General features: G+C 39.4%; 1 long non-coding RNA gene across 1 annotated transcript; it reads right to left on the bottom strand.

The window, feature by feature from the left end:
* Nucleotides 1–64,047: 64,047 nt before the first annotated feature.
* Nucleotides 64,048–113,407, bottom strand: LOC146732312 (uncharacterized). The gene is made up of 3 exons (XR_014927057.1): nucleotides 113,367–113,407; nucleotides 112,513–112,628; nucleotides 64,048–64,369 (listed from the first exon to the last, which is right to left on the bottom strand). It is a non-coding gene; the product is annotated as an uncharacterized LOC146732312 (long non-coding RNA).
* Nucleotides 113,408–144,179: the final 30,772 nt, after the last annotated feature.

Below are 144,179 nucleotides of genomic sequence, written 5' to 3' on the forward strand. Positions count from 1 at the left end.
TATGTATGTCATGAGGGACATCAACATATCTCAATACAAGTATGTATGTCACGAAGGACATCAGCATATATCAATACGAGTATGTATGTCATGAAGGACATCGACATATGTCAATACGAGTATGTATGTCATAAAAAAGGACATCAACATATCTCAATATGAGTTCGTATGTCATGAGGGACATCAACATATCTCAATACGAGTACGTATGCCATAAAGGACATCAACATATCTCAATACGATAAAGTATGTCATCAGAGACATCAACATATCTCAATACAAGTATGTATGCCATGAGGGACATCAACATATCTCAATACAAGTATGTATGTCATGAAGGACATCAACATATCTCAATACAAGTATATATGTCATCAGGGACATCAACATATGTCAATACGAGTATGTATGTCATCAGAGACATAAACATATGTCAATACGAGTATGTATGTCATCAGGGACATCAACATTTCTCAATACAAGTATGTATGTCATAAAGAACATCAACATATCTCAATACAAGTATGTATGTCATCAGGGATATCAATATATCTCAATACAAGTATATATGTCATCAGGGACATCAATATATCTCAATACAAGTATGTATGCCATCAGGGACATAAACATATGTCAATACAAGTATGTATGTCATCAGGGACATCAACATATCTCAATACAAGTATGTATGTCACGAAGGACATCAGCATATGTCAATACAAGTGTGTATGTCATGACGGACATCAACATATCTCAATACAAGTATGTATGTCATGAAGGACATCAGCATATATCAAAACGAGTATGTATGTCATGAAGGACATCGACATATGTCAATACGAGTATGTATGTCATAAAAAAGGACATCAACATATCTCAAATTGAGTTCGTATGTCATGAGGGACATCAACATATCTCAATACGAGTACGTATGCCATAAAGGACATCAACATATCTCAATACGATAAAGTATGTCATCAGAGACATCAACATATCTCAATACAAGTATGTATGCCATGAGGGACATCAACATATCTCAATACAAGTATGTATGTCATGAAGGATATCAACATATCTCAATACAAGTATATATGTCATCAGGGACATCAACATATCTCAATACAAGTATGTATGCCATCACGGACATCAACATATCTCAATACGAGTATGTATGCCATCAGGGACATCAACATATCTCAATACGAGTATGTATGCCATCAGGGACATCAACATATCTCAATACAAGTATGTATGCCATCAGGGACATCAACATATCTCAATACGAGTATATATGTCATCAGGGACATCAACATATCTCAATACAAGTATGTATGTCATCAGGGACATCAACATATCTAAATACGAGTATGTATGCCATGAGGAACATCAACATATCTCAATACGAGTATGTGTGCCATCAGGGACATCAACATATCTCAATACTAGTATGTATGCCATCAGGGACATCAACATATCTCAATACAAGTATATATGTCATCAGGGACATCAACATATCTCAATACAAGTATGTATGTCATCAGGGACATCAACATATCTCAATACGAGTATGTATGCCATGATGGACATCAACATATCTCAATACGAGTATGTATTTCATGATGGACATCAACATATCTCAATACAAGTATGTATGTCATCAGGGACATCAACATATCTCAATACAAGTATGTATGCCATAAAGGACATCAACATATCTCAATTAATGAATGTCATGAAGGACATTGACATATGTCAATACGAGTATGTATGTCATCAGGGACATCAACATATCTCACTACAAGTATATATGTCATCAGGGACATCAACATATCTCAATACACGTATATATGTCATCAGGGACATCAACATATCTCAATACAAGTATATATATCATCAGGGACATCAACATATCTCAATACAAGTGTATATGTCATCAGAGACATCAACATATCTCAATACAAGTATATATGTCATCAGGGACATCAAAATATATCAATACAAGTATATATGTCATCAGGAACATCAACATATCTCAATACAAGTATGTATGTCATCAGGGACATCAACATATCTCAATACGAGTATGTATGCAATGAGGGACATCAACATATCTCAATACAAGTATGTATGTCATCAGGGACATCAACATATCTCAATACAAGTATGTATGCCATCAGGGACATCAACATATCTCAATACGAGTGTGTATGTCATCAGGGACATCAACATATCTCAATATGAGTATGTATGCCATCAGGGACATCAACATATCTCAATACAAGTATGTATGCCATCAGGGACATCAACATATCTCAATACAAGTATATATGTCATCAGGGACATCAACATATCTCAATACAAGTATGTATGTCATCAGGGACATCAACATATCTAAATACGAGTATGTATGCCATGAGGAACATCGACATATCTCAATACGAGTATGTATGCCATCAGGGACATCAACATATCTCAATACAAGTATATATGTCACCAGGGACATCAACATATCTCAATACAAGTATGTATGTCATCAGGGACATCAACATATCTCAATACGAGTATGTATTTCATGATGGACATCAATATATCTCAATACGAGTATGTATGTCATAAAGGACATCAACATATCTCAATTAATGAATGTCATGAAGGACATTGACATATGTCAATACGATAAAGTATGTCATGAGGGACATCAACATATCACAATACGAGTACGTATGTCATGAACGACATCAACAAATCTCAATACGAGTTCGTATGTCATGAGGGACATCAACATATCTCAATACGAGTATGCATGTCATCAGGGACATCAACATATCTCAATACGAGTATATATGTCATCAGGGACATCAACATATCTCAATACGAGTATGTATGCCATCAGGGATATCAACACATCTCAATACAAGTATGTATGTCATCAGGGACATCAACATATCTCAATACAAGTATGTTTGTCATCAGGGACATCAACATATCTCAATACGAGTATGTATGCCATCAGGGATATCAACACATCTCAATACAAGTATGTATGTCATCAGGGACATCAACATATCTCAATACGAGTATGTATGCCATCAGGGACATCAACATATCTCAATACAAGTATGTATGCCATAAGGGACATCAACATATCTCAATACAAGTATGTATGCCATCAGGGACATCAACATATCTCAATACGAGTATGTATGCCATCAGGGACATCAATATATCTCAATACAAGTATGTATGTCATCAGGGACATCAACATATCTCAATACAAGTATGTATGCCATCAGGGACATCAACATATCTCAATACGAGTATGTATGCCATCAGGGACATCAATATATCTCAAAACGATTATGTATGCCATCAGGGACATCAACATATCTCAATACAAGTATTATGCCATGAGTGACATCAACATATCTCAATACAAGTATGTATGTCATCAGGGACATCAACATATCTCAATACAAGTATGTATGCCATCAGGGACATCAACATATCTCAATACAAGTATATATGTCATCAGGGACATCAACATATCTCAATACGAGTATGTATGCCATCAGGGACATCAACATATCTCAATACAAGTATGTATGCCATCAGGGACATCAACATATCTCAATACAAGTATATATGTCATCAGGGACATCAACATATCTCAATACGAGTATGTATGTCATCAGGGATATCAACATATCTCAATACAAGTTTTTATGTCATCAGGGACATCAACATATCTCAATACGAGTATGTATGCCATCAGGGACATCAACATATCTCAATACAAGTATTATGCCATCAGGGACATAAACATATCTCAATACAAGTATGTATGCCATCAGGGACATCAACATATCTCAATACGAGTATGTATGCCATCAGGGACATCAACATATCTCAATACAAGTATATATGTCATCAGGGACATCAACATATCTCAATACGTGTATGTATGCCATGATGGACATCAATATATCTCAATACGAGTATGTATGCCATCAGGGACATCAACATATCTCAATACAAGTATGTATGTCATGAAGGACATCAACATATCTCAATACAAGTATGTATGCCATAAAGGACATCAACATATCTCAATACTAGTATGTATGTCATGAAGGACATCAACATATCTCAATACAAGTATGTATGCCATAAAGGACATCAACATATCTCAATACGAGTATGTATGTCATGAAGGACATCAACATATCTCAATACAAGTATGTATGCCATAAAGGACATCAACATATCTCAATTAATGAACGTCATGAAGGACATTGACATATGTCAATACGATAAAGTATGTCATGAGGGACATCAACATATCACAATACGAGTATGTATGTCATGAACGACATCAACAAATCTCAATACGAGTTCGTATGTCATGAGGGACATCAACATATCTCAATACAAGTATGTATGCCATAAAGGACATCAACATATCTCAATACAAGTATGTATGCCATAAAGGACATCAACATATCTCAGTTAATGAATGTCATGAAGGACATTGACATATGTCAATACAAGTATGTATGTCATGAGGGACATCAACATATCTCAATACAAGTATGTATGTCACGAAGGACATCAGCATATCTCAATACGAGTATGTATGTCATGAAGGACTTCGACATATGTCAATACGAGTATGTATGTCATAAAAAAGGACATCAACATATCTCAATATGAGTTCGTATGTCATGAGGGACATCAACATATCTCAATACGAGTATGTATGTCATCAGAGACATAAACATATCTCAATACGTGTATGTATGTCATCAGAGACATCAACATATCTCACTACAAGTATGTATGTCATCAGGGACATCAACATATCTCAATACGAGTATGTATGCCATCAGGGACATCAACATATCTCAATACAAGTATATATGTCATCAGGGACATCAACATATGTCAATACAAGTATGTATGCCATCAGGGACATCAACATATGTCAATACGAGTATGTATGTCATGAAGGACATCAACATATCTCAATACGAGTATGTATGTCATCAGGGACATCAACATATCTCAATACAAGTATATATGTCACCAGGGACATCAACATATGTCAATACAAGTATGTATGCCATCAGGGACATCAACATATGTCAATACGAGTATGTATGTCATGAAGGACATCAACATATCTCAATACGAGTATGTATGCCATCAGGGACATCAACATATCTCAATACAAGTATGTATGTCATAAAGAACATCAACATATCTCAATACAAGTATATATGTCATCAGGGACATCAATATATCTCAATACAAGTATATATGTCATCAGGGACATCAACATATCTCAATACAAGTATGTATGTCATCAGGGACATCAACATATCTCAATACGATAAAGTATGTCATCAGAGACATAAACATATCTCAATACAAGTATGTATGTCATCAGGGACATCAACATATCTCAATACGATAAAGTATGTCATCAGAGACATAAACATATCTCAATACAAGTATGTATGTCATCAGGGACATCAACATATCTCAATACGATAAAGTATGTCATCAGAGACATAAACATATCTCAATACAAGTATGTATGTCATCAGGGACATCAACATATCTCAATACGATAAAGTATGTCATCAGAGACATAAACATATCTCAATACAAGTATGTATGTCATGAAGGACATCGACATATGTCAATACGAGTATGTATGTCATCAGGGACATCAACATATCTCAATACAAGTATGTATGTCATCAGGGACATCAATATATCTCAATACAAGTATGTATGTCATAAAGGAAATCAACATATCTCAATACAAGTATGTAAGTTATGAAGGACATCAACATATCTCAATACGAATATGTATGTCACAAACGACATCAACATAATTCAATACGTGTATGTGTGTCATAAAGGCCATCAACATATCTCAATACGAGTATGTGTTTCATAAGAGATATCTACATATCTCAATATGTGTAAATATGTCATTTAGGACATAAACATATCCAACTATGAGAGTGAATGTCATAAGGGACATCAGTATATCTTAAAATGAGTATGCACATCATAATTTTCATCAACATACCAGAATACCGGACATTAGCATATCTCACTACAACATGTTTAAATATTTTTTTTTTAGTCTACTAATCCATTGTTTCCCATTGCCCACATTGCTCAAGATTGTAATTGTCATATAGGTTATGATTTGAAAGTTGAATCCTATGTAAACTACATAAAATGTTATTATTTTCACGTTTGAGTAACGTTCGTGTAACATTTGATTTCGTGACGCTTAATACACAATCTGTATTTGACAAGCAGATATACAGCTGTCTGATTTTGATTTACATGTGACACCATTGATGTTGAAAACAAATATTTTGATGTTACCTTTTCTCTCGATATTGACTCGATATTAATGGAGTTTGTGCAAGTTTTGCGGCGATGACAGTAATTTATATGCGTCACATGGTTATAAATATATGTTTACAACAGATGATGATTGTGGGAACACATAACACGTAAAGGCAATTTAAACTACCTCTGTGTTTATGGCATATTAAGATGGTAGACGTAATTTGGTATTCATCCACCCTATTACTTGTTATCTGCAGGCTGCATTCAATTTATAATGTATATCTGATAGCAAAAAGTACTTAACACATTTATAAATTCCATGCGAATATCGCAATAATGAACGTAAAATGTAGAGCGAACGCAATGCAAACGAAATATATTGTTTCGGCGTCCATCATAATAATAATGCAACGAAACCATCTTTGTTGGTTAAATGCGTGTCTTTAACTTTGCAAAATCCCCTGATTTAAAAAATACATACTTCTTTAATATAGAGCAACAATGTTTTGATTTAAGTCATTCACGGCATAGGAACAAATGGTATAGAATATTACGAACATATGTGACAACAATCGCCTTGTATCAGAGACCTATTCCATCAATCCAAATCTACGTTATTTCTGGTACAACTATAATACAAATATACCGACAATATGCCGTATAGCTTTGAACTCATTTCAACCAAGCGACGGTTGTTTCGAATGTGCACGTTCTCTATAGCTGAAGGGAAATCCAATGATACTGAGCACTGGTTGAAATAAACGTCACGTATTTCAATATAAAATTACATGGTTACTGTAGTTGGTCAACCAAATACTATAAATAATTGACGTTCTCTAATAGGAGAACTTATTGAACGTCTTCGGCAATTAATTCAATGTAATTTTTTACCAAATCACCTAAATTCGAATGTGTTGTGTTTTAGATATGTGTACGTTTTAATGTGCATAATATAAGGAATGAATGACTACATAGGAAACAAGACGTGTGATGTATTCCCGTATCATATCTAATGATAGCAAAGAAGACATATATGCATCTTGTTTTTTTTTCTCAATGTTATTCCAATTCATAGCAATCACAAACACGTGCCATACTATTACATGAACACAACGACGCAATGTATCGTGTATAACAGTTCTGTTGTTTGACTGTCACTCATTCATTATATGAAACACGCCAATCAATTATAAATCCAGATAAAAAGATAAATATAGGAAAGTGGCAGTGATGTGATGTGAGGGGGGACAGTGTATTCAGTATGTGGTAGTGATTGGATACAAGAAATATTGTACTCATTTAGTGGCAGTGATGGGAGAGGAGAAACAGTGTACTCAGTATGTGGGAGTGATTGGATAGGGGAAATATTGTACTCATTCAGTGGCAGAGATGTGAGGGGAGAAACAGTGTACTCAGAATGTGGTAGTGATGTGAGGGAATACATTGTACTCAGTATGTGGCAGTGATGTGAGGGGGAAACAGTGTACTCAGTATGTGGTAGTGATTGCATAGGGGAAATATTGTACGCAGTGTGTGGCAGTGTTGGTAGGGAAATATTGTACTCAGTATAGGACAGTAATGGGTTAGGGAAATATTGTACTCAGGATGTGGCAGTAATGAAGTAGGGAAACATTGTACACAGGATGTAACAGTAATGGAATAGGGAAACATTTTACTCAGTATGGTGCAGTAATAGTAGGAAAATATTGTACTTAGTATGGGACAGTGGTTGGATAGGAACATATTGTACTTTGTATGGGGCAGTAATGGAATAGGGAAATATTGTGCTTAGTATGGGACAGTAATGATAAGGAAATATTGTACTCAGGATGTGGCAGTAATGGAATAGGGAAACACTGTACGCAGGATGTGACAGTAATGGAATAGGGAAATATTGTACTTAGTATGGGGCAATATTGGAATAGGGAAATATAGTACTGAGTATGGGGCAATAATGGAATAGGGAAATATTGTACTTAGTATGGGGCAGTAATGGAATAGGGAAATATTGTACTTAGTATGGGGCAATAATGGAATAGGGAAATATTGTACTTAGTATGGGGTAGTAATGGAATAGGGAAATATTGTGCTTAGTATGGGACAGTAATGATAAGGAAATATTGTACTCAGGATGTGGCAGTAATGGAATAGGGAAACACTGTACGCTGGATGTGACAGTAATGGAATAAGGAAATATTGTACTTAGTATGGGGCAATATTGGAATAGGGAAATATAGTACTGAGTATGGGGCAATAATGGAATAGGGAAATATTGTACTTAGTATGGGGCAGTAATGGAATAGGGAAATATTGTACTTAGTATGGGGCAATAATGGAATAGGGAAATATTGTACTTAGTATGGGGTAGTAATGGAATAGGGAAATATTGTGCTTAGTATGGGACAGTAATGATAAGGAAATATTGTACTCAGGATGTGACAGTAATGGAATAGGGAAACACTGTACGCAGGATGTGACAGTAATGGAATAGGGAAATATTGTACTTAGTATGGGGCAATATTGGAATAGGGAAATATAGTACTGAGTATGGGGCAATAATGGAATAGGGAAATATTGTACTTAGTATGGGGCAGTAATGGAATAGGGAAATATTGTACTTAGTATGGGGCAATAATGGAATAGGGAAATATTGTACTTAGTATGGGGTAGTAATGGAATAGGGAAATATTGTACTTAGTATGGGGCAATAATGGAATAGGGAAATATAGTACTGAGTATGGGGCAATAATGGAATAGGGAAATATAGTACTGAGTATGGGGCAATAATGGAATAGGGAAATATTGTACTTAGTATGGGGTAGTAATGGAATAGGGAAATATTGTACTTAGTATGGGGCAATAATGGAATAGGGAAATATAGTACTGAGTATGGGGCAATAATGGAATAGGGAAATATTGTACTTAGTATGGGGCAATAATGGAATAGGGAAATATAGTACTGAGTATGGGGCAATAATGGAATAGGGAAATATTGTACTTAGTATGGGGCAGTAATGGAATAGGGAAATATTGTATTTAGTATGGGGCAATAATGGAATAGGGAAATATTGTACTTAGTATGGGGTAGTAATGGAATAGAGAAATATTGTACTTAGTATGGGGCAATAATGGAATAGGGAAATATGGTACTGAGTATGGGGCAATAATGGAAAAGGGAAATATTGTACTTAGTATGGGGCTGTAATGGAATAAGGAAATATTGTACTTAGTATGGGGCAATAATGGAAGAGGGAAATATTGTACTTGGTATGGGGCAGCAATGGTATAGGGAAATATTGTACTTAGTATGGGACAGTAATGGTATAGAGAAATATTGTACTTAGTATGGGGTAGTAATGGAATAGGGAAATATTGTACTTAGTATGGGACAGTAATGGTATAGAGAAATATTGTACTTAGCATGGGGCAGTAATGGAATAGGGAAATATTGTACTTAGTATGGGACAGTAATGGTATAGAGAAATATTGTACTTAGCATGGGGCAGTAACGGAATAAAGAAATATTGTACTTAGTATGGGGTAGTAATGGAATAGGGAAAGATTGTACTTAGTATGGGGCAATAATGGAATAGGGAAATATAGTACTGAGTGTGGGGCAATAATGGAAAAGGGAAATATTGTACTTAGTATGGGGCAGTAATGGAATAGGGAAATATTGTACTTAGTATGGGGCAATAATGGAATAGGGAAATATTGTACTTAGTATGGGGTAGTAATGGAATAGGGAAATATCGTACTTAGTATGGGGCAATAATGGAATAGGGAAATATAGTACTGAGTATGGGGCAATAATGGAAAACGGAAATATTATACTTAGTATGGGGCTGTAATGGAATAGGGAAATATTGTACTTAGTATGGGGCAATAATGGAATAGGGAAATATTGTACTTTGTATGGGGTAGTAATGGAATAGGGAAATATCGTACTTAGTATGGGGCAATAATGGAATAGGGAAATATAGTACTGAGTATGGGGCAATAATGGAAAACGGAAATATTGTACTTAGTATGGGGCTGTAATGGAATAGGGAAATATTGTACTTAGTATGGGGCAATAATGGAATTGGGAAATATTGTACTTTGTATGGGACAGCAATGATATAGGGAAATATTGTACTTAGTATGGGCAATAATGGAATAGGGAAATATTGTACGCAGGATGTGACAGTAATGGGATATGGAAACATTGTACTTAGTGGTGCAGTAATGGGATAGGGAAATATTGTACTCTGTATGGGGCAGTACTGATAGGAAAATATTGTACTCAAGATGTGGAAGTAATGGAATAGGAAAACATTGTACTCAGTGTCTGGCAGTAATGGGATAGGTAAATATTGCACTCTGGCTGTGGCAGTAATGGGATAGGGAAATATTGTACTCTAGGTGTGGCAGTAATGTAATAGGGAAACATTGTACACAAGATGTGACAGTAATGAGATAGGGAAACATTGTACTCAGTGTGTGGCAGTAATGGGATAGGGAAACATTGTACTGAGTATGGGACAGTAATTTATTAGGGAAACATTGTACTTAATGTGGGACAGTAATGGGATAGGGAAACATTGTACTTAGTATGGTCAGTAATGGAATAGGGAAACATTGTACTAAGTGAGTGGCAGTGATGGGATAGGGAAACATTGTACTTAGTATGGGACAGTAATGGGCTAAGAAATATATTGTACTTAGTATGGGACAATAATCGGTTAGGGAAACATTGTACTTAGTATGGGACAATAATTGAATAGGGAAACATTGTACTCAGTAGTGCAGTAATGGGATAGGGAAATATCGTACTTAGTATGGGACAGTGATTGGATAGGGAAACATTGTACTTAGTATGGGGCAGTTGTGGGATAGGAAAACATTGTACTCAGTGTGTGGCAGTGATGGGATAGGGAAATATTGTACTTAGTATGGGACAGTGATTGGATAGGGAAACGTTGTACTTAGTATGGGGCAGTAATGGGATAGGGCAACATTGTACTCAGTATAGGGCAGTAATGGTATATGGAAATATTTACTCAGTGTGTGGCAGTATTGGGATAGGGAAACATTGTACTTAGTATAGGACAGTAATGGGATAGGAAAACATTGTACTCAGTATAGGGCAGTAATGGTATAATGAAATATTTACTCAGTGTGGGGCAATAATGGGATAGGGAAATAGTGTACTCAGTATGTGGCAGTAATGGGATAGGGAAATAGTGTACTCAGTATGGGGCAGTAATGGGATGGGGAAATAGTGTTCTCAGTATATGGCAGTAATGGGATAGGGAAATAGTGTACTTAGTATGTGGCAGTAATGGGATAGGGAAGTATTGTACTTAGTATGGGACAGTGATTGGATAGGGAAACATTGTACTTAGTATGGGGCAGTAATGGGATAGGGCAACATTGTACTCAGAATAGGGCAGTGATGGTATATGGAAATATTTACTCAGTATGGGACAGTAATGTGATAGGGAAATAGTGTACTCAGTACGTGGCAGTGATGGGAAAGGAAAACATTTACGTAGTATGGGACAGTGATTGGATAGGGAAACATTGTACTCAGTGGTGCAGTAATGGGATAGAGAAATATTGTACGTAGTATGGGACAGTGATTGGATAAGGAAACATTGTACTTTGTATGGGGCAGTAATGGGATAGGGCTCAGTATGTGGCAGTAATGGGATAAAGAAATATTGTACTTAGTATGGGACAGTGATTGTATAGGGAAGCATTGTACTTAGTATGGGGCAGTAATGGGATAGGGCAACATTGTACTCAGTTTGTGGCAGTATTGGGATAGCGACACATTGTACTTAGTATGGGACAGTAATGGGAAAGGAAATCATTGTACTCAGTATAGGGCAGTGATGGTATATGGGAATATTTACTCAGTATGGGGCAATAATGAGATAGGGAAATAGTGTACTCAGTATGTGGCAGTAATTGGATAGGGAAATAGTGTACTCAGTATGTGGCAGTAATGGGATAGGGAAATATTGTACTTATTATGGGACAGTGATTGGATAGGGAGACATTGTACTCAGTGTGTGGCAGTAATGGGATAAGGAAGCATTGTACTTAGTATGTGACAGTTATGGGATACGAAAACATTGTACTCAGTATAGGCAGTGATGGTATATGGAAAGATTTACTCAGTATGGGGCAGTAATGGGATAGGGAAATAGTGTACTCACTATGAGGCAGTAATGGGATAGGGAAATAGTGTAATCAGTATGTGGCAGTGATGGGATAGGGAAACATTGTCCTTAGTATGGGGCAGTAATGGGATAGGGAAACATTGTACACAGTGTGTGGCAGTGATGGGATAGGGAAACATTGTACTTAGTATGGAATAGTAATCAGATAGGGAAACATTGTATTTAGTATGGGACAGTATTGGGCTAAGAAATATATTGTACTTAGTATGGGACAATAATCGGTTAGGGAAACATTGTACTTAGTATGGGACAGTAATTGGATAGGGAAACATTGTACTCAGTAGTGCAGTAATTGGATAGGGAAATATCGTACTTAGTATGGGACAGTGATTGGATAGGGAAATATTGTACTCAGTGTGTGGCAGTAATGGGATTGGGAAACATTGTACTTAGTATCGGACAGTAATGGGATTGGAAAACATTGTACTCAGTATAGGGCAGTGATGGTATATGGGAATATTTACTCAGTATGGGGCAATAATGGGATAGGGAAATAGTGTACTCAGTATGTGGCAGTAATTGGATAGGGAAATAGTGTACTCAGTATGTGGCAGTAATGGGATAGGGAAATCGTGTCCTCAGTATGGGACAGTAATTGGTCATGGAAACATTGTACTTAGTGTGGGACAGTAATGGGATAGGGAAACATTGTACTCAGTATGGGACAGTAATTGGTTAGGGAAACATTGTACTTAGTATGGGACAGTAATCGGATAGGGAAACATTATACCTAGTATGGGACAGTGATTGGATAGGGAAACATTGTACTCAGTGGTGCAGTAATGGGATAGAGAAATATTGTACGTAGTATGGGATAGTGATTGGATAGGGAAACATTGTACTTAGTATGGGACAGTAATGGGATAGTGCAGCATTGTACTAAGTGTGAGGCAGTATTGGGATAGGAAAATAGTTTACTCAGTATGTGGCAGTAATGGGATAGGGAAATATTGTACTTAGTATGGAACAGTGATTGTATAAGGAAACATTGTACTTAGTATGGGGCAGTATTGGGATAGGGCTCAGTATGTGGCAGTAATGGGATAGGGAAATATTGTACTTAGTATGGGACAGTGATTGGATAGGGAGACATTGTACTCAGTGTGTGGCAGTAATGAGATAGGGAAGCATTGTACTTAGTATGGGACAGTTATGGGATAGGAAAACATTGTACTCAGTATAGGGCAGTGATGGCATATGGGAACATTTACTCAGTATGGGGCAATAATGAGATAGGGAAATAGTGTACTCAGTATGTGGCAGTAATTGGATAGGAAAATGGTGTACTCAGTATGTGGCAGTAATGGGATAGGGAAATAGTGTACTCAGCATGTGGCAGTAATGGGATAGGGAAACATTGTACTCATTGTGTGGCAGTGATGGGACAGGGAAACATTGTGCTTAGTATGGGACAGTAATGGGCTAGGAAAAATATTGTACTTAGTATGGGACAATAACCAGATAGGGAAACATTATACTTGGTATGAGACAGTAATTGGATAGGGAAACATTGTACTCAGTAGTGCAGTACTTAGAATGTGGCAGTAATGAATTGGGAAATATTGTACTTAGTATGGAACAGTGATTGGATAGGGAAGCATTGTACTTAGTATGGGACAGTTATGGGATAGGAAAACATTGTACTCAGTATAGGGCAGTGATGGTATATGGAAATATTTACTCAGTATGGGACAGTAATGGGATAGGGAAATAGTGTACTTAGTACGTGGCCGTGATGGGATAGGGAAACATTGTACGTACTATGGGACAGTAATGGGATAGGGAAACATTGTACTCAGTGTGTGGCAGTGATGGGATAGGGAAATATTGTACTTAGTATGGGACAGTAATGGGCTGGGAAAAATATTGTACTTAGTATGGGACAGTAATCGGATAGGGAAACATTATACCTAGTATGGGACAGTGATTGGATAGGGAAACATTGTACTCAGTGGTGCAGTAATGGGATAGAGAAATATTGTACGTAGTATGGGACAGTGATTGGATAAGGAAACATTGTACTTAGTATGGGGCAGTAATGGGATAGGGCTCAGTATGTGGCAGTAATGGGATAGAGAAACATTGTACTTAGTATGGGACAGTGATTGTATAGGGAAACATTGTACTTAGTATGGGGCAGTAATGGGATAGGGCAACATTGTACTCAGTTTGTGGCAGTATTGGGATAGCGACACATTGTTCTTAGTATGGGACAGTAATGGGATAGGAAAACATTGTACTCAGTATAGGGCAGTGATGGTATATGGTAATATTTACTCAGTATGGGGCAATAATGAGATAGGGAAATAGTGTACTCAGTATGTGGCAGTAATTGGATAGGGAAATAGTGTACTCAGTATGTGGCAGTAATGGGATAGGGAAATATTGTACTTATTATGGGACAGTGATTGGATAGGGAGACATTGTACTCAGTGTGTGGCAGTAATTGGGATAAGGAAGCATTGTACTTAGTATGTGACAGTTATGGGATACGAAAACATTGTACTCAGTATAGGCAGTGATGGTATATGGAAAGATTTACTCAGTATGGGGCAGTAATGGGATAGGGAAATAGTGTACTCACTATGAGGCAGTAATGGGATAGGGAAATAGTGTAAACAGTATGTGGCAGTGATGGGATAGGGAAACATTGTCCTTAGTATGGGGCAGTAATGGGATAGGGAAACATTGTACACAGTGTGTGGCAGTGATGGGATAGGGAAACATTGTACTTAGTATGGAATAGTAATCAGATAGGGAAACATTGTATTTAGTATGGGACAGTAATGGGCTAAGAAATATATTGTACTTAGTATGGGACAATAATCGGTTAGGGAAACATTGTACTTAGTATGGGACAGTAATTGGATAGGGAAACATTGTACTCAGTAGTGCAGTAATTGGATAGGGAAATATCGTACTTAGTATGGGACAGTGATTGGATAGGGAAATATTGTACTCAGTGTGTGGCAGTAATGGGATTGGGAAACATTGTACTTAGTATCGGACAGTAATGGGATTGGAAAACATTGTACTCAGTATAGGGCAGTGATGGTATATGGGAATATTTACTCAGTATGGGGCAATAATGGGATAGGGAAATAGTGTACTCAGTATGTGGCAGTAATTGGATAGGGAAATAGTGTACTCAGTATGTGGCAGTAATGGGATAGGGAAATCGTGTCCTCAGTATGGGACAGTAATTGGTCATGGAAACATTGTACTTAGTGTGGGACAGTAATGGGATAGGGAAACATTGTACTCAGTATGGGACAGTAATTGGTTAGGGAAACATTGTACTTAGTATGGGACAGTAATCGGATAGGGAAACATTATACCTAGTATGGGACAGTGATTGGATAGGGAAACATTGTACTCAGTGGTGCAGTAATGGGATAGAGAAATATTGTACGTAGTATGGGATAGTGATTGGATAGGGAAACATTGTACTTAGTATGGGACAGTAATGGGATAGTGCAGCATTGTACTAAGTGTGAGGCAGTATTGGGATAGGAAAATAGTTTACTCAGTATGTGGCAGTAATGGGATAGGGAAATATTGTACTTAGTATGGAACAGTGATTGTATAAGGAAACATTGTACTTAGTATGGGGCAGTATTGGGATAGGGCTCAGTATGTGGCAGTAATGGGATAGGGAAATATTGTACTTAGTATGGGACAGTGATTGGATAGGGAGACATTGTACTCAGTGTGTGGCAGTAATGAGATAGGGAAGCATTGTACTTAGTATGGGACAGTTATGGGATAGGAAAACATTGTACTCAGTATAGGGCAGTGATGGCATATGGGAACATTTACTCAGTATGGGGCAATAATGAGATAGGGAAATAGTGTACTCAGTATGTGGCAGTAATTGGATAGGAAAATGGTGTACTCAGTATGTGGCAGTAATGGGATAGGGAAATAGTGTACTCAGCATGTGGCAGTAATGGGATAGGGAAACATTGTACTCATTGTGTGGCAGTGATGGGATAGGGAAACATTGTGCTTAGTATGGGACAGTAATGGGCTAGGAAAAATATTGTACTTAGTATGGGACAATAACCAGATAGGGAAACATTATACTTGGTATGAGACAGTAATTGGATAGGGAAACATTGTACTCAGTAGTGCAGTACTTAGAATGTGGCAGTAATGAATTGGGAAATATTGTACTTAGTATGGAACAGTGATTGGATAGGGAAGCATTGTACTTAGTATGGGACAGTTATGGGATAGGAAAACATTGTACTCAGTATAGGGCAGTGATGGTATATGGAAATATTTACTCAGTATGGGACAGTAATGGGATAGGGAAATAGTGTACTTAGTACGTGGCCGTGATGGGATAGGGAAACATTGTACGTACTATGGGACAGTAATGGGATAGGGAAACATTGTACTCAGTGTGTGGCAGTGATGGGATAGGGAAATATTGTACTTAGTATGGGACAGTAATGGGCTGGGAAAAATATTGTACTTAGTATGGGACAGTAATCGGATAGGGAAACATTATACCTAGTATGGGACAGTGATTGGATAGGGAAACATTGTACTCAGTGGTGCAGTAATGGGATAGAGAAATATTGTACGTAGTATGGGACAGTGATTGGATAAGGAAACATTGTACTTAGTATGGGGCAGTAATGGGATAGGGCTCAGTATGTGGCAGTAATGGGATAGAGAAACATTGTACTTAGTATGGGACAGTGATTGTATAGGGAAACATTGTACTTAGTATGGGGCAGTAATGGGATAGGGCAACATTGTACTCAGTTTGTGGCAGTATTGGGATAGCGACACATTGTTCTTAGTATGGGACAGTAATGGGATAGGAAAACATTGTACTCAGTATAGGGCAGTGATGGTATATGGGAATATTTACTCAGTATGGGGCAATAATGAGATAGGGAAATAGTGTACTCAGTATGTGGCAGTAATTGGATAGGGAAATAGTGTACTCAGTATGTGGCAGTAATGGGATAGGGAAACATTGTACTCAGTGTGTGGCAGTGATGGGATAGGGAAACATTGTACTTAGTATGGGACAGTAATGGGCTAGGAAAAATATTGTACTTAGTATGGGACAGTAATTGGATAGGGGAATAGTGTACTCAGTATGTGGCAGTAATGGGATAGGGAAATAGTGTACTCAGTATGGGACAGTAATGGGATAGGGAAACATTGTACTTAGTATCGGACAGTAATGGGATAGGAAAACATTGTACTCAGTATAGGGCAGTGATGGTATATGGGAATATTTACTCAGTATGGGGCAATAATGAGATAGGGAAATAGTGTACTCAGTATGTGGCAGTAATTGGACAGGGAAACATTGTACTTAGCATGGGACAGTAATGGGATAGGGAAACATTGTACGCAACATATGACAGTAATGGGACAGGGAAACATTGTACTCAGTATGGGACAGTAATTGGTTAGGGAAACATTGTACTTAGTATGGGGCAGTAATTGGATAGTGGAATAGTGTACTCAGTATGTGGCAGTAATGGGATAGGGAAATAGTGTACTCAGTATGGGACAGTAATTGGTCAGGGAAACATTGTACTTAGTATGGGACATTAATGGGATAGGGAAACATTGTACTCAGTATAGGGCAGTGATGGTATATGGGAATATTTACTCAGTATGGGGCAATAATGAGATAGGGAAATAGTGTACTCAGTATGTGGCAGTAATTGGACATGGAAACATTGTACTTAGCATGGGACAGTAATGGGATAGGGAAACATTGTACGCAAGATATGAGAGTAATGGGACAGGGAAACATTGTACTCAGTATGGGACAGTAATTGGTTAGGGAAACATTGTACTTAGTATGGGGCAGTAATGGGATAGGGGAATAGTGTACTCAGTATGTGGCAGTAATGGGATAGGGAAATAGTGTACTCAGTATGGGACAGTAATTGGTCAGGAAAACATTGTACTTAGTATGGGACAGTAATGGGATAGGGAAACATTGTACGCAGGATATGACAGAAATGGGACAGGGAAACATTGTACTCAGTATGGGACAGTAATTGGTTAGGGAAACATTGTACTTAGTATGGGGCTGTAATGGGATAGGAAATCATTGTACTCAGTGTGTGGCAGTGATGGGATAGGGAAATATTGTACTTAGTATGGGGCAGTAATGGGATAGGAAAACATTGTACTCAGTATAGGGCAGTGATGGTAGATGGGAATATTTACACAGTATGGGGCAATAGTGGGATAGGGAAATAGTGTACTCAGTATGTGGCAGTAATTGTATAGGGAAATCGTGTCCTCAGTATGGGACAGTTATTGGTCAGGGAAACATTGCACTTAGTGTGGGACAGTAATGGGATAGGGAAACATTGTACTCAGTATGGGACAGTAATCGGATAGGGAAACATTATACCTTGTATGGGACAGTGATTGGATAGGGAAACATTGTACTCAGTGGTGCAGTAATGGGATAGAGAAATATTGTACGTAGTATGGGACAGTGATTGGATAGGGAAACATTGTACTTCGTATGGGGCAGTAATGGGATAGTGCAGCATTGTACTAAGTGTGTGGCAGTATTGGGATAGGACAATAGTGTACTCACTATGTGGCAGTAATTGGATAGGGAAATAGTGTACTCAGTATTTGGCAGTAATGGGATAGGGAAACATTGTACTTAGTATGGGACAGTAATGGGCTTGGAAAAATATTGTACTTAGTATAGGACAATAACCAGATAGGGAAACATTATACTTAGTATGGGACAGTAATTGGATAGGGAAACATTTTACTCAGTAGTGCAGTAATGGGATAGGAAAATATTGTACTTAGTATGGGACAGTGATTGGATAGGGAAACTTTGTACTTAGTACGGGGCAGTAATGGGATTGGGCAACATTGTACTCAGTGTGTGGCAGTAATGGGATAGGGAAACATTGTACTTAGTATCGGACAGTAATGGGATAGGAAAACATTGTACTCAGTATAGGGCAGTGATGGTATATGGGAATATTTACTCAGTATGGGGCAATAATGAGATAGGGAAATAGTGTACTCAGTATGTGGCAGTAATTGGACAGGGAAACATTGTACTTAGTATGGGACAGTAATGGGATAGGGAAACATTGTACGCAAGATATGACAGTAATGGGACAGGGAAACATTGTACTCAGTATGGGACTGTAATTGGTTAGGGAAACATTTTACTTAGTATGGGGCAGTAATTGGATAGGGAAACATTGTACGCAAGATATGACAGTAATGGGACAGGGAAACATTGTACTCAGTATGGGGCAGTAATTGGATAGGGAGATATTGTACTCAGTGTGTGGCAGTAATGGGATAAGGAAGCATTGTACTTAGTATGGGACAGTTATGGGATAGGAAAACATTGTACTCAGTATAGGCAGTGATGGTATATGGAAAGATTTACTCAGTATGGGGCAGTAATGGGATAGGGAAATAGTGTACTCACTATGAGGCAGTAATGGGATAGGGAAATAGTGTATTCAGTATGTGGCAGTGATGGGATAGGGAAACATTGTACACAGTGTGTGGCAGTAATGGGATAGGGAAACATTGTACTTAGTATGGAATAGTAATCAGATAGGGAAACATTGTACTTAGTATGGGACAGTAATGGGCTAAGAAATATATTGTACTTAGTATGGGACAATAATCGGTTAGGGAAACATTGTACTTAGTATGGAATAGTAATCAGATAGGGAAACATTGTACTTAGTATGGGACAGTAATGGGCTAAGAAATATATTGTACTTAGTATGGGACAATAATCGGTTAGGGAAACATTGTACTTAGTATGGAATAGTAATCAGATAGGGAAACATTGTACTTAGTATGGGACAGTAATGGGCTAAGAAATATATTGTACTTAGTATGGGACAATAATCGGTTAGGGAAACATTGTACTTAGTATGGAATAGTAATCAGATAGGGAAACATTGTACTTAGTATGGGACAGTAATGGGCTAAGAAATATATTGTACTTTGTATGGGACAGTAACTGGATAGGGAAACATTGTACTCAGTAGTGCAGTAATGGGATAGGGAAATATCGTACTTAGTATGGGACAGTGATTGGATAGGGAAATATTGTACTTAGTATGGGGCAGTAATGGGATAGGGCAACATTGTACTCAGTGTGTGGCAGTAATGGGATTGGGAAACATTGTACTTAGTATAGGGCAGTGATGGTATATGGGAATATGTACTCAGTATGGGGCAATAATGGGATAGGGAAATAGTGTACTCAGTATGTGGCAGTAATTGGATAGGGAAACATTGTACTCAGTATGGGACATTAATGGGATAGGGAAACATTGTACGCAAGATATGACAGTAATGGGACAGGGAAACATTGTACTCAGTATGGGACTGTAATTGGTTAGTTAAACATTGTACTTAGTATGGGGCAGTAATTGGATAGGGGAATAGTGTACTCAGTATGTGGCAGTAATGGGATAGGGAAATAGTGTACTCAGTATGGGACAGTAATTGGTCAGGGAAACATTGTACTTAGTATGGGACAGTAATGGGATAGGGAAACATTGTACGCAAGATATGACAGTAATGGGACAGGGAAACATTGTACTCAGTATGGGACAGTAATTGGTTAGGGAAACATTGTACTTAGTATGGGGCAGTAATGGGATAGGAAAACATTGTACTCAGTGTGTGGCAGTGATGGGATAGGGAAATAATCTACTTAGTATGGGGCAGTAATGGGATAGGAAAACATTGTACTCAGTATAGGGCAGTGATGGTATATGGGAATATTTACACAGTATAGGGCAATAATGGGATAGGGAAATAGTGTACTCAGTATGGGACAGTAATTGTTTAGGGAAATAGTGTACACAGTATGGGGCAGTAATGGGATATGGAAATAGTGTACACAGTATGTGGCAGTAATTGGATAGGGAAACTTTGTACTCAGTGTGTGGCAGTGATGGGATAGGGAAATAATGTACTTAGTATGGACAGTGATTGGATAGGGAGACATTGTACTTAGTATGGGGCAGTAATGGGATAGGGCAACATTATACTCAGTGTGTGGCAGTATTGGGATAGGAAAACATTGTACTTAGTATGTGGCAGTAATGGGATAGGGAAATATTGTACTTATTGTGGGACAGTGATTGGATAGGGAGATATTGTACTCAGTGTGTGGCAGTAATGGGATAAGGAAGCATTGTACTTAGTATGGGACAGTTATGGGATAGGAAAACATTGTACTCAGTGGTGCAGTAATGGGATAGAGAAATATTGTACGTAGTATGGGACAGTGATTGGATAAGGAAACATTGTACTTAGTATGGGGCAGTAATGGGTTAGGGCTCAGTATGTGGCAGTAATGGGATAGAGAAACATTGTACTTAGTATGGGACAGTGATTGTATAGGGAAACATTGTACTTAGTATGGGGCAGTAATGGGATAGGGCAACATTGTACTCAGTTTGTGGCAGTATTGGGATAGCGACACATTGTTCTTAGTATGGGACAGTAATGGGATAGGAAAACATTGTACTCAGTATAGGGCAGTGATGGTATATGGGAATATTTACTCAGTATGGGGCAATAATGAGATAGGGAAATAGTGTACTCAGTATGTGGCAGTAATGTGATAGGGAAATAGTGTACTCACTATGAGGCAGTAATGGGATAGGGAAATAGTGTATTCAGTATGTGGCAGTGATGGGATAGGGAAACATTGTACACAGTGTGTGGCAGTAATGGGATAGTGAAACATTGTACTTAGTATGGAATAGTAATCAGATAGGGAAATATTGTACTTAGTATGGGACAGTAATGGGCTAAGAAATATATTGTACTTAGTATGGGACAATAATCGATTAGGGAGACATTGTACTTAGCATGGGACAGTAACTGGATAGGGAAACATTGTACTCAGTAGTGCAGTAATGGGATAGGGAAATATCGTACTTAGTATGGGACAGTGATTGGATAGGGAAATATTGTACTTAGTATGGGGCAGTAATGGGATAGGGCAACATTGTACTCAGTGTGTGGCAGTAATGGGATTGGGAAACATTGTACTTAGTATCGGACAGTAATGGGATAGGAAAACATTGTACTCAGTATAGGGCAGTGATGGTATATGGGAATATGTACTCAGTATGGGGCAATAATGGGATAGGGAAATAGTGTACTCAGTATGTGGCAGTAATTTGATAGGGAAATAGTGTACTCAGTATGTGGCAGTAATGGGATAGGGAAATCGTGTCCTCAGTATGGGACAGTTATTGGTCAGGGAAACATTGTACTTAGTGTGGGACAGTAGTAATGGGATAGGGAAACATTGTACTCAGTATGGGACAGTAATTGGTTAGGGAAACATTGTACTTAGTGTGGGACAGTAATGGGATAGGGAAATATTGTACTTAGTATGGGGCAGTAATGGGATAGGGAAACATTGTACGCAGTGTGTGGCAGTGATGGGATAGGGAAATATTGTACTTAGTATGGGACAGTGATTGAATAGGGAAACATTGTACTTAGTATGGGCCAGTAATGGGAAAGGGCAACATTGTACTCAGTGTGTGGCAGTATTGGGATAGGAAAACATTGTACTTAGTATGGGACAGTAATGGGATAGGAAAACATTGTACTCAGTATAGGGCAGTAATGGTATATGGAAATATTTACTCAATATGGGGCAATAATGGGATAGGGAAATAGTGTACTCAGTATGTGGCAGTAATGGGATAGGGAAATATTGTACTCAATATGTGGCAGTAATGGGATAGGGAAATATTGTACTTAGTATGGGACAGTGATTGGATAGGCAAACATTGTACTTAGTATGGGGAAGTAATGGGATAGGGCAACATTGTACTCAGTGTGTGGCAGTATTCTGATAGGGAAACATTGTACTTAGTATGGGACAGTAATGGGACAGGAAAACATTGTACTCAGTATAGGGCAGTGATGGTATATTGAAATATTTACTCATTATGGGGCAATAATGGGATAGGGAAATAGTGTACTCAGTATGTGGCAGTAATGGGATAGGGAAATATTGTACTTAGTATGGGACAGTGATTGGATAGGGAGACATTGTACTCAGTATGGGACAGTAATGGGATAGGCAAATAGTGTACACAGTATGTGGCAGTAATGGGATAGGGAAATATTGTACTTAATATGTGGCTGTAACGGGATAGGGAAATATTGTACTTAGTATGGGACAGTGATTGGATAGGGAAACATTGTACTTAGTATGGGGCAGTAATGGGATAGGGCAACATTGTACTCAGTGTGTGGCAGTATTCTGATAGGGAAACATTGTACTTAGTATGGGACAGTAATGGGACAGGAAAACATTGTACTCAATATAGGGCAGTGATGGTATATGGAAATATTTACTCATTATGGGGCAATAATGGGATAGGGAAATAGTGTACTCAGTATGTGGCAGTAATTGGATAGGGAAATAGTGTCCTCAGTATGGGACAGTAATTGGTCAGGGAAACATTGTACTCAGTATAGGGCAGTGATGGTATATTGAAATATTTACTCATTATGGGGCAATAATGGGATAGGGTAATAGTGTATTCAGTATGTGGCAGTAATGGGATAGGGAAATATTGTACATAGTATGGGACAGTGATTGGATAGGGAGACATTGTACTCAGTATGGGACAGTAATGGGATAGGCAAATAGTGTACACAGTATGTGGCAGTAATGGGATAGGGAAATATTGTACTCAATATGTGGCAGTAACGGGATAGGGAAATATTGTACTTAGTATGGGACAGTGATTGGATAGGGAATCATTGTACTTAGTATTGGGCAGTAATGGGATAGGGTAACATTGTACTCAGTGTGTGGCAGTATTCTGATAGGGAAACATTGTACTTACTATGGGACAGTTATGGGATAGGAAAACATTGTACTCAGTATAGGGCAGTGATGGTATATGGAAATATTTACTCAGTATGGGACAGTAATGGGATAGGGAAATAGTGTACTCAGTATGGGGCAGTAATGGGATATGGAAATAGTGTACTCAGTATGTGGCAGTGATGGGATAGGGAAATATTGCACTTAGTATGGGACAGTAATGGGATAGGAAAACATTGTACTCAGTATAGGGCAGTGATGGTATATGGAAATATTTACTCATTATGGGGCAATATTGGGATAGGGAATTAGTGTACTCCGTATGGGGCAGTAGTGGGAAAAGGAAATAGTGTACACAGTATGTATCAGTAATTGGATAGGGAAATAGTGTACTCAGTATGTGGCAGTAATGGGATTGGGAAACATTGTAATTAGTATCGGACAGTAATGGGATAGGAAAACATTGTACTCAGTATAGGGCATTGATGGTATATGGAAATATTTACTCATTATGGGGCAATAATGGGATAGGGAAATAGTGTACTCAGTATGTGGCAGTATAGGATAGGGAAATCATGTCCTCAGTATGGGACAGTAATTGGTCAGGGAAACATTGTACTTAGTGTGGGACAGTAATGGGATAGGGAAATATTGTACTCAGTATGGGACAGTAATTGGTTAGGGAAACATTGTACTTAGTATGGGACAGTTATGGGATAGTAAAACATTGTACTCAGTATAGGGCAGTGATGGTATATGGAAATATTTACTCAGTATGGGACAGTAATGAAATAGGGAAATAGTGTACTCAGTATGGGGCAGTAATGGGATAGGGAAATAGTGTACTCAGTATGTGGCGGTGATGGGATAGGGAAACGTTGTACTTAGTATGGGGCAGTAATGGGATAGGGAAACATTGTACTCAGTGTGTGGCAGTGATGAGATAGGGAAATATTGTACTTAGTATGGGACAGTGATTAGATAGGGAAACATTGTACTTAGTATGGGGCAGTAATGGGATAGGGCAACATTGTACTCAGTGTGTGGCAGTATTGGGATAGGAAAACATTGTACTTAGTATGGGACGGTAATATGATAGGAAACCATTGTACTCAGTATAGGGCAGTAATGGTATATGGAAATATTTACTCAGTATGGGGCAATAATGGGATAGGGTAATAGTGTATTCAGTATGTGGCAGTAATGGGATAGGGAAATATTGTACTCAATATGTGGCAGAAATGGGATAGGGAAATATTGTACTTAGTATGGGACAGTGATTGGATAGGGAAACATTGTACTTAGTATGGGGCAGTAATGGGATAGGGCAACATTGTACTCAGTGTGTGGCTGTTTTCTGATAGGGAAACATTGTACTTAGTATGGGACAGTAATGGGATAGGAAAACATTGTACTCAGTATAGGGCAGTGATGGTATATGGAAATATTTACTCATTATGGGGCAATAATGGGATAGGGAAATAGTGTACTCAGTGTGTGGCAGTAATGGGTTGGGGAAGCATTGTACTTAGTATGGGACAGTTATGGGATAGTAAAACATTGTACTCAGTATAGGGCAGTGATGGTATATGGAAATATTTACTCAGTATGGGACAGTAATGAAATAGGGAAATAGTGTACTCAGTATGGGGCAGTAATGGGATAGGGAAATAGTGTACTCAGTATGTGGCAGTGATGGGATAGGGAAACTTTGTAATTGTATGGGACAGTAATGGAATAGGGAAACATTGTACTCAGTGTGTGGCAGTGATGGGATAGGGAAACATTGTACTTAGTATGGGACAGTAATGGGCTGGGAAAAATATTGTACTTAGTATGGGACAGTAATCGGATTGGGAAACAATGTACCTAGTATGGGACACTGATTGGATAGGGAAACATTGTACTCAGTGGTGCAGTAATGGGATAGAGAAATATTGTACGTGGTATGGGATAGTGATTGGATTGGGCAACATTGTACTTAGTATGGGACAGTAATGGGATAGGAAAACATTGTTCTCAGTATAGGGCAGTGATGGTATATGGAAATATTTACTCATTATGGGGCAATATTGGGATAGGGAAATAGTGTACTCAGTATGTGTCAGTAATGGGATAGGGAAATATTGTACTTAGTATGGGACAGTGATTGGATAGGGAGACATTGTACTCAGTGTGTGGCAGTAATGAGATAGGGAAGCATTGTACTTAGTATGGGACAGTTATGGGATAGGAAAACATTGTACTCAGTATAGGGCAGTGATGGTATATGGAAATATTTACTCAGTATGGGGCAGTGATGGGATTGGGAAACATTGTACTTAGTGTGTGGCAGTGATGGAATAGGGAAACATTGTACTTAGTATGGGTCAGTAATGGGATAGGAAAACATTGTACTCAGTACGGGACAGTAATGGGATAGGGAAATAGTGTACACAGTATGGGGCAGTAATGGGATAGGGAAATAGTGTACACAGTATGTGGCAGTAATTGGATAGGGAAATAGTGTACTCAGTATGTGGCAGTAATGGGATTGGGAAACATTGTACTTAGTATCGGACAGTAATGGGATAGGAAAACATTGTACTCAGTATAGGGCAGTGATGGTATATGGGAATATTTACTCAGTATGGGGCAATAATGGGATAGGGAAATAGTGTACTCAGTATGTGGTAGTAATTGGATAGGGAAATAGTGTCCTCAGTATGGGACAGTAATTGGTCAGGGAAACATTGTAATTAGTGTGGGACAGTAATGGGATAGGGAAACATTGTACTCAGTATGGGACAGTAATTGGTTAGGGAAACATTGTACTTAGTGTGGGACAGTAATGGGATAGGGAAACATTGTACTTAGTATGGGGCAGTAATGGCATAGGGAAACATTGTACTCAGTGTGTGGCAGTGATGGGATAGGGAAATATTGTACTTAGTATGGGACAGTGATTGGATAGGGAAACATTGTACTTAGTATGGGGCAGTAATGGGATAGGGCAACATTGTACTTAGTATGGGACAGTAATGGAATAGGAAAACACTGTACTCAGTATAGGGCAGTAATGGTATATGGAAATATTTACTCAGTATGGGGCAATAATGGGATAGGGAAATAGTGTACTCAGTATGTGGCAGTAATGGGATAGGGAAATATTGTACTTAGTATGGGACAATGATTGGATAGGGAAACATTGTACTTAGTATGGGGCAGAGTAATGGGATAGGGCAACATTGTACTCAGTGTGTGGCAGTATTCTGATAGGGAAACATTGTACTTAGTATGGGACAGTAATGGGACAGGAAAACATTGTACTCAATATAGGGCAGTGATGGTATATGGAAATATTTACTCATTATGGGGCAATAATGGGATAGGGAAATAGTGTACTCAGTATGTGGCAGTAATTGGATAGGGAAATAGTGTCCTCAGTATGGGACAGTAATTGGTCAGGGAAACATTGTAATTAGTGTGGGACAGTAATGGGATAGGGAAACATTGTACTCAGTATGGGACAGTAATTGGTTAGGGAAACATTGTACTTAGTGTGGGACAGTAATGGGATAGGGAAACATTGTACTTAGTGTGGGCAGTAATAGCATAGGGAAACATTGTACTCAGTGTGTGGCAGTGATGGGATAGGGAAATATTGTACTTAGTATGGGACAGTAATGGGACAGGAAAACATTGTACTCAGTATAGGGCAGTGATGGTATATGGAAATATTTACTCATTATGGGGCAATAATGGGATAGGGAAATAGTGTACTCAGTATGTGGCAGTAATGGGATAGGGAAATATTGTACTTAGTATGGGACAGTGATTGGATAGGGAGACATTGTACTCAGTGTGAGGCAGTAATGGGATAGGGAAGCATTGTACTTAGTATGGGACAGTTATGGGATAGGAAAACATTGTACTCACTATAGGGCAGTGATGGCATATGGAAATATTTACTCAGTATGGGACAGTTATGGGATAGGGAAATAGTGTACTCAGTATGGGGCAGTAATGGGATAGTGAAACAGTGTACTCAGTATGTGGCAGTGATGGGATAGGGAAACATTGTACTTAGTATACGACAGTAATGGGATAGGGAAACATTGTACTCAGTGTGTGGCAGTGATGTGATAGGGAAACATTGTACTTAGTATGGGACAGTAATGGGCTTGGAAAAATATTGCACTTAGTATGGGACAGTAATCGGACAGGGAAACATTGTACCTAGTATGGGACAGTGATTGGATAATGAAATAGTGTACTCAGTATGTGGCAGTGATGGGATAGGGAAACATTGTACTTAGTATACGACAGTAATGGGATAGGGAAACATTGTTCTCAGTGGTGCAGTAATTGGATAGGGAAATATTGTAATTAGTATGGGACAGTAATGGGATAAGGCAGCATTGTACTCAGTATGGGGCAATAATGGGATAGGGAAATGGTGTACTCAGTATGTGGCAGTAATGGGATAGGGAAATATTGTACTTAGTATGGGACAGTGATTGGATAGGGAAACATTGTACTCAGTGTGTGGCAGTAATGGTATAGGGAAACATTGTACTTAGTATGGGACAGTTATGGGATAGGAAAACATTGTACTCAGTATAGGGCAGTGATGGTATATGGAAATATTTACTCAGAATGGGGCAGTAATGGGATAGGGAAATATTTACTCAGTATGGGGCAATAATGGAATAGGGAAATATTGTTCTTAGTATGGGGCAGTAATGGAATAGTGAAATATTGTACTTAGTATGGGGCAGTAATGGGATAGGGAAATAGTGTACTCAGTATGTGGCAGTGATGAGATAGGGGAAACATTATACTCAGTATATGACTGTGATGTGAGTGGGGAGTCAGTGTACTCAGAATGTGGCAAAGATGACAGAGAAGAACTATTCGTCTCTGCATATTCTAGTAGTGAGAGTATGCACTAAATATGTACAATGATGAGACAGGGAAATTACTGTACTCGCTATGCGACATCGATGAGTAAAGGAAAACATTGTACATCGGGTAAACTGTGTACTCAGTATATGGTGGTTATGAGACAGGAAGACATTGTACGTATGTGACAGTGATGAGAGATGAGAAACATTGTGCTCAGATAGTCGGAGTGATAATAACAGCAATATATCGTACTCATTCAGTGGCAGTGATGGGAGAGAGAGAACATTGTACTCAGTATGTGGCAGTGATGAGAGGGAATACATTGTACTCTGTGTGTGGCGGTAATCACAGAGGGGAAACATTGTACTCCGAATGTGGAGTGATGGGAGTGAATAAACATTGTACTCCGTGTGTGGTAGTGATGAGACAGAAAAAACGTTGTCCTCGGTGTTTGGCAGTGATGACAGAGGGGAAACAATTTACTCGGTATATGGCAGTGATGAAACAGAGAAAACATTGTACCGAGTATGTGGCAGTGATGAAACAGGGAAAACATTGTACCAAGTATGTTGCAGTGACGAAACAAGGAAAACATTGTACCGATTTTGTGGCAGTGAGGAAGCAGAGAAAACATTGTACCGAGTATGTGGCAGTGATGAAACAGAGAAAACATTGTACTGAGTATGTGGCAGTGATGAAACAGACAAAACATTGTACCGAGTATGTGGCAGTGATAAAACAGAGAAAACATTGTACCGAGTATGTGGCAGTGATGAAACAGGGAAAACATTGTACCGAGTATGTGGCAGTGATAAAACAGAGAAAACATTGTACCGAGTATGTGGCAGTGATGAAACAGGGAAAACATTGTACCGAGTATGTGGCAGTGATGAAACAGGGAAAACATTGTACCGAGTATGTGGAAGTTATGAAACAGACAAAACATTGTACCGAGTATGTGGCAGTGATAAAACAGAGAAAACATTGTACCGAGTATGTGGCAGTGATGAAACAGGGAAAACATTGTACCGAGTATGTGGCAGTGATGAAACAGACAAAACACTGTACCGAGTATGTGGCAGTGATAAAACAGAGAAAACATTGTACCGAGTATATGGCAGTGATGAAACAGGGAAAACATTGTACCAAGTATGTTGCAGTGACGAAACAAGGAAAACATTGTACCGATTTTGTGGCAGTGAGGAAGCAGAGAAAACATTGTACCGAGTATGTGGCAGTGATGAAACAGAGAAAACATTGTACTGAGTATGTGGCAGTGATGAAACAGACAAAACATTGTACCGAGTATGTGGCAGTGATAAAACAGAGAAAACATTGTACCGAGTATGTGGCAGTGATGAAACAGGGAAAACATTTTACCGAGTAGGTGGCAGTGATGAAACAGGGAAAACATTGTACCGAGTATGTGGAAGTTATGAAACAGACAAAACATTGTACCGAGTATGTGGCAGTGATAAAACAGAGAAAACATTGTACCGAGTATGTGGCAGTGATGAAACAGGGAAAACATTGTACCGAGTATGTGGCAGTGATGAAACAGGGAAACCATTGTACCGAGTATGTGGAAGTTATGAAACAGGGAAAACATTGTACCGAGTATGTGGCAGTGATGAAACAGGGAAAACATTGTACCAAGTATGTGGCAGTGATGAAACAGGGAAAACATTGTACCGAGTATGTGGCAGTGATGAAACAGGGAAAACATTGTACCAAGTATGTGGCAGTGATGAAACAGGGAAAACATTGTACCAAGTATATTGCAGTGACGAAACAAGGAAAACATTGTACCGATTTTGTGGCAGTGAGGAAGCAGAGAAAACATTGTACAGAGTATGTGGCAGTGATGAAATAGATAAAACATTGTACAGAGTATGTGGCAGTGATGAAACATTGTACCGAGTATGTGGCAGTGGTGAGACATGGAAAACATTGTACCGAGTATGTGGCAGTGATGAAACAGGGAAAACATTGTACCGAGTATGTGGCAGTGATGAAACAGAGAAAACATTGTACTGAGTATGTGGCAGTGATGAAACATTGTACCGAGTATGTGGCAGTGATGAAACATGGAAAACTTTGTACCCAGTATGTGGCAGTTATGAAACAGAGAAAACATTGTACCGAGTATGTGGCAGTGATGAAACAGAAAAAAAATGTACCGAGTACGTGGCAGTGATGAAACAGGGAAAACATTGCACCGAGTATGTGGCAGTGATGAAACAGGGAAATCATTGTACCGAGTATGTGGCAGTGATGAAACAGGGAAAACATTGTACTGAGTATGTTTCAGTGATGAAATAGGGAAAACATTGTACCGAGTATGTGGCAGTGATGAAACGGAGAAAACATTGTACCGAGTATGTGGCAGTGATGAAACAGAGAAAACATTGTACCGAGTATGTGGCAGTGATGAAACAGGGAAAACATTGTATCGTGTATGTGGCAGTGATGAAACATTGTACTGAGTATGTGGCAGTGATGAAACATGGAAAACATTGTACCGAGTATGTGGCAGTTATGAAACAGGGAAAACATTGTACCGAGTATGTGGCAGTGATGAAACAGAAAAAACATTGTACTCGGTTTGTGTCATTGATAATAAAGGCAATACATTGTCATCGGTATGTGGCACTAATGATGGAAGAGAATAATTGTGCCGAGTAAGTGGCAGTGATAAGAATCGGAATACATTGTACTCAGTATGTGGCTGTGATGTTAGATGGGAAGATTTTACTCAGTATATGACAACGGCAAGAGTGGGAAGATGGCACTTGGTATGTGACAGTTATGAAAGAGGGAAAAACATAACTGGGTATGTGGCAGTGATGTGGGATGGAACGACTTAGCTCGGTATGTGACAGTGGAACAGGAAAAGATTTCACACGGTATGTGACAGTGATGTGAAAGGAAAGATTTCCTACGGTATGCCATAAAGCGTTGTTTTTTATTGCAGTCTTTCAGGGGAATTTTAAAATTGTTGAATCGTGTGGAATTTGTCTCCGACATTATAAAAATTCAATGAAATATTCCCCTCTCATATCGGTGTCACATACTGAGTTAAATCTTCACCTCTCACATCACTGTCACTAACCGAGCCAAGTTGTTTTCCTTCGCTGTAATCGGTATTGATTTGAAATTTGTTTCTTGTAAATAACGTATTTTTCAATGCGTATCGCATACTTATTATATTTGATGTTTTCTGTATTATGAATACAATTAGAATGATTGAACTATCACCACCAGAAATAGAAATGAAAAAACAATTAAATTCGTAGTCGACACAACATCTGCTAGAAGTGGGAGTAATATGGAATGGAAAACAATATTGTGAAATGGTACAGAAACAATGTGCAACGTACATGTCAAGATTATTTTATTCTTTACTTTTAAACTTCCGCGCAAACATTCACTGAATGGACTAATCTGTTCTGCCGTCAGCAGACACTTCTCATATTCCCACTTTCCACACTGATGGTGCGTCTTATAAACTTATTTATTCCATGTATACCTATACCCGGGGCACGGGATTACGTTCTATTCAATCTGCTTAATGCACATCATAAGGCATGCCATGGACTTATTTCCATCTATGCAAATCCCAAAAAGATATTAGTACTTGCCCCAAAATCTCTATGTAATTGGTTAATATCGATACATTTTGCGTATACATACAAATAGCATGTACCTTACATTTGCCTATAAGGCTGGAATAGAAAAATGGGAATTCAAAGTGTATATTGCGTACTGCCGTTTAAATATGCAAACGTTTCTGATGTACATTATATAAAAGGCCTTAATATACATGAAACATATATTGGTATATAACGTGCACATTAATGTGGATATGACATTTAAGACTCAAATGAACGAATATAATTACAATACAAATGTTGAGGTAATCTTGTAGTTCAGTGTTTGTGCGTAGGTCAAAGGTCATATGTGTCATCCCATGTGATTGATAAAATACATGCATATAATAAGGTCATAGAATTTATCTTAGTCTCACTAGAATATGTCACATGTATTATAGTCCCGGATTTCATGTAATGCTAGTGAGGTGCGAGATGCCGTGGTTATTATTAAAATATTACGTCAATAACGTTGCTGTACCAAACAAATGCATTTTGAATGTTATCATCTAACAAATCAATGTGGTGTGAACACAGGCGTTGTGTTCAAGCATGGAGGTTCAAGGTTCAGGGATCAGGAAACTTCGTCTCGCTTGGCTGATGACACTTACACGTAGAGATACCAGATTCGACCCAAATGAATACACATTAGTTCATTACAGATAGTCTAGCTTTTATTCACACAAGCAGTCAGCCGAGGTAACCCCTCGCTGCACCGTTTCTTCTTCCTTACAAACATTACAAACTCTCTATATTAAAAAGTCAAAACACTAAGGCGTGGCGGAGTAAACGTGCGATCAGCCAATCGCTGCAGTCGTTGGCACGATCACGTGATTACCAGGAATGTGTCTCACGGTTAAAGCCTTGCAAAGTTGCCACTATTAAATACAATAAGTAAACAATCTATTTATACAATTCTTGTAATATACGTTTATAATCTCCACCCTAAACATGCAAGTTGTTGATTCTAAGCAATGTGCGAAGGTGAAGTCGCTATCATAACAAATGACTGACATTACAATATTGAAATACATATCAATTGGTTCATAGTGATTTTTGTATCATCATTCTGTGTTATGTCACTAGAATACAAAATACCTGGTTTAAAATGATTTGGTTCATAGCAAATACTACGGTTACTATGGATGGCCGCCTAAGTATAGATAAACCTCATCGATGGAGGGCGTTTTCTCGGCCACATTTATACCCTCGTAAGGCCAGACTTTTTTTTATTCTATGTTTCTCGAGCATTTATAAGGCAATTTTTTTGAGGAGGGCGGAAAAAAATTAAATTAATTCTTTTTTTCCATTAGATTTGTGTGATTCTCAAAAATTGTAAGTGAGATCATTGATCGGAGAGAAGAAATGAAATAAAATTTTATTCCATGTATAACCTTGTTTCTCATCTGCGCGAGACGTCGGTACTTTGATCATGATACTCCCACGAAAATGCAATTTGGATTTGTTATGCGGCGGGCGGTAAAAAAAATGAAGATAAAAATAATATTTTTTTAGCATTTTTTTGCGCTAACAAGTCGGCGGGCGCGAGAAATTACGCTGAAATAAAATTTTATTTTTATTTCATTTTCGGTTCCTGTTCATTCGGCGGGCTCGCGAAACAAGGGATAATAAAAGTCTGGCCTAAACGACATATTACAAACGTTGTCAAGACAGTCAGTCGCAAATACTTATTTCTGTCTATAAAAATAGCTGTTAACCTAACCTAACATTCTTGATATTTACAAACTTTGCACTTACTAGTCTTTGGCTTTATACGAGACCATTTCATCGAAACTATCAGCTGTTATGTAGATCACAATCCCATAGTTACAAAACAAAATCTGTTTCAAGGGGAAAACTGGCAATTCCTATCACTCTCACAAATTTACTGCAGCTGATAAACAATATATTTCACTTCCACCAATCACTTAAAAATGTTCATAGCAGATAGGATATATAGCCTGCAATTATATTTTTTCATTCAACTATCTTGTCAACTATTTCAAGTTCGACAATATTCTTTTTTCCTGTGGCTGGCTATGGCTCCTATAGAATTAAATAAACGTAAAAAGTGTGGAGATCAACGGCGAATGTAATCGTTACCCGACGTAATAATAAATTATATACACACGTGGCTACATGGGACAAATAAATTCCACAGCTATCAAGTAAAAAAAACAAAGTCTAATCATAATAAACACGTCACTTATCAATGATTTCCGATTTTCAAGCCTTGATTCATGCTTTATCCGACCCTCCCCGTAAAGCAGACCGCGAATCAGTTCATCTCCAGTTCCTTCAACGACCAACTATAGAAGAGTGCCATGTCCTCTGTTTGAAGCAGAGGCGGCGGCACACAATTTTGTATGGGGGGGAGATATGCTCACCAACCTTGCGCCGAAGGCGTGTCTTAACTAGCGGGTACGGGCCCGCTCCCCCTTAAAAAATCTAGACCCTCTGATACGCTATTTCCTGCATATTGATGGCCACATTTTCTGACAACAGGGGTTACAGCTAGATTTTGGCCGGGAGTGCATCCTTTTTAAATTTACTTTAGGTTACTTTATTGCTTTTCCCAGATTTAGATTTTTCTGCATTAATTTCAATTTTCGACAATATTATTATTATATTATTCGCTTATCATTGATCACTTATGTAATGTATCCATTTTTTAAGTAGAAATTGCCTTATTCTCCACGAACTGCTAAGTTAGTTGCTCACTGGGGATCTTGTATGAGCACTTTACACAATTTCAATTTTATTTTGCCTATGAAGGTTGTATCTGTACATTTCTCTAAACCCATATTTCACTTCCATAGGTTAGTATTGATCATATTACATAACAATATATATATATTCTGTGGGATTCAGTATACTCAGTATACCTTCAGACCTTTTCACACTTCAACCGTTAAGGGTGAATGTCTCAGTACATTTGAAGTTGTCAATCCCCCGTGGATGCATTTCAGTGCATCTGCCATCTGATATTCTCCGGTATATTTAATTTGGGCCATCCCAGTACGGCTACAGTTGATATTTTTCACGATAAATCTGCTGTTGATCTTTTTTCCAGTATATCTATGTTGGATCTACGTACTCGCAGATTTAGGGGGAGGCGCGCGCGCCAGGCCCCCCTCCCCCTTCAATCCGCAAAAAAAATACAAATCCAGCCTACGCCAATAGGAGCGCCCCTTACCGAATTCCTGGATTCCGCCAGTGCTACGTCAGTATATCCGATGTTTGTCCACGTTTAAAGACATTTACTGAGTGGCCATATTTTTAGTACATTTACAGTGAGTTCGTTTATCAGTGTAACTGCCAAGCCTTCATTTCCCAGTACAGTGGGTTTAGTTCACTGTGAAGGATCTATTTCTCCGCATCCGTGAAGCCTTTTCTTAGTAGTGACTGTTGTATATAGTCCATCATTAATTCTTTCAATTATGCTATATGAAACATTTGATCGTAAATCAGCTAGTCAATGTATATTAAGAATATACCTCTCTGCCTGTATTCTTGCTAACATGCTAGTCACCCCAGAAAAACATGGCACACGGCAATACCCACCTTATGTTGACCATGATGGTCATTTTTTGGCAGCAGTGACGGTTACAATATTTGTATACTTTGTATCGTTGTTACTGGTTACATCGAAGTTATTTCACGCCTGTGTGGTACCTGGTAGGCGCGGGTTGAAAAGGGGCGTATTTTTTGTCAGCTGATTGACTTGTCGACCCTTCGCAGACAAGGTAGTTGCACTACGCCATGTTGAACCAACAACCCTCAAGTGACTGGGGTCATTATCTAGCTCAAACATGTGCTAATCAAAACAATAATTTGCACAGATATTCTATAATTTGTATCCGCTAACGTAAAGTAGCTTGCAAGTCAGGAGTCCGTTTACTAGTATTACAATGAAATGAAATGCTACTGTGAGACCCATCTAATCGTAATTCATTGTAATATTTCTTCTCACATGTAACAAAGTGCCAATAACACACACGTTCATATCCTGAATTTGTGTTCTTTTTTGTGACAACTTTTTCAATATTTAGTACTTTTAATCAAAGCTGCCTGCGTATTTCTTTGCATTGTATTCGGGGAAAAAATCACGTTACTGGTTTTTGAATGGCGGAATTGCACCCTACTGCACAACAGGTTATAGGCATTCTATGGCGACCGGTAAATTGAGTTACAGCACTGCGACCAGCCTTGTTTGTTCCACCTGTTGATTTGTTCGCACAGCGCCCTCAAACCTCAAAAGCTGAAAGTATTATGGCTGTACCGACCATCACATTGGTTGTATTGCAGTATAGGTTATTACATTAGTTGTAATGTTTGCAGTAGTGACTGTTTTATCAGTTGTATTATTGACATTAGTTGTATTGTCGACATTAGTGTCCATTGAATTGGTTGAACTCTTGAATGTAGTAGCCATTACATTAGTTATGCTTATCGTGAACACCAACACTACGTGTGAAGCTAATGAATGATATAGCATGCAATGTCGATTTCATCGACCTTCCTATGTGTATGTTTCATCTCCAAATTGAGCACAAAACATACTAAATGTATGCAATGGTTACAACACAAACTGTGTAAAATATATGCGTATATGACTCGTTGGACACCTTACAGCATGGGTATATAGCCCATACTAATATGTGTCAAATTGCAAAACATCAATATTAATAATGACATACATGCTAATAACGTATTGCACTTACCTGTGTAAATTATCGAAGAGAAAAGTAATGCAAACATTTACGATTACCTCAATTTTAATTACAACTTCTACAGTTTGCATTACTTAAGACTAGATGTGAATATTACATACAGAGATATACATTATGTTTCAATTATTTAATTAAAGGTGGTATATATATACTTACCTGTTGCAGTGGTCATTTATTAAAACGATTACTCGTCTGTCGTAGATAGCCGCCGGGTTTGTATGAATATTAATATTTCATTACAAAATCATACCTAGAAGCTGTTTTACGTACCGTTTCGGTGATGAAGGTTTTACTGCTCTATTGTACAGTGCAAAGAAATAACGGTTGATGCAGTATCACGTTTTTAATTTAAATTTCACTGTTAATATTAAGAATAGTCAAAAGGGGTATAGGCTTTGAAGTTTCTCGCGAGAGTACGCATTTAAGCAAAACAGTGCGATAAAGGATTTCCGTTTTCGACATTATGAAATTCTTTTTTGGAAATAAATATATGTACTATCTCAAGCTATGTTGCAGATATGAACATGCAATCAATGGCACTATGGCATACTGAGATCATGCATATATATGCTAAACAGTGCTGGAGACATTACTCCTCTCTTTCGAACTCTGTGAGATGGTGGTTCCCCGTCTAACGCAGTACAACTGGTTGTAAGAAGACGTATACTATATACTGGAACGCTTCGTTCAGAACATTCATTAAATAAGGTCCAATGTCTAAAGGCTTGGAAAGAACAGAAATACAATTATATCGGCGAATGATTTGTTTTTGGAATGGAATGTAAAATAAAACGTGTTACCTGTGGTCAATACAAGTTGAATAGCTGTGGACAAACGGATATTATTGCAATCGGGCGATAATTGTCTGTTATCTCTCGTTTTATTTTTCAAGAGCGGAAGTCAAACAATGATACTGGAACATCCAGTTCAGTACGCCCAGCAAAGGTGGTATCGGGTATGCCTGTGTTGGAGGGCTATTCGATGGACATAGGATAACTATTTTGTGTGATAGTCGGTAAAAAGGGACTGTGAGGAACATTAGTCAAACCAAATCAACTTACCGGGGAGTCTCGTACATATATCTTGTTAGATGGGACATTGTCACTAGCACAAGCCGAGGCAATTTGGCAATGTTTGGTGGAGCTATCATTCCCACATATGCAGTATACGAGCCGTATAGTATCGTTTGTTTTTATTAACTTCGTCACAATCAGAAATATAGTACAAAGTAACCGTCCATACAATGTTGTTAAACAAGGGTATATCAAATAAACGTATTTTGAGTGGTAGTGGCTGAACACGCAATAGGAATACGATGATAGTTACACGTAGCTGGTTCCGGTACGTGATAATACAGGCTCAGGTCCGTCTCATACCGCCAGTTCCAGTGGATATTATAGACGCAATGTCCGTCAAATATCGCCAGTTCCAGTGGATATTATAGACGCAATGTCCGTAAAATATGGCCAGTTTCAGTGGATATTATAGACGCAATATCCGTCAAATATCGCCAGTTCCAGTGGATATTATAGACGCAATGTCCGTCAAATATCGCCAGTTCCAGTGGATATTATAGACGCAATGTCCGTCAAATATCACCAGTTCCAGTGGATATTATAGACGCAATGTCCGTCTAATATCGTCAGTTCCAGTGGATATTATAGACGCAATGTCCGTAAAATATGGCCAGTTTCAGTGGATATTATAGACGCAATGTCCGTCAAATATCGCCAGTTCCAGTGGATATTATAGACGCAATGTCCGTCTAATATCGTCAGTTCCAGTGGATATTATAGACTCAATATCTGTCAACTATCGCCAGTTCCAGTGGATATTATAGACGCAATGTCCGTCAAATATGGCCAGTTCCAGTGGATATTATAGACGCAATGTCCGTCAAATATGGCCAGTTCCAGTGGATATTATAGACGCAATGTCCGTCAAATATCACTAGTTCCAGTGGATATTATAGACGCAATGTCCGTCAAATATGGCCAGTTCCAGTGGATATTATAGACTCAATATCCGTCAAATATCGCCAGTTCCAGTGGATATAATAGACGCAATGTCCGTCAAATATGGCCAGTTCCAGTGGATATTATAGACTCAATATCTGTCAACTATCGCCAGTTCCAGTGGATATTATAGACGCAATGTCCGTCAAATATGGCCAGTTCCAGTGGAAATTATAGACGCAATGTCCGTCAAATATGGCCAGTTTCAGTGGATATTATAGACGCAATATCCGTCAAATATCGCCAGTTCCAGTGGATATTATAGACGCAATATCCGTCAAATATGGCCAGTTTCAGTGGATATTATAGACGCAATATCCGTCAAATATCGCCAGTTCCAGTGAATATTATAGACGCAATGTCCGTCAAATATCGCCAGTTCCAGTGGATAATATAGACTCAATGTCCGTCAAATATGGCCAGTTCCAGTGGATATTATAGACTCAATATCTGTCAACTATCGCCAGTTCCAGTGGATATTATAGACGCAATGTCCGTCAAATATCGTCAGTTCCAGTGGATATTATAGACTCAATATCTGTCAACTATCGCCAGTTCCAGTGGATATTATAGACGCAATGTCCGTCAAATATGGCCAGTTCCAGTGGATATTATAGACGCAATGTCCGTCAAATATGGCCAGTTCCAGTGGATATTATAGACGCAATGTCCGTCAAATATCGCTAGTTCCAGTGGATATTATAGACGCAATGTCCGTCAAATATGGCCAGTTCCAGTGGATATTATAGACTCAATATCCGTCAAATATCGCCAGTTCCAGTGGATATTATAGACGCAATGTCCGTCAAATATGGCCAGTTCCAGTGGATATTATAGACTCAATATCTGTCAACTATCGCCAGTTCCAGTGTATATTATAGACGCAATGTCCGTCAAATATGGCCAGTTCCAGTGGATATTATAGACGCAATGTCCGTCAAATATGGCCAGTTTCAGTGGATATTATAGACGCAATATCCGTCAAATATCGCCAGTTCCAGTGGATATTATAGACGCAATATCCGTCAAATATGGCCAGTTTCAGTGGATATTATAGACGCAATATCCGTCAAATATCGCCAGATCCAGTGAATATTATAGACGCAATGTCCGTCAAATATCGCCAGTTCCAGTGGATAATATAGACTCAATGTCCGTCAAATATGGCCAGTTCCAGTGGATATTATAGACTCAATATCTGTCAACTATCGCCAGTTCCAGTGGATATTATAGACGCAATGTCCGTCAAATATGGCCAGTTCCAGTGGATATTATAGACGCAATGTCCGTCAAATATCGCCAGTTCCAGTGGATATTATAGACGCAATGTCCGTCAAATATCGCCAGTTCCAGTGGATATTATAGACTCAATATCCGTCAAATATCGCCAGTTCCAGTGGATATTATAGACGCAATGTCCGTCAAATATGGCCAGTTCCAGTGGATATTATAGACGCAATGTCCGTCAAATATGGCCAGTTCCAGTGGATATTATAGACTCAATATCCGTCAAATATCGCCAGTTCCAGTGGATATTATAGACGCAATGTCCGTCAAATATGGCCAGTTCCAGTGGATATTATAGACGCAATGTCCGTCAAATATTGCCAGTTCCAGTGGATATTATAGACTCAATATCCGTTAAATATCGCCAGTTCCAGTGGATATTATAGACTCAATATCCGTTAAATATTGCCAGTTCCAGTGGATATTATAGACTCAATATCCGTCAACTATCGCCAGTTCCAGTGGATATTATAGACGCAATGTCCGTCAAATATGGCCAGTTCCTGTGGATATTATAGACTCAATATCCGTCAAATATCGCCAGTTCCAGTGGATATTATAGACGCAATGTCCGTCAAATATGGCCAGTTCCAGTGGATATTATAGACGCAATGTCCGTCAAATATGGCCAGTTCCAGTGGATATTATAGACGCAATGTCCGTCAAATATCGCCAGTTCCAATGGATATTATAGACGCAATGTCCGTCAAATATCGCCAGTTCCAGTGGATATTATAGACTCAGTATCCGTCAAATATCGCCATTTCCAGTGGATATTATAGACGCAATGTCCGTTAAATATTGCCAGTTCCAATGGATATTATAGACACAAAGTCTGTCAAATATCGCCAGTTCCAGTGGATATTATAGACGCAATGTCCGTCTAATATCGCCAGTTCCAGTGGATATTATAGACTCAATATCCGTTAAATATCGCCAGTTCCAGTGGATTTTATAGACGCAATGTCCGTCTAATATCGTCAGTTCCAGTGGATATTATAGACGCAATGTCGTCAAATATGGCCCGTTCAAGTGGATATTATAGACTCAATGTCCGTCATATATCGCCAGTTCCAGTGGATATTATAGACGCAATGTACGTCTAATATCGCCAGTTCTAGTGGATATTATAGACGCAATGTCCGTCAAATATTGCCAGTTCCAGTGGATATTATAGACGCAATGTCCGTCAATTATCGCCAGTTCCAGTAGATATTATAGACTAAATATCCGTCAAATATCGCCAGTTCCAGTGGATATTATAGACGCAATGTCCGTATAATATCGCCAGTTCCATTTGATATTATAGACTCAATATCCGTCAAATATTGCCAGTTCCAGTGGATATTATAGACGCAATGTCCGTCAAATATCGCCAGTTCCAGTGGATATTATAGACGCAATGTCCGTCAAATATGGCCTGCTCCAGTGGATATTATAGACGCAAAGTCCGTCAAATATCGCCAGTTCCAGTGGATATTATAAACGCAATGTCCGTCTAATATCGTCAGTTCCAGTGGATATTATAGACGCAATGTCCGTCACATATCGCCAGTTCCAGTGGATATTATAGACTCAGTATCCGTCAAATATCGCCAGTTCCAGTGGATATTATAGACTCAATATCCGTTAAATATCGCCAGTTCCAGTGGATATTATAGACGCAATGTCCGTCAAATATGGCCAGTTCAAGTGGATATTATAGACGCAATGTCCGACAAATATCGTCTATTCCAGTGGATATTATAGACGCAATGTCCGTTAAATATTGCCAGTTCCAGTGGATATTATAGACACAAAGTCTGTCAAATATCGCCAGTTCCAGTGGCTATTAAAGACTCAATATCCGTCAAATATCGCCAGTTCCAGTGGATATTATAGACGCAATGTCCGTCTAATATCGTCAGTTCCAGTGGATATTATAGACTCAATATCCGTCAAATAGCGCCAGTTCCAGTGGATATTATAGTCGCAATGTCCGTCTAATCGCGCCAGTTCAGTGGATATTATTGACGCAATGTCCGTCAAATATCGCCAGTTCCAGTGGATATTATAGACTCAATATCCGTCAAATATCGCCAGTTCCAGTGAATATTATAGACTCAATGTCCGTCAAATATGGCCAGTTCCAGTGGATATTATAGACGCAATGTCCGTCAAATATGGCCAGTTCCAGTGGATATGATAGACTCAATATCCGTCATATATCGCCAGTTCCAGTGGATATTATAGACGCAATGTACGTCTAATATCGCCAGTTCTAGTGGATATTATAGACTAAATATCCGTCAAATATCGCCAGTTCCAGTGGATATTATAGACGCAATGTCCGTATAATATCGCCAGTTCCATTTGATAGTATAGACTCAATATCCGTCAAATATCGCCAGTTCCTGTGGATATTATAGACGCAATGTCCGTCAAATATCGCCAGTTCCAGTGGATATTATAGACGCAATGTCCGTCAAATATGGCCTGCTCCAGTGGATATTATAGACGCAAAGTCCGTCAAATATCGCCAGTTCCAGTGGATATTATAAACGCAATGTCCGTCTAATATCGTCAGTTCCAGTGGATATTATAGACGCAATGTCCGTCAAATATCGCCAGTTCCAGTGGATATTATAGACTCAGTATCCGTCAAATATCGCCAGTTCCAGTGGATATTATAGACTCAATATCCGTTAAATATCGCCAGTTCCAGTGGATATTATAGACGCAATGTCCGTCAAATATGGCCAGTTCAAGTGGATATTATAGACGCAATGTCCGACAAATATTGCCAGTTCCAGTGGATATTATAGACACAAAGTCCGTCAAATATCGCCAGTTCCAGTGGATATTATAGACTCAATATCCGTCAAATATCGCCAGTTCCAGTGGATATTATAGACGCAATGTCCGTCTAATATCGCCAGTTCCAGTGGATATTATAGACGCAATGTCCGTCTAATATCGCCAGTTCCAGTGGATATTATAGACGCAATGTCCATCAAATATGGCCAGTTCCAGTGGATATTATAGAGACAATGTCCGTCAAATATCGCCAGTTCCAGTGGATATTATAGACTCAATATCCGTCAAATATCGCCAGTTCCAGTGGATATTATAGACGCAATGTCCGTCTTATATCGCCAGTTCCAGTGGATATTATAGACGCAATGTCCGTCAAATATCGCCAGTTCCAGTGGATATTATAGAGACAATGTCCGTCAAATATCGCTAATGTCAATGTGTTCAAGATTTCCAAAACCTCACTGTATGTAGTCCAATAAGTGGCCAATGATCAATGTTATACATACAGACGAGCCCCTGGAGCACAGCTTCCTTCATGGGTAAAAGTTTTGCTCCTTCTATAACGCTTGCTTCCAGCAACACCGGTTTCATCATTGACAACCCTGCACGGTTTCCGACAGAAGTAATGAAAGTAATTTTCCTGACCCCAGGTTATACCTAGACTTGTGTCTCAGGCAACCATGCTAAACATGTTGACTAGTTTTCCTTCAGTTTGCACACGGACGACTAAACGTCTGTTCTGTTACTGTGGCATCCCGAGTTATCGTGACGTGTCCTCCGACTGCACCGCACAAACACTTTTGAATAAATTAAACAACATACACCTTCTACTGCATTCGTTACATACACTTGTACACTAATTCGCTATTCTAATTGCAGGGTGGTTTCTCGCGTGACAGACATATAGGCAAGCTCCTGTTGCTAGATTGCATATAGACAGGTGTGTTAAATCTCCACTTTATGATCTAATTGTTGAAAATATTCATGGTGCCTTGGACCCAACTAAACGGAAATTGAGAACCCTGAGTATAGGGTTGGGAGTCCAAAGCCGGTGGGTGGGACACCATAATTCTAAAGTGAAGAGAGTCTATTTCAGGTGGAATCGGCTGAGAGAAAGATAACCAGTGAGAGTAATGAAAGGATGTAGGAGTCCACTTTGGACCATGATGAGACAGAGACTATTGTCTCGCAACCTTTAACTCACTTGGCACAGGCATTGAGACTTAGGCACAGATAAATAGGAGATACATGTCACTGTAATTTATATTCCGTCGACATATTTAATTCAACTTCCGATTCATCAAATAATGCATATAATTTAATTCATTTGAACATTAGATCACTGCTCGCCCACATAGGACATTGACATCTCATCCGATATCACACCTGCCATTCAACTATAAAATGAATGGCATTTACTCTTTTCAATTCGTGTAGTTTAACAGATTACCACCACTCCTACTTGTATCAATAACAACTCCTGCAAAATCACATGCTTACAAATATTTCATTGTATCCAATTCGGTATCCGATTATTATTATATTTTTGGACAATAAAGAACTTCCAATATACGTTAAAACTATTGTGGACTTTTCTCAAACATGATTTTACAAAATACAACCAGATTGAATTACGAGCATTACAATGGCAACATGTAAACAATCTTTCAGACGCAAATGAAGCTTATTACACGCTATATAATTTATTCCACACAGTCGAAACATACAAGAGTAAAAATATAAATATAAAACTTGACAAAGTTCCTCAGGTCTGCTAAAAATATCATTATTCAAGTAAATCTGTGTCTGATCAGGATAACTGCAATAAAACATGAAAGTGAAAAATTCATTCCTTGCACAATAATGTGTATCTACAAGTTAAATCTAAACAATTGTTTACTGATAATATTACCAAACCGAGTGACGTCAACGACTACCTTGGTGGCAACAATCGTTTTTCTAATTGTTCTATAAATTGCCAAAGTCACTCCTATCTACAAAAAAAAACGTTTGTGCCACTGGTGTTTGTAACTAGATGATCAATTTCTGTCCTGCCAATATTTAGCAAAATTTAGGTTCTGTAAGCAACTACATAGTAGAAACTAAAAATATACTGATAAAACACAAATTGGATACCGTAAAATACACAACAAAAAGCACAATACTTACCCGCAAAATACAACACTATGGCATTAGAGGCCTTCGAAACTTTGATTTAAAAATTACCTTTGCAATCCGTTCACAGTTTGTTAATTATGAAACAGGCCTAACAAATAAAATTCGGCGTTCCACGGGGATCGATTCTAGAACAAATCTTCTTTTTAACATATATAAATGACAACTCCACTATGCTTTCGATGTTCAACTCTGCAGACGACACTAGCTTATTAAAATTCCAAAGCAATGTTAACTTCTCCAATATTAACTATGACTTCCAAAAGATTCGTGAATGGTGTGAGGCTAACAGGCAAACAATTTACGCAAATTAAAACAAAAACTCTATGTTATGAGGACTTGCCAGCGTAATATCAGTTAAATACGTGAGCGTTTTCATCCATCAAAATATTACCTGGAAATGTCATATAAATAAATTTGTAAAGAAAAATGCATAAACAATTCTTACAACATTTTGTTGTAATTAAATAGTTTAGTTCGGTATTTGTGTATAAAACTATGGACAGATCTTGTATTTTGAAATTTTCTAGTACTTTTTCCAACTCGCTTGTTGAAGAATATGACTCATGTTATTGTTGTAAATCCCTTTGCCAATCCATTCCAGGGATATATTCCAGGGATAAAAACATTTGTTCTCAATATTCAGACTTTCAGTTCTAACAGGCTTGAAAATACGAAAATTGGCAATTTCGAGGTGGTGTTTATTTCACGCATGTCACTAAAGTTACCACGACAATAAAGGCATTGGTATTTGTATTACTAATCTCAAATGTCTCATCCCGCTTGGTATCAAATAAAGCTGCTAAACTTTGCTTTGACGGATATTTTAGACATCGAACATTTTCAAAAAGATAAAGCATTATGAAGGAATGACACAGTAAAGTACACAACAATGGTGTAAAAAGTTAAGCTACATATTCGTTCTCAGTCAGTTTTATGATTGTAATTAACAATTGTGACCACCATATCACAAACCATTGTCTCCTTGGTATCTAGAGCAGTTATGTTGATATGACAGTCAATGACTCGGGAAATCTGACACACTGAAATAATATGAAGCTTTTCTGTGCGGCACCATGTGGTATACAGCTGTCATAAACAAAGAGAAAACACTTTCTATTATAGAGAAGGGGACGATCATCTCCGACAATTCACAAACAACATATTGGCCATTCTTACACTGCGATTTTAGATCTTCAATAAACTTGACAACTATGTACATATCACTGTAGCGGCAATGTCATCAAATATTTGGGAGGCCTATTGTAAAGATGGGAGATTTTGATGAAAAGTCTTAAAGTCTTAGGTCTTATATCCTAATTTTTAAATCTTGGTTGAAAGGTTGACTTTCGGAAAAAAATACATGTTAAACCACGTGCTACATTAATAACAATTCTATATAGCAGCTAAATGTCACAAATGATGATAACTCATATTGTGTGGTGCATTTACCTTGATATGTAGTGCATTAAACATATTATGTTGTGCATTTATCATGTTATGTGGTGCATTCACCTTGTTATGTAATGCGTTTAGCATGTTGTGTGGTGCATTCATCATAGTGTGTGGTACATTTACTTTGTTATGTTTGAATTTATCATATTATGTGTTGCATTTACTATGTTAGGTGATGCATTTATCATATTATGTAGTGCATTTATCATGTTGTGTGGTGCATTCATCATATTATCTGGTGCATTTATCATATAATGTAGTGTATTTATTATGCTGTGTGGTGCATTTATCATATACTTAGTGTATTTATCATGTTTTGTGGTGCATTTATCATATACTTAGAGTATTTATCATGTTGCGTGGTGCATTTATCATATTATGTGGTGCATTTACCTGGTTATGTAGTGCATTTATCATATTATGTGGTGTATTTATCATGTTGTGTGGTACATTTATCATATTATGTGGTGCAGTTATCATGTTGTGTGGTGCATTTATCATATTACGTAGTGTATTTATTATGTTGTGTGGTGCATTTATCATAATATGTGGTGCATTATCATGTTGTGTGGTGCATTTATCATAATATGTGGTGCATTATTATGTTGTGTGGTGCATTCATCGTGTCATGTAGTGTATATATCATATTATGTAGTGTATTTATTGTGTTGTGTGGTGCATTTATCATATACTTAGTGTATTTATCATGTTATGTGGTGCATTTATCATATTATGTAGTGCATTTATCATGTTGTATGATGCATTTATCATATTATGTGGTGCATTTATCATGTTGTGTGGTGAATTTATCATATTATGTTGTGCATTTATCATATTATGTAGTGTTTATGATATTATGCTGTGCATTTATCATATTATGTTGTGTTTATCATGTTGTGTGATGCGTTTGTCATGTTGTGTGGTGCATGTATTATGTTGTGTGGTGCATATATTGTCGTCGATACATTGTCGTCGCTGTCGTCGTAAGTTCACACTCCCTTGTTTTTTTTGCCATTGTTATGCCTCCTTTCAAACAATCGATGGCTCCTTTCGCATAAGGCAGCCTCATTAAAACCCGTTTTTCAAGACTCAAGTCCATCTTTATTGTTTTGTTTTTATTATTAAATATTTCTTTAATCAAAAAGAGTGAAAATGTCCATAATCTATAGGTCTGTCGGAATAAGAAAATCTGGAAAATAATGTGGAGGCTCACATGTGGGGTGTCTATGGGCCATATGTGGGCAAGTTTCTCTTGTCTTCTGAAACACATTGCTGCAGATCTATTTGATGTTTATAAATTACACATACTTAATTTCTTGGGATTATATAATAGACTCCTTTATTAGACTCCTTTAGCCTTAAACGGGCTAGCAGCGCCAGTGGTAATTGCGTGAGTAGAAATATTTTCAACTTTGAATCTCTTCAGCGCAAGGCATTATATAACTTCAGTCAGCGTCTACTTACGAGCGATAATGCTTTAATTCGTACTTGTGTCAACTCTGACAGTTTTTTCTTATCCAAATTTTGGACTAATCTTAGACGTTGTATTTATTAGTGTTCGTGTTTGTTATGTATTTAATATGGGACTTTTTTGGCCTGAAATAAAGGATTAATAATAATAATAATAATAATTAACCAAACAGGGGGAATCAACAAGAAATGCCATTTGTATCATAACAGGTCTTAGATGTGCCACTGACTTTGCCAACAACATCTGAGCCAGATGTCATTCCCAAGTGTTTAATCCCAGCCTGCTGGTTGTGAATGTGTAAGATGTACCATTACAAGTCCTGGTGCATTTCAATCCAAAGATCCTGCAGTTCTTCATGCATTTCAGAACAAGGGAAGTCGAACTAGTACGAGAAGTGCGAGTGGATCACCTTATGCACAAAACAGCGCAAGGTGTTTTGTGCCCCCTGTCGCTATGCCAAACAGCACAGGCTCACCTTTCCCACTCACCAAGAATCTTCCTTTTTGGCAACCAGGTTTGACAATTACAAGAAAGGGATTGAGTATTTGGACATCCACGCAGCATCAGACGCACATAGAGAAGCTGACTTAAAGTGCTCTACTATTTCCAACTCAAGTCAACTCACAAATCACGGAAACACAGTGGCTCCATCTGGATAGCCTCCAGAATCAACTGTCAGCCCTGAAGTTTTTGTTAAGACAAGGACTTGCCATCCAAAGTCACCATGACAAGGATGGCAACCTTTACCATCTTCTACACACTTGGGCTGACGATCAGTGCTGGCATGAGTAAAAAGCAACGATCTATTGTGGTATGCTCTCATTGCCGACGAAGCTACAGATGTTTCATGCAATGAACAGCTGAACATCAGTGTCCGGTATGTGATTACGAGGTTCACGTGTACAGCCTTGGCCTCTACAAGCTCTCATCTACAGATGCCGCCACCATCACCATCATAGCAGCAAACAAAGACACGCTTCTCCAAACAGGTCTTCCACTGCAACTGTGTCGTGGACAGGCATACGATGGAGCAGCCAACATGAAGGGCATTCAGTGACTTTTGACATGCCGCTGGTCACTGCTAACTGAACATCGCTCAGTAAATGTTGCTGTCATTTCGTTGTTGATACTGATCTCCTCATACTCAGAACGTGATAAGAATAATAGTTAATGGTAACAGTATGGATACAGGTGTAAAAACTAGAGCAGCTCTTCTTAGGGAAGCGACAGATTTGCCGAAATCTCCTGACTGTGAAATTTCAAACGATGGAAACACGTGTCAAGATGGCGTCACAGTGAGTTTACCCGAAGACGGAAAGGCGAAGGAGATGCAAGCAGTAAACCTTAACACGATGTCATTAGACGAGAAGCTGAATTTTATTATTGGTATGTTAATGCCTTTATCGACAAAGATAAATAATATGGAACAATCGTTGTTAGAACATAACGAACGTATTCAGAAAGTAGAAGACTCTATGATAGCCACGTCTTCGAAATTACGCAACATAGATGGGGAACTTATATTATCTGAGATACGAGATTTGAAGGTGAATGTGGACTCTTTGTATAATAGGCTTAGAAGAAACAATGTGGTTATATATAATATTCCAAAAGGAATGGAGGAAAGCTCGCGTAACATGGTCGAGTTCATAATTAATCTGCTGGTAAACGATCTTAGGATTGCTGAAGCCAAAAGTTGGGTAGTTGAACTGTGTCACTGAACTCCAGCCGGTCCTCCCAAGATAATGTTTTTTTAGACTCCAGGATAAAGTGGCAATGTTGAAGTTGGTCCCACGTAATTTAATGTCAAAAACAATAATGTGGAAGGGTCAAAAAGTCAAGATAGCGGTCTCCGATGACGTGACAGAAACAGTCCGTCGTGTGTCACCAATCTGATGTGGTACCCGCATACACGTATGACATGACAATGGCATTCAATTGTCTATGTCAATACGTGTTAACATTCCCATGCTTATTACTTTAATGTTCACATTCCTACACCTATATGTAATACCTAATGTATTGTTTAAAGCCTAAACCATATTAACACTTTTATACACGCCGTGTCAAACGTCACCATGACTGTCTAGCACTCCTTATTTGGCATGTTAGTAAGTTCTAACCAATCACGTTGACTTGTGCTAGGCGTCGTAGTGACGTCACGATATCACGTGGTTTCACTTATAAATAGGGGATTGATGAGAAAGAGAGAGCTGAGGTTATACGGGAGGTTATACGGGAGGTCTGTCTCTAGGCGTGGCTGTAAAGCCATCGCCTGGAAACCAAGTTTACACTTCACTGTATTATCACTGTATCTGATGTCTCCACGAATAAATATCCTGATTGTATCACCAATACCCTCAACAGTTCAACAGTTCAAAATATGAGTCTGTTACATGGTGTTAGAATCAAACGGTCCGAAATCAGCTGAAATCGGTGCGGCTGACGGTGCCTTCACAGAAGCTAGCGAGTTATTCCCTACAAGACAAGACGCGCAATGCAGTTGGTGGAAAGCTACTTTGTACTTCGCGTGATCAAAGACGGTAACAGCGAAGCAGCGACATAAATGACATCGCTAAACTTGAGGTGGAACGACAAGACAGGAAAACAGACATCATCGAACTACCCACGACCAGAGCGACACAACTTCAGCGAAGCCAACCCGTAAAATACTGCAACCAAAGCTAACCATATGTGACTGCACGGGAGGCAACCAACCAACCAAACAACTTGATGACAACGATCCTGCCGATGTCACAAGAAAAACTCAACCACTGAGAAGTACAGAAACGCGCAGATGTGAGTCCAACTGAAGACTTTGACAACGCATTCAATGACTCATATGAACTTTTGTATATAAACTCTTTTTAGACGCAACTTTCCTATTCTAGCACAACTACACTTTTCAGATCATTCGCACAAGGTATGGTTTTGGGTATCTATTTTTTTCTTCTACTCGCATTGACTGTCTTTTATATCACTGACTCATTCTGCTATATAGGTCAGCCATAAAACATTAATTATTGTGAATGCTCCAAGATTTTGCGAATTGTTCTTGTTGAGCACAGTGATTTCTGTATAATTATGCACCCGATTGTAACAAAATTTAATTTGACATGCTCCGTTTTGTTTTGCGGTGAACATCTCGTTGAGCACATTTCATTATGTTCATTGTGTGTGTAAATAATGTTGGCACCAACTTATTCAGGATTTCGATTCACGCAATATTATACTGAGCACAAGTTTGATCTCGTTAGTCCACGTATTATGCCCACAATTGTGACACACTTAATTTGACATGCTCCGTCTAGGTTTTTTTTTCGGAGAGGAATAACACGTTGAGCACATTATATGATGTTCATTGTGTGTGTATTTATGTTTGGCACCGAGGTTATACGGGAGGTTATACGGGAGGTCTGTCTCTAGGCGTGGCTGTAAAGCCATCGCCTGGAAACCAAGTTTACACTTCACTGTATTATCACTGTATCTGATGTCTCCACGAATAAATATCCTGATTGTATCACCAATACCCTCAACAGTTCAACAGTTTAATATATAAGTCTGTTACACGTGAAAGGAAAGTACTTCTTGCGCAAAAAAGAAACTTCAAAATGAAATTTCCTGAGAGAAAAGTTTTGTCCCACCTCAAGTACCAGCAGTGCTATTATTTGAAAATGACGAAGGCAAGCTAACACGTCTGAGATGTGGAGATAAGCCACCATGGTGATTACATGCACGAGTATGGGTTAGTTACATATTGACTGTTACTTGCTCCTAGTGAACTTTTATGTTATATTTATATGGTATTTCTCGCGGGAAAAATGTAAATTTGAAAGTAATTTCCGGATAGGAAAGTTTCTGTTTTACTGTGAGTACCATCAATGTCACTATTTGAGAATGATGAAATGAAAGTTGAAACGTCTGAGCCGTGGAGAAAGGCCACCGTGGTGGTTACATGTAATATGTGTATAGGACAGCTTCATACTGACTGTTACTTATTCGCAGTGACCTTTTCATTTATCTCTTTGTGGTTATATAAATATAAGATTAGGAGATTTACAGTTTCCTATACAAAGAGTAAAGCCCAAAATAAACGAAAAAGATTACTTGAATTGGAGAAATCAATTAAAGATTGTGAATGAAAATTAGATGATGAGAATGATATGGCACTTTATACTGATTTGAAACTACAGTTGGAAAACACCTTGGAAGAAGAAACTCGTGGGTTAATAATCAGGTCCAGGTGTAACTATTATGAGATGGGGGAAAAAAGTAATAGGTATTTTTTAGGTTTAGAAAGAACAAATAAAACACGGTCAACAGTGAGGCGTCTGAATGTTGATGGTAGTGAAATTAGTGACCAATATCAGATAAATAAATGTATTAAAGAATTCTACTCTAAACTTTATGCTGTTAAGCCAACTGATCTCTATAGCAGTAATGCTGAGCTGTTTTTGAAAAGTGATAACATTCCCCGTTTAGATGCAGAGGCAAAAAAGAAGTGTGAGGGAAAATTAACAATGTCAGAATGTTATTCAGCAATCATTGCCTAACAATAAAACACCAGGGAACGATGGTCTCTCTGCTGATTTTTATAAGACATTTTGACCAGTAATAGGATGATATTTGCTTAATAGTATTAATTATTCATATCATAAAGGTCTATTGGGGGTGTCACAAAGACAGGGTGTCATCACATTAATTGCCAAAAAAGGTAAAGATAAAACATATATTTCAAATTATCGGCCAATATCTTTAATAAATGTAGATGTTAAAATTGCATCCAAAGCGTATGCTTAATGTCTTGCCTTCCATAATTCATCCAGACCAATGTGCATTTGTAAAAGGCCGCTACATCGGGGATGCTATACGAACAGTTCTTGATCTTATGTGGTACTCTAAACAGAATGATATGTCAGGTGTTCTAGTGTCTCTAGATTTTCACAAGGCATTTGATTCGGTCGACCATAGGTTTATTATTGAAGCCTTAAAGAGTTTTAACTTTGGTGAATCATTTATAAATTTGGTGAAAATGTTTTATAAAGATGTTACTGCTTGTGTCATGAACCATGGTATCTCAACTGGTTATTTTGAAGTGGGTAGAGGAGTTCGACAAGGAGACCCCCTATCTCCTTATCTATTCATTGTAGCTATTGAATTGTTAGCAATTGCAATTAGAAACAATAAGTCTATTGAAGGTTTTATTATTTTTCAGAAATGTATTAAACTGGCAATGTATGCAGATGACATTACATGTTTTATCAAACCAACATCAATTAAAGTTTTGTTTCAAATAACTAATAATTTTAAATGTTGTTCAGTTTTGAGATTAAACCAAGATAAAACAGAATTATTGTTGCTGGGTTATGGGCACAAAAAACCTGAATTTGTTTTAAACTGGTTTAATGGTATAAAAATACTGGGCATTTATGTAACCTATGATGAAAACAAGTTCTTTGAAGAAAATTTCAAAAATAAATTAACAAAACTGAAACAAATATGTAATCTGTGGTTACAAAGATCACTCTCAATTATTGGTAAGATTCAAAATTTGAAAACATTCGGCCTTTCACAGTTTCCTTTTATAGCAACAAAGATTCATACACCAAAACTAGTTATCAAAGAGATAAAACAGATTATATTTAAGTTTATTTGGAACGGGAGAGACAAAGGAATACATTGATCTCCAGTATTGAAAATGAGGGTCTTAATATGATTGAAGTTGACTCTTTCATAAAGGCACAAAAAATAAAATGGGTTAAAAAATTTATCTCTGGTGGTCTTGCTGGATGGCAAACTATTATGAATAGGGCTTTAAAGGGTTTGGGGAGTAATATTATTTTTTTGTGTAACATTGAGATTAAAGAGTTGTTAAACAAGGTCCCACTTTTCTATTATGATATTTTACAAGATTGGTCAAAAATTACCCATATAATTCCTGAAACTGTACAGCAAATTGATAGCCAGATACTCTGGAATAATAAATTTTTAAAGATTGCTAACCACTCAGTGTATTTTCGGGGATTGGCAAACAAAAATATTAATAGGATTGGGGATTTAATTGACACCAATGGAAACTTTGGGGTTTTTGGAATACTAAAGGTATTTCTCAAGTAGAATTTTTCCAAATTCAGGGCATAATAGATGCTATTCCAAGGGAATGGAAAAGTATAATTCATAGAAACAGACATACAAAGGTTGATTATGGTGAAAGGATTTATTGCAAGTCCTCCTATATAGATATTAATTCAATTACAAGTAAACAAATTTATAAATTGTTATGCAGAGATATTGTTGAGACTCCAACCATTGTCAGCCGATTTCAAGAACTGTATGGTGTATCCTCTGAAATGAGTAATGTGATATTTACACTTTCTTTTCAGACAACTATAGCTTCAGCCATGAGAGCTTTTCAGTTTCAAATTTTACATAGATACCTACCTGTTAATGCAAAATTATTTGAATGGAGCCTTGTAAATTCTCCTCTGTGTTCACTCTGCCAATTGTATAATGAAACAATTGAACATCTTTTAATTGACTGTCACCATGTTCAAAAATTATGGAACGCATTGCAGGCAGGGTGTAGTATTATTCAACAAATAGAGTGTAATAAAGTAAATATAATTTTAGGTATTTTAAATGATGACAATGTAATTTTGAACCATTTTATTTTACTGTTCAAAAAGTATATTTATAGCTGTAGAAGAAATGCTACAATCCCTTCTGCAATTGCGTTTAAATCACTAGTCCGTGAAAATAGAAAAATAGAGTTGGAAATAGCCCTATATAAAGGAAAGGAACAATATCACTATCGTAAATGGGAGCTCTTAAATAATTGGTTGGCTTAATACAAGTAAATTAATCTTGTTTTTGTTTTTGTCTCACCACCGTATACCAGACAGCGTTTGTCATGTACTTTTTTTTCCCAGAGGGAATTTTGTCATCTGCTCTGTATTTTTTTTTCTGTATTTCAGAATAAAAAAAAATTGTTATTAACATAAAAAAGGGCAATCAGTCGGGGTAGCAACTCAAATAAAAAGAGAGGAGCCTGCCGCCGTCCCAGTCCATTGCTGGGCCCACTCGCTCAATCTGTGGCTTCAAGACACCCTTAGACAGATCATGGTCATTCGGTGCGCAATGGATATTGCCAGAGAAATTGACAAACTGATCAATTAATCTCCAACAATTAATTTGTTTACCTCATTGGCCTCGGAGATGATCAATCAATTTCAAGTGGATCATTCTATGCGAAAACAGTGGAGAAGGCTCGAGCTGAACCTAGAGGAGCCAGTGGTTCCAGGCATGTGATCTCCTGATAGGTGAACTTGCAGAGAGGTTTGACCAGGAATTCCTGAAGCCCTTCGTTGCCATGAAGAAGCTTCTCCTGAATGTGGCGAATGGAGACGACTTCACAGAAAAGATGCACGAAGTCACGTCGTCGGTCTTTGGGAAAGACCTGGACCCCCACAAGCAGACACGCCACCTCTTCATGCTGCCCAAAATCATAGAGCAGGCACTTCCTGAGGCAAAGAAAATGACGAGTATAAGAACCATTTGTTCGGCAATGGCCACAGTCTCACATCGGTCCACATTCTCCCAAACCCACAAACTGCTCCGGCTCTACCTAACGGTACCCATCACTTCCGCCACATCCGAGAACGCATTCTCATCATTTAAGAGACTACTCACATACCTATGTTTCACAATGACAGAACAGCGACTGAAACAATTGTATGCTGCACGCCCATAAAGACATTGTTGATAACATGAACCTGGCAGACATCCCGGCTGACTTTGCATCGCTGAATGAAGATCGAATTTGGTACTTTGGAAAGTAAAAGAAGTGAACAAAGAAGTAGACGATTCAAATTGTAGAAACTTTATGTTTATGTTGGATGCACACTGTACACATTTAATAGTATGTGTATGGTCTTAGCCTTTGGCGCTCGATTTGTTGACTGCATGTATTTTTCGTGTTTTTAGTATATAGCTAATGTATAGGTGCAGATAAGTTACTTAACGTCTACATTCGCTGTAACGTGTGTAACGTATTGACAACCCCGTATAACGATGCGTGGGTAATAGGAAGCAAGTAAGACTAGATACAACCTGGTTCAATGCTAAAGTACAAGTGATGTATTTATAGCAATGACCATGACTCATGCGCCAGATGGCAGGAACAGATACGATGTTTACATATCAGATAACAACATTACATCTCTCATTATCTTAATAAAAGTTCGACACTTTTCGCATTTCACTATCCAGAGTCTGCATTGTTCCAAAGCTCAACTCGTGGTTGCTTGCTAACTAGACTGTACATGTAAAAATGTTTGAAAGAATACAATGTTTAAAACAACAAAACTAACTATGAGATAAGGATAGACTTTTCCTTTCACAGTATACTAAGTCTGGAGGTTTATTCTGCTCCATCGCAATGACTTAAGTACTTCCTATGATGCTAATTATCTATACTATCTGACTGTTACTTTATTTCATTTTTCCCATCCCAAATATTTTGAGGGAATGCGTTGTCTAGTCTGGTATCTCCTTTCTGGTGTTGGAGGTTTATCATCAGCCATGTGCGATCGTGGTGTCCCAGGGGATAACATTGGTACAGGAGAAATAGTTATTTGTTATCACGAGTAAATAATCCCCACTGGGGAACGGCCCACATAAGTCTATCGACACGTGTTGCCATGCGTAGTCAGGAAGTGACGTCATTTGTAACAGTTCGCACCTATTTTGTGGTGTGGCGGCTTGACAGGCTAAGCAGGTTTTGATTTTATTTTCCACCAGCTTGTCAATGTTGGGAAAATAAACTTTTTCTCTCAGTAATCTTTTCGTTTTGACCACACCCTGGTGTCCTTCGTGGGCAAGACTAACTGTCCGCTCTTGTAACGATATCGGAATGATAATTCGTGATCCGCGTAAAATTAGATCTTGAGTTGACACCAGTGTTAGAGATTCTCTTTCTTTTCGCAGCATTTCGAAAGAAATTCGGTCGATGTCTGTAGAATCGATGTCTGAAGAATTCGTGTGGTTGTACCATCTACCAGTTTTAATCGCCATGGTTACGGCTTGCAGTGTAGGATCAGATTTTGTTTCTTCTTTGCTTTCATCCAAGGTTAGCGCCATGGGTGCTGCATGACCAGCGATAAAGTTGATATATTCTTCAGTGACTTTTTCTTGTCTCCTGTTTGGCGTGCTTTTCGTGTTCTGGTGTCTCGACATGTAATCAGCTGGATTGTCTTTTCCCGGCCTATATACGATCTTGAATAAATAGTCTTGTAGCCGTAGAGCCCATCTCTCGTTTCTGGCTGGCGGTTTAGCGTTTGGATTGTTGTAGAGACGTTCAAGCGGTTTGTGATCGGTTACTATGGTTACAGGTTTTCCATATACGTATAAATGAAAATGCTCACAAGCCCATACAACAGCTAACGCCTCGCGTTCTGTCTGAGAATATCTCTATTCGACTGGAGTAAGTGATCTGCTCGCGTAACTCAGAACTCGTGGTGCGTCATCATAACCATTTTTCTGAGTGAGCATTGCTCCTAGACCAACAGGGCTTGCGTCTACTACGATTTCAGTGTCTTTATTCATATCAAAATATGCCATGAATGAATTACATGTTAATCGATCTTTGATCGTGTCGAGCGCATTACGATGAGTGCTCGACCATTCCCATACCGCGTCTTTTATTGTTAATAATCGAAGGGGTTGTGTAATAGTCGCTAGATCGAGTATGAATCGTGAGAAATATGTTACCATACCGAGTAAACTTCTTACCTCAGTTGCATTTGTTGGGGCTTCGCCATTCTTGACAGCCGCGACTTTCTCTGGGTCTGGTGACATACCTTCTGCTGAAAATCGATGACCGTAGAATATGAGATTTGATTTGTTGAATTCACATTTTCGTTTGTTTAGAGTAAGTTTTCTTTCGCATAGTCATTGGAATACAGCTTTCAGACTGTTTTGATGGTCTTCCTGCGTTTTGCCGTGTATGAGTATATCATCGCTAATATTCTTTGCGCCTGGTATATCCTCGATTGCTTGTCTAACAGCATTTTGGAATATTTCTGATGCCAATGATATTCCAAAATTGAGTCACTTATAACGGCGTAGACCAACGTGTGTACTAAACGTAGTAATGTACCTCGATGCCGGTGTTAGCTCGAGTTGATGATAGCCTTGATTCAGATCAAGTTTGACAAACACTGTGGAGTTGTTCAGATCTTGAATGATTTCATCAGTCATCAGCATGATGTGTTGCTCGCGTTTGATGGCTTCGTTCGCGCATCTCATGTCAATACATATCCGTATATCATCTGGATTCTTTGGTTTAGGAACGACAACAATTGGCGATATGCATGGTGTTGCTTCGTCGACCTTTTCAATTATGTCCGTGGCTTCCATTTCTGCAATTATCTTTTCGACTTTTTCGCGAATATGAAACGGAATGTGATGATGTGGTTGGGCTACGGGCTGAACAGTCTCGTCGATGTGTAGCTTTACTTGGAAATCTGTCATCTTGCCTAGGCCTGTGAATAAATCATTGTATTCGCTCACTAGCTTGTCTGTTGCAGTCTGTCCCCCGACTTGTTTAATTATTTGTATGAGTCCCAAATCTTCTGCTGTCTGAAGTAGCGATTCCCCGAAATTACCGTTGCGCTTGACAAACATCAATTAATACATTCAAAATCGATTTTCTTCCAGTAATCGTTTTACATTTGATGTCTGTGTCATGAATTTGTTTTGCGTATCTGTTGACCGACTTAATTAGCTGATTATTAGCGAATTGCTGTGTTATGTCTGTCATCGTTTAGGCCTATTTGAAGTTTTGGACGGAACTTGGCTCAGTGATTTGGAACTAATTACCAGATGACTATCGATTCTGACAGGTGATATCAGTAGTTATTAATGTAGTGAACAATTAATCAAAAGATATGACGTATTCAGTACTTAGTATGATTGGCTTTATGATTGAAGGTTACGCCTTAGAGTCTTTTTACTGCTTTGTAATTGGTTAGAGTTTTGAAAATGAATAAAGAGAGTTTGAGTTGGTCTTGGGGAGCACAGCACGATAGACGCAGTCGAGTGCAGTCCTGGAGAGTCGAGTGCAGTCCTGGAGAGACTTGGGGCGAGTGTTGATGCAGTCTAAAAGAGTCTTGGGTCAGCCTTGCGAGAGTCTTGGGGACTTTTTCCCAGGGCGCTGTGTCTTATAGAGTGCTCGATTGACCGACTAAGACGAGAGTTGAAACGTATTTCGTTGTGTGTGTCTTATTTGACTGTAAAGTATAAGTGACTTCCCCGATCCCGTACCTCAAGGGGACGAGATATAGAGAGACGAGACGAGATTCCCCCATGACACGTGTGGAGAACCCGAGAGTAGAAGAATTTCCCCCTGATATCTGTCCGGAATTCGCCTAGAGTTTCGATTGGATATTGACGCTTGTATGGAAAAACTTTTGTATAAGTTCGTCTCAACTTGACTTTCCCGTTAAGCTTTTCAAAGTCACTTTCATCCAATATGTTGATTGTTGCACCAGTATCAATCAAGAATTGAATTGTGAATTGTGATGTCAGCTGTTGGAAATTTTGCCTTGGTTGCGTGAATAGTTTCCGTGCATATACCGAATATGTATGCCGCTTGGTCGGAGTCTTGGCTGGACTCACTACTCGAATATGTGTCAGCGTCTACTCGCCTTATAGATTGTTTTGGTTTGCGGTCTATTTCCTTGTTTGGTTTGGATCTGCAAACTTTGGCAAAATGTCCATCTTTCCCGCATGATTTACAATCCTTGCATTTTGCCGGGCACGGTCCGTCATGAGGATAATCGCCCCCACAAAAGTAGCTTAATCGAGAGGTTGATCGCGATTCAATGACGGCCACCCGTTTTGGTTTTCTACGTTTATTATGTTTAGACTTGAAGCCTCGGCTAACTGCGTTGACTGTTGACGCATGCAGGTTGCCTTCGATGACCGCAGCCTGAGACACAGAGACTTCCATCGTTCTGGCAAAGTTTAACAAGTCTTCTAGCTTCATGTCTTCTCTCAATGCTCGCCTCGCCGTCTTAGTCTTTGCGACGTACAGTGTTCAATAATCTGTGTGCAAACTTCCTCGTCAGGGTTGGCATAATTGCAGTTTGCCACAAGAAGTTGTAACCGGGCGTGGTACTGATCCGTCCACTCACCATCTTTTTGCTATTATTGACGAAACACGTGTTTTTCGTACGCTTTCATTCGTTTTGGAGCAAAACGTTTGTTGAGAGCTTCGATGGGTTTTTTGACATCGTCATCTTCGCCCGTGTCTGGGAGTGCTTTGATTTCACGTCGTACTTCTTTCCCCGCATAGTGGATAAGTAGAGCTCGTTGTCTCTTAGTACTCGTGATGTCACACGCGTACGAGGCGCGGAATGTAAATTTACTATTTTGTGTATACTAGAAGAAAACATACTAATAATTCAAAATTACGTACGTATTGGAGGCTGTGGCGTGTGTGTTTTAAAATGATGTGTGCATTTTAAAAAAATGGCGTGACTGTGCGTTTTAATTGTATGTGCTTTAAAAAATCATGTGTGTATATTAAATGGTGTGGGTGTTTTAAAAAACGTGTGTTTTAAAAATGACGTGTGAATTAAAAATGATGTGTGTCTTAAAATGACGTGTGTGTTTACAATTATGTGTATTTAAAAAAACGTGTGTGTTTAAAAGGACATGTGTATTTTAAAAATAATGTGTGTTTAAAAACATAACGTGTATGTAAAAACGATGCGTGTGTTTAAAAACGACGTGTGTGTTTTTTAAAAATGGCGTGTGTTTGAAAATGACGTGTGTTTAAAAACGACGTGTGTTTTTAAAAACGACGCGCGTTTAAAAATTGACGTGTGTGTTTTTAAAAATGGCGTGTGTTTAAAATGACGTGTGTGTTTAAAAATGACGTGTGTGTTTAAAAACGACGTGTGTGTTTTTAAAAATGGCGTGTGTTTAAAAACGACGTGCGTGTTAAAAATGACGTGTGTTTTTAAAAATGGCGTGTGTTTAAAAATGACGTGTGTGTTTAAAAATGACGTGTGTGTTTAAAAATGACGTGTGTTTTTAAAAATGACGTGTGTTAAAAAATGACGTGTGTGTTTTTAAAAATGGCTTGTGTGAGGTCGAATGAAAATTTCGTGTGTGTAAAAAGAAAAAAACGCGTGCATTAACTTATTCACGCCTGTGGGGGCGCTGTTTTGAATGATTTTTTTTTTCGTGTGTGTGCAAAAAAACGCGTGCGTTAACCTTTTTACGCCTGTGGGGCGCTATTTGAGAGATTTATTTCATGTGTGTGTTAAAAAAAATCGCGTGCATTAACCTATTCACGCCTGTGGAGGCGTCGTTTCAAGTGGTAGCCATTTTGGTTTGTGGATTTCTATAACGTTAATAAGATACGTAAAAAGGAACTTGTCCAGCACGAACGTTATATTCATTTTGCCCTATAAATTTACCGACACTGTGTATACCTCAGAGACCTGGTGATTTATTCGTGTGGTTGGTTGCTGAAGACAATGCGTGTACGTCTAGTACAATGGGGCAGAACAAAGTACTCGTACTGGTCTCATTCGCCTACCACTCATATAATAAGGTAGGAAAGCGTTCACACCACGACACCGAAATTGTCCGAAAATAACACGATTTTCAAAATTGTATTTCTATTCGCTTCACACAACTCAGGCATGATATGGTAGAAACAATCGATCGTCTGTTACTAGTATTATACGAGTGGTAGGCGAATGTACCGGCGACTGATTAACTATGCCGACCCTACTTTAGGTCATTTTTTATTATCCAAGAAACGTTCCGAGCGCCTGTGAGACCAGTACGAGTACTTTGTTCTGCCCCATTGTACTAGACGTCTACGCATTGTCTTCAGCAACCAACCACAGAATAAATCACCAGGTCTCTGAGGTATACAGTGTCGGTAAATTTATAGGGCAGAATGAATAAAACGTTCGTGCTGGACAAGTTCCTTTTTACGTACCTTATTGACGTTATAGAAATCCACAAACGAAAATGGCTACCACTTGAGACGACGCCTCCACAGGCGTGAATAGGTTAATGCACGCGATTTTTTTAACACACACATGAAATAAATCTCTCAAATAGCGCCCCACAGGCGTAAAAAGGTTAACGCACGCGTATTTTTTGCGCACACACACGAAATAAAATCATTCAAAACAGCGCCCCCACAGGCGTAATTAAGTTAATGCACGCGTTTTTTTTCTTTTTGCACACACGACATTTTCATTCGACCTCACGCAAGCCATTTTTAAAAACACACACGTCATTTTTTATCACACACGTCGTTTTTAAACACACGCAATTTTTAAAAACACACACGTCATTTTTAAACACACACGTCGTTTTTATTTAAACACACACCATTTTTAATCGCACACGTCGTTTTTAAACACACGTCGTTTTTAAAAACACACACGTTATTTTTAACCACACACGTCATTTTTAAACATACACGTCGTTTTGAAACGCACACGTCGTTTTTAAACACACGCATCATTTTTACACACACGTTATTTTTTAAACAGACAGTATTTTTAAAATACACATGGCATTGTAAAACACACACGTCATTTTAAGACACATATCATTTTTAATTCACTAGTCATTTTTAAAACACACGTTTTTTAAAACACCCACGCCACTTAATATACACACATGATTTTTTAAAGCACATACCATTAAAACGCGCAGTCACGCCGTTTTTTAAAATGCACACATCATTTTAAAACACACGCGCCACGGCCTCCAATACGAACGTAATTTTGAATTATTAGTATGTTTTCTTCTAGTGTACACAAAATAATAAATTTGCATTCCGCGCCTCGTACACGCGATCATCAGGATTTGAAATCCTTCCAACCATTCCTCCCACCTTTTTCCACAGGTACTTGTTTCCTCGTGGACTTGGAATGGTTCATAGTGAGGGATGCTTTCGGACGCCATGAGTTCCTGAATCCGTCGTCGCCAATGTAACGCATCGACAACCCGTATAACGATGCGTCGGTAATAGGGAGCAAGTAAGACTAGATACAACCCGGTTCAATGCTAAAGTACAAGTGATTTATTTATAGCAATGACCATGACTGATGCGCCAGATGGCAGGAACAGATACGATGTTTACATATCAGATAACAACATTACAACGTGTGACTTAATTAACGAACTACCGACGCTGTGCATGTCAGGGCCATGTTAGCACAGGTAAATAGATCTCCTTGTTATTGCATAATGAAAAACAACCAATGCAATTGAGCCGAGAACCTAATTTTGAATAATTTTGAACGGCGAAACTGTAAACAAAGTCAATGAAAACAGGTGTCTTACGAATTGTAGCCCATATAACGTTTTTACAAGCCGAATCTGAAAACGAAAACAAGAAAATAGTTAAAGCACTCGCAAATACATGTTTGTTTAAATATTACGATACCGTTAGTAATGTGGCATTTGCTCCGCCCCCTCAATGTCGCAAAGGTCGGTCTATTTTCACGACAGTCATACACCCATCTCCAGAAAACGTAAGAGAAATATACCTAAGTGTACCATCCAAACTTGCTTCCCAAAATGCAGAAAACATCGTTTCAGAGGATCTAGATTTCAAAATTGTCCCAGGGGACCATGCCCCCGGACCCCAAGAAACGTCGTAGTAAACAACCCATGTATCTAAACATTTAGCGCACGACAATTGTTGTAAACAACCCAATGTATCTAAACATTTAGCCCAGCTTCATTGTGGTAATCATCCAAATATATTTACCCAGCTCTATTGTAGTAAACAACCCAATGTATTTATACATTTAGCCCAGCTCCATTGTGGAAAACAACCCAATGTATCTAAATATTTAGTTCAGCTCTAGTGTGGTGAACAACCCAATGTATCTGACCATTTAGCCCAGTTCTATTGTAGTAAACAACCCAATGTATTTAAACATTTATCCCAGCTCTATTGTAGTAAACAACCCAATGTATATAAACATTTAGCCTAGCTCCATTGTGGTGAACAACCGAATATCTCTAAATATGTAGCCCTGTTCTATTGTAGTAAACAACCCAATGTATCTAAACATTTAGTCCAACTCCATTCTGGTAAACAAATCAATGTATTTAAACATTTAGCCCAGCTCCAGTGTGTTAAACAGCCGATTGTATCTAAACACTTAGCCCACCTCTAGTGTTGGAAACATCCCAGTGTATCTAAACATTTAGCCCAGCTTCATTGTGGTGAACAACCCAATGTATCTAAACATTTAGCCCAGCTCCGTTGTGGTAAACAACCCAATGTATCTAAACATTTAGTCCAGCTCTAGTGTGTTAAACATCCCAATGTATCTGAACATTTATTCCAGCTCTAGTGTGGTAAACATCCCAATGTATCTAAACATTTAGTCCAACCCCATTGTGGTAATCATCCGAATATATTTACCCAGCTCTGTTGTAGTAAACAACCTAATGTATTTAAACATTTGGCCCAGCTCTATTGTAGTAAACAACCCAATGTATTTAAACATTTAGCCTAGCCCTATTGTGGTAAACAACCCAATGTATCTAAATATTTAGCCCAGCTCCATTGTGGAAAACAACCCAATGTATCTAAACAATTACTCCAGCTCTAGTGTGGTGAACAACCCAATATATCTAAACATTTAGTCCAACTCCATTGTGGTAAACAACCCAATGTATCTAAACATTTAGCCCAGCTCCATTGTGGTAAACAACCCAATGTATCTAAACATTTAGCCCAGCTCCATTGTGGTAATCATCCGAATATATCTAAATATTTAGCCCACCTCTATTGTAGTAAACAACCCAAAGTGTCTAAACATTTAGTCCAGCTCAATTGTGGTAAACATCCAAATATATCTAAACATTTATCCCAGTCCTAGTGTGGTAAACAACTCAATATATCTAAACATTTAGTCCAACTCAATTCTGGTAAATAAATCAATGTATCTAAACATTTAGCCCAGCTCCAGTGTGTTAAACAGCCGATTGTATCTAAACACATAGCCCACCTCTAGTGTTGGAAACATCCCAGTGTATCTAAACATTTAGCCCAGCTTCATTGTGGTGAACAACCCAATGTATCTAAATATTTAGCCCAGCTCCATTGTGGTAAACAACCCAATGTATCTAAACATTTAGCCCAGCTCCATTGTGGTGAACAACGCAATGTATCTAAACAATTAGCCCAGCTCCATTGTGGTAATCATCCGAATATATTTACCCAGCTCTATTGTAGTAAGCAACCCAATGTATTTATACATTTTGCCCAGCTCCATTGTGGAAAACAACACAATATATCTAAACATTTAGTTCAACTCTAGTGTGGTGAACAACCCAATGTATCTAAACATTTAGCCCAGTTCTATTGTAGTAAACAACCCAATGTATTTAAACATTTATCCCAGCTCTATTGTAGTAAACAACCCAATGTATTTAAAAATTCAGCCCAGCTCCATTGTGGTAAACAACTCAATGTATATAAACATTTAGTCTAGCTCCATTGTGGTGAACAACCCAATGTATCTAAACATTTAGCACAGTTCCATTGTGGTAATCATCCGAATATATCTAAATATTTAGCCCACCTCTATTGTAGTAAACAACCCAAAGTGTCTAAACATTGAGTCCAGCTCAATTGTGGAAAACAACCAAATATATCTAAACATTAATCCAGTCCTAGTGTGGTAATCAACTCAATATATGTAAACATTTAGTCCAACTCAATTCTGGTAAACAAATCAATGTATCTAAACATTTAGCCCAGCTCCAGTGTGTTAAATAGCCGATTGTATCTAAACACTTAGCCCACTTCTAGTGTTGGAAACATCCCACTGTATCTAAACATTTAGCCCAGCTTCATTGTGGTGAACAACCCAATGTATCTAAACATTTAACCCAGCTTCATTGTGGTGAACAACAAAATGTATCTAAACATTTAGCCCAACTCCATTGTGGTAAACACCCAAATGAATCTAAACATTTAGTCCAGGCCAATTGTGGTAAACAACCCAATGTATCTAAACATTTAGCCCAGCTCTATTGTGGTAAACAACCCAATGTATCTAAACATTAAGCCCAGCACTATTGTGGAAAACAACCCAATGTATCTAAACATTTAGCCCAGCTCTATTGTGGTAAACAACCCAATGCATCTAAACATTTAGCCCAACTCCATTGTGGTAAACACCCAAATGAATCTAAACATTTAGTCCAGGCCAATTGTGGTAAACAACCCAATGTATCTAAACATTAAGCCCAGCACTATTGTGGAAAACAACCCAATGTATCTAAACATTAAGCCCAGCACTATTGTGGAAAACAACCCAATGTATCTAAACATTTTAGCCCAGCTCTAGTGTGGTGAACAACCCAATGCATCTAAACATTTAGTCCAACTCCATTGTGGAAAACAACCCAATGTATTTAAACATTTACCCCAGTTCTATTGTAGTAAACAACCCAATGTATATAAACATTTAGCCTAGCTCCATTGTGGTGAACAACCGAATATATCTAAATATTCAGCCCTGTTCTATTGTAGTAAACAACCCAATGTATCTAAACATTTAGTCCAACTCAATTCTGGTAAACAAATCAATGTATCTAAACATTTAGCCCAGCTCCAGTGTGTTAAATAGCCGATTGTATCTAAACATTTAGCCCAGCATCATTGTTGTGAACAACCCAATGTATCTAAACATTTAGCCCAGCTCCATTGTGGTAAAAAAAACCAATGTATCTAAACATTTAGCCCAGGCCAATTGTGGTAAACAACCCAATGTATCTAAACATTTAGCCCACCTCTAGTGTGGTGAACAACCCAATGTATCTGAACATTTAGCCCAACTCCATTGTGGTGAACAACCCACATGTATCTAAACATTTAGCCCAGTTCTATTGTAGTAAATAACCCAATGTATATAAACATTTAGCCTAGCTCCATGGTGGTGAACAACCGAATATATCTAAATATTCAGCCCTGTTCTATTTTAGTAAACAACCCAATGTATCTAAACATTTAGTCCAACTCAATTCTGGTAAACAAATCAATGTATCTAAACATTTAGCCCAGCTCCAGTGTGTTAAATAGCCGATTGTATCTAAACATTTAGCCCAGCATCATTGTTGTGAACAACCCAATGTATCTAAACATTTAGCCCAGCTCCATTGTGGTAAAAAACCAATGTATCTAAACATTTAGCCCAGGCCAATTGTGGTAAACAACCCAATGTATCTAAACATTTAGCCCACCTCTAGTGTGGTGAACAACCCAATGTATCTGAACATTTAGCCCAACTCCATTGTGGTGAACAACCCAATGTATCTAAACATTTAGTCCAGATCTAGTGTGGTAAACATCCCAATGTATCTAAACATTTAGTCCAACTCCATTGTGGTAATCATCCGAATATATTTACCCAGCTCTATTGTAGTAAACAACCCAATGTATTTAAACATTTGGCCCAGCTCTATTGTAGTAAACAACCCAATGTATTTAAACATTTAGCCTAGCCCTATTGTGGTAAACAACCCAATGTATCTAAATATTTAGCCTAGCTCCATTGTGGTAAACAACCCAATGTATCTAAACATTTAGTCCAGCTCTAGTGTGGTAAACATCCCAATGTATCTGACCATTTATTCCAGCTCTAGTGTGGTAAACATCCCAATGTATCTAAACATTTAGTCCAACTCCATTGTGGTAATCATCCGAATATATTTACCCAGCTCTATTGTAGTAAACAACCCAATGTATTTAAACATTTGGCCCAGCTCTATAATTGTATTAAACAACCCAATGTATTTAAACATTTAGCCTAGCCCTATTGTGGTAAATAACCCAATGTATCTAAACATTTAGCCCAGCTCCATTGTGGAAAACAACCCAATGTATCTAAACATTTACTCCAGCACTAGTAGGGTGAACTTCCCAATATATCTAAACATTTAGCACAGTTATATTGTAGTAAACAACCCAATGTATTTAAACATTTCGCCCAGCTCTATTGTAGTAAACAACCCAATGTATTTAAATATTCAGCCCAGCTCCATTGTGGTAAACAACCCAATGTATTTAAACATTTAGCCCAGCTCCATTGCGGTAATCATCCGAATATATCTAAATATTTAGCCCAGCTATATTGCAGTAAACAACCCAAAGTGTCTAACATTTAGTCCAGCTCAATTGTGGTAAACATCCAAATATATCTAAACATTTAGCCCAGTCCTAGTGTGCCAAGCAACTCAATATATCTAAACATTTAGTCCAACTCAATTCTGGTAAACAACCCAATGTATCTAAACATTTAGCCCAGCTCTAGTGTGGTGAACAACCCAATGTATCTAAATATTTAGCCCAGCTCTATTGTAGTAAACAACCCAATTGTTTTAAACATTTAGCCCAGCTTTCTTGTAGTAAACAACCAAATATATCTAAACATTAATCCAGTCCTAGTGTGGTAATCAACTCAATATATGTAAACATTTAGTCCAACTCAATTCTGGTAAACAAATCAATGTATCTAAATATTTAGCCCAGCTCCAGTGTGTTAAATAGCCGATTGTATCTAAACATTTAGCCCAGCATCATTGTGGTGAACAACCCAATGTATCTAAACATTTAGCCCAACTCCATTGTGGTAAACAACCAAATGAATCTAAACATTTAGTCCAGGCCAATTGTGGTAAACAACCCAATGTACCTAAACATTTAGCCCAGCTCTATTGTGGTAAACAACCCAATGTATCTAAACATTAAGCCCAGCACTATTGTGGAAAACAACCCAATGTATCTAAACATTTAGCCCAGCTCTATTGTGGTAAACAACCCAATGTATCTAAATATTTAGCCTAGCTCCATTGTGGTAAACAACCCAATGTATCTAAACATTTAGTCCAGCTCTAGTGTGGTAAACATCCCAATGTATCTGACCATTTATTCCAGCTCTAGTGTGGTAAACATCCCAATGTATCTAAACATTTAGTCCAACTCCATTGTGGTAATCATCCGAATATATTTACCCAGCTCTATTGTAGTAAACAACCCAATGTATTTAAACATTTGGCCCAGCTCTATAATTGTATTAAACAACCCAATGTATTTAAACATTTAGCCTAGCCCTATTGTGGTAAATAACCCAATGTATCTAAACATTTAGCCCAGCTCCATTGTGGAAAACAACCCAATGTATCTAAACATTTACTCCAGCACTAGTAGGGTGAACTTCCCAATATATCTAAACATTTAGCACAGTTATATTGTAGTAAACAACCCAGTGTATCTAAACATTTAGCCCATTTCTATTGTAGTAAACAACCCAATGTATTTAAATATTCAGCCCAGCTCCATTGTGGTAAACAACCCAATGTATCTAAACATTTAGCCCAGTCCTAGTGTGGTAAACAACTCAATATATCTAAACATTTAGTCCAACTCCATTGTGGAAAACAATGCAATGTATCTAAACATTTAGCCCAGCTCTAGTGTGGTGAACAACCCAATGTATCTAAATATTTAGCCCAGCTCTATTGTAGTAAACAACCCAATTGTTTTAAACATTTAGCCCAGCTCTCTTGTAGTAAACAACCAAATATATCTAAACATTAATCCAGTCCTAGTGTGGTAATCAACTCAATATATGTAAACATTTAGTCCAACTCAATTCTGGTAAACAAATCAATGTATCTAAATATTTAGCCCAGCTCCAGTGTGTTAAATAGCCGATTGTATCTAAACATTTAGCCCAGCATCATTGTGGTGAACAACCCAATGTATCTAAACATTTATCCCAACTCCATTGTGGTAAACAACCAAATGAATCTAAACATTTAGTCCAGGCCAATTGTGGTAAACAACCCAATGTACCTAAACATTTAGCCCAGCTCTATTGTGGTAAACAACCCAATGTATCTAAACATTAAGCCCAGCACTATTGTGGAAAACAACCCAATGTATCTAAACATTTAGCCCAGCTCTATTGTGGTAAACAACCCAATGTATCTAAACATTTTAGCCCAGCTCTAGTGTGGTGAACAACCCAATGCATCTAAACATTTAGCCCAGCTCTATTGTAGTAAACAACCCAATGTATCTAAACATTTAGCCCAGCTCTATTGTAGTAAACAACCCAATGTATATAAACATTTAGCCTAGCTCCATTGTGGTGAACAACCGAATATATCTAAATATTCAGCCCTGTTCTATTGTAGTAAACAACCCAATGTATCTAAACATTTAGTCCAACTCAATTCTGGTAAACAAATCAATGTATCTAAACATTTAGCCCAGCTCCAGTGTGTTAAATAGCCGATTGTATCTAAACATTTAGCCCAGCATCATTGTGGTGAACAACCCAATGTATCTAAACATTTAGCCCAGCTCCATGGTGGTAAAAAAACCAATGTATCTAAACATTTAGCCCAGGCCAATTGTGGTAAACAACCCAATGTATCTAAACATTTAGCCCACCTCTAGTGTGGTGAACAACCCAATGTATCTGAACATTTAGCCCAACTCCATTGTGGTGAACAACCCACATGTATCTAAACATTTAGCCCAGGCCAATTGTGGTAAACAACCCAATGTATCTAAATATTTAGCGGACCTCTAGTATTGGAAACATCCCAATGTATCAAAACATTTATCCCAGGCCAATTGTGGTAAACAACCCAATGTATCTAAACATTTAGTCCAGCTCTAGGGTGGTAAACATCCCAATGTATCTGAACATTTATTCCAGCTCTAGTGTGGTAAACATCCCAATGTATCTAAACATTTAGTCCAACTCCATTGTGGTAATCATCCGAATATATTTACCCAGCTCTATTGTAGTAAACAACCCAATGTATTTAAACATTTGGCCCAGCTCTATTGTAGTAAACAACCCAATGTATTTAAACATTTAGCCTAGCCCTATTGTGGTAAACAACCCAATGTATCTAAACATTTAGCCCAGGCCAATTGTGGTAAACAACCCAATGTATCTAAACATTTAGTCCAGCTCTAGTGTGGTAAACATCCCAATGTATCTGACCATTTATTCCAGCTCTAGTGTGGTAAACATCCCAATGTATCTAAACATTTAGTCCAACTCCATTGTGGTAATCATCCGAATATATTTACCCAGCTCTATTGTAGTAAAAAACCCAATGTATTTAAACATTTGGCCCAGCTCTATTGTAGTAAACAACCCAATGTATTTAAACATTTAGCCTAGCCCTATTGTGGTAAACAACACAATGTATCTAAACATTTAGCCTAGCTCCATTGTGGTAAACAACCCAATGTATCTAAACATTTAGTCCACCTCTAGTGTGGTAAACATCCCAATGTATCTGACCATTTATTCCAACTCTAGTGTAGTAAACATCCCAATGTATCTAAACATTTAGTCCAACTCCATTGTGGTAATCATCCGAATATATTTACCCAGCTCTATTGTAGTAAACAACCCAATGTATTTAAACATTTGGCCCAGTTCTATAATTGTATTAAACAACCCAATGTATTTAAACATTTAGCCCAGCTCCATTGTGGAAAACAACCCAATGTATCTAAACATTTACTCCAGCTCTAGTAGGGTGAACTTCCCAATATATCTAAACATTTAGCACAGTTCTATTGTAGTAAACAATCCAATGTATTTAAACATTTCGCCCAGCTCTATTGTAGTAAACAACCCAATGTATTTAAATATTCAGCCCAGCTCCATTGTGGTAAACAACCCAATGTATTTAAACATTTAGCCCAGCTCCATTGCGGCAATCATCCGAATATATCTAAATATTTAGCCCACCTCTATTGTAGTAAACAACCCAAAGTGTCTAAATATTTAGTCCAGATCAATTGTGGTAAACATCCAAATATATCTAAACATTTAGCCCAGTCCTAGTGTGGTAAACAACTCAATATATCTAAACATTTAGTCCAACTCCATTGTGGTAAACAACCAAATGAATCTAAACATTTAGCCCAGGCCAATTGTGGTAAACAACCCAATGTATCTAAACATTAAGCCCAGCACTATTGTGGAAAACAACCCAATGTATCTAAACATTTAGCCCAGCTCTATTGTGGTAAACAACCCAATGTATCTAAACATTTTACCCCAGCCCTATTGTGGAAAACAACCCAATGTATCTAAACATTTAGTCCAGCTCTAGTGTGGTAAACATCCCAATGTATCTGACCATTTATTCCAGCTCTAGTGTGGTAAACATCCCAATGTATCTAAACATTTAGTCCAACTCCATTGTGGTAATCATCCGAATATATTTACCCAGCTCTATTGTAGTAAAAAACCCAATGTATTTAAACATTTGGCCCAGCTCTATTGTAGTAAACAACCCAATGTATTTAAACATTTAGCCTAGCCCTATTGTGGTAAACAACACAATGTATCTAAACATTTAGCCTAGCTCCATTGTGGTAAACAACCCAATGTATCTAAACATTTAGTCCACCTCTAGTGTGGTAAACATCCCAATGTATCTGACCATTTATTCCAACTCTAGTGTGGTAAACATCCCAATGTATCTAAACATTTAGTCCAACCCCATTGTGGTAATCATCCGAATATATTTACCCAGCTCTATTGTAGTAAACAACCCAATGTATTTAAACATTTGGCCCAGTTCTATAATTGTATTAAACAACCCAATGTATTTAAACATTTAGCCCAGCTCCATTGTGGAAAACAACCCAATGTATCTAAACATTTACTCCAGCTCTAGTAGGGTGAACTTCCCAATATATCTAAACATTTAGCACAGTTCTATTGTAGTAAACAATCCAATGTATTTAAACATTTCGCCCAGCTCTCTTGTAGTAAACAACCCAATGTATTTAAATATTCAGCCCAGCTCCATTGTGGTAAACAACCCAATGTATTTAAACATTTAGCCCAGCTCCATTGCGGCAATCATCCGAATATATCTAAATATTTAGCCCACCTCTATTGTAGTAAACAACCCAAAGTGTCTAAATATTTAGTCCAGATCAATTGTGGTAAACATCCAAATATATCTAAACATTTAGCCCAGTCCTAGTGTGGTAAACAACTCAATATATCTAAACATTTAGTCCAACTCCATTGTGGTAAACAACCAAATGAATCTAAACATTTAGCCCAGGCCAATTGTGGTAAACAACCCAATGTATCTAAACATTTAGCCCACCTCTAGTGTGGTGAACAACCCAATGTATCTGAACATTTAGCCCAACTCCATTGTGGTGAACAACCCACATGTATCTAAACATTTAGCCCAGGCCAATTGTGGTAAACAACCCAATGTATCTAAATATTTAGCGGACCTCTAGTATTGGAAACATCCCAATGTATCAAAACATTTATCCCAGGCCAATTGTGGTAAACAACCCAATGTATCTAAACATTTAGTCCAGCTCTAGGGTGGTAAACATCCCAATGTATCTGAACATTTATTCCAGCTCTAGTGTGGTAAACATCCCAATGTATCTAAACATTTAGTCCAACTCCATTGTGGTAATCATCCGAATATATTTACCCAGCTCTATTGTAGTAAAAAACCCAATGTATTTAAACATTTGGCCCAGCTCTATTGTAGTAAACAACCCAATGTATTTAAACATTTAGCCTAGCCCTATTGTGGTAAACAACACAATGTATCTAAACATTTAGCCTAGCTCCATTGTGGTAAACAACCCAATGTATCTAAACATTTAGTCCACCTCTAGTGTGGTAAACATCCCAATGTATCTGACCATTTATTCCAACTCTAGTGTAGTAAACATCCCAATGTATCTAAACATTTAGTCCAACTCCATTGTGGTAATCATCCGAATATATTTACCCAGCTCTATTGTAGTAAACAACCCAATGTATTTAAACATTTGGCCCAGTTCTATAATTGTATTAAACAACCCAATGTATTTAAACATTTAGCCCAGCTCCATTGTGGAAAACAACCCAATGTATCTAAACATTTACTCCAGCTCTAGTAGGGTGAACTTCCCAATATATCTAAACATTTAGCACAGTTCTATTGTAGTAAACAATCCAATGTATTTAAACATTTCGCCCAGCTCTATTGTAGTAAACAACCCAATGTATTTAAATATTCAGCCCAGCTCCATTGTGGTAAACAACCCAATGTATTTAAACATTTAGCCCAGCTCCATTGCGGCAATCATCCGAATATATCTAAATATTTAGCCCACCTCTATTGTAGTAAACAACCCAAAGTGTCTAAATATTTAGTCCAGATCAATTGTGGTAAACATCCAAATATATCTAAATATTTAGCCCAGTCCTAGTGTGGTAAACAACTCAATATATCTAAACATTTAGTCCAACTCCATTGTGGTAAACAACCAAATGAATCTAAACATTTAGCCCAGGCCAATTGTGGTAAACAACCCAATGTATCTAAACATTAAGCCCAGCACTATTGTGGAAAACAACCCAATGTATCTAAACATTTAGCCCAGCTCTATTGTGGTAAACAACCCAATGTATCTAAACATTTTACCCCAGCCCTATTGTGGAAAACAACCCAATGTATCTAAACATTTATTCCAGCTCTAGTGTGGTAAACATCCCAATGTATCTAAACATTTAGTCCAACTCCATTGTGGTAATCATCCGAATATATTTACCCAGCTCTATTGTGGTAAACAACCCAATGTATCTAAACATTTTACCCCAGCCCTATTGTGGTAAACAACCCAATGTATCTAAACATTTAGTCCAGCTCTAGTGTGGTAAACATCCCAATGTATCTGACCATTTATTCCAGCTCTAGTGTGGTAAACATCCCAATGTATCTAAACATTTAGTCCAACTCCATTGTGGTAATCATCCGAATATATTTACCCAGCTCTATTGTAGTAAAAAACCCAATGTATTTAAACATTTGGCCCAGCTCTATTGTAGTAAACAACCCAATGTATTTAAACATTTAGCCTAGCCCTATTGTGGTAAACAACACAATGTATCTAAACATTTAGCCTAGCTCCATTGTGGTAAACAACCCAATGTATCTAAACATTTAGTCCACCTCTAGTGTGGTAAACATCCCAATGTATCTGACCATTTATTCCAACTCTAGTGTGGTAAACATCCCAATGTATCTAAACATTTAGTCCAACCCCATTGTGGTAATCATCCGAATATATTTACCCAGCTCTATTGTAGTAAACAACCCAATGTATTTAAACATTTGGCCCAGTTCTATAATTGTATTAAACAACCCAATGTATTTAAACATTTAGCCCAGCTCCATTGTGGAAAACAACCCAATGTATCTAAACATTTACTCCAGCTCTAGTAGGGTGAACTTCCCAATATATCTAAACATTTAGCACAGTTCTATTGTAGTAAACAATCCAATGTATTTAAACATTTCGCCCAGCTCTCTTGTAGTAAACAACCCAATGTATTTAAATATTCAGCCCAGCTCCATTGTGGTAAACAACCCAATGTATTTAAACATTTAGCCCAGCTCCATTGCGGCAATCATCCGAATATATCTAAATATTTAGCCCACCTCTATTGTAGTAAACAACCCAAAGTGTCTAAATATTTAGTCCAGATCAATTGTGGTAAACATCCAAATATATCTAAACATTTAGCCCAGTCCTAGTGTGGTAAACAACTCAATATATCTAAACATTTAGTCCAACTCCATTGTGGTAAACAACCAAATGAATCTAAACATTTAGCCCAGGCCAATTGTGGTAAACAACCCAATGTATCTAAACATTTAGCCCACCTCTAGTGTGGTGAACAACCCAATGTATCTGAACATTTAGCCCAACTCCATTGTGGTGAACAACCCACATGTATCTAAACATTTAGCCCAGGCCAATTGTGGTAAACAACCCAATGTATCTAAATATTTAGCGGACCTCTAGTATTGGAAACATCCCAATGTATCAAAACATTTATCCCAGGCCAATTGTGGTAAACAACCCAATGTATCTAAACATTTAGTCCAGCTCTAGGGTGGTAAACATCCCAATGTATCTGAACATTTATTCCAGCTCTAGTGTGGTAAACATCCCAATGTATCTAAACATTTAGTCCAACTCCATTGTGGTAATCATCCGAATATATTTACCCAGCTCTATTGTAGTAAACAACCCAATGTATTTAAACATTTGGCCTAGCTCTATTGTAGTAAACAACCCAATGTATTTAAACATTTAGCCTAGCCCTATTGTGGTAAACAACCCAATGTATCTAAACATTTAGCCCAGGCCAATTGTGGTAAACAACCCAATGTATCTAAACATTTAGTCCAGCTCTAGTGTGGTAAACATCCCAATGTATCTGAACATTTATTCCAGCTCTAGTGTGGTAAACATCCCAATGTATCTAAACATTTAGTCCAACTCCATTGTGGTAATCATCCGAATATATTTACCCAGCTCTATTGTAGTAAAAAACCCAATGTATTTAAACATTTGGCCCAGCTCTATTGTAGTAAACAACCCAATGTATTTAAACATTTAGCCTAGCCCTATTGTGGTAAACAACACAATGTATCTAAACATTTAGCCTAGCTCCATTGTGGTAAACAACCCAATGTATCTAAACATTTAGTCCACCTCTAGTGTGGTAAACATCCCAATGTATCTGACCATTTATTCCAGCTCTAGTGTGGTAAACATCCCAAGGTATCTAAACATTTAGTCCAACTCCATTGTGGTAATCATCCGAATATATTTACCCAGCTCTATTGTAGTAACAAACCCAATGTATTTAAACATTTGGCCCAGCTCTATTGTAGTAAACAACCCAATGTATTTAAACATTTAGCCTAGCCCTACTGTGGTAAACAACACAATGTATCTAAACATTTAGCCTAGCTCCATTGTGGTAAACAACCCAATGTATCTAAACATTTAGTCCACCTCTAGTGTGGTAAACATCCCAATGTATCTGACCATTTATTCCAACTCTAGTGTGGTAAACATCCCAATGTATCTAAACATTTAGTCCAACTCCATTGTGGTAATCATCCGAATATATTTACCCAGCTCTATTGTAGTAAACAACCCAATGTATTTAAACATTTGGCCCAGTTCTATAATTGTATTAAACAACCCAATGTATTTAAACATTTAGCCCAGCTCCATTGTGGAAAACAACCCAATGTATCTAAACATTTACTCCAGCTCTAGTAGGGTGAACTTCCCAATATATCTAAACATTTAGCACAGTTCTATTGTAGTAAACAATCCAATGTATTTAAACATTTCGCCCAGCTCTCTTGTAGTAAACAACCCAATGTATTTAAATATTCAGCCCAGCTCCATTGTGGTAAACAACCCAATGTATTTAAACATTTAGCCCAGCTCCATTGCGGCAATCATCCGAATATATCTAAATATTTAGCCCACCTCTATTGTAGTAAACAATCCAAAGTGTCTAAATATTTAGTCCAGATCAATTGTGGTAAACATCCAAATATATCTAAACATTTAGCCCAGTCCTAGTGTGGTAAACAACTCAATATATCTAAACATTTAGTCCAACTCCATTGTGGTAAACAACCAAATGAATCTAAACATTTAGCCCAGGCCAATTGTGGTAAACAACCCAATGTATCTAAACATTTAGCCCACCTCTAGTGTGGTGAACAACCCAATGTATCTGAACATTTAGCCCAACACCATTGTGGTGAACAACCCACATGTATCTAAACATTTAGCCCAGGCCAAATGTGGTAAACAACCCAATGTATCTAAATATTTAGCGGACCTCTAGTATTGGAAACATCCCAATGTATCAAAACATTTATCCCAGGCCAATTGTGGTAAACAACCCAATGTATCTAAACATTTAGTCCAGCTCTAGGGTGGTAAACATCCCAATGTATCTGAACATTTATTCCAGCTCTAGTGTGGTAAACATCCCAATGTATCTAAACATTTAGTCCAACTCCATTGTGGTAATCATCCGAATATATTTACCCAGCTCTATTGTAGTAAACAACCCAATGTATTTAAACATTTGGCCCAGCTCTATTGTAGTAAACAACCCAATGTATTTAAACATTTAGCCTAGCCCTATTGTGGTAAACAACCCAATGTATCTAAACATTTAGCCCAGGCCAATTGTGGTAAACAACCCAATGTATCTAAACATTTAGTCCAGCTCTAGTGTGGTAAACATCCCAATGTATCTGACCATTTATTCCAGCTCTAGTGTGGTAAACATCCCAATGTATCTAAACATTTAGTCCAACTCCATTGTGGTAATCATCCGAATATATTTACCCAGCTCTATTGTAGTAAAAAACCCAATGTATTTAAACATTTGGCCCAGCTCTATTGTAGTAAACAACCCAATGTATTTAAACATTTAGCCTAGCCCTATTGTGGTAAACAACACAATGTATCTAAACATTTAGCCTAGCTCCATTGTGGTAAACAACCCAATGTATCTAAACATTTAGTCCACCTCTAGTGTGGTAAACATCCCAATGTATCTGACCATTTATTCCAACTCTAGTGTGGTAAACATCCCAATGTATCTAAACATTTAGTCCAACTCCATTGTGGTAATCATCCGAATATATTTACCCAGCTCTATTGTAGTAAACAACCCAATGTATTTAAACATTTGGCCCAGTTCTATAATTGTATTAAACAACCCAATGTATTTAAACATTTAGCCCAGCTCCATTGTGGAAAACAACCCAATGTATCTAAACATTTACTCCAGCTCTAGTAGGGTGAACTTCCCAATATATCTAAACATTTAGCACAGTTCTATTGTAGTAAACAATCCAATGTATTTAAACATTTCGCCCAGCTCTATTGTAGTAAACAACCCAATGTATTTAAATATTCAGCCCAGCTCCATTGTGGTAAACAACCCAATGTATTTAAACATTTAGCCCAGCTCCATTGCGGCAATCATCCGAATATATCTAAATATTTAGCCCACCTCTATTGTAGTAAACAACCCAAAGTGTCTAAATATTTAGTCCAGATCAATTGTGGTAAACATCCAAATATATCTAAACATTTAGCCCAGTCCTAGTGTGGTAAACAACTCAATATATCTAAACATTTAGTCCAACTCCATTGTGGTAAACAACCAAATGAATCTAAACATTTAGCCCAGGCCAATTGTGGTAAACAACCCAATGTATCTAAACATTAAGCCCAGCACTATTGTGGAAAACAACCCAATGTATCTAAACATTTAGCCCAGCTCTATTGTGGTAAACAACCCAATGTATCTAAACATTTTACCCCAGCCCTATTGTGGAAAACAACCCAATGTATCTAAACATTTAGCCCAGCTCTATTGTGGTAAACAACCCAATGTATCTAAACATTTAGCCCAGGCCAATTGTGGTGAACAACCCAATGTATCTAAACATTAAGCCCAGCACTATTGTGGAAAACAACCCAATGTATCTAAACATTAAGCCCAGCTCTATTGTGGTGAACAACCCAATGCATCTAAACATTTAGTCCAACTCCATTGTGGAAAACAACCCAACGTATTTAAACATTTACCCCAGCTCTATTGTGGTGAACAACCCAATGCATCTAAACATTTAGTCCAACTCCATTGTGGAAAACAACCCAACGTATTTAAACATTTACCCCAGCTCTATTGTAGTAAACAACCCAATGTATCTAAACATTTAGTCCAACTCAATTCTGGTAAACAAATCAATGTATCTAAACATTTAGCACAGCTCCAGTGTGTTAAACAGCCGATTGTATCTAAACATTTAGCCCAGCATCATTGTGGTGAACAACCCAATGTATCTAAACATTTAGCCCAGCTCCATTGTGGTAAAAACACCAATGTATCTAAACATTTAGCCCAGGCCAATTGTGGTAAACAACCCAATGTATCTAAATATTTAGCCCACCTCTAGTGTGGTGAACAACCCAATGTATCTGAACATTTAGCCCAACTCCATTGTGGTGAACAACCCACATGTATCTAAACATTTAGCCCAGGACAATTGTGGTAAACAACCCAATGTATCTAAACATTTAGCCCATGCCAATTGTGGTAAACAACCCAATGTATTTAAACATTTAGCCCAGCTCTATTGTAGTAAACAACCCAATGTATTTAAATATTCAGCCCAGCTCCATTGTGGTAAACAACCCAATGTATCTAAACATTTATCCCAGCTCCATTGTGGTAATCATCCGAATATATCTGAATATTTAGCCCGCCTCTATTGTAGTAAACATCCCAAAGTGTCTAAACATTTAGTCTAGCACAATTGTGGTAAACATCCAAATATATCTAAACATTTAGCCCAGTCCTAGTGCGGTAAACAACTCAATATATCTAAACATTTAGTCCAACTCAATTCTGGTAAATAAATCAAAGTATCTAAACATTTAGCCCAGCTCCAATGTGTTAAACAGTTGATTGTATCAAAACACTTAGCCCACCTCTAGTGTTGGAAACATCCCAATGTATCTAAACATTTAGCCCAGCTTCATTGTTTTGAACAAATCAATGTATCTAAACATTTAGCCCAACTCCGTTGTGGTAAACAACCAAATGAATCTAAACATTTAGCCCAGGCCAATTGTGGTAAACAACCCAATGTATCTAAACATTTAGCCCAGCTCGATTGCAGTAAACAACCCAATGAATCTACACATTTAGACCAGCTCTATTGTCGTAAACAATCCAATGTATCTAAACATTAGGCCCAGCACCATTGTGGAAAACAACCCAATGTATCTAACAATTTAGCGCAGGTCAATTGTGGTAAAAGACCCAGTGTATCTAAACATTTAGCCCAGCTCTATTGTAGTAAACAACCCAATGTATATAAACATTTAGCCTAGCTTCATTGTGGTGAACAACCGAATTTATCTAAATATTTAGCCCAGTTCTATTGTAGTAAACATCCTAATGTATATAAACATTTAGTCCAACTCCATTCTGGTAAACAAATCAATGTATCTAAACATTTAGCCCAGCTCCAGTGTGTTAAACAGCCGATTGTATCTAAACACTTAGCCCACCTCTAGTGTTGGAAACATCCCAGTGTATCTAAAGATTTAGCCCAGCTTCATTGTGGTGAACAACCCAATGTATCTAAACATTTAGCCCAGCTCCATTGTGGTGAACAATCCAATGTATCTAAACATTTAGCCCAGCTCCTTTTGGTAAACAACCCAATGTATTTAAACATTTAGCGCAGCTCTATTGCAGTAAACAACCCAATGTATTTAAACATTTAGCGCAGCTCTTTGGTAGTACACAACCCAATGTATATGAATATTTAGCCCAGCTCCATTGTGGTAAACATCCCAATGTATCTAAACATTTAGCCCACGCCAATTGTGGTAAACAACCCAATGTATCTAAACATTTAGCCCACCACTAGTGTGGTGAACAACCCAATGTATCTAAACATTTAGCGCAACTCCATTTTGGTGAACAACCCAATGTATTTAAACATTTACCCCAGGCCAATTGTGGTAAACAACCCAATGTATCTAAACATTTAGCCAACCTCTAGTATTGGAAACATCCCAATGTATCTAAACATTTAGCCCAACTTCATTGTGGTAAACAACCCAATGTATCGAAACATTTAGCCCAGGCCAATTGTGGTAAACAACCCAATGTATCTAAACATTTAGTCCAGCTCTAGTGTGGTAAACATCCCAATGTATCTGAACATTTATTCCAGCTCTAGTGTGGTAAACATCCCAATGTATCTAAACATTTAGTTCAACTCCATTGTGGTAATCATCCGAATATATTAACCCAGCTCTATTGTGGAAAACAACCCAATGTATCTAAACATTTACTCCAGCTCTATTGTGGTGAACAACCCAATATATCTAAACATTTAGCCCAGTTCTATTGTGGTGAACAACCCAATGTATCTAAACATTTATCCCAGCTCCATTGTGGTAATCATCCGAATATATCTAAATATTTAGCCCACCTATATTGTAGTAAACAACCCAAAGTGTCTAAACATTTAGTCCAGCTCAATTGTGGTAAACATCCAAATATATCTAAACATTTAGCCCAGTCCTAGTGCGGTAAACAACTCAATATATCTAAACATTTAGTCCAACTCAATTCTGGTAAACAAATCAATGTATCTAAACATTTAGCCCAGCTCCAGTGTGTTAAACAGTCGATTGTATCTTAACACTTATCCCACCTCTAGTGTTGGAAACATCCCAATGTATCTAAACATTTATCCCAGCTTCATTGTTTTGAACAACTCAATGTATCTAAACATTTAGCCCAACTCCATTGTGGTAAACAACCAAATGAATCTAAACATTTAGCCCAGGCCAATTGTGGTAAACAACCCAATGTATCTACACATTTAGCCCAGCTCTATTGTGGTAAACAATCCAATGTATCTAAACATTAGACCCAGCACCATTGTGGAAAACAACCCAATAAATCTAAACATTTAGCGCAGGTCAATTGTTGTAAACAACCCAGTGTATCTAAACATTTAGCCTAGCTCCATTGTGGTGAACAACCAAATTTATCTAAATATTTAGCCCAGTTCTATTGTAGTAAACATCCAAATGTATCTAAACATTTAGTCCAACTCCAGTGTGTTAAACAGCCGATTGTATCTAAACACTTAGCCCACCTCTAGTGTTGGAAACATCCCAATGTATCTAAACATTTAGCCCATTTCATTGTTTTGAACAACTCAATGTATCTAAACATTTAGCCCAACTCCATTGTGGTAAACAACCAAATGAATCTAAACATTTAGCCCAGGCCAATTGTGGTAAACAACCCAATGTATCTACACATTTAGCCCAGCTCTATTGTGGTAAACAATCCAATTTATCTAAACATTATGCCCAGCACCATTGTGGAAAACAACCCAATGTATCTAAACATTTAGTGCAGGTCAATTGTGGTAAACAACCCAGTGTATCTAAACATTTAGCCCAGCACTATTGTAGTAAACAACCCAATGTATCTAAACATTTAGCCCAGCTCCATTATGGAAAATAACCCAATGTATATAAATATTTAGCCTAGCTCCATTGTGGTGAACAACCGAATACATCTAAATATTTAGCCCTGTTCTATTGTAGTAAACATCCAAATGTATCTAAACATTTAGTCCAACTCCATTGTGGTAAACAACCAAATGAATCTAAACATTTTGCCCAGGCCAATTGTGGTAAACAACCCAATGTATCTAAATATTTAGCCCAGCTCTATTGCAGTAAACAACCCAATGTATCTAAACATTTAGCCCAGCTCTATTGTGGTAAACAATCCAATATATGTAAACATTAAGCCCAGCACCATTGTGGAAAACAACCCAATGTATCTAAACTTTTAGCGCAGATCAATTGTGGTAAACAACCCAGTGTATCTAAACATGTAGCCCAGCTCTATTGTAGTAAACAACCCAATGTATCTAAACATTTAGCCCACCTCTAGTGTGGTGAACAACCCAATGTATCTAAACATTTAGCCCACCTCTAGTGTGGTGAACAACCCAATGTATCTAAACATTTAGCCCAACTCCGTTTTGGTGAACAACCCAATGTATTTAAACATTTAGCCCAGGCCAATTGTGGTAAACAAACCAATGTATCTAAACATTTAGCCTACCTCTAGTATTGGCAACATCCCAATGCATCTAAACATTTAGCCCAGCTTCATTGTGGTAAACAACCAAATGTATCTAAATATTTACCCCAGGCCAATTGTGGTAAACAACCCAATGTATCTAAATATTTAGCCCAGGCCAATTGTGGTAAACATCCCAATGTATCTAAACATTTAGTCCAGATCTAGTGTGGTAAACATCCCAATGTATCTGAACATTTATTCCAGCTCTAGTGTGGTAAACATTCCAATGTATCTAAACATTTAGTTCAACTCCATTGTGGTAATTATTCGAATATATTAACCCAGCTCTATTGTAGTAAACAACCGAATGTATTTAAACATTTAGCCCAGCCCTATTGTGGTAAACAACCCAATGTATCTAAACATTTAGCCCAACTCCATTGTGGAAAACGACCCAATGTATCTAAACATTTACTCCAGCTCTAGTGTAGTGAACAACCCAATATATCTAAACATTTAGCCCAGTTCTATTGTAGTAAACAACCCAATGTATTTAAACATTTAGCCCAGCTCTATTGTAATAAACAACCCAATGTGTTTAAATTTTCAGCCCAGCTCCATTGTGGTAAACATCCAAATATATCTAAACATTTAGTCCAACTCAATTCTGGTAAACAAATCAAAGTATCTAAACATTTAGCCCAGCTCCGGTGTGCTAAACAGTCGATTGTATCTAAACACTTAGCCCACCTCTAGTGTTGGAAACATTCCAATGTATCTAAACATTTAGCCCAGCTTCATTGTTTTGAACAACTCAATGTATCTAAACATTTAGCCCAACTCCATTGTGGAAAACAACCCAATGTATCTAAACATTTAGCGCAGGTTAATTGTGGTAAACAACCCAGTGTATCTAAACATTTAGCCCTGCTGCTCTATTGTAGTAAACAACCCAATGTATCTAAACATTTAGCCCAACTCCATTGTGGAAAACAACGCAATGTATATAAACATTTAGCCCAGCTCCAGTGTGTTAAACAGCCGATTGTATCTAAACACTTAGCCCACCTCTAGTGTTGCAAACATCCCAGTGTATCTAATCATTTAGCCCAGCTTCATTGTGGTGAACAACTCAATGTATCTAAACATTTAGCCCAACTCCATTGTGGTAAACAACCAAATTAATCTAAACATTTAGCCCAGGCCAATTGTGGTAAACAACCCAATTTATCTAAATATTTAGCCCAGCTCTATTGTAGTAAACAACCCAATGTATTTAAACAATTAGCCCAGCTCTTTGGTAGTAAACAACCCAATTTATATAAATATTTAGCCCAGCTCCATTGTGGTAAAAACCCAATGTATCTAAACATTTAGCCCACGCCAATTGTGGTAAACAACCCAATGTATCTAAACATTTAGCCCACATCTAGTGTGGTGAACAACCCAATGTATCTGAATATTTATTTCAGCTCTAGTGTGGTAAACATCCCAATGTATCTAAACATTTAGTTCAACTCCATTGTGGTAATCATCCGAATATATTAACCCAGCTCTATTGTAGTAAACAACCCAATGTATTTAAACATTTACTCCAGCTCTAGTGTGGTGAACAACCCAATATATCTAAACATTTAGCCCAGTTCTATTGTAGTAAACAACCCAATGTATTTAAATATTTAGCCCAGCTCTATTGTAGTAAACAACCCAATGTATTTAAATATTCAGCCCAGCTCCCTTGTGGTAAACAACCCAATGTATCTAAACATTTATCCCAGCTCCATTGTGGTAATCATCCGAATATATCTAAATATTTAGACCACCTCTATTGTAGTAAACAACCAAAAGTGTCTAAACATTTAGTCCAGCTCAATTGTGGTAAACATCCAAATATATCTAAACATTTAGCCCAGTCCTAGTGTGGTAAACAACTCAATATATCTAAACATGTAGTCCAACTCAATTCTGGTAAACAAATCAATATATCAAAACATTTAGCCCAGCTCCAGTGTGTTAAACAGTCGATTGTATCTAAACACTTATCCCACCTCTAGTGTTGGAAACATCCCAATGTATCTAAACATTTAGCCCATTTCATTGTTTTGAACAACTCAATGTATCTAAACAATTAGCCCAACTCCATTGTGGTAAACAACCAAATGAATCTAAACATTTAGCCCAGGCCAATTGTGGTAAACAACCCAATGTATCTACACATTTAGCCCAGCTCTATTGTGGTAAACAATCCAATTTATCTAAACATTAGGCCCAGCACCATTGTGGAAAACAACCCAGTGTATCTAAACATTTAGCCCAGCTCTATTGTAGTAAACAACCCAATGTATCTAAACATTTAGCCCAGCTCCATTGTGGAAAATAACCCAATGTATATAAATATTTAGCCTAGCTCCATTGTGGTGAACAACCGAATACATCTAAATATTTAGCCCAGTTCTATTGTAGTAAACATCCAAATGTATCTAAACATTTAGTCCAACTCCATTCTGGTACACAAATCAATGTATCTAAACATTTAGCCCAGCTCCAGTGTGTTAAACAGCCGATTGTATCTAAACACTTAGCCCACCTCTAGTGTTGGAAACATCCCAGTGTATCTAAACATTTAGCCCAGCTTCATTGTGGTGAACAGCTCAATATATCTAAACATTTAGCCCAACTCCATTGTGGTAAACAACCAAATGAATCTAAACATTTTGCCCAGGCCAATTGTGGTAAACAACCCAATGTATCTAAATATTTAGCCCAGCTCTATTGCAGTAAACAACCCAATGTATCTAAACATTTAGCCCACCTCTATTGTGGTAAACAATCCAATGTATGTAATCATTAAGCCCAGCACCATTGTGGAAAACAACCCAATGTATCTAAACTTTTAGCGCAGGTTAATTGTGGTAAACAACCCAGTGTATCTAAACATGTAGCCCAGCTCTATTGTAGTAAACAACCCAATGTATCTAAACATTTAGCCCACCTCTAGTGTGGTGAACAACCCAATGTATCTAAACATTTAGCCCAACTCCATTTTGGTGAGCAACCCAATGTATCTAAACATTTAGCCCAGGCCAATTGTGGTAAACAACCCAATGTATCTAAACATTTAGCCCACCTCTAGTGTGGTGAACAACCCAATGTATCTAAACATTTAGCCCAACTCCGTTTTGGTGAACAACCCAATGTATCTAAACATTTAGCCCAGGCCAATTGTGGTAAACAAACCAATGTATCTAAACATTTAGCCTACCTCTAGTATTGGAAACATCCCAATGCATCTAAACATTTAGCCCAGCTTCATTGTGGTAAACAACCAAATGTATCTAAATATTTACCCCAGGCCAATTGTGGTAAACAACCCAATGTATCTAAACATTTAGCCCAGGCCAATTGTGGTAAACATCCCAATGTATCTAAACATTTAGTCCAGATCTAGTGTGGTAAACATCCCAATGTATCTGAACATTTATTCCAGCTCTAGTGTGGTAAACATCCCAATGTATCTAAACATTTAGTTCAACTCCATTGTGGTAATTATCCGAATATATTAACCCAGCTCTATTGTAGTAAACAACCGAATGTATTTAAACATTTAGCCCAGCCCTATTGTGGTAAACAACCCAATGTATCTAAACATTTAGCCCAACTCCATTGTGGAAAACGACCCAATGTATCTAAACATTTACTCCAGCTCTAGTGTAGTGAACAACCCAATATATCTAAACATTTAGCCCAGTTCTATTGTAGTAAACAACCCAATGTATTTAAACATTTAGCCCAGCTCTATTGTAATAAACAACCCAATGTGTTTAAATTTTCAGCCCAGCTCCATTGTGGTAAACATCCAAATATATCTAAACATTTAGTCCAACTCAATTCTGGTAAACAAATCAAAGTATCTAAACATTTAGCCCAGCTCCGGTGTGCTAAACAGTCGATTGTATCTAAACACTTAGCCCACCTCTAGTGTTGGAAACATTCCAATGTATCTAAACATTTAGCCCAGCTTCATTGTTTTGAACAACTCAATGTATCTAAACATTTAGCCCAACTCCATTGTGGAAAACAACCCAATGTATCTAAACATTTAGCGCAGGTTAATTGTGGTAAACAACCCAGTGTATCTAAACATTTAGCCCTGCTGCTCTATTGTAGTAAACAACCCAATGTATCTAAACATTTAGCCCAGCTCCATTGTGGAAAACAACGCAATGTATATAAACATTTAGCCCAGCTCCAGTGTGTTAAACAGCCGATTGTATCTAAACACTTAGCCCACCTCTAGTGTTGCAAACATCCCAGTGTATCTAATCATTTAGCCCAGCTTCATTGTGGTGAACAACTCAATGTATCTAAACATTTAGCCCAACTCCATTGTGGTAAACAACCAAATTAATCTAAACATTTAGCCCAGGCCAATTGTGGTAAACAACCCAATTTATCTAAATATTTAGCCCAGCTCTATTGCAGTAAACAACCCAATGTATCTAAACATTTAGCCCAGCTCTATTGTGGTAAACAATCCAATGTATCTAAACATTAAGCCCAGCACCATTGTGGAAAACAACCCAATGTATCTAAACTTTTAGCGCAGGTCAATTGTGGTAAACAACCCAGTGTATCTAAACATTTAGCCCAACTCTATTGCAGTAAACAACCCAATGTATCTAAACATTTAGCCCACCTCTAGTGTGGTGAACAACCCAATGTATCTAAACATTTAGCCCAACTCCATTTTCGTGAACAACCCAATGTATCTAAACATTTAGCCCAGGCCTATTGTGGTAAACAACCCAATGTATCTAAACATTTAGCCCAGCTTCATTGTGGTAAACAACCAAATGTATCTAAACATTTAGCCCAGGCCAATTGCGGTAAACAACCCAATGTATCTAAACATTTAGCCCAGGCCAATTGTGGTAAACATCCCAATGTATCTGACCATTTATTCCAGCTCTAGTGTGGTAAACAACCCAATGTATCTAAACATTTAGTTCAACTCCATTGTGGTAATCATCCGAATATATTAACCCAGCTCTATTGTAATAAACAACCCAATGTATTTAAACATTTAGCCCAGCCCTATTGTGGTAAACAACCCAATGTATCTAAACATTTAGCCCAGCTCCATTGTGGAAAACAACCAAATGTATCTAAACATTTAGCCCAACTCCATTTTCGTGAACAACCCAATGTATCTAAACATTTAGCCCAGGCCTATTGTGGTAAACAACCCAATGTATCTAAACATTTAGCCCAGCTTCATTGTGGTAAACAACCAAATGTATCTAAACATTTAGCCCAGGCCAATTGCGGTAAACAACCCAATGTATCTAAACATTTAGCCCAGGCCAATTGTGGTAAACATCCCAATGTATCTGACCATTTATTCCAGCTCTAGTGTGGTAAACATCCCAATGTATCTAAACATTTAGCCCAACTCCATTGTGGTAATCATCCGAATATATTAACCCAGCTCTATTGTAATAAACAACCCAATGTATTTAAACATTTAGTCCAGCTCCATTGTGGAAAACATCCCAATGTATCTAAACATTTACTCCAGCTCTAGTGTGGTGAACAACCCAATATATCTAAACATTTAGCCCAGTTCTATTGTAGTAAACAACCCAATGTATTTCAACATTTAGCCCAGTTCTATTGCAGTAAACAACCCGATGTATTTAAACATTTAGCCCAGCCCTATTGTGGTAAACAACCCAATGTATCTAAACATTTAGCCCAGCTCCATTGTAGTAAACAACCCAATGTATCTAAACAATTACTCCAGCTCCATTGTGGTAAACAACCCAATATATCTAAACATTTATCCCAGCTCCATTGTGGTAATCATCCGAATATATCTAAATATTTAGCCCACCTCTATTGTAGTAAACAACTCAATATATCTAAACATTTAGTCCAACTCAATTCTGGTAAATAAATCAATGTATCTAAACATTTAGCCCAGCTCCAGTGTGTTAAACAGTCGATTGTATCTAAACACTTAGCCCACCTCTAGTGTTGGAAACATCCCAATATATCTAAACATTTAGCCCAGCTTCATTGTTTTGAACAAATCAATGTATCTAAACATTTAGCCCAACTCCATTGTGGTAAACACCCAAATGAATCTAAACATTTAGCCCAGGCCAATTTTGGTAAACAACCCAATGTATCTAAACATTTAGCCCAGCTCTATTGCAGTAAACAACCCAATGAATCTACACATTTAGCCCAGCTCTATTGTGGTAAACAATCAAATGTATCTAAATATTAAGCCCAGCACCATTGTGGAAAACAACCCAATGTATCTAAACATTTAGCGCAGATCAATTGTGGTAAACAACCCAGTGTATCTAAACATTTAGCCCAGCTCTATTGTAGTAAACAACCCAATGTATTTAAACATTTAGCCTAGCCCTATTGTGGTAAACAACCCGATGTATTTAAACATTTAGCCCAGCCCTATTGTGGTAAACAACCCAATGTATCTAAACATTTAGCCCAGCTCCATTGTAGTAAACAACCCAATGTATCTAAACAATTACTCCAGCTCCATTGTGGTAAACAACCCAATATATCTAAACATTTATCCCAGCTCCATTGTGGTAATCATCCGAATATATCTAAATATTTAGCCCACCTCTATTGTAGTAAACAACTCAATATATCTAAACATTTAGTCCAACTCAATTCTGGTAAATAAATCAATGTATCTAAACATTTAGCCCAGCTCCAGTGTGTTAAACAGTCGATTGTATCTAAACACTTAGCCCACCTCTAGTGTTGGAAACATCCCAATATATCTAAACATTTAGCCCAGCTTCATTGTTTTGAACAAATCAATGTATCTAAACATTTAGCCCAACTCCATTGTGGTAAACACCCAAATGAATCTAAACATTTAGCCCAGGCCAATTTTGGTAAACAACCCAATGTATCTAAACATTTAGCCCAGCTCTATTGCAGTAAACAACCCAATGAATCTACACATTTAGCCCAGCTCTATTGTGGTAAACAATCAAATGTATCTAAATATTAAGCCCAGCACCATTGTGGAAAACAACCCAATGTATCTAAACATTTAGCGCAGATCAATTGTGGTAAACAACCCAGTGTATCTAAACATTTAGCCCAGCTCTATTGTAGTAAACAACCCAATGTATTTAAACATTTAGCCTAGCCCTATTGTGGTAAACAACCCAATGTATCTAAACATTTAGCCCACCTCAATTGTGGAAAATAACCCAATGTATATAAACATTTAGCCTAGCTCCATTGTGGTGAACAACCGAATATATCTAAATATTTAGCCCAGTTCTATTGTAGTAAACATCCAAATGTATCTAAACATTTCGTCCAACTCCATTCTGGTATACAAATCAATGTATCTAAACATTTAGCCCAGCTCCAGTGTGTTAAACAGCCGATTGTATCTAAACACTTAGCCCACCTCTAGTGTTGGAAACATCCCAGTGTATCTAAACATTTAGCCCAGCTCAATTGTGGAAAACAACCCAATGTATATAAACATTTAGCCTAGCTCCATTGTGGTGAACAACCGAATATATCTAAATATTTAGCCCAGTTCTATTGTAGTAAACATCCAAATGTATCTAAACATTTAGTCCAACTCCATTCTGGTATACAAATCAATGTATCTAAACATTTAGCCCAGCTCCATTGTGTTAAATAGCCGATTGTATCTAAACATTTAGCCCAGCTCCATTGTGGTAAAAAAACCAATGTATCTAAACATTTAGCCCAGGCCAATTGTGGTAAACAACCCAATGTATCTAAACATTTAGCCCACCTCTAGTGTGGTGAACAACCCAATGTATCTGAACATTTAGCCCAACTCCATTGTGGTGAACAACCCACATGTATCTAAACATTTAGCCCAGGCCAATTGTGGTAAACAACCCAATGTATCTAAATATTTAGCGGACCTCTAGTATTGGAAACATCCCAATGTATCAAAACATTTATCCCAGGCCAATTGTGGTAAACAACCCAATGTATCTAAACATTTAGTCCAGCTCTAGGGTGGTAAACATCCCAATGTATCTGAACATTTATTCCAGCTCTAGTGTGGTAAACATCCCAATGTATCTAAACATTTAGTCCAACTCCATTGTGGTAATCATCCGAATATATTTACCCAGCTCTATTGTAATAAACAACCCAATGTATTTAAACATTTGGCCCAGCTCTATTGTAGTAAACAACCCAATGTATTTAAACATTTAGCCTAGCCCTATTGTGGTAAACAACCCAATGTATCTAAACATTTAGCCCAGGCCAATTGTGGTAAACAACCCAATGTATCTAAACATTTAGTCCAGGTCTAGTGTGGTAAACATCCCAATGTATCTGACCATTTATTCCAGCTCTAGTGTGTTAAACATCCCAATGTATCTAAACATTTAGTCCAACTCCATTGTGGTAATCATCCGAATATATTTACCCAGCTCTATTGTAGTAAACAACCCAATGTATTTAAAAATTTGGCCTAGCTCTATTGTAGTAAACAACCCAATGTATTTAAACATTTAGCCTAGCCCTATTGTGGTAAACAACACAATGTATCTAAACATTTAGCCTAGCTCCATTGTGGTAAACAACCCAATGTATCTAAACATTTAGTCCACCTCTAGTGTGGTAAACATCCCAATGTATCTGACCATTTATTCCAACTCTAGTGTGGTAAACATCCCAATGTATCTAAACATTTAGTCCAACTCCATTGTGGTAATCATCCGAATATATTTACCCAGCTCTATTGTAGTAAACAACCCAATGTATTTAAACATTTGGCCCAGTTCTATAATTGTATTAAACAACCCAATGTATTTAAACATTTAGCCCAGCTCCATTGTGGAAAACAACCCAATGTATCTAAACATTTACTCCAGCTCTAGTAGGGTGAACTTCCCAATATATCTAAACATTTAGCACAGTTCTATTGTAGTAAACAACCCAATGTATTTAAACATTTCGCCCAGCTCTATTGTAGTAAACAACCCAATGTATTTAAATATTCAGCCCAGCTCCATTGTGGTAAACAACCCAATGTATTTAAACATTTAGCCCAGCTCCATTGCGGCAATCATCCGAATATATCTAAATATTTAGCCCACCTCTATTGTAGTAAACAACCCAAAGTGTCTAAATATTTAGTCCAGATCAATTGTGGTAAACATCCAAATATATCTAAACATTTAGCCCAGTCCTAGTGTGGTAAACAACTCAATATATCTAAACATTTAGTCCAACTCCATTGTGGAAAACAACCCAATGTATCTAAACATTTAGCCCAGCTCTAGTGTGGTGAACAACCCAATGTATCTAAATATTTAGCCCAGCTCTATTGTAGTAAACAACCCAATTGTTTTAAACATTTAGCCCAGCTCTATTGTAGTAAACAACCAAATATATATAAACATTAATCCAGTCCTAGTGTGGTAAACAACTCAATATATGTAAACATTTAATCCAACTCAATTCTGGTAAACAAATCAATGTATCTAAACATTTAGCCCAGCTCCAGTGTGTTAAATAGCCGATTGTATCTAAACACTTAGCCCACTTCAAGTGTTGGAAACATCCCAGTGTATCTAAACATTCAGCCCAGCTTCATTGTGGTGAACTACGCAATGTATTTAAACATTTAACCCAGCTTCATTGTGGTGAACAACCCAATATATCTAAACATTTAGTCCAACTCCATTGTGGTAAACAACCAAATGAATCTAAATATTTAGCCCAGGCCAATTGTGGTAAACAACCCAATGTATCTAAACATTAAGCCCAGCACTATTGTGGAAAACAACCCAATGTATCTAAACATTTAGCCCAGCTCTATTGTGGTAAACAACCCAATGTATCTAAACATTTTACCCCAGCCCTATTGTGGAAAACAACCCAATGTATCTAAACATTTAGCCCAGCTCTATTGTGGTAAACAACCCAATGTATCTAAACATTTAGCCCAGGCCAATTGTGGTGAACAAGCCAATGTATCTAAACATTAAGCCCAGCACTATTGTGGAAAACAACCCAATGTATCTAAACATTAAGCCCAGCTCTATTGTGGTGAACAACCCAATGCATCTAAACATTTAGTCCAACTCCATTGTGGAAAACAACCCAACGTATTTAAGCATTTACCCCAGCTCTATTGTAGTAAACAACCCAATGTATCTAAACATTTAGTCCAACTCAATTCTGGTAAACAAATCAATGTATCTAAACATTTAGCCCAGCTCCAGTGTGTTAAAAACACCAATGTATCTAAACATTTAGCCCAGGCCAATTGTGGTAAACAACCCAATGTATCTAAATATTTAGCCCACCTCTAGTGTGGTGAACAACCCAATGTATCTGAACATTTAGCCCAACTCCATTGTGGTGAACAACCCACATGTATCTAAACATTTAGCCCAGGACAATTGTGGTAAACAACCCAATGTATCTAAACATTTAGCCCATGCCAATTGTGGTAAACAACCCAATGTATTTAAACATTTAGCCCAGCTCTATTGTAGTAAACAACCCAATGTATTTAAATATTCAGCCCAGCTCCATTGTGGTAAACAACCCAATGTATCTAAACATTTATCCCAGCTCCATTGTGGTAATCATCCGAATATATCTGAATATTTAGCCCGCCTCTATTGTAGTAAACAACCCAAAGTGTCTAAACATTTAGTCCAGCACAATTGTGGTAAACATCCAAATATATCTAAACATTTAGCCCAGTCCTAGTGCGGTAAACAACTCAATATATCTAAACATTTAGTCCAACTCAATTCTGGTAAATAAATCAAAGTATCTAAACATTTAGCCCAGCTCCAATGTGTTAAACAGTTGATTGTATCAAAACACTTAGCCCACCTCTAGTGTTGGAAACATCCCAATGTATCTAAACATTTAGCCCAGCTTCATTGTTTTGAACAAATCAATGTATCTAAACATTTAGCCCAACTCCATTGTGGTAAACAACCAAATGAATCTAAACATTTAGCCCAGGCCAATTGTGGTAAACAACCCAATGTATCTAAACATTTAGCCCAGCTCTATTGCAGTAAACAACCCAATGAATCTACACATTTAGCCCAGCTCTATTGTCGTAAACAATCCAATGTATCTAAACATTAGGCCCAGCACCATTGTGGAAAACAACCCAATGTATCTAACAATTTAGCGCAGGTCAATTGTGGTAAAAGACCCAGTGTATCTAAACATTTAGCCCAGCTCTATTGTAGTAAACAACCCAATGTATATAAACATTTAGTCTAGCTTCATTGTGGTGAACAACCGAATTTATCTAAATATTTAGCCCAGTTCTATTGTAGTAAACATCCTAATGTATATAAACATTTAGTCCAACTCCATTCTGGTAAACAAATCAATGTATCTAAACATTTAGCCCAGCTCCAGTGTGTTAAACAGCCGATTGTATCTAAACACTTAGCCCACCTCTAGTGTTGGAAACATCCCAGTGTATCTAAAGATTTAGCCCAGCTTCATTGTGGTGAACAACCCAATGTATCTAAACATTTAGCCCAGCTCCATTGTGGTGAACAATCCAATGTATCTAAACATTTAGCCCAGCTCCTTTTGGTAAACAACCCAATGTATTTAAACATTTAGCGCAGCTCTATTGCAGTAAACAACCCAATGTATTTAAACATTTAGCGCAGCTCTTTGGTAGTACACAACCCAATGTATATGAATATTTAGCCCAGCTCCATTGTGGTAAACATCCCAATGTATCTAAACATTTAGCCCACGCCAATTGTGGTAAACAACCCAATGTATCTAAACATTTAGCCCACCTCTAGTGTGGTGAACAACCCAATGTATCTAAACATTTAGCCCACCTCTAGTGTGGTAAACAACCCAATGTATCTAAACATTTAGCCAACCTCTAGTATTGGAAACATCCCAATGTATCTAAACATTTAGCCCAACTTCATTGTGGTAAACAACCCAATGTATCGAAACATTTAGCCCAGGCCAATTGTGGTAAACAACCCAATGTATCTAAACATTTAGTCCAGCTCTAGTGTGGTAAACATCCCAATGTATCTGAACATTTATTCCAGCTCTAGTGTGGTAAACATCCCAATGTATCTAAACATTTAGTTCAACTCCATTGTGGTAATCATCCGAATATATTGACCCAGCTCTATTGTGGTAAACAACCCAATGTATCTAAACATTTAGCCCAGCCCTATTGTGGTAAACAACCCAATGTATCTAAACATTTAGCCCAGCTCCATTGTGGAAAACAACCCAATGTATCTAAACATTTACTCCAGCTCTATTGTGGTGAACAACTCAATATATCTAAACATTTAGTCCAACTCAATTCTGGTAAACAAATCAATGTATCTAAACATTTAGCCCAGCTCCAGTGTGTTAAACAGTCGATTGTATCTTAACACTTATCCCACCTCTAGTGTTGGAAACATCCCAATGTATCTAAACATTTATCCCAGCTTCATTGTTTTGAACAACTCAATGTATCTAAACATTTAGCCCAACTCCATTGTGGTAAACAACCAAATGAATCTAAATATTTAGCCCAGGCCAATTGTTGTAAACAACCCAATGTATCTACACATTTAGCCCAGCTCTATTGTGGTAAACAATCCAATGTATCTAAACATTAGACCCAGCACCATTGTGGAAAACAACCCAATAAATCTAAACATTTAGCGCAGGTCAATTGTTGTAAACAACCCAGTGTATCTAAAGATTTAGCCCAGGTCTATTGTAGTAAACAACCCAATGTATATAAACATTTAGCCTAGCTCCATTGTGGTGAACAACCAAGTTTTTATCTAAATATTTAGCCCAGTTCTATTGTAGTAAACATCCAAATGTATCTAAACATTTAGTCCAACTCCATTCTGGTAAACAAATCAATGTATCTAAACATTTAGCCCAGCTCCAGTGTGTTAAACAGCCGATTGTATCTAAACACTTAGCCCACCTCTAGTGTTGGAAACATCCCAGTGTATCTAAAGATTTAGCCCAGCTTCATTGTAGTGAACAAGCCAATGTATCTAAACATTTAGCCCAGCTCCATTGTGGTGAACAATCCAATGTATATAAACATTTAGCCCAGCTCCATTTGGTAAACAACCCAATGTATCTAAACATTTAGCCCAGCTCTATTGTAGTAAACAACCCAATGTATTTAAACAATTAGCCCAGCTCTTTGGTAGTAAACAACCCAATTTATATAAATATTTAGCCCAGCTCCATTGTGGTAAAAACCCAATGTATCTAAACATTTAGCCCACGCCAATTGTGGTAAACAACCCAATGTATCTAAACATTTAGCCCACATCTAGTGTGGTGAACAACCCAATGTATCTGAATATTTATTTCAGCTCTAGTGTGGTAAACATCCCAATGTATCTAAACATTTAGTTCAACTCCATTGTGGTAATCATCCGAATATATTAACCCAGCTCTATTGTAGTAAACAACCGAATGTATTTAAACATTTACTCCAGCTCTAGTGTGGTGAACAACCCAATATATCTAAACATTTAGCCCAGTTCTATTGTAGTAAACAACCCAATGTATTTAAATATTTAGCCCAGCTCTATTGTAGTAAACAACCCAATGTATTTAAATATTCAGCCCAGCTCCCTTGTGGTAAACAACCCAATGTATCTAAACATTTATCCCAGCTCCATTGTGGTAATCATCCGAATATATCTAAATATTTAGACCACCTCTATTGTAGTAAACAACCAAAAGTGTCTAAACATTTAGTCCAGCTCAATTGTGGTAAACATCCAAATATATCTAAACATTTAGCCCAGTCCTAGTGTGGTAAACAACTCAATATATCTAAACATGTAGTCCAACTCAATTCTGGTAAACAAATCAATATATCAAAACATTTAGCCCAGCTCCAGTGTGTTAAACAGTCGATTGTATCTAAACACTTATCCCACCTCTAGTGTTGGAAACATCCCAATGTATCTAAACATTTAGCCCATTTCATTGTTTTGAACAACTCAATGTATCTAAACAATTAGCCCAACTCCATTGTGGTAAACAACCAAATGAATCTAAACATTTAGCCCAGGCCAATTGTGGTAAACAACCCAATGTATCTACACATTTAGCCCAGCTCTATTGTGGTAAACAATCCAATTTATCTAAACATTAGGCCCAGCACCATTGTGGAAAACAACCCAGTGTATCTAAAGATTTAGCCCAGCTCTATTGTAGTAAACAACCCAATGTATCTAAACATTTAGCCCAGCTCCATTGTGGAAAATAACCCAATGTATATAAATATTTAGCCTAGCTCCATTGTGGTGAACAACCGAATACATCTAAATATTTAGCCCAGTTCTATTGTAGTAAACATCCAAATGTATCTAAACATTTAGTCCAACTCCATTCTGGTACACAAATCAATGTATCTAAACATTTAGCCCAGCTCCAGTGTGTTAAACAGCCGATTGTATCTAAACACTTAGCCCACCTCTAGTGTTGGAAACATCCCAGTGTATCTAAACATTTAGCCCAGCTTCATTGTGGTGAACAGCTCAATATATCTAAACATTTAGCCCAACTCCATTGTGGTAAACAACCAAATGAATCTAAACATTTTGCCCAGGCCAATTGTGGTAAACAACCCAATGTATCTAAATATTTAGCCCAGCTCTATTGCAGTAAACAACCCAATGTATCTAAACATTTAGCCCACCTCTATTGTGGTAAACAATCCAATGTATGTAATCATTAAGCCCAGCACCATTGTGGAAAACAACCCAATGTATCTAAACTTTTAGCGCAGGTTAATTGTGGTAAACAACCCAGTGTATCTAAACATGTAGCCCAGCTCTATTGTAGTAAACAACCCAATGTATCTAAACATTTAGCCCACCTCTAGTGTGGTGAACAACCCAATGTATCTAAACATTTAGCCCAACTCCATTTTGGTGAGCAACCCAATGTATCTAAACATTTAGCCCAGGCCAATTGTGGTAAACAACCCAATGTATCTAAACATTTAGCCCACCTCTAGTGTGGTGAACAACCCAATGTATCTAAACATTTAGCCCAACTCCGTTTTGGTGAACAACCCAATGTATCTAAACATTTAGCCCAGGCCAATTGTGGTAAACAAACCAATGTATCTAAACATTTAGCCTACCTCTAGTATTGGAAACATCCCAATGCATCTAAACATTTAGCCCAGCTTCATTGTGGTAAACAACCAAATGTATCTAAATATTTACCCCAGGCCAATTGTGGTAAACAACCCAATGTATCTAAACATTTAGCCCAGGCCAATTGTGGTAAACATCCCAATGTATCTAAACATTTAGTCCAGATCTAGTGTGGTAAACATCCCAATGTATCTGAACATTTATTCCAGCTCTAGTGTGGTAAACATCCCAATGTATCTAAACATTTAGTTCAACTCCATTGTGGTAATTATCCGAATATATTAACCCAGCTCTATTGTAGTAAACAACCGAATGTATTTAAACATTTAGCCCAGCCCTATTGTGGTAAACAACCCAATGTATCTAAACATTTAGCCCAACTCCATTGTGGAAAACGACCCAATGTATCTAAACATTTACTCCAGCTCTAGTGTAGTGAACAACCCAATATATCTAAACATTTAGCCCAGTTCTATTGTAGTAAACAACCCAATGTATTTAAACATTTAGCCCAGCTCTATTGTAATAAACAACCCAATGTGTTTAAATTTTCAGCCCAGCTCCATTGTGGTAAACATCCAAATATATCTAAACATTTAGTCCAACTCAATTATGGTAAACAACCAAATGTATCTATACATTTAGTCCAACTCCATTCTGGTAAACAAATCAATGTATCTAAACATTTGGCCCAGCTCCAGTGTGTTAAACAGCCGATTGTATCTAAACACTTAGCCCACCTCTAGTGTTGGAAACATCCCAGTGTATCTAAACATTTAGCCCAGCTTCATTGTGGTGAACAACCCAATGTATCTAAACATTTAGCCCAGCTTCATTGTGGTGAACAACCCAATGTATCTAAACATTTAGCCCAGCTCCATTATGGTAAACAACCCAATGTATCTAAACATTTAGCCCAGGCCAATTGTGGTAAACAACCCAATGTATCTAAACATTTAGCCCAGCTCCATTGTGGTAAACAACCCAATGTATCTAAACATTTATCCCAGCTCCATTGTGGTAATCATCCGAATATATCTGAATATTTAGCCCGCCTCTATTGTAGTAAACAACCCAAAGTGTCTAAACATTTAGTCCAGCACAATTGTGGTAAACATCCAAATATATCTAAACATTTAGCCCAGTCCTAGTGCGGTAAACAACTCAATATATCTAAACATTTAGTCCAACTCAATTCTGGTAAATAAATCAAAGTATCTAAACATTTAGCCCAGCTCCAATGTGTTAAACAGTTGATTGTATCAAAACACTTAGCCCACCTCTAGTGTTGGAAACATCCCAATGTATCTAAACATTTAGCCCAGCTTCATTGTTTTGAACAAATCAATGTATCTAAACATTTAGCCCAACTCCATTGTGGTAAACAACCAAATGAATCTAAACATTTAGCCCAGGCCAATTGTGGTAAACAACCCAATGTATCTAAACATTTAGCCCAGCTCTATTGCAGTAAACAACCCAATGAATCTACACATTTAGCCCAGCTCTATTGTCGTAAACAATCCAATGTATCTAAACATTAGGCCCAGCACCATTGTGGAAAACAACCCAATGTATCTAACAATTTAGCGCAGGTCAATTGTGGTAAAAGACCCAGTGTATCTAAACATTTAGCCCAGCTCTATTGTAGTAAACAACCCAATGTATATAAACATTTAGTCTAGCTTCATTGTGGTGAACAACCGAATTTATCTAAATATTTAGCCCAGTTCTATTGTAGTAAACATCCTAATGTATATAAACATTTAGTCCAACTCCATTCTGGTAAACAAATCAATGTATCTAAACATTTAGCCCAGCTCCAGTGTGTTAAACAGCCGATTGTATCTAAACACTTAGCCCACCTCTAGTGTTGGAAACATCCCAGTGTATCTAAAGATTTAGCCCAGCTTCATTGTGGTGAACAACCCAATGTATCTAAACATTTAGCCCAGCTCCATTGTGGTGAACAATCCAATGTATCTAAACATTTAGCCCAGCTCCTTTTGGTAAACAACCCAATGTATTTAAACATTTAGCGCAGCTCTATTGCAGTAAACAACCCAATGTATTTAAACATTTAGCGCAGCTCTTTGGTAGTACACAACCCAATGTATATGAATATTTAGCCCAGCTCCATTGTGGTAAACATCCCAATGTATCTAAACATTTAGCCCACGCCAATTGTGGTAAACAACCCAATGTATCTAAACATTTAGCCCACCTCTAGTGTGGTGAACAACCCAATGTATCTAAACATTTAGCCCAGGCCAATTGTGGTAAACAACCCAATGTATCTAAACATTTAGCCAACCTCTAGTATTGGAAACATCCCAATGTATCTAAACATTTAGCCCAACTTCATTGTGGTAAACAACCCAATGTATCGAAACATTTAGCCCAGGCCAATTGTGGTAAACAACCCAATGTATCTAAACATTTAGTCCAGCTCTAGTGTGGTAAACATCCCAATGTATCTGAACATTTATTCCAGCTCTAGTGTGGTAAACATCCCAATGTATCTAAACATTTAGTTCAACTCCATTGTGGTAATCATCCGAATATATTGACCCAGCTCTATTGTGGTAAACAACCCAATGTATCTAAACATTTAGCCCAGCCCTATTGTGGTAAACAACCCAATGTATCTAAACATTTAGCCCAGCTCCATTGTGGAAAACAACCCAATGTATCTAAACATTTACTCCAGCTCTATTGTGGTGAACAACTCAATATATCTAAACATTTAGTCCAACTCAATTCTGGTAAACAAATCAATGTATCTAAACATTTAGCCCAGCTCCAGTGTGTTAAACAGTCGATTGTATCTTAACACTTATCCCACCTCTAGTGTTGGAAACATCCCAATGTATCTAAACATTTATCCCAGCTTCATTGTTTTGAACAACTCAATGTATCTAAACATTTAGCCCAACTCCATTGTGGTAAACAACCAAATGAATCTAAATATTTAGCCCAGGCCAATTGTTGTAAACAACCCAATGTATCTACACATTTAGCCCAGCTCTATTGTGGTAAACAATCCAATGTATCTAAACATTAGACCCAGCACCATTGTGGAAAACAACCCAATAAATCTAAACATTTAGCGCAGGTCAATTGTTGTAAACAACCCAGTGTATCTAAAGATTTAGCCCAGGTCTATTGTAGTAAACAACCCAATGTATATAAACATTTAGCCTAGCTCCATTGTGGTGAACAACCAAGTTTTTATCTAAATATTTAGCCCAGTTCTATTGTAGTAAACATCCAAATGTATCTAAACATTTAGTCCAACTCCATTCTGGTAAACAAATCAATGTATCTAAACATTTAGCCCAGCTCCAGTGTGTTAAACAGCCGATTGTATCTAAACACTTAGCCCACCTCTAGTGTTGGAAACATCCCAGTGTATCTAAAGATTTAGCCCAGCTTCATTGTAGTGAACAAGCCAATGTATCTAAACATTTAGCCCAGCTCCATTGTGGTGAACAATCCAATGTATATAAACATTTAGCCCAGCTCCATTTGGTAAACAACCCAATGTATCTAAACATTTAGCCCAGCTCTATTGTAGTAAACAACCCAATGTATTTAAACAATTAGCCCAGCTCTTTGGTAGTAAACAACCCAATTTATATAAATATTTAGCCCAGCTCCATTGTGGTAAAAACCCAATGTATCTAAACATTTAGCCCACGCCAATTGTGGTAAACAACCCAATGTATCTAAACATTTAGCCCACATCTAGTGTGGTGAACAACCCAATGTATCTGAATATTTATTTCAGCTCTAGTGTGGTAAACATCCCAATGTATCTAAACATTTAGTTCAACTCCATTGTGGTAATCATCCGAATATATTAACCCAGCTCTATTGTAGTAAACAACCGAATGTATTTAAACATTTACTCCAGCTCTAGTGTGGTGAACAACCCAATATATCTAAACATTTAGCCCAGTTCTATTGTAGTAAACAACCCAATGTATTTAAATATTTAGCCCAGCTCTATTGTAGTAAACAACCCAATGTATTTAAATATTCAGCCCAGCTCCCTTGTGGTAAACAACCCAATGTATCTAAACATTTATCCCAGCTCCATTGTGGTAATCATCCGAATATATCTAAATATTTAGACCACCTCTATTGTAGTAAAACAACCAAAAGTGTCTAAACATTTAGTCCAGCTCAATTGTGGTAAACATCCAAATATATCTAAACATTTAGCCCAGTCCTAGTGTGGTAAACAACTCAATATATCTAAACATGTAGTCCAACTCAATTCTGGTAAACAAATCAATATATCAAAACATTTAGCCAGCTCCAGTGTGTTAAACAGTCGATTGTATCTAAACACTTATCCCACCTCTAGTGTTGGAAACATCCCAATGTATCTAAACATTTAGCCCATTTCATTGTTTTGAACAACTCAATGTATCTAAACAATTAGCCCAACTCCATTGTGGTAAACAACCAAATGAATCTAAACATTTAGCCCAGGCCAATTGTGGTAAACAACCCAATGTATCTACACATTTAGCCCAGCTCTATTGTGGTAAACAATCCAATTTATCTAAACATTAGGCCCAGCACCATTGTGGAAAACAACCCAGTGTATCTAAACATTTAGCCCAGCTCTATTGTAGTAAACAACCCAATGTATCTAAACATTTAGCCCAGCTCCATTGTGGAAAATAACCCAATGTATATAAATATTTAGCCTAGCTCCATTGTGGTGAACAACCGAATACATCTAAATATTTAGCCCAGTTCTATTGTAGTAAACATCCAAATGTATCTAAACATTTAGTCCAACTCCATTCTGGTACACAAATCAATGTATCTAAACATTTAGCCCAGCTCCAGTGTGTTAAACAGCCGATTGTATCTAAACACTTAGCCCACCTCTAGTGTTGGAAACATCCCAGTGTATCTAAACATTTAGCCCAGCTTCATTGTGGTGAACAGCTCAATATATCTAAACATTTAGCCCAACTCCATTGTGGTAAACAACCAAATGAATCTAAACATTTTGCCCAGGCCAATTGTGGTAAACAACCCAATGTATCTAAATATTTAGCCCAGCTCTATTGCAGTAAACAACCCAATGTATCTAAACATTTAGCCCACCTCTATTGTGGTAAACAATCCAATGTATGTAATCATTAAGCCCAGCACCATTGTGGAAAACAACCCAATGTATCTAAACTTTTAGCGCAGGTTAATTGTGGTAAACAACCCAGTGTATCTAAACACGTAGCCCAGCTCTATTGTAGTAAACAACCCAATGTATCTAAACATTTAGCCCACCTCTAGTGTGGTGAACAACCCAATGTATCTAAACATTTAGCCCAACTCCATTTTGGTGAGCAACCCAATGTATCTAAACATTTAGCCCAGGCCAATTGTGGTAAACAACCCAATGTATCTAAACATTTAGCCCACCTCTAGTGTGGTGAACAACCCAATGTATCTAAACATTTAGCCCAACTCCGTTTTGGTGAACAACCCAATGTATCTAAACATTTAGCCCAGGCCAATTGTGGTAAACAAACCAATGTATCTAAACAGTTAGCCTACCTCTAGTATTGGAAACATCCCAATGCATCTAAACATTTAGCCCAGCTTCATTGTGGTAAACAACCAAATGTATCTAAATATTTACCCCAGGCCAATTGTGGTAAACAACCCAATGTATCTAAACATTTAGCCCAGGCCAATTGTGGTAAACATCCCAATGTATCTAAACATTTAGTCCAGATCTAGTGTGGTAAACATCCCAATGTATCTGAACATTTATTCCAGCTCTAGTGTGGTAAACATCCCAATGTATCTAAACATTTAGTTCAACTCCATTGTGGTAATTATCCGAATATATTAACCCAGCTCTATTGTAGTAAACAACCGAATGTATTTAAACATTTAGCCCAGCCCTATTGTGGTAAACAACCCAATGTATCTAAACATTTAGCCCAACTCCATTGTGGAAAACGACCCAATGTATCTAAACATTTACTCCAGCTCTAGTGTAGTGAACAACCCAATATATCTAAACATTTATCCCAGCTTCATTGTTTTGAACAACTCAATGTATCTAAACATTTAGCCCAACTCCATTGTGGTAAACAACCAAATGAATCTAAATATTTAGCCCAGGCCAATTGTTGTAAACAACCCAATGTATCTACACATTTAGCCCAGCTCTATTGTGGTAAACAATCCAATGTATCTAAACATTAGACCCAGCACCATTGTGGAAAACAACCCAATAAATCTAAACATTTAGCGCAGGTCAATTGTTGTAAACAACCCAGTGTATCTAAAGATTTAGCCCAGGTCTATTGTAGTAAACAACCCAATGTATATAAACATTTAGCCTAGCTCCATTGTGGTGAACAACCAAGTTTTTATCTAAATATTTAGCCCAGTTCTATTGTAGTAAACATCCAAATGTATCTAAACATTTAGTCCAACTCCATTCTGGTAAACAAATCAATGTATCTAAACATTTAGCCCAGCTCCAGTGTGTTAAACAGCCGATTGTATCTAAACACTTAGCCCACCTCTAGTGTTGGAAACATCCCAGTGTATCTAAAGATTTAGCCCAGCTTCATTGTAGTGAACAAGCCAATGTATCTAAACATTTAGCCCAGCTCCATTGTGGTGAACAATCCAATGTATATAAACATTTAGCCCAGCTCCATTTGGTAAACAACCCAATGTATCTAAACATTTAGCCCAGCTCTATTGTAGTAAACAACCCAATGTATTTAAACAATTAGCCCAGCTCTTTGGTAGTAAACAACCCAATTTATATAAATATTTAGCCCAGCTCCATTGTGGTAAAAACCCAATGTATCTAAACATTTAGCCCACGCCAATTGTGGTAAACAACCCAATGTATCTAAACATTTAGCCCACATCTAGTGTGGTGAACAACCCAATGTATCTGAATATTTATTTCAGCTCTAGTGTGGTAAACATCCCAATGTATCTAAACATTTAGTTCAACTCCATTGTGGTAATCATCCGAATATATTAACCCAGCTCTATTGTAGTAAACAACCGAATGTATTTAAACATTTACTCCAGCTCTAGTGTGGTGAACAACCCAATATATCTAAACATTTAGCCCAGTTCTATTGTAGTAAACAACCCAATGTATTTAAATATTTAGCCCAGCTCTATTGTAGTAAACAACCCAATGTATTTAAATATTCAGCCCAGCTCCCTTGTGGTAAACAACCCAATGTATCTAAACATTTATCCCAGCTCCATTGTGGTAATCATCCGAATATATCTAAATATTTAGACCACCTCTATTGTAGTAAACAACCAAAAGTGTCTAAACATTTAGTCCAGCTCAATTGTGGTAAACATCCAAATATATCTAAACATTTAGCCCAGTCCTAGTGTGGTAAACAACTCAATATATCTAAACATGTAGTCCAACTCAATTCTGGTAAACAAATCAATATATCAAAACATTTAGCCCAGCTCCAGTGTGTTAAACAGTCGATTGTATCTAAACACTTATCCCACCTCTAGTGTTGGAAACATCCCAATGTATCTAAACATTTAGCCCATTTCATTGTTTTGAACAACTCAATGTATCTAAACAATTAGCCCAACTCCATTGTGGTAAACAACCAAATGAATCTAAACATTTAGCCCAGGCCAATTGTGGTAAACAACCCAATGTATCTACACATTTAGCCCAGCTCTATTGTGGTAAACAATCCAATTTATCTAAACATTAGGCCCAGCACCATTGTGGAAAACAACCCAGTGTATCTAAACATTTAGCCCAGCTCTATTGTAGTAAACAACCCAATGTATCTAAACATTTAGCCCAGCTCCATTGTGGAAAATAACCCAATGTATATAAATATTTAGCCTAGCTCCATTGTGGTGAACAACCGAATACATCTAAATATTTAGCCCAGTTCTATTGTAGTAAACATCCAAATGTATCTAAACATTTAGTCCAACTCCATTCTGGTACACAAATCAATGTATCTAAACATTTAGCCCAGCTCCAGTGTGTTAAACAGCCGATTGTATCTAAACACTTAGCCCACCTCTAGTGTTGGAAACATCCCAGTGTATCTAAACATTTAGCCCAGCTTCATTGTGGTGAACAGCTCAATATATCTAAACATTTAGCCCAACTCCATTGTGGTAAACAACCAAATGAATCTAAACATTTTGCCCAGGCCAATTGTGGTAAACAACCCAATGTATCTAAATATTTAGCCCAGCTCTATTGCAGTAAACAACCCAATGTATCTAAACATTTAGCCCACCTCTATTGTGGTAAACAATCCAATGTATGTAATCATTAAGCCCAGCACCATTGTGGAAAACAACCCAATGTATCTAAACTTTTAGCGCAGGTTAATTGTGGTAAACAACCCAGTGTATCTAAACATGTAGCCCAGCTCTATTGTAGTAAACAACCCAATGTATCTAAACATTTAGCCCACCTCTAGTGTGGTGAACAACCCAATGTATCTAAACATTTAGCCCAACTCCATTTTGGTGAGCAACCCAATGTATCTAAACATTTAGCCCAGGCCAATTGTGGTAAACAACCCAATGTATCTAAACATTTAGCCCACCTCTAGTGTGGTGAACAACCCAATGTATCTAAACATTTAGCCCAACTCCGTTTTGGTGAACAACCCAATGTATCTAAACATTTAGCCCAGGCCAATTGTGGTAAACAAACCAATGTATCTAAACAGTTAGCCTACCTCTAGTATTGGAAACATCCCAATGCATCTAAACATTTAGCCCAGCTTCATTGTGGTAAACAACCAAATGTATCTAAATATTTACCCCAGGCCAATTGTGGTAAACAACCCAATGTATCTAAACATTTAGCCCAGGCCAATTGTGGTAAACATCCCAATGTATCTAAACATTTAGTCCAGATCTAGTGTGGTAAACATCCCAATGTATCTGAACATTTATTCCAGCTCTAGTGTGGTAAACATCCCAATGTATCTAAACATTTAGTTCAACTCCATTGTGGTAATTATCCGAATATATTAACCCAGCTCTATTGTAGTAAACAACCGAATGTATTTAAACATTTAGCCCAGCCCTATTGTGGAAAACGACCCAATGTATCTAAACATTTACTCCAGCTCTAGTGTAGTGAACAACCCAATATATCTAAACATTTAGCCCAGTTCTATTGTAGTAAACAACCCAATGTATTTAAACATTTAGCCCAGCTCTATTGTAATAAACAACCCAATGTGTTTAAATTTTCAGCCCAGCTCCATTGTGGTAAACATCCAAATATATCTAAACATTTAGTCCAACTCAATTATGGTAAACAACCAAATGTATCTATACATTTAGTCCAACTCCATTCTGGTAAACAAATCAATGTATCTAAACATTTGGCCCAGCTCCAGTGTGTTAAACAGCCGATTGTATCTAAACACTTAGCCCACCTCTAGTGTTGGAAACATCCCAGTGTATCTAAACATTTAGCCCAGCTTCATTGTGGTGAACAACCCAATGTATCTAAACATTTAGCCCAGCTCCATTGTGGGGAACAACCCAATGTATCTAAACATTTAGCCCAGCTTTAGTGTGGTGAACAACCCAATGTATCTAAAAATTTAGCCAAGGCCAATTGTGGTAAACAACCCAATGTATATAAACATTTAACCCACCTCTAGTATTGGAAACATCCCAATGTATCTAAACATTTAGCCCAGCTTCATTGTGGTAAACAACCAAATGTATCTAAACAGTTAGCCCAGGCCAATTGTGGTAAACAACCCAATGTATCTAAACATTTAGCCCAGGCCAATTGTGGTAAACAACCCAATGTATTTAAATATTCAGCCCAGCTCCATTGTGGTAAACAACCCAATGTATCTAAACATTTAGCCCAGCTCCATTGTGGTAATCATCCCAATATATCTAAATATTTAGCCCACCTCTATTGTAGTAAACAACCCAAAGTGTCTAAACATTTAGTCCAGCTCAATTGTGGTAAACATCCAAATATATCTAAACATTTAGCCCAGTCCTAGTGTGGTAAACAACTCAATATATCTAAACATTTAGTCCAACTCAATTATGGTAAACAAATCAATGTATCTAAACATTTAGCCCAGCTTCATTGTGGTGAACAACCCAATGTATCTAAACATTTAGCCCAGCTCCATTATGGTAAACAACCCAATGTATCTAAACATTTAGCCCAGGCCAATTGTGGTAAACAACCCAATGTATCTAAACATTTAGCCCAGCTCTATTGTGGTAAACAATCCAACGTATCTAAACATTAAGCCCAGCACCATTGTGGTAAACATCCAAATATATCTAAACATTTAGCCCAGTCCTAGTGTGGTAAACAACTCAATATATCTAAACATTTAGTCCAACTCAATTATGGTAAACAAATCAATGTATCTAAACATTTAGCCCAGCTTCATTGTGGTGAACAACCCAATGTATCTAAACATTTAGCCCAGCTCCATTATGGTAAACAACCCAATGTATCTAAACATTTAGCCCAGGCCAATTGTGGTAAACATTCCAATGTATCTAAACATTTAGCCCAGCTCTAGTGTGGTGAACAACGCAATGTATCTAAACATTTAGTCCAACTCCATTGTGGTAATCATCCGAATATATCTTAACATTTAGCCCAGCTCTATTGTCGTAAACAACCCAATGTATTTAAACATTTAGCTTTGCTCCATTGTGGAAAACAACCCAATGTGTCTAAACATTTAGCACAGCTCTATTGTAGTAAACAACCTAATATATTTAAACATTTAGCCCAGCTCTATTGTAGTAAACAACCCAATGTATATAAACATTTAGCCTAGCTCCATTGTGGTGAACAACCGAATATATCTAAATATTTAGCCCAGTTCTATTGTAGTAAACAACCATATGTATCTGAACATTTAGCCCAGTTCCATTGTGGTAAACAACCCAATGTATCTAAACATTTAGCCCAGCTCTAGTGTGGTGAACAACCCAATGTATCTAAACATTTAGCCCAGCTCCAGTGTGTTAAACAGCCGATTGTATCTAAACACTTAGCCCACCTCTAGTGTTGGAAACATCCCAGTGTATCTAAACATTTAGCCCAGCTTCATTGTGGTGAACAACCCAATGTATCTAAACATTTAGCCCAGCTCCATTGTGGTGAACAACCCAATGTATCTAAACATTTAGCCCAGTTACATTGTGGTAAACAACCCAATGTATCTAAACATTTAGCCCAGCTCTAGTGTGGTGAACAACCCAATGTATCTAAACATTTAGCCCAACTCCATTGTGGTGAACAACCCAATGTATCTAAATATTTAGCCAAGGCCAATAGTGGTAAACAGCCCAATGTATCTAAACATTTAGCCTAGCTTCATTGTGATAAACAACCAAATGTATCTAAACATTTAGCCCAGGCCAATTGTGGTACACAGCCCAATGTATCTAAACATTTAGCCCAGGCCAATTGTGGTAAACAACCCAATGTATCTAAACATTTAGTCCAGCTCTAGTGTGGTAAACATCCCAATGTATCTAATCATTTAGCCCAGCTTCATTGTGGTGAACAACCCAATGTATCTAAACATTTAGCCCAACTCCATTGTGGTAAATAACCAAATGTATTTAAACATTTAGCCCAGCTCCATTGTCGTAAACAACCCAATGTATCTAAACATTTAGCCCAGCTCCATTGTGGTAAACTACCTAATGTATCTAAATATTTAGCACAGGTCAATTGTGGTAAACAACCCAATGTATCTAAATATTTAGCCCAGCTCTAGTGTGGTAAATGAATCAATATAATAACAAATATCAATCCTGATTTTAAAAATTCACGAAAGGTAAAGATTTGTCTAGCTTTTTTGAAATCTGATGTTATTATACAGGAGCATCCATATTTGCATGGAAACCTGTCTGGTAATTCTTCTGTGTCTATTTGGACCTAATTTGCACAATCTGTATTAACTGTTGATTAGCAGAAAAGAAATCATTTTGCATAGGTATTGACGACAATAACATGCCTTGTATGTATTATTTGACGAATGATTTGGTATCATTGAGTCATCATGTTGATAAGAACCCGAACGTAGATCCACTGAAGGATTATGCTCACAGTGTGTTGACGTGTCAGATATTTAGAATATGTAGCGTATTGTACGGCATGTTGTCAAAATAACAATAAATTTATGCTACGTACTATTGAGTTCGTATATATTACTGTATGTCTAACGGTCACCATGGTTTCGTGTTTACGCAACTAAATGTAATTAATTCATAACTGCTCTTGTCTGTACATTTCATACTAAGTGTATAGTAGTCCCATAAACATCGATAAAAACCTCCACATGTAAACACATATGTCAAAGCAAAGAGTATTTACCACAGGCAACTAATCACACAGCAGGTGGCCCCTGGCATTACAAGTCCTTACTCAATGGTGGATGATTCAACACTATATATAGATATTGTAAGACTTTATTGGTTGTTCAAAACGCTAAAGCGTTTCACTATATACCAAAAACAAATGTCAATCCTATTTGTTGACCGAAAACAAAACTTTTTTCAAGTTGAATCTCGAGAAACAGCATTTAGATGCTCTAAATTTTATCGCACAACTTAAATAGTTGACAAAATAATATAACAGCCCTAAATTAATTGCCGAATCCATTATACTTACCGCTTCCTTCTGCGTAGTGACATATTGCATTCTTTGTTAGATATAAAGATTGGCCTGAAATGGAGCAATGTCTCTGCAGGTTCTTCAGCTAATATGCCTTGCTACTGAAGTGTCACCTGCGTTATACGTCAAACAAAACACAACACCAAGGTAAATAGAACGATTTTCAAAAGATCCTTAACAATTTGTTGATCAGCGCTTGCGCAGTTTTGACCTAAATACGTATGCACAAAATGAAGTAACGAGTTATTTAGAGAAAGGTGGAAAATCCCCTTTTTATCGCTGCTTTATTTTATTTTTACAATACATATTTACTTCTCCGTCGGCCTCACTCATTCATTGCTTTCTGTAAAAACACAAATACGTATGAAAGCCCATTTGTAGACAAATAAAATAATTATCTTGAGATAGTAATTTAAGATCTCGGAATAATAACCTACGATGTGAACTACTAGTATATAACCCGGGTGATGTTGCTGTGTATGGGTGAAGTTTAATCATTACATTTTCGCGGTTTTTTGTGAGAACGAAGCTATCAGTGAATCTAGCAGGATACATGACATGTTAAAGTGTCACATTCCAATGTCCACTTGGCATGACACATTCTAGTGTCTCCCTGGCATGACACGTTCCAGTGTTTACCTAGCATGACACGTGCCAGCGTCTACCTAGTATGACACGTTCCAGTGTCTCCCTGGCATGACACGTTCCAGTGTCTCCCTGGCATGACACGTTCCAGTGTCTCTCTGGCATGACACATTCCAGTGTCTTCCTAGCATGACACGTTCCAGTGTCTTCCTAGCCTGACACGTTCCAGTATCTCTCTGGCATGACACGTTCCAGTGTCTACTTACCATGACACGTTCCAGAGTCTCCCTAGCATGACACGTTCCAGTGTCTACCTAGCATGACACGTTCCACTGTCGACTTGGCATGACACGTTCCAGTGTCTACTTGGCAAAACACGTTCCAGTGTCTCCCTGGCATGACACGTTCCAGTGTCTCTCTGGCATGACACATTCCAGTGTCTTCCTAGCATGACACGTTCCAGTGTCTTCCTAGCCTGACACGTTCCAGTATCTCTCTGGCATGACACGTTCCAGTGTCTACTTACCATGACACGTTCCAGAGTCTCCCTAGCATGACACGTTCCAGTGTCTACCTAGCATGACACGTTCCACTGTCGACTTGGCATGACACGTTCCAGTGTCTCTCTGGCATGACACATTCCAGTGTCTTCCTAGCATGACACGTTCCAGTGTCTCCCTAGCATGACACGTGCCAGCGTCTACCTAGTATGACACGTTCCAGTGTATACCCAGCATGACACGTTCCAGTGTCTACCTGGCATGACACATTCCAGTATATTTCTGGTATGACACGTTCCAGAGTTTACCTAGCATGGCACATTCCAGTGTCTCTCTGGCATGACACGTTTCAGTGTCTACCTGGCATGACACGTTCCAGTGTCTACCTGGAATGACACGTTCCATTGTCTACCTGGCATGACACGTTCCAGTGTCTACCTGGCATGACACATTCCAGTGTCTATCTGGCATGACACATTCCAGTGTCTACCTAGCATGACACGTTCCAGTGTCTCCCTGGAATGACAGGTTCCATTGTCTACCTGGCATGACATGTTCCAGCGTCTACCTGGCATGACACATTCCAGTGTCTACCTAGCATGACACGTGCCAGTGTCTACTAGCATGACACGTTCCAGTCTAACTAATATGACCTGTACCAGTATCTCCTGGTTTGACACATTCCAGTATCTCCTGGTTTGACACATTTCAATATAACCTGCCATGATACAATTCCAGCATCTCCTGGCATGACACGTTCCAGTGACTCCTAGCATGACACGTTCTAGTAACTCCTGATTTGACACATTCGTGTATCACCTGGCATGACACGTTCCAGTGACTCCTAGCATGACACATTCCAGTATCTCCTGGTTTGACACGTTCCAGTATCTCCTGGTTTGACACATTCCAGTGTCTCCCTGGCATGACACGTTCCAGTGTCTCCTAGCATGACACGTTCCAGTATCTCCTGGTTTGACACATTCGAATATCTCCTGTTTTGACACATTCCAGTATCTCTTGGTTTAACAAGTTCCAGTATATCCTAGCATGACACGTTCCAGTATCTTCTAGTTTGACACGTTCCAGTATCTTCTGGTTTGACACATTAAAGAATATCGTGGTTTGACACGTTCCAGTATCTCCTGGTTTGACACGTTCCAGTGTCTCCCTGGTATGCCATGTTCCAGTGTCTCCTGTCCTGGTTTGACACGTTCCAGTATCTCCTGGTTTGACACATTCCAGTATATCCTGGCGTGCCACAATTCCAGTATCTCCTGGTTTGAAACGTTCCAGTGTCTCCTAGTATGACACGTTCCAGTATCTCCTGTCAAACCATGACATGTGCCAGTGTCTACCTAGCATGACACGTTCCAGTGTCTCCTGGTTTGACACGTTCCAGTATCTCCTATCATGGCACGTTCCAGTATCTCTTGGTTTGACACGTTCCAGTATTTCCCGGTTTGACACATTCCAGTATACCCTGGCATGACACAATTCCAGTATCTCCTGCTTTGACACGTTCAAGTGTCTCCTGGCATGACACGTTCCAGTATCTCCTGGTTTGACACGTCCCAGTGTCTTCTGGTTTGACACATTCCAGTATATCCTGGCATGCCACAATTCAAGTATCTGATGGTTTGTCATGTTCCAGTGTCTCCTAGCATGACACGTTCCATTATCTCCTGGTTTGACACGTTCCAGTGTCTCCCTGGAATAACACTTTCAAGTGTCTTCCTGGCATTACACGTTCCAGTGACTACCCAACATGACCTGTTCCAGTGACTACTTGGCATGGCATGTTCCAGTGTATTCCTGGTATGACACATTCCACTGTCTCCCTTGCATGACACATTCCAGTATTTCCTGGCATGACACTTTCCAGTATCTCCTGGTTTGACACGTTCCAGTATCTCCAGGTTTGACACATTCCAGCATATCCAGGCATGCCACAATTCCAGTATCTCCTGGTTTGACACGTTTCAGTGTCTCCTAGGATAACACGTTCCAGTATCTCCTGGTTTGACACGTTCGAGTATCTCCTGGTTTGACACGTTCCAGTGTCTCCCTGGTATGCCATGTTCCAGTGTCTTCCTGGCATGAACGTGCCAGTGTCTCCTGTCCTGGTTTGACACGTTCCAGTATCTCCTAGTTTGACACATTCCAGTATATCCTGGCGTGCCACAATTCCAGTATCTCCTGGTTTGACACGTTCCAGTGTCTCCTAGTATGACACGTTCCAGTATCTCCTGTCAAACCAGGACACATGCCAGTGACTACCTAGCATAACATGTTCCAGAGTCTCCCTGGCATGACACGTTCCAGTGTTTACCTAGATGACACGTGCCAGTGTCTACCTAGCATGACACGTTCCAGTATCTTTTGGTTTGACACGTTCCAGTATTTCCTGGTTTGACACATTCCAGTATACCCTGGCATGACACAATTCCAGTATCTCCTGGTTTGACACTTTCAAGTGTCTCCTGGCATGACACGTTCCAGTATCTCCTGGTTTGACACGTCCCAGTGTCTTCTGGTTTGACACATTCCAGTATATCCTGGCATGCCACAATTCTAGTATCTGATGGTTTGCCATGTTCCAGTGTCTCCTAGCATGACACGTTCCATTATCTCCTGGTTTGACACGTCCCAGTGTCTCCCTGGAATGACACTTTCAAGTGTCTTCCTGGCATTATACGTTCCAGTGACTACCCAACATGACCTGTTCCAGTGACTACCTGGCATGGCACGTTCTAGTGTATTCCTGGTATGACACATTCCACTGTCTCCCTTGTATGACACATTCCAGTATCTTCTGGTTTGACATGTTCGAGTATCTCCTGGTTTGACACGTTCGAGTATCTCCTGGTTTGACAGTTTCCAGTGTCTCCCTGGCATGCCATGTTCCAGTGTCTTCCTGGCATGACACGTTCCAGTGTCTCCTGTTATGACACGTTCCAGTGTCTCTTGTTATGACACGTTCCAGTGTCTTCCTGGCATTACACGTTCCAGTGACTACCCAGCATGACCTGTTCCAGTGACTACCTGGCCTGGCACGTTCCAGTGTATTCCTGGTATGACACATTCCACTGTCTCCCTTGCATGACACATTCCAGTATCTCCTGGTTTGACATGTTCCAGTCACTCCTGTTATGTCACGTTCCAGTGTCTCCTGGCTTAACACGTTCCAGTGTCTCCCTGGTATGACAAGTTCAAGTGTCTTCCTGGAATGACACGTTCCAAGGTCTCCTGTTATGCCACGTTCCGTAGTCTCCCTGGTATGACAAGTTCCAGTATCTCCTGGTATGACAAGTTCCAGTATCTCCTGGTTTGACAAGTTCCAGTATCTCCTGGCATGACTCGTTCCAGTGTCTCCTGGTTTGACACGTTCCAGTATCTCCTGGTTTGACACATGCCAGTATATCCTGGCATGCCACAATTCCAGTATCTCCTGGTTTGGCACGTTCCAGTGTCTCCTAGCATGACACGTTCCAGTATCTCCTGGTTTGACAAATTCCAGTATCTCCTGGTTTGACACGTTCCAGTATCTCCTGGTTTGACACGTTCCAGTGTCTCTCTGGCATGACACTTTCCAGTGGCTTCCTGGCATGACACGTTTCAGTATCTGATGGTTTGACACATTACAGTATATCCTGGCATGCCACAATTCTAGTATCTGATGGTTTGTCATGTTCCAGTGTCTCCTAGCATGACACGTTCTATTATCTCCTGGTTTGACACGTCCCAGTGTCTCCCTGGAATGACACTTTCAAGTGTCTTCCTGGCATTACACGTTCCAGTGACTACCCAACATGACCTGTTCCAGTGACTACCTGGCATGGCACGTTCTAGTGTATTCCTGGTATGACACATTCCACTGTCTCCCTTGTATGACACATTCCAGTATCTTCTGCTTTGACACGTTCGAGTATCTCCTGGTTTGATATGTTCCAGTGACTCCATGGCATGAGACGTTCCAATGTTACCTGGTTTGACGCGTTCCAGTATCTCCTGGTTTGACACGTTCCAGTGTCTCCCTGGCATGACACTTTCCATTGTCTTCCTGGCATGAAACTTTTCAGTGTCTCCCGGTTTGTCACGTTCCAGTATCTCCTGGTTTGATACATTCCAGTATATCCTGGCATGCCACAATTCCAGTATAAGATGGTTTGTCACGTTCAAGTGTCTCCTAGCATGACATGTTTCAGTATCTCCTGGTTCGACACGTTCGAGTATCTCCTGGTTTGACACATTCCAGTATCTCCTGGCTTGACACGTTCCATTATCTCTTGATTTGACACATTCCAGTGTCTCCCTGCCATGACACATTCCAGTGTCTCCTGGTTTGACACGTTCCAGTATCTAATGGTTTGACACATTCCAGAATATCGTGGTTTGACACGTTCCAGTATCTTCTGGTTTGACACGTTCCAGTGTCTCCCTGGTATGCCATGTTCCAGTGTCTCCTGTCCTGGTTTGACACGTTCCAGTATCTCCTGGTTTGACACATTCCAGTATATCCTGGCGTGCCACAATTTCAGTATCTCCTGGTTTGACACGTTCCAGTGTCTCCTAGTTAGACACGTTCCAGTATCTCCTGTCAAACCAGGACATGTGCCAGTGTCTACCTAGCATGACACGTTCCAGTGTCTCCTGGTTTGACACGTTCCAGTATCTCCTATCATGGCACGTTCCAGTATCTCTTGGTTTGACACGTTCCAGTATTTCCTGGTTTGACACATTCCAGTATACCCTGGCATGACACAATTCCAGTATCTCCTGATTTGACACGTTCAAGTGTCTCCTGGCATGACACGTTCCAGTATCTCCTGGTTTGACACGTCCCAGTGTCTTCTGGTTTGACACATTCCAGTATATCCTGGCATGCCACAATTCCAGTATCTGATGGTTTGTCATATTCCAGTGTCTCCTAGCATGACACGTTCCATTATCTCCTGGTTTGACACGTTCCAGTGTCTCCCTGGAATAACACTTTCAAGTGTCTTCCTGGCATTACACGTTCCAGTGACTACCCAACATGACCTTTTCCGGTGACTACTTGGCATGGCACGTTCCAGTGTATTCCTGGTATGACACATTCCACTGTCTCCCTTGCATAACACATTCCAGTATCTCCTGGTTTGACATGTTCGAGTATCTCCTGGTTTGACACGTTCGAGTGTCACCTGGTTTGACACTTTCCAGTGTCTCCCTGGCATGCCATGTTCCAGTGTCTTCCTGGCATGACACGTTCCAGTGTCTCTTGTTATGACACGTTTCAGTGTCTCCTAGTATGACACGTTCCAGTACCTCCTGTCAAACCAGGACACATGCCAGTGACTACCTAGCATAACACGTTCCAATATCTCCTGGCATGACACATTCCATTATCTCCTGGTTTGACAAGTTCCAGTATCTCCTTGGCACGACACGTTCCAGTATCTCTCGGTATGACAAGTTCCAGTATCTCCTGGATTGACACATTCCAGAATCTCCTGACATGCCACAATTCCAGTATCTGATGGTTTGTCACGTTCCAGTGTCTCCCTGGCATGACACTTTTCAGTGTCTTCCTGGCATGACACGTTTCACTGTCTCCCTGGCATGTCACGTTTCAGTGTCTCCCTGGTATGACACGTTCCAGTATCTCCTGGTTTGACATGTTTCTGTATCTCCTGCCATGACACGTTTCAGTATCATTTGGTTTGACACGTTACAGTATATCTTGGTATGACAAGTTCCAGTGTCTTCTGGCATGACACGTTCGAGTATCTCCTGGTTTGACATGTTCCAGTATCTCCTGGCATGACACGTTCTAGTATCTCCTCGTTTGATAAGTTCCACTATCTCCTGGTTTGACACATTCCAGTATACTCTGGCATGACACAATTCCTGTATCTCCTGGTTTGACACGTTTCAGTGTCTCCTGGCATGACACGTTCCAGTATCTCCTGGTTTGACACGTTGCAGTATCTCCTCTTGCTATGACACGTTCCAGTGTCTTCCTGGCATTACACGTTCCAGTGACTACCCAACATGACCTGTTCCAGTGACTACCTGGCATGGCACGTTCCAGTGTATTCCTGCTATGACACATTCCACTGTCTCCCTTGCATGACACATTCCAGTATTTCCTGGCATGACACTTTCCAGTATCTCCTGGTTTGACACGTTCCAGTATCTCCAGGTTTGACACATTCCAGCATATCCAGGCATGCCACAATTCCAGTATCTCCTGGTTTGACACGTTTCAGTGTCTTCTAGGATAACACGTTCCAGTATCTCCTGGTTTGACACGTTCGAGTATCTCCTGGTTTGACACGTTCCAGTGTCTCCCTGGTATGCCATGTTCCAGTGTCTTCCTGGCATGAACGTGCCAGTGTCTCCTGTCCTGGTTTGACACGTTCCAGTATCTCCTAGTTTGACACATTCCAGTATATCCTGGCGTGCCACAATTCCAGTATCTCCTGGTTTGACACGTTCCAGTGTCTCCTAGTATGACACGTTCCAGTATCTCCTGTCAAACCAGGACACATGCCAGTGACTACCTAGCATAACATGTTCCAGAGTCTCCCTGGCATGACACGTTCCAGTGTTTACCTAGATGACACGTGCCAGTGTCTACCTAGCATGACACGTTCCAGTATCTTTTGGTTTGACACGTTCCAGTATTTCCTGGTTTGACACATTCCAGTATACCCTGGCATGACACAATTCCAGTATCTCCTGGTTTGACACTTTCAAGTGTCTCCTGGCATGACACGTTCCAGTATCTCCTGGTTTGACACGTCCCAGTGTCTTCTGGTTTGACACATTCCAGTATATCCTGGCATGCCACAATTCAAGTATCTGATGGTTTGCCATGTTCCAGTGTCTCCTAGCATGACACGTTCCATTATCTCCTGGTTTGACACGTCCCAGTGTCTCCCTGGAATGACACTTTCAAGTGTCTTCCTGGCATTATACGTTCCAGTGACTACCCAACATGACCTGTTCCAGTGACTACCTGGCATGGCACGTTCTAGTGTATTCCTGGTATGACACATTCCACTGTCTCCCTTGTATGACACATTCCAGTATCTTCTGGTTTGACATGTTCGAGTATCTCCTGGTTTGACACGTTCGAGTATCTCCTGGTTTGACAGTTTCCAGTGTCTCCCTGGCATGCCATGTTCCAGTGTCTTCCTGGCATGACACGTTCCAGTGTCTCCTGTTATGACACGTTCCAGTGTCTCTTGTTATGACACGTTCCAGTGTCTTCCTGGCATTACACGTTCCAGTGACTACCCAGCATGACCTGTTCCAGTGACTACCTGGCCTGGCACGTTCCAGTGTATTCCTGGTATGACGCATTCCACTGTCTCCCTTGCATGACACATTCCAGTATCTCCTGGTTTGACATGTTCCAGTATCTCCTGGTTTGACACGTTCGAGTATCTCATGGTTTGACACGTTCTAGTATCTCCTGGTTTGACAAGTTCCAGTATCTCCTGGTTTGACACGTTCCAGTATCTCCTGGTTTGACATGTTCCAGTATCTCCTTGTTTGACACGTTCCAATGTCTCCCTGGAATGACACTTTACAGTGTCTTCTTGGCATGAGACGTTCCAGTCACTCCTGTTATGTCACGTTCCAGTGTCTCCTGGCTTAACACGTTCCAGTGTCTCCCTGGTATGACAAGTTCAAGTGTCTTCCTGGAATGACACATTCCAAGGTCTCCTGTTATGACACGTTCCGTAGTCCCCCTGGTATGACAAGTTCCAGTATCTCCTGGTATGACAAGTTCCAGTATCTCCTGGTTTGACAAGTTCCAGTATCTCCTGGCATGACTCGTTCCAGTGTCTCCTGGTTTGACACGTTCCAGTATCTCCTGGTTTGACACATTCCAGTATATCCTGGCATGCCACAATTCCAGTATCTCCTGGTTTGGCACGTTCCAGTGTCTCCTAGCATGACACGTTCCAGTATCTCCTGGTTTGACAAATTCCAGTATCTCCTGGTTTGACACGTTCCAGTATCTCCTGGTTTGACACGTTCCAGTGTCTCTCTGGCATGACACTTTCCAGTGGCTTCCTGGCATGACACGTTTCAGTATCTGATGGTTTGACACATTACAGTATATCCTGGCATGCCACAATTCTAGTATCTGATGGTTTGTCATGTTCCAGTGTCTCCTAGCATGACACGTTCTATTATCTCCTGGTTTGACACGTCCCAGTGTCTCCCTGGAATGACACTTTCAAGTGTCTTCCTGGCATTACACGTTCCAGTGACTACCCAACATGACCTGTTCCAGTGACTACCTGGCTTGGCACGTTCTAGTGTATTCCTGGTATGACACATTCCACTGTCTCCCTTGTATGACACATTCCAGTATCTTCTGGTTTGACACGTTCGAGTATCTCCTGGTTTGATATGTTCCAGTGACTCCATGGCATGAGACGTTCCAATGTTACCTGGTTTGACGCGTTCCAGTATCTCCTGGTTTGACACGTTCCAGTGTCTCCCTGGCATGACACTTTCCATTGTCTTCCTGGCATGAAACTTTTCAGTGTCTCCCGGTTTGTCACGTTCCAGTATCTCCTGGTTTGATACATTCCAGTATATCCTGGCATGCCACAATTCCAGTATAAGATGGTTTGTCACGTTCAAGTGTCTCCTAGCATGACATGTTTCAGTATCTCCTGGTTCGACACGTTCGAGTATCTCCTGGTTTGACACATTCCAGTATCTCCTGGCTTGACACGTTCCATTATCTCTTGATTTGACACATTCCAGTGTCTCCCTGCCATGACACATTCCAGTGTCTCCTGGTTTGACACGTTCCAGTATCTAATGGTTTGACACATTCCAGAATATCGTGGTTTGACACGTTCCAGTATCTTCTGGTTTGACACGTTCCAGTGTCTCCCTGGTATGCCATGTTCCAGTGTCTCCTGTCCTGGTTTGACACGTTCCAGTATCTCCTGGTTTGACACATTCCAGTATATCCTGGCGTGCCACAATTTCAGTATCTCCTGGTTTGACACGTTCCAGTGTCTCCTAGTTAGACACGTTCCAGTATCTCCTGTCAAACCAGGACATGTGCCAGTGTCTACCTAGCATGACACGTTCCAGTGTCTCCTGGTTTGACACGTTCCAGTATCTCCTATCATGGCACGTTCCAGTATCTCTTGGTTTGACACGTTCCAGTATTTCCTGGTTTGACACATTCCAGTATACCCTGGCATGACACAATTCCAGTATCTCCTGATTTGACACGTTCAAGTGTCTCCTGGCATGACACGTTCCAGTATCTCCTGGTTTGACACGTCCCAGTGTCTTCTGGTTTGACACATTCCAGTATATCCTGGCATGCCACAATTCCAGTATCTGATGGTTTGTCATATTCCAGTGTCTCCTAGCATGACACGTTCCATTATCTCCTGGTTTGACACGTTCCAGTGTCTCCCTGGAATAACACTTTCAAGTGTCTTCCTGGCATTACACGTTCCAGTGACTACCCAACATGACCTTTTCCGGTGACTACTTGGCATGGCACGTTCCAGTGTATTCCTGGTATGACACATTCCACTGTCTCCCTTGCATAACACATTCCAGTATCTCCTGGTTTGACATGTTCGAGTATCTCCTGGTTTGACACGTTCGAGTGTCACCTGGTTTGACACTTTCCAGTGTCTCCCTGGCATGCCATGTTCCAGTGTCTTCCTGGCATGACACGTTCCAGTGTCTCTTGTTATGACACGTTTCAGTGTCTCCTAGTATGACACGTTCCATTACCTCCTGTCAAACCAGGACACATGCCAGTGACTACCTAGCATAACACGTTCCAATATCTCCTGGCATGACACATTCCATTATCTCCTGGTTTGACAAGTTCCAGTATCTCCTTGGCACGACACGTTCCAGTATCTCTCGGTATGACAAGTTCCAGTATCTCCTGGATTGACACATTCCAGAATCTCCTGGCATGCCACAATTCCAGTATCTGATGGTTTGTCACGTTCCTGTGTCTCCCTGGCATGACACTTTTCAGTGTCTTCCTGGCATGACACGTTTCACTGTCTCCCTGGCATGTCACGTTTCAGTGTCTCCCTGGTATGACACGTTCCAGTATCTCCTGGTTTGACATGTTTCTGTATCTCCTGCCATGACACGTTTCAGTATCTCTTGGTTTGACACGTTACAGTATATCTTGGTATGACAAGTTCCAGTGTCTTCTGGCATGACACGTTCCAGTATCTCCTGGTTTGACATGTTCCAGTATCTCCTGGCATGACACGTTCTAGTATCTCCTCGTTTGATAAGTTCCACTATCTCCTGGTTTGACACATTCCAGTATACTCTGGCATGACACAATTCCAGTATCTCCTGGTTTGACACGTTTCAGTGTCTCCTGGCATGACACGTTCCAGTATCTCCTCTTGTTATGACACGTTCCAGTGTCTTCCTGGCATTACACGTTCCAGTGACTACCCAACATGACCTGTTCCAGTGACTACCTGGCATGGCACGTTCCAGTGTATTCCTGCTATGACACATTCCACTGTCTCCCTTGCATGACACATTCCAGTATTTCCTGGCATGACACTTTCCAGTATCTCCTGGTTTGACACGTTCCAGTATCTCCAGGTTTGACACATTCCAGCATATCCAGGCATGCCACAATTCCAGTATCTCCTGGTTTGACACGTTTCAGTGTCTCCTAGGATAACACGTTCCAGTATCTCCTGGTTTGACACGTTCGAGTATCTCCTGGTTTGACACGTTCCAGTGTCTCCCTGGTATGCCATGTTCCAGTGTCTTCCTGGCATGAACGTGCCAGTGTCTCCTGTCCTGGTTTGACACGTTCCAGTATCTCCTAGTTTGACACATTCCAGTATATCCTGGCGTGCCACAATTCCAGTATCTCCTGGTTTGACACGTTCCAGTGTCTCCTAGTATGACACGTTCCAGTATCTCCTGTCAAACCAGGACACATGCCAGTGACTACCTAGCATAACATGTTCCAGAGTCTCCCTGGCATGACACGTTCCAGTGTTTACCTAGATGACACGTGCCAGTGTCTACCTAGCATGACACGTTCCAGTATCTTTTGGTTTGACACGTTCCAGTATTTCCTGGTTTGACACATTCCAGTATACCCTGGCATGACACAATTCCAGTATCTCCTGGTTTGACACTTTCAAGTGTCTCCTGGCATGACACGTTCCAGTATCTCCTGGTTTGACACGTCCCAGTGTCTTCTGGTTTGACACATTCCAGTATATCCTGGCATGCCACAATTCTAGTATCTGATGGTTTGCCATGTTCCAGTGTCTCCTAGCATGACACGTTCCATTATCTCCTGGTTTGACACGTCCCAGTGTCTCCCTGGAATGACACTTTCAAGTATCTTCCTGGCATTATACGTTCCAGTGACTACCCAACATGACCTGTTCCAGTGACTACCTGGCATGGCACGTTCTAGTGTATTCCTGGTATGACACATTCCACTGTCTCCCTTGTATGACACATTCCAGTATCTTCTGGTTTGACATGTTCGAGTATCTCCTGGTTTGACAGTTTCCAGTGTCTCCCTGGCATGCCATGTTCCAGTGTCTTCCTGGCATGACACGTTCCAGTGTCTCCTGTTATGACACATTCCAGTGCCTCTTGTTATGACACGTTCCAGTGTCTTCCTGGCATTACACGTTCCAGTGACTACCCAGCATGACCTGTTCCAGTGACTACCTGGCCTGGCACGTTCCAGTGTATTCCTGGTATGACACATTCCACTGTCTCCCTTGCATGACACATTCCAGTATCTCCTGGTTTGACATGTTCCAGTATCTCCTGGTTTGACACGTTCGAGTATCTCATGGTTTGACACGTTCTAGTATCTCCTGGTTTGACAAGTTCCAGTATCTCCTGGTTTGACACGTTCCAGTATCTCCTGGTTTGACATGTTCCAGTATCTCCTTGTTTGACACGTTCCAATGTCTCCCTGGAATGACACTTTACAGTGTCTTCTTGGCATGAGACGTTCCAGTCACTCCTGTTATGTCACGTTCCAGTGTCTCCTGTCTTAACACGTTCCAGTATCTCCTGGTATGACAAGTTCCAGTATCTCCTGGTTTGACAAGTTCCAGTATCTCCTGGCATGACTCGTTCCAGTGTCTCCTGGTTTGACACGTTCCAGTATCTCCTGGTTTGACACATTCCAGTATATCCTGGCATGCCACAATTCCAGTATCTCCTGGTTTGGCACGTTCCAGTGTCTCCTAGCATGACACGTTCCAGTATCTCCTGGTTTGACAAATTCCAGTATCTCCTGGTTTGACACGTTCCAGTATCTCCTGGTTTGACACGTTCCAGTGTCTCTCTGGCATGACACTTTCCAGTGGCTTCCTGGCATGACACGTTTCAGTATCTGATGGTTTGAGACATTACAGTATATCCTGGCATGCCACATTTCCAGTATCTGATGGTTTGTCATGTTCCAGTGTCTCCTAGCATGACACGTTCTATTATCTCCTGGTTTGATACGTCCCAGTGTCTCCCTGGAATGACACTTTCAAGTGTCTTCCTGGCATTACACGTTCCAGTGACTACCCAACATGACCTGTTCCAGTGACTACCTGGCATGGCACGTTCTAGTGTATTCCTGGTATGACACATTCCACTGTCTCCCTTGTATGACACATTCCAGTATCTTCTGGTTTGACACGTTCGAGTATCTCCTGGTTTGATATGTTCCAGTGACTCCATGGCATGAGACGTTCCAATGTTACCTGGTTTGACGCGTTCCAGTATCTCCTGGTTTGACACGTTCCAGTGTCTCCCTGGCATGACACTTTCCATTGTCTTCCTGGCATGAAACTTTTCAGTGTCTCCCGGTTTGTCACGTTCCAGTATCTCCTGGTTTGATACATTCCAGTATATCCTGGCATGCCACAATTCCAGTATAAGATGGTTTGTCACGTTCAAGTGTCTCCTAGCATGACATGTTTCAGTATCTCCTGGTTCGACACGTTCGAGTATCTCCTGGTTTGACACATTCCAGTATCTCCTAGCTTGACACGTTCCATTATCTCTTGATTTGACACATTCCAGTGTCTCCCTGCCATGACACATTCCAGTGTCTCCTGGTTTGACACGTTCCAGTATCTAATGGTTTGACACATTCCAGAATATCGTGGTTTGTCACGTTCCAGTATCTTCTGGTTTGACACGTTCCAGTGTCTCCCTGGTATGCCATGTTCCAGTGTCTCCTGTCCTGGTTTGACACGTTCCAGTATCTCCTGGTTTGACACATTCCAGTATATCCTGGCGTGCCACAATTTCAGTATCTCCTGGTTTGACACGTTCCAGTGTCTCCTAGTTAGACACGTTCCAGTATCTCCTGTCAAACCAGGACATGTGCCAGTGTCTACCTAGCATGACACGTTCCAGTGTCTCCTGGTTTGACATGTTCCAGTATCTCCTATCATGGCACGTTCCAGTATCTCTTGGTTTGACACGTTCCAGTATTTCCTGGTTTGACACATTCCAGTATACCCTGGCATGACACAATTCCAGTATCTCCTGATTTGACACGTTCAAGTGTCTCCTGGCATGACACGTTCCAGTATCTCCTGGTTTGACACGTCCCAGTGTCTTCTGGTTTGACACATTCCAGTATATCCTGGCATGCCACAATTCCAGTATCTGATGGTTTGTCATATTCCAGTGTCTCCTAGCATGACACGTTCCATTATCTCCTGGTTTGACACGTTCCAGTGTCTCCCTGGAATAACACTTTCAAGTGTCTTCCTGGCATTACACGTTCCAGTGACTACCCAACATGACCTTTTCCGGTGACTACTTGGCATGGCACGTTCCAGTGTATTCCTGGTATGACACATTCCACTGTCTCCCTTGCATAACACATTCCAGTATCTCTTGGTTTGACATGTTCGAGTATCTCCTGGTTTGACACGTTCGAGTGTCACCTGGTTTGACACTTTCCAGTGTCTCCCTGGCATGCCATGTTCCAGTGTCTTCCTGGCATGACACGTTCCAGTGTCTCTTGTTATGACACGTTTCAGTGTCTCCTAGTATGACACGTTCCAGTACCTCCTGTCAAACCAGGACACATGCCAGTGACTACCTAGCATAACACGTTCCAATATCTCCTGGCATGACACATTCCATTATCTCCTGGTTTGACAAGTTCCAGTATCTCCTTGGCACGACACGTTCCAGTATCTCTCGGTATGACAAGTTCCAGTATCTCCTGGATTGACACATTCCAGAATCTCCTGGCATGCCACAATTCCAGTATCTGATGGTTTGTCACGTTCCAGTGTCTCCCTGGCATGACACTTTTCAGTGTCTTCCTGGCATGACACGTTTCACTGTCTCCCTGGCATGTCACGTTTCAGTGTCTCCCTGGTATGACACGTTCCAGTATCTCCTGGTTTGACATGTTTCTGTATCTCCTGCCATGACACGTTTCAGTATCTCTTGGTTTGACACGTTACAGTATATCTTGGTATGACAAGTTCCAGTGTCTTCTGGCATGACACGTTCCAGTATCTCCTGGTTTGACATGTTCCAGTATCTCCTGGCATGACACGTTCTAGTATCTCCTCGTTTGATAAGTTCCACTATCTCCTGGTTTGACACATTCCAGTATACTCTGGCATGACACAATTCCAGTATCTCCTGGTTTGACACGTTTCAGTGTCTCCTGGCATGACACGTTCCAGTATCTCCTGGTTTGACAAGTTCGAGTATTTCCTGGCATGACACGTTGCAGTATCTCCTCTTGCTATGACACGTTCCAGTGTCTTCCTGGCATTACACGTTCCAGTGACTACCCAACATGACCTGTTCCAGTGACTACCTGGCATGGCACGTTCCAGTGTATTCCTGCTATGACACATTCCACTGTCTCCCTTGCATGACACATTCCAGTATTTCCTGGCATGACACTTTCCAGTATCTCCTGGTTTGACACGTTCCAGTATCTCCAGGTTTGACACATTCCAGCATATCCAGGCATGCCACAATTCCAGTATCTCCTGGTTTGACACGTTTCAGTGTCTCCTAGGATAACACGTTCCAGTATCTCCTGGTTTGACACGTTCGAGTATCTCCTGGTTTGACACGTTCCAGTGTCTCCTAGTATGACACGTTCCAGTATCTCCTGTCAAACCAGGACACATGCCAGTGACTACCTAGCATAACATGTTCCAGAGTCTCCCTGGCATGACACGTTCCAGTGTTTACCTAGATGACACGTGCCAGTGTCTACCTAGCATGACACGTTCCAGTATCTTTTGGTTTGACACGTTCCAGTATTTCCTGGTTTGACACATTCCAGTATACCCTGGCATGACACAATTCCAGTATCTCCTGGTTTGACACTTTCAAGTGTCTCCTGGCATGACACGTTCCAGTATCTCCTGGTTTGACACGTCCCAGTGTCTTCTGGTTTGACACATTCCAGTATATCCTGGCATGCCACAATTCTAGTATCTGATGGTTTGCCATGTTCCAGTGTCTCCTAGCATGACACGTTCCATTATCTCCTGGTTTGACACGTCCCAGTGTCTCCCTGGAATGACACTTTCAAGTGTCTTCCTGGCATTATACGTTCCAGTGACTACCCAACATGACCTGTTCCAGTGACTACCTGGCATGGCACGTTCTAGTGTATTCCTGGTATGACACATTCCACTGTCTCCCTTGTATGACACATTCCAGTATCTTCTGGTTTGACATGTTCGAGTATCTCCTGGTTTGACACGTTCGAGTATCTCCTGGTTTGACAGTTTCCAGTGTCTCCCTGGCATGCCATGTTCCAGTGTCTTCCTGGCATGACACGTTCCAGTGTCTCCTGTTATGACACGTTCCAGTGTCTCTTGTTATGACACGTTCCAGTGTCTTCCTGGCATTACACGTTCCAGTGACTACCCAGCATGACCTGTTCCAGTGACTACCTGGCCTGGCACGTTCCAGTGTATTCCTGGTATGACACATTCCACTGTCTCCCTTGCATGACACATTCCAGTATCTCCTGGTTTGACATGTTCCAGTATCTCCTGGTTTGACACGTTCGAGTATCTCATGGTTTGACACGTTCTAGTATCTCCTGGTTTGACAAGTTCCAGTATCTCCTGGTTTGACACATTCCAGTATCTCCTGGTTTGACATGTTCCAGTATCTCCTTGTTTGACACGTTCCAATGTCTCCCTGGAATGACACTTTACAGTGTCTTCTTGGCATGAGACGTTCCAGTCACTCCTGTTATGTCACGTTCCAGTGTCTCCTGGCTTAACACGTTCCAGTGTCTCCCTGGTATGACAAGTTCAAGTGTCTTCCTGGAATGACACATTCCAAGGTCTCCTGTTATGACACGTTCCGTAGTCTCCCTGGTAAGACAAGTTCCAGTATCTCCTGGTATGACAAGTTCCAGTATCTCCTGGTTTGACAAGTTCCAGTATCTTCTGGCATGACTCGTTCCAGTGTCTCCTGGTTTGACACGTTCCAGTATCTCCTGGTTTGACACATTCCAGTATATCCTGGCATGCCACTATTCCAGTATCTCCTGGTTTGGCACGTTCCAGTGTCTCCTAGCATGACACGTTCCAGTATCTCCTGGTTTGACAAATTCCAGTATCTCCTGGTTTGACACGTTCCAGTATCTCCTGGTTTGACACGTTCCAGTGTCTCTCTGGCATGACACTTTCCAGTGGCTTCCTGGCATGACACGTTTCAGTATCTGATGGTTTGACACATTACAGTATATCCTGGCATGCCACAATTCCAGTATCTGATGGTTTGTCATGTTCCAGTGTCTCCTAGCATGACACGTTCCATTATCTCCTGGTTTGACACGTCCCAGTGTCTCCCTGGAATGACACTTTCAAGTGTCTTCCTGGCATTACACGTTCCAGTGACTACCCAACATGACCTGTTCCAGTGACTACCTGGCATGGCACGTTCTAGTGTATTCCTGGTATGACACATTCCACTGTCTCCCTTGTATGACACATTCCAGTATCTTCTGCTTTGACATGTTCCAGTATCTCCTGGTTTCAAACGTTCGAGTATCCCCTGGTTTGACAGTTTCCAGTGTCTCCCTGGCATGCCATGTTCCAGTGTCTTCCTGGCATGACACGTTCCAGTGTCTCCTGTTATGACACGTTCCAGTGTCTCTTGTTATGACACGTTCCAGTGTCTTCCTGGTTTGACATGTTCCAGTATCTCCTGGTTTGACACGTTCGAGTATCTCATGGTTTGACACGTTCTAGTATCTCCTGGTTTGACAAGTTCCAGTATCTCCTGGTTTGACACGTTCCAGTATCTCCTGGTTTGACATGTTCCAGTATCTCCTTGTTTGACACGTTCCAATGTCTCCCTGGAATGACACTTTACAGTGTCTTCTTGGCATGAGACGTTCCAGTCACTCCTGTTATGTCACGTTCCAGTGTCTCCTGGCTTAACACGTTCCAGTGTCTCACTGGTATGACAAGTTCAAGTGTCTTCCTGGAATGACACGTTCCAAGGTCTCCTGTTATGACACGTTCCGTAGTCTCCCTGGTATGACAAGTTCCAGTATCTCCTGGCATGACAAGTTCCAGTATCTCCTGGTTTGACAAGCTCCAGTATCTTTTGGCATGACTTGTTCCAGTGTCTCCTGGTTTGACACATTCCAGTATATCCTGGCATGCCACAATTCCAGTATCTCCTGGTTTGGCACGTTCCAGTGTCTCCTAGCATGACACGTTCCAGTATCTCCTGGTTTGACACGTTCGAGTATCTCCTGGTTTGATATGTTCCAGTGTCTCCATGGCATGAGACGTTCCAATGTTACCTGGTTTGACGCGTTCCAGTATCTCCTGGTTTGACACGTTCCAGTGTCTCCCTGGCATGACACCTTCCAGTGGCTTCCTGGCATGACACGTTTCAGTATCTTATGGTTTGACACATTACAGTATATCCTGGCATGCCACAATTCCAGTATAAGATGGTTTGTCACGTTCAAGTGTCTCCTAGCATGACACTTTCCAGTGGCTTCCTGGCATGACACGTTTCAGTATCATCAAACTTTTCAGTGTCTCTCGGTTTGTCACGTTCCAGTATCTCCTGGTTTGATACATTCCAGTATATCCTGGCATGCCACAATTCCAGTATAAGATGGTTTGTCACGTTCAAGTGTCTCCTAGCATGACACTTTCCAGTGGCTTCCTGGCATGACACGTTTCAGTATCTTATGGTTTGACACATTACAGTATATCCTGGCATGCCACAATTCTAGTATCTGATGGTTTGTCATGTTCCAGTGTCTCCTAGCATGACACGTTCTATTATCCCCTGGTTTGACACGTCCCAGTGTCTCCCTGGAATGACACTTTCAAGTGTCTTCCTGGCATTACATGTTCCAGTGACTACCCAACATGACCTGTTCCAGTGACTACCTGGCATCGCACGTTCTAGTGTATTCCTGGTATGACACATTCCACTGTCTCCCTTGTATGACACATTCCAGTATCTTCTGGTTTGACATGTTCCAGTATCTCCTGGTTTCAAACGTTCGAGTATCCCCTGGTTTGACAGTTTCCAGTGTCTCCCTGGCATGACATGTTCCAGTGTCTTCCTAGCATGACACGTTCCAGTGTCTCCTGTTATGACACGTTCCAGTGTCTCTTGTTATGACACGTTCCAGTGTCTTCCTGGCATTACACGTTCCAGTGACTACCAAACATGACCTGTTCCAGTGACTACCTGGCCTGGCACATACAGTGTATTCCTGGTATGACACATTCCACTGTCTCCCTTGTATGACACATTCCAGTATCTCCTGGTTTGACATGTTCCAGTATCTCCTGGTTTGACACGTTCGAGTATCTCCTGGTTTGACACGTTCCAGTATCTCCTGGTTGGACACGTTCCAGTATCTCCTGGTTTGACACGTTCCAATGTCTCCCTGGAATGACACTTTACAGTTTCTTCTTGGCCTGACACGTTCCAGTGACTCTTGTTATGTCACGTTCCAGTGTCTCCTGGCATAACACGTTCCAGTGTCTCCCTGGTATGACAAGTTCAAGTGTCTTCCTGGAATGACACGTTCCAAGGTCTCCTGTTATGACACGTTCCGTAGTCTCCCTGGTATGACAAGTTCCAGTATCTCCTGGCATGACAAGTTCCAGTATCTCCTGGTTTGACAAGTTCCAGTATCTCCTGGCATGACTCGTTCCAGTGTCTCCTGGTTTGACACGTTCCAGTATCTCCTGGTTTGACACATTCCAGTATATCCTGGCATGCCACAATTCCAGTATCTCCTGGTTTGGCACGTTCCAGTGTCTCCTAGCATGACACGTTCCAGTATCTCCTGGTTTGACACGTTCGAGTATCTCCTTGTTGGATATGTTCCAGTGTCTCCATGGCATGAGACGTTCCAATGTTACCTGGTTTGACGCGTTCCAGTATCTCCTGGTTTGACACGTTCCAGTGTCTCCCTGGCATGACACTTTCCAGTGTCTTCCTGGCATGAAACTTTTCAGTGTCTCCTGGTTTGTCACGTTCCAGTATCTCCTGGTTTGATACATTCCAGTATATCCTGGCATGCCACAATTCCAGTATAAGATGGTTTGTCACGTTCAAGTGTCTCCTAGCATGACATGTTCCAGTATCTCCTGGTTCGACACATTCGAGTATCTCCTGGTTCGACACGTTCGAGTATCTCCTGGTTTGACACATTCCAGTGTCTCCCTGGCCTGACACATTCCAGTATCTCATGGCTTGACACATTCTATTATCTCTTGATTTGACACATTCCAGTGTCTCCCTGGGATGACACATTCCAGTGTCTCCTGGTTTGACACGTTCCAGTATCTCCTGGTTTGACACGTTCAAGTGTCTCCTAGCATGACACTTTCCAGTGGCTTCCTGGCATGACACGTTTCAGTATCTTATGGTTTGACACATTACAGTATATCCTGGCATGCCACAATTCTAGTATCTGATGGTTTGTCATGTTCCAGTGTCTCCTAGCATGACACGTTCTATTATCTCCTGGTTTGACACGTCCCAGTGTCTCCCTGGAATGACACTTTCAAGTGTCTTCCTGGCATTACACGTTCCAGTGACTACCCAACATGACCTGTTCCAGTGACTACCTGGCATGGCACGTTCTAGTGTATTCCTGGTATGACACATTCCACCGTCTCCCTTGTATGACACATTCCAGTATCTTCTGGTTTGACATGTTCCAGTATCTCCTGGTTTCAAACGTTCGAGTATCCCCTGGTTTGAAAGTTTCCAGTGTCTCCCTGGCATGACATGTTCCAGTGTCTTCCTAGCATGACACGTTCCAGTGTCTCCTGTTATGACACGTTCCAGTGTCTCTTGTTATGACACGTTCCAGTGTCTTCCTGGCATTACACGTTCCAGTGACTACCAAACATGACCTGTTCCAGTGACTACCTGGCCTGGCACATACAGTGTATTCCTGGTATGACACATTCCACTGTCTCCCTTGTATGACACATTCCAGTATCTCCTGGTTTGACATGTTCCAGTATCTCCTGGTTTGACACGTTCGAGTATCTCCTGGTTTGACACGTTCCAGTATCTCCTGGTTGGACACGTTCCAGTATCTCCTGGTTTGACACGTTCCAATGTCTCCCTGGAATGACACTTTACAGTGTCTTCTTGGCCTGACACGTTCCAGTGACTCTTGTTATGTCACGTTCCAGTGTCTCCTGGCATAACACGTTCCAGTGTCTCCCTGGTATGACAAGTTCAAGTGTCTTCCTGGAATGACACGTTCCAAGGTCTCCTGTTATGACACGTTCCGTAGTCTCCCTGGTATGACAAGTTCCAGTATCTCCTGGCATGACAAGTTCCAGTATCTCCTGGTTTTACAAGTTCCAGTATCTCCTGGCATGACTCGTTCCAGTGTCTCCTGGTTTGACACGTTCCAGTATCTCCTGGTTTGACACATTCCAGTATATCCTGGCATGCCACAATTCCAGTATCTCCTGGTTTGGCACGTTCCAGTGTCTCCTAGCATGACACGTTCCAGTATCTCCTGGTTTGACACATTCCAGTATATCCTGGCATGCCACAATTCCAGTATCTCCTGGTTTGACACGTTCGAGTATCTCCTTGTTGGATATGTTCCAGTGTCTCCATGGCATGAGACTTTCCAGTGTCTTCCTGGCATGAAACTTTTCAGTGTCTCCTGGTTTGTCACGTTCCAGTATCTCCTGGTTTGATACATTCCAGTATATCCTGGCATGCCACAATTCCAGTATAAGATGGTTTGTCACGTTCAAGTGTCTCCTAGCATGACATGTTCCAGTATCTCCTGGTTCGACACGTTCGAGTATCTCCTGGTTCGACACGTTCGAGTATCTCCTGGTTTGACATGTTCCAGTGTCTCCCTGGCCTGACACATTCCAGTATCTCCTGGCTTGACACATTCTATTATCTCTTGATTTGACACATTCCAGTGTCTCCCTGGGATGACACATTCCAGTTTCTCCTGGTTAGACACGTTCCAGTATCTCCTGGTTTGACACGTTCCAGTGTCTCCCTGGCATGACACTTTCCAGTGGCTTCCTGGCATGACACGTTTCAGTATCTGATGGTTTGACACATTACAGTATATCCTGGCATGCCACAATTCTAGTATCTGATGGTTTGTCATGTTCCAGTGTCTCCTAGCATGACACGTTCTATTATCTCCTGGTTTGACACGTCCCAGTGTCTCCCTGGAATGACATTTTCAAGTGTCTTCCTGGCATTACACGTTCCAGTGACTACCCAACATGACCTGTTCCAGTGACTACCTGGCATGGCACGTTCTAGTGTATTCCTGGTATGACACATTCCACCGTCTCCCTTGTATGACACATTCCAGTATCTTCTGGTTTGACATGTTCCAGTATCTCCTGGTTTCACACGTTCGAGTATCCCCTGGTTTGACAGTTTCCAGTGTCTCCCTGGCATGCCATGTTCCAGTGTCTTCCTGGCATGACACGTTCCAGTCTCTCCTGTTATGACACGTTCCAGTGTCTCTTGTTATGACACGTTCCAGTGTCTTCCTGGCATTACACGTTCCAGTGACTACCAAACATGACCTGTTCCAGTGACTACCTGGCCTGGCACATACAGTATATTCCTGGTATGACACATTCCACTGTCTCCCTTGTATGACACATTCCAGTATCTCCTGGTTTGACATGTTCCAGTATCTCCTGGTTTGACACGTTCCAGTATCTCATGGTTTGACACGTTCCAGTATCTCCTGGTTTGACACGTTCCAGTATCTCCTGGTTTGACACATTCCAGTATCTCCTGGTTTGACATGTTCCAGTATCTCCTTGTTTGACACGTTCCAATGTCTCCCTGGAATGACACTTTACAGTGTCTTCTTGGCATGACACGTTCCAGTGACTCCTGTTATGTCACGTTCCAGTGTCTCCTGGCATAACACGTTCCAGTGTCTCCCTGGTATGACAAGTTCAAGTGTCTTCCTGGCATGACACGTTCCAAGGTCTCCTGTTATGACACGTTCCGTAATCTCCCTGGTATGACAAGTTCCAGTAATTCCTGGCATGACACGTTCCAGTATCTCCTGGCTTGACACGTTCCATTATATCTTGATTTGACACATTCCAGTGTCTCCCTGCCATGACACTTTCCAGTGTCTCCTGGTTTGACACGTTCCAGTATCTTCTGTTTTGACACGTTCCAATGTCTTCGTCGTATCACAAGTTCCAGTGTCTCCTGGAATGACACGTTCCAGTGTCTCTCTGGCATGACAAGTTCAAGTGTCATCCCGGCGTGACACATTCCAGTGTCTCCTAACATGCCATGTTCCAGTGTCTTCCTGGCATGACACGTTCCAGTGTCTACCTAGCATGACACGTGCCAGTGTTTACCTAGCATGACACATTCCAGTCTCTCCCTGGCATGACACATTCCAGTGTCTACCTAGCATGACACGTCCCAGTGTCTACCTAGCATGACACGTGCCAGTGTTTACCTGGCATGACACATTCCAGTGTTTACCTAGCATGACATATGCCAGTGTCTTCCTGGCATGACACGTTCCAGTGTCTACCTAATATGACCTGTTCCAGTATCTTCTGGTTTGACACGTTCCAGTATCTCCTGGTTTGACACATTCCAATATACCCTGCCATGACACAATTCCATTATCTTCTGGTATGACACGTTCCAATGTCTCCCTGGAATGACACTTTACAGTGTCTTCTTGGCCTGACACGTTCCAGTGACTCTTGTTATGTCACGTTCCAGTGTCTCCTGGCATAACACGTTCCAGTGTCTCCCTGGTATGACAAGTTCAAGTGTCTTCCTGGAATGACACGTTCCAAGGTCTCCTGTTATGACACATTCCGTAGTCTCCCTGGTATGACAAGTTCCAGTATCTCCTGGCATGACAAGTTCCAGTATCTCCTGGTTTGACACGTTACAGTGTCTCCTGGCATGACACGTCCCAGTGTTTCCTGGTTTGACACATTCCAGTATCTCCTGGTTTGACACGTTCAAGTGTCTCCTGGTTTGACACATTCCAGTATACCTTGGCATGCCACAATTCCAGTATCTGATGGTTTGTCACGTTCCAGTGTCTCCTAGCATGACGCGTTCCTGTATCTCATGGTTTGATATGTTCCAGTGTCTCCCTGGCATGACACTTTCCTGTGTCTTTTTGGCATGACACGTTCCAGTGTCTTCCTGGCATGACACGTTCCAGTGTCTCCTGTTATGCCACGTTCTGGTGTCTCCCTGGTACGACAAGTTCCAATATCTCCTGATATGACAAGTTCCAGTATCTCCTGTCATGACACGTTTCAGTGTCTCCTGTTATGCCACGTTCTGGTGTCTCCCTGGTACGACAAGTTCCAGTATCTCCTGGTATGACAAGTTCCTGTATCTCCTGGCATGACACGTTCCAGTATCTCTTTGTTTAACATGTTCCAATATCTCCTGGCATGACACGTTCCAGTATCTCCTGGTTTTACAAGTTCTAGTATCTCCTTGGCATGACACGTTCCAGTATCTCTTGGTATGACAAGTTCCAGTATCTCCTGGTTTGACACATTCCGGTATCTCCTGGCATGCCACAATTCCAGCATCTGATGGTTTGTCACGTTCCAGTGTCTCCTAGCATGACACGTTCCAGTATCTCCTGGTTTGACACGTTCCAGTGTCTCCCTGGCATGATACTTTCCAGTGTCTTCCTGGCATGACACGTTCCAGTGTCTCCTGTTATGTCACGTTCCAATATCTCTTGGTTTGACACCTCCCAGTATCTCCTGGTATGACAAGTTCCAGTATCTCCTGGTTTGACACATTCCAGTATCTCCTGCTATGATACGTTTCAGTATCTCCTGGAATGATATGTTCCAGTATTTTCTGGTTTGACACATTCCAGTATCTCCTGGCTAAGACGTTCTAGTATCTCCTGGCATGACACGTTCCAGTATCTCCTGATTTGATACGTCCCGGTGTCACCCTGGTATGACAAGTTCCAGTATCTCCTGGTATAACAAGTTCCAGTATCTCTTGGCATAACACGCTCCAATATCTCCTGGCATGACAAGTTCCAGTATCTCCTGGTATGACATGATCCGGTGTCTCCCGGGTGTGAAAAGTTCCAGTATCTCCTGATATGACCAGTTCCAGTATTGCCTGGTTTGACACGTTTCGGTGTCTCCCTGGTATGACAAGTTCCAGTGTCTTCCTGGTTTGACACGTTCCAGTGTCTCCTGTTATGCCACGTTCTGGTGTCTCCCTGGTACGACAAGTTCCAGTATCTCCTGATATGACAAGTTCCAGTGTCTCTCTGGTTTGACACATTCCAGTATCTCCTGGCATGATAAGTTCCAGTATCCCCTGGTATGACAGGTTCCAGTGTCTCCTCGTATGACAAGTTTCAGTGCTTCCTAGTTTGACACGTTCCAGTATCTCCCTGGTATGAGAAATTCCAGTGTATCCTCGTATGACAAGTTGCAATATCTCCTGGTTTGACACATTCCGGTATCTCCTGGTATGACAAGTTTCAGTATCTCCTGAAATGATACGTTCCAGTATTGCCTGGTTTGACACGTTCCGGTGTTTCCCTGGTATGACAAGTTGCAGTGCTTCCTGGTTTGACACGTCCCAGTATCTCCCTGGTATGAGAAGTTCCAGTATGTCCTGGCATGACAAGTTCCAGTATCTCCTGGCATGATATTTGTAGCTACGCATTTTCTGGCAAATGCTTTGTTAGTTCAACTGCTATGTCCTCAGTTGTCTCAGTTAGCAATACACACATATACAATAATTACAGCCACCAGTGTTTGTTCAAAGTGGGTAGTTACTCATAAGGTAAAACACATTTATGTAATTTCCTTTATTTGAATTATAGTTTTCACTATCGGCAGCTATTTTACATAGGACGTCTGGCTTCTGTTGCAACATTCATTGATGGTAAGTTATCCACGGGTCGTGCGTCACATGAAGTCCACTATGCAGCCCAGGTGACGTATCCAATGAAATGTTACACGGTATACATTATAAACAAAGAGACACATTGTTATGGGCTGGGTCACGAAAGGTCTCGAGGGGGGTGTCAACAATGCTTGTCAACACAAACTAGGTTATTCAATAATTACAACAGTGAGCATGGCGAGCATCACTGAGGCACTTGTGAGTCCTGTGTTACAATCGTGCCAACACCATCACGTAGACATACCAATAATCCTTTATTCCGTTTCATCTTCGTTGCAAAATAATAGAGAAAGCCATGATTCCTATCATGTTATAGTTCCACTTATTTACAGAAATATTATCAACAGGCAAATGTCGTGATTCAAACTTATGCATACAACGTAATTTACATTTCCCTATTGTCATTGTGATTATTTTAGATGATACAGTAGAAAAATTTAAAGGAAAGATTTTTGCAAGCGCAGTTATTGACCGTGTATATAATTTAACAATACTACATAGAACCATGTAGTCCTTTCAACGCAATTGGTATATATGTACATGTATATATTGAGTCGTTTTGTAGTTTATCAATACATAGTTCCTCTCCAAAATCCATCGTCCTCGAAGTAATTATGTACGCACAATGTTAAATTTTCCCGACAAGGCAGCGGTCAGGGTGATATTTTCACCCAACAAGCATGCGGATTTGTAATTTGTGGTTCTAATCACGAACCGGTTGGTTTCTGTCGCAGTGGCATGCTGGATCAATCCATTCAACGAAAGGGGTGATACTCAGCATTGTTGAAAACACTCGAAGTTTATCCGCAATTTGAGCGTCATGTCTCTGCACGAACTTGTCATCTAAGAAGAATGGTAGCAATGTAACTTATTCAACTAAAAAAATGCATGTTAATTCAATTTCCTCGTTTAAACTAAAAAAATGGTTGGTTCGCAGTTTTGTCGCTAAGCGGGTGAATGGCCAATAAATTAAGACGATTAAATATTTGGTACGTTGAATAACTTGTGCCTACCTTCGTCATGCGACTCTAATTACGCTCGATTTTACGACTCAGCAGTTTTAATGTACTTGTTATAGAACATTGTACGATATGGCTTCACACACCAAACACAACATAACTGCGTTGCCTAGTTACGCAGCATTCCTATAGTAACAAGGTGTAAACATTGAACATACCGGCGTTCACCCATTTGCGTCGGATGTGCAACAATTATTTTATACTTGCAAGTTCGGTAAATCACTAGTTAAAAAGATTCTGACACTGAGTCTTGTGCAGGTACAAACTATGATATGTCCCCTCGGCCCTCCCCATTTTAACATGAACTGTTCCATGCAAGAATAATACTATGATTGATATTTGTATGCATTCATAATATCATTTATATAGTATTGTATACGCCGTAATTTCCAAGTTTGTGATTCTTATATTTTAATACAAATCACGTACACATAATACACGCCTATTCTCTGCTGGGTTAATCGATATAAACAATTGAACCAACAATTAAGTATTTCCAATAATGATGTATTCTTATACCATTGTGTTGCTGACCCTCTTGTAGCAATCTTTATGTGTGTGCTTTAATCAACACGAGTGTACCGGATAGGTTAATAATCATTTAAATTTATTGAGTGCCAACGTACTTAGAGTGTCCAGCCTCCTGCCATATCAGAGAAACCATGTATGAAGAGCACGTAGTATATTTGTTTTGACTTTAACCGACACCGTGAGTGTTCAAGCTCTAAAATCTTCTGTAATTATGAAAACGACTATTTAGACGGTAAATCAAACGAAAGAGTTCGGATTATACAACTTTTTTCAGTGTTTCTATATTATGGAAATCGTCGAAACCGCATCCGATCAAAGCGTTAGTTGATTTTATTATCGTTTGGATAGTTTTGTGGTAGATACAATATTCACCATAAAGCGATGTAGTCTAAATGCAGATCACGGTAGAAAAAATGCAGTTGGTTGTCATCAATATCACCTATGGCCCAGCCTTTGTTCTACACGACATATACAACAAAGGCCCACCTTTGGTATCGGATTGCAATGCACGATACGTGAGTACCCCCTAGGTGCATGTTCATAGGACAGCGAAACACCTGTTGGATGGCGTATAACATAGTGTATTTTGTTCATTATTTATAGCGATATTTAAAGAACTCTAACTAAAGAAACATGATAATTTGTTTACATTAGTGCCTCATCACGTTCATCGGTTACCTTCAATTTTTAATTGGTCCGAATATAACAGACGGTATCACAATTTGTCATTGAATTGTAAGTATCTTAGGGGTGCCAGTCTGTTGGACGTTTGCAAATCGCTTGGGGTACACAAGAAAAAAGACGCACGAACTGACAGGAAGTAGTCCGTGGACTGCGGTGGTGTTGAATCGGGTTCCTCTTCTAACTAATCGATGCCGCTACGCCGCATGGAGAGGATAGACGGAAAGGCTTCTGAGAATGAAGACTGAGCAAGTCATAGTCTTACCAAGACCAGTATTCTCTAATCTGCGAGAGATGTACTCTTCCGAGAACGAGTGCGATAAGGCGTCAAGGGGAAGGAAACGAGTGACTTTTGACTTAGATTTACAAGTGCATACAATACCAAACCGTATACCTATATATGAACGTAAGCCCGCCACATGTACTCCGACGAAGTCCCCGCCTTTGACGTTTGTGCCAAGACCACTTGATTTAAGAGGAAGGGACAGACATGCGTTTGGCAACAAGACTAATGGGAAAATCATTGACTTATTTTCACCGGCGAATGGATTCCCGGCTTATACTTTACCCAATGGATATAAAGGGGTCCAGAAACATTGGCATCCAAAAAAAGCAATTGAGTTGCCGACGTTTACCGTTCCTGTGGCAGCTAAGGATCCATATGCCAGCTTTTCTACCGCCAGGCATCAAGTGAAACTAAGCAAAGCCGCAGCGAGCCTTAGAGATATCACAGCGGAACTTCGAGATCAGTTTGAACAATCTTATCAACCATTTTTACACGATAACGCCAAACCGTCTAGCCGAGTAACAAGTGCCAGCAGTACACAAAGTATAGGATCTGTTACACAGGGAAAGAGCAAACAACAGCATGTTGCCGTTTCGTCATATAGTGCGACTAAATTTAGAACTAATAGTTGTCAGGGGAAAAGAAGAAATGACGAACATAAAGATAAAGGCCCTCACGAATCTTCTCAACCTGCAACCCGCTTACGATCGGCAAGTCTACCGACAAGAAACACTTCAACATCAGGTCACGTTTTGAGACGAGTCCCTAGTGCTGTTAGCAGCGACCAGAACAACAAGTCATTGAGACAACACGCAAACAGCGGGACTCATAAAAACAATAAACAGAGGATCAGTATGGATCTTAATACAGTGGTCGCGCATTTTGACGACGATCCACAGCACAAACCAACAGACGTTAAATCACAGAAGAAAAACGTTAAACTGTCTTCTGGGAAGTCGGATTCAGATCGAGTCATGTCACGTTGTTCCACTATAGATACATACGTCATATCTGAGGATGATTTCCCAACCACTAAATCAGTGACAGAGGTTATATCGTACCCGGCATACCACGGCAGAACAAGGACTACTAACAGCCGAATCTTGGACACTCACAATAGGCGGTCTATCGCCTGGGGTTTGGACTGTGAGGCTTCCGAAGACAATGTTGTTGATGTAAACAACTCAGAACCCTTGACTACTTTCCAGACCAAGGAGGTACCGTGTCGGTTGACACAATGGCACATTTCCCAGAGGACTGCCAAACTTACCACTTAACGAATGTAATCTCGCACTGTGTTCATTTTAATCTTGTATTGTTACTCGAAATCGAAGCCCGAAAATATTAACTGCTAGGTGGACAATAAACGCTATTTAGATGTCATATAAAAGGGTCAATGTAAGGTTTTGATTATTGTCAGTATGTCACATGTACTGAGTACCTAAATACGCCAACTTAATTCAAAATCATGTTAACTATATGTTAAACGATGGGGAAAGTTGATTGTCGTGGAGCAGAATAGCAAGTAACCTTGTACGTACTAGTGACCAGTGTTTGTGATTACCGAGCCATAATTTTAAATGGTTACACTCCACTGCTTCAATTTAATATGTGTGTGGTGGTACAAGTCCAGTGTAATGGACTCTTCTAACATATATCAGATTTTAATTCCGTGTTGTGCGACGCTCAGCTCTGACATTGTTATGCAGTTTTCTCTTGTTGTAATTTTGATGGGGTCGTACATTATAAAAAGCGTCTGAAAGAAACACAGGTGTTATATGGATATAGATTGCCGCTGTTAGAGGGGCACACGGTGCCTCTGTGCCTTTATATGTTCTCTCCTGTTTTTACTTCGCCGGTTTCTGTTCAGAATGAAGGTAAAAACATACCAGCCATCCTTGGTTACTTCGATATTTTTTGGTCCCGAAAACAAGATGGCGTATTTTGTGTGGTAAAAAAAAACTCGTACTATCTGGTTAATCACAGAGGGGCCGGGGTTTAATTTTAACGAATCGCTGAAAAATACGGTTCCCCAATCAACGGTATTACATCATGAACCATGGGATTCTATTGTTCTTGTTGTTTAAACAACTAATCTATTGCTCCCATTGTCCATTTAATGCAGTAAAAATAAACTGAAAATTAATCCAATAAACAACCCGAGCTTTAATAATGTTAAAAATTGGCCAGTGTTTTATAAGTGACATTTCTGCTGAATTTTTCATTTTTCTTACCGGGCTGTTTTATATTATTTTAACTCAACGCGAAGTTAGTCAAGAAGGGCTGTGTTACACATTTACAGTTCATCAGTATACTCCAACACTCTCTGCCTTCACAAGATCTCAGTTAATTGTCTACTATTGCACGCAGTCGGGTAAATCTCTAGTTATTTTACGCCCGATGTATTGTGACACGATAGTAGACCATTATTTCGCTGAACACTGTCCCGGGCACTGACACGCCATTCGGGTAAACCCACTCAACTGCGAGTATGCGGGTGGCTATGGTTGCTACTAACCTGACATATACTGCAAAGGTCCATAGTTACGGGCTGGGTTGGTTGGT

This window comes from Saccoglossus kowalevskii, chromosome 18 (assembly GCF_978046115.1).
Source record: "Saccoglossus kowalevskii chromosome 18, keSacKowa6.1, whole genome shotgun sequence".
In the NCBI taxonomy this organism is placed as follows: Eukaryota; Metazoa; Hemichordata; class Enteropneusta; family Harrimaniidae; genus Saccoglossus; species Saccoglossus kowalevskii.